At 48.3% G+C, this 136917-nt stretch overlaps 8 protein-coding genes across 11 annotated transcripts; 2 read left to right on the plus strand and 6 right to left on the minus strand.

Annotated features, from left to right (window-relative positions):
• The first annotated feature begins 7129 nt into the window (after positions 1-7129).
• Positions 7130-14120, plus strand: CRYBG2 (crystallin beta-gamma domain containing 2). Its single transcript, XM_072355658.1, has 19 exons — positions 7130-8184; positions 8314-9322; positions 9870-9917; positions 9997-10115; positions 10337-10493; positions 10567-10706; positions 10779-10905; positions 10982-11145; positions 11269-11395; positions 11512-11654; positions 11737-11863; positions 11957-11989; positions 12104-12216; positions 12327-12456; positions 12612-12751; positions 12837-12960; positions 13283-13441; positions 13786-13945; positions 14032-14120. The coding sequence occupies exons 1-19, from the start codon at positions 7130-7132 to the stop codon at positions 14118-14120; spliced, it is 4164 nt and encodes a 1387-aa protein (XP_072211759.1).
• A 4742-nt stretch (positions 14121-18862) lies between these two features.
• Positions 18863-30550, plus strand: UBXN11 (UBX domain protein 11). The gene is made up of 13 exons (XM_072355496.1): positions 18863-18913; positions 19887-20215; positions 20335-20435; positions 21183-21237; positions 22204-22280; positions 22772-22883; positions 24239-24456; positions 24826-24903; positions 26133-26253; positions 27065-27165; positions 27384-27451; positions 28064-28210; positions 28754-30550. The coding sequence occupies exons 3-13, from the start codon at positions 20352-20354 to the stop codon at positions 28917-28919; spliced, it is 1227 nt and encodes a 408-aa protein (XP_072211597.1). The 5' UTR covers positions 18863-18913; positions 19887-20215; positions 20335-20351; the 3' UTR covers positions 28920-30550.
• On the minus strand, positions 30484-32392 carry SH3BGRL3 (SH3 domain binding glutamate rich protein like 3). The gene is made up of 3 exons (XM_072355498.1): positions 32239-32392; positions 31733-31900; positions 30484-31356 (listed from the first exon to the last, which is right to left on the minus strand). The coding sequence occupies exons 1-3, from the start codon at positions 32359-32361 to the stop codon at positions 31291-31293; spliced, it is 357 nt and encodes a 118-aa protein (XP_072211599.1). The 5' UTR covers positions 32362-32392; the 3' UTR covers positions 30484-31290.
• Positions 32393-34464: 2072 nt separating this feature from the next.
• Positions 34465-44868, minus strand: CEP85 (centrosomal protein 85). Of its 2 annotated transcripts, XM_072355494.1 has the most exons (14): positions 44819-44866; positions 44513-44583; positions 44020-44172; positions 40302-41014; positions 39564-39691; positions 38556-38673; positions 38121-38306; positions 37613-37765; positions 37196-37350; positions 36628-36748; positions 36145-36195; positions 35949-36056; positions 35043-35271; positions 34465-34765 (listed from the first exon to the last, which is right to left on the minus strand). In XM_072355494.1, exons 2-14 carry the CDS (start codon positions 44565-44567, stop codon positions 34602-34604), a joined length of 2334 nt encoding a protein of 777 aa, XP_072211595.1. In that variant the 5' UTR covers positions 44568-44583; positions 44819-44866; the 3' UTR covers positions 34465-34601. The 2 variants fall into 2 exon arrangements, with proteins under 2 accessions (XP_072211595.1, XP_072211596.1); XM_072355495.1 differs by lacking the exon at positions 44513-44583 and having other exon boundaries at positions 44819-44868.
• Positions 44869-45495: 627 nt separating this feature from the next.
• On the minus strand, positions 45496-51795 carry CNKSR1 (connector enhancer of kinase suppressor of Ras 1). Its single transcript, XM_072355449.1, has 21 exons — positions 51744-51795; positions 51272-51432; positions 50437-50627; positions 50274-50358; positions 50044-50085; positions 49693-49959; positions 49557-49616; positions 49121-49189; positions 48808-48927; positions 48614-48693; positions 48176-48288; positions 47954-48099; positions 47768-47798; positions 47503-47675; positions 47349-47422; positions 47175-47246; positions 47020-47093; positions 46797-46861; positions 46620-46722; positions 45859-46040; positions 45496-45782 (listed from the first exon to the last, which is right to left on the minus strand). Exons 1-21 carry the CDS (start codon positions 51793-51795, stop codon positions 45582-45584), a joined length of 2361 nt encoding a protein of 786 aa, XP_072211550.1. The 3' UTR covers positions 45496-45581.
• A 2213-nt stretch (positions 51796-54008) lies between these two features.
• Positions 54009-55222, minus strand: ZNF593 (zinc finger protein 593). The gene is made up of 3 exons (XM_072355450.1): positions 54991-55222; positions 54517-54579; positions 54009-54406 (listed from the first exon to the last, which is right to left on the minus strand). The coding sequence occupies exons 1-3, from the start codon at positions 55185-55187 to the stop codon at positions 54265-54267; spliced, it is 402 nt and encodes a 133-aa protein (XP_072211551.1). The 5' UTR covers positions 55188-55222; the 3' UTR covers positions 54009-54264.
• Positions 55223-61143: 5921 nt separating this feature from the next.
• On the minus strand, positions 61144-71456 carry MATN1 (matrilin 1). Its single transcript, XM_072355749.1, has 7 exons — positions 71450-71456; positions 70830-71176; positions 66194-66416; positions 63869-63994; positions 63141-63554; positions 61790-61942; positions 61144-61265 (listed from the first exon to the last, which is right to left on the minus strand). The coding sequence occupies exons 1-7, from the start codon at positions 71454-71456 to the stop codon at positions 61144-61146; spliced, it is 1392 nt and encodes a 463-aa protein (XP_072211850.1).
• Positions 71457-81800: 10344 nt separating this feature from the next.
• Positions 81801-95414, minus strand: LAPTM5 (lysosomal protein transmembrane 5). 3 transcript variants are annotated; one of them, XM_072355500.1, is made up of 8 exons: positions 95076-95414; positions 90226-90319; positions 86686-86762; positions 85941-86069; positions 85342-85467; positions 85170-85265; positions 83175-83267; positions 81801-82586 (listed from the first exon to the last, which is right to left on the minus strand). In XM_072355500.1, exons 1-8 carry the CDS (start codon positions 95154-95156, stop codon positions 82512-82514), a joined length of 771 nt encoding a protein of 256 aa, XP_072211601.1. In that variant the 5' UTR covers positions 95157-95414; the 3' UTR covers positions 81801-82511. The 3 variants fall into 3 exon arrangements, with proteins under 3 accessions (XP_072211601.1, XP_072211602.1, XP_072211603.1); XM_072355501.1 differs by having other exon boundaries at positions 85342-85464; positions 95076-95277; XM_072355502.1 differs by lacking the exon at positions 90226-90319 and having other exon boundaries at positions 95076-95257.
• Between the last annotated feature and the right edge of the window lie 41503 nt (positions 95415-136917).

A 136917-nucleotide genomic window follows, 5' to 3' on the forward strand; every position in this document is an offset into this window, starting at 1 on the left:
AGGGTTTTTTCAAAGGCTCCCAAATTCTCGCAGACAATAGAGGCCCCCGCTGCCCCCCCCCCTCACCCCCAACTCAGGCCGGGACCCACCCGAGGGGCTGGGGGACGCCGGGCCCCGCGCCGCCATCCCGCCCCCACGTGATCCTAATTAACCCCCCCCTCCCACTCCCCCCGGCTAATAGCGACACATTCCGGGAGGGATTTGGGTGGAGGGCGGTGTGACCCCCCCCCCCCCCCACAGAGGGGCGAGGCCACCTGCCAAGGAGAAGACACGAGGAGGAGATGGGACCCCCCCCCATACCCATAACCGGAGCTCGGGGGGGTCCCCACGCCGTTTCGCCACCTGAGAGCCGCCCAGGTCGCTCGTGGGTCCGGTCTTTGCAGGGGCTACTGAGGGAAAGCGAGCGCTTTTGGGGACACCTCGACCTTCCCGCAGCCCCATCCCAACTGCGGCACGCGGGATCCCCCCGACACCCCGACTTCGTCCCTCCCACGCGTGGCTGTGGGGAGAGAGGGCCCAGGGCCGGGCGGGACAAAGGGCCGAGTGACCGCAGCACCATTTCCGGCGGGAGGACACTGCCCGCGGCCTCCCCGCCCCGCGGGGGCACAGCGCCTCCCGCAGCCTCCGCGGCCCCGCGCGGTGCGGGCGGTGCGTGGGCTGTCGGGGCTGTCTTTGGCCGTCCCCTTCCCCCCTCCTCGACGCTTCCACGGGAGGTGGATGTGGCATCGTCCACGCTGAGAGCCGCCTCCCCACGCGGGACCCCATCATGCGTGGCCTTAATGCGCGGGGAAGGGGCAGCGCACGGAGGCTGAGCACACTGAAGGTCGTGGGGGCACCCACGGCGGGGGAAAAGGCTTTGGGGTCCCCCAAGGAGAGTCCCGCATGGGGAATCCCGCGTGGGGGGCGCCGCCTGGCCGAGCGATACGGAGCTGTCCGTGGTGCTGAAGTGCGCACTGTCCAGGGTTCTGCGCGGCGGCGGTTGCCGCCTTCCTCTTTCTTCCTTCTCTTGCCCTTCTCTCGCCCCTCTCATCGCCGGACCCCTCCATTCCCGGGAGTTCTACGTAGCCCCTTCCTTGCTGGGTTTAGGGGATGAAGGAAGAAGCGGAGGAGGACAAAGATGGTTTTCCTCTTTGCAATTGAGGGCAGGAAGGTAGGTGAAATGGACTTGGTGGTTGTGAGGACATGGCCCTAATGCCCACAGCAAGTTGAGTCTCGATGACCGCGTGCAGCGGGGATGGGCAGAACAAGCAGTACTGCTACCAGCACTCTGCAGTGTTAATAATGCAGTGATGCTCATAGGCTGTCCATCATACTTACACGAATGACAACAGGGATAGATGTGGTGGGGGGAATCCACACTAACAAGTCTTTTATCCCAACATCAGTCTTGAGTCAAGTCCTCAGAGCCAACGAGCAATCTACAGTCATAGGAGATAAGAGTCTGGCTGGATGCTCTCCCTCCCACTATGGTGACAAGAGGATAGACGGAGCATCCTTCTATTCATTCCTTCACCACGTGCCATCATAAGTGACCAAACTCCCTGTCCCCAAACCACAATTTGGGGACCTCTTTGTGCCACTTCCAGCCCCCTTCCCACCAACACGCAGCGGTCCGGATATCTGCTATGTTCCCCATTCCCTGACCGTCCAAAGGAGCGACAGCGTTTGGCACCCTCTCCTGGCCAACCTGAGGTAGTTGGCTTTGATTCTCTTTTTCGTTTGCGGAAATATTTGGATAGGAATGTGGAGTGAGAAAGAACAAAAAAAATTGGGATATTCTCTCGTGTCACTCCTTTCCTTTCCTGCTTCCCGGCAGCACCATTTCTTAACAATCCCCAGTTTCTGCTCATCCTCAGTGACTGCCCAATTACACGACCCTCAGCACAACACCTCAGTGTCCCACTGGGATTCGTGCCATCCACCCCCTGGCCTGGAGTCCTCTTTCTGTGTGTGGTGTATTTGTTTTTGGGCCTGTTGAATGGCACATGTGAACGGGAAGGGGACTCCTTCCTGTTCTTTCAGAGCCAGTTGCTGCATGCGGCTCCGCTTCAAGGGAATAGCCAGCAAAGCGTTCGCTTTCACAAATAATGGCTTCATTAGATTGAAAGAAGTGGACAGTGACCTCTCTGAAATGGACTTTCTGACCCCTGCTGACCTTTGGCCCCAGCTCTGACAGACGGTAAATCTTCCCCTGTGCACACGGCCAGGGTGAGGGACAGCAGTGCCCGACCACCACTGTGCCACCCAGCCCACTGGGTCCCAGCCCCACAGGATGAGGCCCAGGGGGCTGTGTGAAACCAGTTGTATGGGGTATAGATGTGGCAAACATGGGACTGGTGTCCTTTCGGTGTTGTGGGTCAGATCGGTGGCTGGCCCCAGTGGCTGTTTTGTGGTGTCACCCCCCAGCATTGGCAGCACCAATGTGTGATGATCAGAAAGGTACAGAGGCGTTATCTGAGCCCACTCTGGGGTGAACCAAGCTGTCCTCCTGCACATATCATTGGGCTTAGACCTCCTGGCTGCATGTACAGAGTCCACACTGCCACCTCTCTCCCTATCAGCACAGCTCCATTTGGGTGCTGATAACCACTGTATGGCCAACTCACCCCAGTTCTTCCTGCTTTCTGTTGGGAACCTGAGGAATATCAGAGATCCCAAAGATGATGCTTGCTACCATGGCATGGTCCCCAGCCATCCTGGTGCCACCCACCTCCCTTCTCCTGGCTTTGTGTACATGCTGCTGACCTTTGACTATGAAGCAATCAATAACAGAGGTTGTGGTGCTGCTCCTCCCCCTTGGCCAGTGCCCCTAATGAGCTCCGCTATGATTGAGGGACTGTCAGGTAAATCCCATTGGTGGTGACAAAGGGATGTATCAACCAGCTTGTCACACAGGTGTGCTCCCATGGATGCCCTACATGGGAATCCCATCACTCCAAAAACGCTCCCTTGGCATCATCATAGTCTGATGGAAGGGTGAGCAGTGCTTGCTCAGGGCGTGCCGTGGTGCCATGCTTCCCTACTTTTGGGTAGGGTGGGAGGGGCACACAGTTATAGAACCAGAGTGAGGGATCCTGCCCAGGTCCATGGGCTCCACTTTGCACCCCAGCTCCCTTTGAAAAAAGCCCCAGGGTAGCTCTGATTGATTGCCTACAGAGCAGGGATTGATCAGGATTTCAGCCCCATACATATTCCTGCTCTCTGATAAAAGGAAATCAATAGTTGAAAGAGATGGTCCTCTGATGCGTCTCCTCCAGAGGCAGCAGCAGCCTCCAGCAGGCCAGAGCGAGCCTTGTCTTTGCCTCCTAAATGGCAAAGGGTGTTCTCCTCCTCCTCCTCCTCCAGCTGCTACCCCACAAGCCCATTCACAGCCCATCACCTCTAAGTTCCATGGCTTCTGCAGGCACTGCCCTATGCTCATCCCCTTCCTTAGCGCTGAGATCTGGAAACTCATTGCAGGTGTGGATGGGCTTTAGGTCAGCCCAGATGGCCGCTCTTTCTTCCCCTTCTTGTATCCCTTCTCCAACTGTGTCTCAGCTTCCTTACCTGTGAAATGTGACTTGTGTCCAGGCTTTTCTCCTGGCTGCTTTCATTTCCCACACCCTGAGCTTGTGCTGTGCCACCACCACAGTGCCATGGGGACGCAGCTCCTCCCATCTCCCCCTGCTGCGGAGCTGGGGAAGGCAGCTGGCATTATTCCTGTAGTTTTATTCACTAACAATTCCTTCCTTTGTAACAGTGCTGCCCCTATCCCGGGGCCCTGTTTGCTCTCCAAATACCGGAGCTGATCTCCTCCAGAAGCTCCAGCGCAGCACCAACCTTTGCTCTCAGAACCTCCTGTGCTGGGGACCCCATCCTGGACCCCACACTGTGGCTTTCCCAGGGGTTTCACAACCCTGCGATGGGGCAGACAGCAGCAGGGCAGAGTCCAGCTCCAACTGACAAAGTGTCAGAGGGTGGAGGACAGTAGAACGGTGAGCTCCTCAGATCCCATCCTGAAACCACTGGCTGAGGTGCGGGAAGTCCCAGCATCCCCATGATGGTGGCCTCATGCACTGAGCCAGCAGCGATTTGTGGGGTGGTTGCCTGGGGCGAGGCTGGGAGCCAAGGGTGGGGTGAGGAGCCAGGGCAGGCACCATTGCCCCGAGCTCTTCTAGGACAGTGCAGCTCACACCCCGGGCCATGTCTTCTGTGCTGGCCCAGGGCCACCGCGATCACCGGGGGGCAGGGACGATGGATGTCCATCGTGATCACCCTGCCCCTTTGCGTGCCAAGTGCTTTGAGTCCTCGCAATGAATTCAGCCGTGACTATAGCTCCGGGACAGCCGGTATCGTCGGGGACGGACCCAGTGGTGGGAGGAGGCAGCAGATGGGGCAAAGGTCTCACCAAGGTGGCCCGGTGGGGCTCTGGGGGCTCCACCAACCCAGACGGGCCGGTCCTCCAACCGGCGCTGCTGAGCCTCAGGAAATGGAGGAGCTGGGTTGCTGGGGAACCAGCCCGACCGGCTCCCCGGCTGTCAGCACCTGAGGAATGCCAAACCTCCGCTCGCCAGGGCTGGGTGCTCACCGAGGACTGGGTGTTCGCCGGGTGACTCTGCCGGTCCGCCCAGCCACGGCGTGCCGGTGCAGGGAGCAGCACCCCGAGCCCTGCACAGTGTCTTCGGTGCGTTCGGTCAGTGCGGTGCCCAGCCGGCGCGGCAGGACCCTCGGGCGGCAGGTATGTGGGGTGTGGGTTGGGACCTGCGGATGCTGTGGGGGCCAGGATCTGTAGGGCACCTGCTGCCACTCAGGGCTGTGCTCAGATCCGTTTGCCAGTGCTGCCGTTTTTTCCCTGGTGAACTGATGTCGGCACTGGTTGGCTTGCAGAGCCCGTTTCTGCCACTCTTGTCTTCAACTCCTTCAGGCTTTTAACCCTATTCCCACCCCAAAGCACATCCTCACTCCCACTGAGGACAAATAAGTGCTGACCCATCCCCAGTGTTTTTGTGGCTAGCAGATAGTGGGGTCCCTGCCCACCCACATCCTTTCCTCTCTGCAGGGCACGTGGCTGCGGGAACACCAGGTAACAAAAGGGGAAATGGAAATAGTCCTGTCCTAATTATTAGTCCTGATCTGTGCAGCAGCCGCCCAAACCGAATTCTTGATTTTCCCAGAGGCAGCAGGTCTGCTCTTACCCACAGACATTGGGAACATCCCAGTGTGTCTGCAGGGCCAGATTTCCCCATGGCCACCAGCTCAAAGCTGGCCACAGGTTGCTGCCACCCAGCCCTTGGTCCCTTCATTACATCTCAGGCATCTTGATCAGGTTCCAGGAGCCCCAGTCAGGCTGCTTAGAGACCCTTATGAATAGCAGGAGCCAACAATTAGCTGAGCGGGTTTGCTTGGGTGGGACAGGTGATTAATTGCTGTACCGGGTGCCCATTGCAACAATACAGCTGGGTTTCATTGCAGCGTGTCCTGGCGTGCTGGGACGGCCACATTCTCACCTGCCTCCATCTGGGGTGCTGGTGCTAGGCAGGGCTGCAGGGCATGGAGGTAGTGTGCACTCCATACCCCCAGCACCCACTGGGCACCAGAGCCAGCTGTGGCCCGATGGATCCAGCTGTGGCCCTGTGGATCCAGATGTAGCTTTGCTGATGCAGGTGCATGGCCCTGCCTGAGCTCTTCCTAGCATCCAGCCCTGCTAGCTAACCCAGACATGGTCTCATTGCCTACTGCAAAATGATACCAACCCTTCCTATATAGACCAGAAAGACCTGCCGGGCTGGGGCATGGGTAGGCAGGACCCAACGTTCTCATGCCATCCCCAAAACATTGTGGTGGATGTGATGGGGTTTGGAGGGATCCAGCCCCAGATGAACCCCACAATGGGGAACACCCAGTGCTGACTCCAGGGACGGGGGGAGGTGACCCCATGAGAGAAATCCATTTCTCATCCACAAGGAATTAGCCCAAGGAGAGACTTCCCCATCCCCAGCCAAGAAAGTGCTAAATGTTACCACTCTTCAGGCCATACCCAAGTCCTGACCCCTCCTGCTGCCCCTGCAGCCCATATGCAGCTGGTGTTCAGGTTGATGACACCAAACAGTCCCTAGTTGGGAGATGCTTCTGGCTCACTCACCCGCAGTTGCTTCGTCAGCTGCTTTCCATATCCCAAACACAGCAATAAAACCTTTCTGGGGCAGTCACGCAGCCCTGCATGGCGTCACTCTGCCAGCCGCAGCCTCGGGGTGCCCATGTCCTTGCTGGCAGCAGGGAAGACAGGCACAGGGTGCTGGGTGACTGCTCTGATCAGGGTGCAAGCAGTGGGTAATTAATGCAGCTCATTTTCTTGTGCCAATGGGGCCTCAGATGTGGATGGAGCAATCCCATCTTTGCTGAGCAATAATTGCTGTGATCAAGGGAAGATGCTGCTGGCCCCAACCTCCTGCAAAACCCCTGGGTGCTGTGGCACAGCCCTGCTGAGGCCCTTTCACCTCATGGAGCTGTTTCCCTGTTGTTTTTTGGGCTCGTTTGTTTGCTGTCTTTGCTGACTCGGTGCAGTCCTGCACCCTCCTGACTCATCCTGCCGCTTGAGGCACATTACAGCACAGCCAGATCCTGCCCAGGTGGTAGAGTGCTGGGAGTGCAGGCATTGCATTGCACTGCATTTTATTGTACTGCATTTTGTTGCATTGCATTTTGTTGCGTTGCATTTTGTTGCACTGCATTTCGTTGCACTGCATTTCATTTCAACGCATTGCATTGCATGTCATTGCATTTCTTACATTTCATGTAGTTGTATTGCATTTCACTGCACTGTGCTTCATGTCATGCCACGCCATTGCATTGCATTTCATACTGTGTTGTTACATTGCATTCAGTTTAGTGGTGTTGAATTTTATTGAATTGCAATGAAGGGATGGCGGTGCCCCGGGTCATGCATGTATGAGCATCCCAATAGGTGCTTTAAGGAGACAGAAAGTTACCATTTGTTTGCTTGAGACCCCCCAAAATGTTCTAAGGGACCATGGAAGGGTGAACCAGATTCCAAAGGGATGGGCTCGAAGTTTGGGGTCTCAGCTCAGCTGGATTCCTGGTGCCTCTCCCTGCAGCTCCACCAGCCCTGCTGTGTGGTGGCGGGGACTGCATGGATCATCCGTTCCAGCACAGTGTGGCGAAGGGCTTCATCTCCAGTGCTGAGCTGAGCATGAAGCAAACGGCAGCATCCAGACCTGAGAGCAGATCCCGCTTCCAGAAAGTCTCGCTGGTGTCACGGCAGCTGGAGCACACGGCAGGAGGGGGGGGGCGGGATGGCAGCCCCTCCCGTGTCTCCCTGCTGCTGCAGGCCTGGGAGAGGGAGATTGTGGAGAAGAAGACATCGGGGTCGAGCACGGTGACGCAGCAGAGATGTTCATCCTCCATCAGCACCATGAAGGACTTTGCAGCGCACGGGCCCGTCTTCTCACAGGTCTTTTCACCACGGCGGCGGGAGGAGAAGCGGGAGGATGACACAGTGCCTGCTCCCCGAGATGTCCCTGTGCACCGCGAGAGCTACATGCATGGTGTGCTGCTCCCCACTGCGCCCCGCTGCCAGCACTCAACACGTGACCCAGAGCCCAGGGCTAGGCACGTCACTGTGCTGCGAGAGGGCAGGGAGGCAGAGGAGGGCAGGAAAACCCAAAATGGTGTGTGCAAAGCCACTACTGTGTCCTCATTGCATCAGAGAGGCTGTAAGCTGGATGGCAGTGGCATCACCAAGATCACAGCACGTGGCAAAAGCTCATTGAGCACCCTAGATACCAGGGAATCCTCCAGGGAGAAGTGTTCAACGCCAGATGAATCCGTGCCCAATGCAACACCAAGAGGCAGAGACAAAGCCCGGGACCTGCGAACCAGTAAAACCAGTGACCAGTGTCCTCTAGCAGATCAGTCTGGAGTGGGAGAAGGAGGTGTAATGAATAGGAATGGCTCTATTTCAGCCACACAGCCCAGGACAGAGAGCTCTGAGGAAGCTGGTGGTACCTCCAAAAACATCTCCATGGAAGCAAACAATGGCCCTGAGCCGTTACCTGGAGCACAAGCATCTCCAAAGGACACAGAAGTTAAGATGCAGGAGGGTGAGATGGTGGAGAATCACCAGGGTGTGGCCCAAGGTACCCAGAGCATCCCTGAGCCTCCCACAGAGAGCACTGCAGAACTCCAGTCTGAGAGCACTGCAAAGATCCCACCTGAGAGCACCCCAAAACCCCAACCTGAGGGTGTCCCAAAACCTCAACCTGAGAGTGTCCCCAGACCCCAATCTGAGACCATCCCTAAACCCCAAACTGAGAGTGCCCCTAAACCCCAACCTGAGAGTGTCCCCAGACCCCAATCTGAGAGCATTCCCAAACCCCAACCTGAGGGTGTCCCTAAACCCCAACCTGAGGGTGTCCCTAAACCCCAACCTGAGAGCACCCCAAAACCTCAACCCGAGAGTGTCTCCAGACCCCAATCTGAGGGTGTCCCCAAACCCCAACCTGAGAGCATCCCCAAACTCCAACATGAGAGTGTCCCTAAACCTGAATCTAAGAGCATCTCAAAGCCCCAAACTGAGAGCATCCCAGAGCCTCCCCATGAGTCCCCAGACCCACCATCAGAAAGTTCCCCAGATGCATCTGAGGAGGATCCTGAGCTGGTGGTGGACATGGAGATCTTTGTGGACACGCTGCGCAATATGGAGCCCTCAGAGATACGAAAGGCACCCAAGGTTCCGCGCCAGCCCTGGCCCTCAGTGCTGGGTCGCTGCGCACCACTGCCACCCATCCATGAGGACCTTGTGGCCCCACGTGCCCACATCTCACTGCCTGTTGCACTGCAGGAGCTGCTGGCATGGGCGGGGAGGGGACAACGAGCTGAGACTCCCCCAAAGGGAACTGAGAGCCACGATGAGGAGGAGATTGAGAACCCCTACCTGAGCCCTGGGGAGAAGGCACTGAGGAGGGCTCAGAATGGCAATGGGGAGCTGGGTTTGCTCCTGGGGGGGTCGATGCAGGGCAGGGCCACGGGTGAGAACAGTATTCTGTTCCGAGGGAATGTCCTCAAAGGCATGGCACTGCTCTCTGACTTCCTGGAGCACCGTGCAGCTGCAGTGGATGAAGCCAAGCCCTACTCACGCCTGGACAACAGCATGCTTTACAGCCGCTTCGTAACCCCTGCCAGCAGCATCCACAATGGGGTCCCCAATGGTACGGGTGCTGGTGACCACCCCAGCACTGAGTTGGAAGCAGTAAGTCCTGACCACATCCCTCCTGTTCCTGAGGAGCCAGAGAGCGCGGGTGCCCCACACCACACCGACATCCTGGTGAGTGCAGCCCTGGAACAGTGCCTGGGGGTGCTGGGGCACACAGGGGGTGTCAGATCCAAACCTCCTGAGCATCTTTCCCTGCTTCCAGCCTACAGATGGTGCGTTGCATTATGCTGTGCTTCATAGCCCCCAGTATGATGGGAAGGTGCTGGGATGGACCATGGGAGGGTACTAGCATAGGCAATGAGAGAGGGTACTGGGATGGGAAGGTGTTGGGCTGGTGATGGGAGGGTTTTGGGATGGGTATTGGGAAGGTACCAGAATGAGCACTATGAAGCTACCAGTGTAGGTAATGAGAGGGTAATGGGATGGGGAGGTGTAGGGCCAGGGATAGGAGGGTGTGGAGATTGGTGACGGAGGGCAGGGGCTGGGCAGAGGCTGTTCCAGGTCGTGCAGGAATGCTCAAGGTGTGGCTGCTCGGGGCGGTGGGAGGGATTTGCTGGCTGCAGACGCAAGGCTTTGGCTGCTGCTCTGTTGGGCTGCAGCAATGGCTGGTGTGGCTGACATCCCTCTGCACTCTTCATGTGTCCTTGGGTGCACACAGCAGGAGGAAAAGGAAGGCTCTGTGAAGATAAACACCAGACCCGGCAAGGTATGGGGCATGGGGCGGGGGCTGGGCAGGGCTGGCCCTGGGCCTGCACTGTTGAGCACTCTGCTTTCACCCCAACCAGATCATCCTCTTCTCCGAGGCTGGCTTCGCGGGGCACAGACGGGAGATTTGGGGTGATGTCCCTGACGCTACATCTTGGGAGCTGTCACACAAAATCTCCATCAGGGTCATCCGTGGCGGGTATGGATCATGCAGGGACAAGGCTGGGGGCAGCTGGTGGGGAGGCTGTGCCACAAACCATGTTATTGCCACGGGCAATGGCTATGACCCTGAGCTAGTACTGTGGTGGTGGGATGTCCCCACCCAACCCATGCTGCTGGAGGCTCCGTATGGCCTTGTGCTGCACCCTGCCATTAGGAAGAACCTGGTAAGCACAGCAATGGGGATTTCCCTGCTGGCAGGTGGGTGATGTATGAGAAACCACGGTTCCATGGGCGCAAGTGTGTGCTGGCAGAGGGGGATGTGGAGATTGACAACCCCTGGATGGTGTATGGGCAGAGTGATGAGCTACGTGGCAGTCGGCCCTTCCGCATCGGCTCCTTCAAGAGGGTGGTGAAGGTGAGCAGCTGGAAAATGGGGTGCTTAGCCCCCCCAGATTCAGCCACCCTTCATTCTGCTCTCCCCACACCAGGATTACCGCACGCCTGAGATCAGCTTGTTTGCTGAGGAGAACGGAGAAGGTGCCAGGCTTCAGTTCAGCGACTCGGCTGAGGACACCCGTGTGCAGGGCCAGTCACTCACTGCTTCCTCCATCATTGTGCACTCGGGACTGTGAGCAGGACAAGGTGTGGGGTGCTGCTGGCACAGGGTGGTCCCAGACACCAATGAGCATTTCCTCCCTAGGTGGCTGGTTTACTCCAAGCCCTTCTTTGATGACGACCCCTACGTCCTGGAGCCAGGCGGATACCCCAACCTGAAGGCCTGGGGAGCAAAGGATCCATCCATCTGCTCCATGCATCCCATCAGGCTGGTGAGCACTGGCTGTTGGAGCACTGGTGCTGTATTCTGTATGAGCACATCATTCTGCCTCTCCTTCCATTTCCCAGGGCTGCCCGGTGGTGGAGCGTCCTGGTGAGCCGCAAGTGCTGATCTACGAGGACACGGGCTTTCAGGGACACAGCTTAATCATCAGCCGGGATGTCTATGACTTGAAGCGCCTGCCCGAACTGCCACTGCCCACCGTGGGCTCAATGCGTGTGCTGGGTGGCTGGTGAGCAGTGAGGTCACCCCCAGAAGCCCTTGGGGGCTGTGGGACAGCAGTGAGGTGGCACATCTCAGAGATGTCCAGCTGTGGGGATCTCAGTGCTTGTCTGATCTCAGTGTCTGCACACAGCTGGGTTGGCTACGAGAAGGAGGGCTTCCGTGGTCACCAGTACCTGTTGGAAGAAGGGGAGTACCACGACTGGCAGCAGTGGGGCGGCTACAGCAAGGAGCTGGTGTCCTTACGGCTCATAAGGACGGTGAGGGCATTGGGTGCCACCACCCCATGTGCCCATAATGTCCTGTGTTATGGAGAGCAGCCATCCTCCAGTCTCTTTGGCACAACAAACTGAGGGCTCGGGGTTTGTCTCTGCAGGATTTCTCTGACCCGGCGCTGGTGCTCTTTGAGGCCGTGGACTTTGAGGAGGGTCCCAGCGTGGAGCTGAGTGAGGCACTGCCTGACACGCAGCTGGCTGGCTATGGCACTGTCACACAGTCCATCCATGTGCTGAGTGGCGTGTGAGTACAGAACATGGGACATGGGGACAGAAGGGACGTAGGGATGGCCAAGCCTGAACCTGAGCTTGCATCCCCCCGGCAGGTGGGTGGCCTATGAGGGCCCCAACTTTTCAGGTGAGCAATACATCCTGGAGAAGGGAGTGTATCGCAACTGTGAGGACTGGGGGGCTACCAACTGCCACATCGCCTCAGCACAGCCCATCCTGCAGGTGGGTGACCATGGCTCCCCAAGAGCACAGATCCCCCCTGCACATCCCATGGGTGGGTGAGCTGGAAGCCAGCTCCACTCTGTTTGCTTGCAGGTTAAGGAGCACAACCTACACTTCGTCTCCAAGGTATAGAGTGGTGTGGGGAGAGGGACACACTGATTTTGGTGTCATCACTTTTTGTGGGATGGTGACGGTGTTACTTTGCCTGTTTCACTGAGCTGCTCCATGCTCCCTCCCCAGATCCTGCTCTTCTCAGAGCCTGACTTCCTGGGGGAACACCTCACCTTTGAGGATGAGCAGAGTGCCCTGCCTGACGGCTTTGTGCCTCTCTCCTGCAGGGTCCATGGTGGCAGGTAGGGCACTGCAGCCTCAGTGGTGGGGGGCAGGACAGAAAGTCCTTGGGGACACTCACCCCCCATGATGGCTGCAATCAGTTCAAGCATGCTTTTCTGCTCCCTGCCAGCTGGATCCTGTTTGACAGCCAGGCCTTCACTGGGGAGCAGCATGTGCTGTCTGAGGGCGAATATCCCACGCTGGGTGCCATGGGCTGCCTCTCCTCCACCACCATTCAGTCCTTGAAGAAGGTCCCAGTGGTGAGTGCCCATCCAACATTGCTGGAGCAGAAGCCCTCAGGAGCCTCCTTGTTCCTGCAACACTTGTTCTCCAGACCCAGAGCCCATCCACACACATGGGCGTTGGCTTCCCCCACCTTTTCCCCTTGCACCTTCATATTTGCCCCCTCCCACAGTTCTTCTCAGAGCCCTCCATCTTCCTGCATGGCCTGGAGTGTTTTGAGGGGAAGGAGATCGAGCTGAACAGTGAAGTGCGGAGTCTCCAGGCAGAGGGCTTCAACAACCATGTGCTGTCAGTGCGTGTCAAAGGCGGCATGTAAGTGAGCCCAGCCCTGCTGTACCAATCCCAGCTGGAGTCTGTCTGTGCACTGAGGCTGACTGCACTCTCCCCGTCTCCTCAGCTGGGTGCTGTGTGAGCATGGTGACTTCCGAGGTCGCCAGTGGCTGCTGGAGTGCACTGAGATCACCAACTGGCTGACCTACAGTGGGCTGCAGCACGTGGGGTCCCTCTACCCCATCCGCCAGGTAAGCACCCAGCGAGCCCCAAAACCAGCCCTGGTGCAATGGGGCTGGGGAAAGCGGCATGATGCTGCCAGTGCTCACCTGTGAAAAGTGCTGCCAACCCACCACTGGCTCCCTGCTCCTCCCTGCAATTTGCCGTGGTGAAATGCTCCCCATGAGCAAGCACCTTGCACAATGTCTTGGCGTCACAGCCTGGCAATCCATGCTGTGCCAGCTGTGAGTTGAGCCAGGGCCACAGCCATCACCCTGGCACTGTGGAGGCATGCACAGTGTGGTTCTTGGGTGCTGCAGAGATCCTGAGCAAAAAGATCTTCTCTCCTTCCAGAGACGCATCTATTTCCGCATCAGGAGCAAGGAGCTGCAGCTCTACCTGTCTGTACCTGATGATGTGGAGGACATGAAAGCGGGACGTGTGGTGGTCTCCAGCCTGAGCGAGCAGAGCAGCTCTGTCTGGTACTACGAGGATGGGCTGCTCAAAAACCAGGTGAAGGCTGCAGCTTGGAGCTGGAGGGGACCTGGGAATGCCCTGAGTGACCTTTTAGGGCTTCCACCAGTTTTTTTCCCAGGATAACCTCAGCCTTGTCACCACAGCCCATTGATTCTCCCTTTTCCTGGTCTCTCCTGGAGACATGAATGCATTTCTGCCACACCCGAGGGTTTTCTCACACCCATCATGCCCACCCCTCATTGTTTTCCTGTCTTCCCCGTGTCCCATCCCAGAACCAGATGCTTTTGACATGGAAGCCTCCGAGCCCAACACCCCTGAGCCTCACCAGGTGAAGGCGATGGAGGGGATGGGGCTGACATGTCCACCACTTCCCACTGCAGGTTGCCCCTGCCATGAGCCTGCAGGTCATTGGGCCAGCCGGAAAGGGAGCAAAGGCCGTGCTGTGGTCTGAAACCCGGATGCCACGTCAGACCTGGAGCATTGATTCTCAGGGACGGATCCACAGCCAGATGTTTGAAGACATGATCCTCGATGTAAAGGGTGAGGCTTTGGTGCCAGCACAGGGGCTGCTGTCCCAGAGACCCAAGGAAATGGGGTGTCAGATGGGGCCGCTCTCCTCTTTGCAGGCGGCCAATCATACGACCGGGACCATGCGATCATTTGGGAGGTGGCTGAGGAACGACCCACACAGCTCTGGGATGTACAGGTGCTATGAGCAGGGAGCGCGTGGCCCTGATGCCAACAAGTGTCACAGGGAAAGACAGGGACACCCTGCAGTGGTGGGAGCTGCCTCCTGCCCCGCTGCCCTGGCAGATGAAGGATGAAGGATGCCACGACGACCTCCATTGCCTACCGCCCTCCTGGAGCATCACAGGCACACGTGCTGCTGACCACTGTGTGACGCTCCGAGAGCAATGAGGCAGAGCCTCTTCCCTACCCCATTCCCCTCTCTGAACTGTATTTATGTATGTGTGTAAGATACGGCCCCACTTGAGGGAGCCAGCCCTGCCTGGGTTTGCTCTCCTTGTCCTCCTCACTGAGCTGCGTCGTGCTCCTCACAGCACAGGGCCCAATCCTGCTCACCCAAGCAGGAGCTTAGTGCCTTCTAGTGTCCGAGCACTGTGAGCATCCAAGCCCTTGCTTCTGAAAAGCAGCAGGCTGCACTCCTGGGATAGCAGTGTGCCTGGCTTTGGATGCTGCTGTAAGGGCAGGGGGCTCCGGGTCCCTCTTTCCTGAGTGCAGCAGGATGAGATGCCCTGGGGAAGCGTCCTGGCACTGCCAGACTGGGCTGGGCTGTACCAAAGGGATGGAGAACAGCACAGCAAATCACTTGGGGCCCTTCAGATGGAGGGTGTTTAACCAGGGAAAGCTCTGTCATGGAGAAACATAAAGGCACGTGGGAATCAGAGAGTGCTACAGGATGTAGTGGTTTCAGTGTGGATAGTGATGGTCCTGGGCTGTCAGCACCCTGCTCTGCTCCAGCTTTGGGATTGCCAAAATCCAACATCACCATCATGAGCCCAGCTGCACATCCCCACCACAGCTCAGCTCCTCCAGCCTCCAGGACAGAGCTGTCCTCCATTCAAGGAGGGCTCAGAGCAGGGCAGGAGCTGCCCAGGAACACAATGCAGAGCCAGAGTAGATGCAGTGTGGGATGGCCTCACACCCAGACACCACGTGCTTCTGTCCTTGCTGCCAGGCAGAGCAGCACTCCTGGTTTGCTCAGCAGGTTGGGCTCAGCTCGGAGGCATCACGTCATGCGGGAAGCAATCGGTTACCAACCCTGCAGCAAAACCGGGCTGTTCTGGCAGCGACAGGCAGCACAACGCCTTCCCTACAGGTCTCTCCTGCAGACAGCACGCTTAAATCCTGACATCAGGCAGCTCCAGCTCACCATTATTGCTCTGCCTGCTGGCAGCTGCCCAAACGTTTGTGGTTGTGAAACACCCCGAGCTGCTGGGAGACTCAGTGGGGCAGCAGGTCACGGAGCCACACGGAGCACAGCGACTGGAGACCAGCAGCTGGGAGCACACACGGCTGCGGCCTGCAGGACAAAGCGCAGCGACACACAACTGCCGACCCACCAGCGGCCTGCACGGCCGGCTGCGGCCTGGAAGCCACAACCTGTCCGAGGGGCCCGGCCGAGGCCTCAGGCTGCCTGGCCGCTGTGCGGTCGCCCCGCAGGGTCCGTGTCTGTGGCAGGGATGCTGCCGGTGCGGCTCAGCTCCCCTCGTACGGGGCAACAGGCCGCCCGCACAGCCACACCGCTACCCTCAACCCGCCGCTATATAAACCCCGCCGGGCCGGGATAGGCCAAGGACCGGCAATTGGCAGCTTCGGATTGGTGCATAGCTGGAAGATTTGAGCTTGTTGATTGGTCTGCTCGGCGAGAACGGTTTGCGATTGGCCAGCGCCGGGTCGAGGGCGGTGCCTCGGGTCCGCCCGTCCTGCTGGGGGCGCTGTGCCCTTGCGCTGCGGTCAGGGCGCGGCTGCGGCCGCCCCGTAGGGCTGGGCGGGTCTCGACCTCCCCTCAGCGAGCCCGGCCCGAAACAGCACGAGAAACGAACGCGTCGGAGCCTCCGAACTTTATTTCTCAGAGCTTCACAGCACGACCGCGGGGCTGTGTTTGGAGCTGCTCTTCCTGGAGGCTGTGGAGACGTGGGGACGAGGAGCTGGCTGGGCCCGGCGGTGGAGCTGGCAGGGGGATGTCGGCCTGCGGGGGGTCTCGGAGCCCAGCTCAGCACAGCCGCAGCAGGAAGGCCGCAGCCAGCCCCAGTACGAGCGGCAGGAGGGCCGGGCTGCCGCAGGGCGGGCTCTGGTCCTGTATCCCGTCTGTCATGGTGCTGTTGTCCTCCGCCCGACCCGAGTGCTGGAAAAGCAAAGAAGACGGTGATGGCTGCAAAGTGAGGCGGAGAGGGGCGGGATCTCCCCATCTTGGAGAGCTGGGCGGTCTCCTCAGGCCCCACACGCAGGCAGAGCTGTGGGCTGCTGGGTTTTCCCACTGCAGGGAAGCACAGCGGGCGCTCCCTCGTGCTGCCACCCTGTTCTGAGGCAAAGGCTTTTAGAATTAGCGTGTGGGAAAGCAGAAGGGAGGGGCTGGCTCTGAGGAAGTGGCTGGGGATGTGGGGCCTGTGAGCCCAGTGCTGGAGGATGTGGGGTGCAGAGACAGAGCTGGGAAGGTCCCTGGTGGAACCAGAGGGGAGGGGAGCAAACACCTTGTTGCAAGGGGTGCTGCAGTCGTTACATGAAGCGGCAATGCAGCTGGGGTGGAAGTTTCAAGGCAGTTTCCTTCCCTCTCTAAGGAGCTCCTTCTGAATTAAGGCATTTGCTCGAGCACCTCCCGCCACAGCTGTGCGGAACCACTTTCTTTGTAGTTCACTGCTCCTCGACCTCACAGCTTCCCTCTGGAGCCGTAGCAATGATTAGGAACTTGGATGGGCCCCGTTTTGCAGGCACTCTTTTTAGCTGTGAAGGTTTGCTGTCAGAGTGCGATGCTGACATGTAAATGCATCCCATAGAACCTGCAACATGTCACAACTGTGTGGCATTTGAGAGCGACACCAGCTCAAGCAGATCTGGCCTCATTACCGACATACAACAGAAGGAAATAAAATCAACCTAAGAGCTGCTATGAGGAACATCACCCTCCCCAGATGTCTTTACCCACTTCCAAGCAGCAGCCCCTACACAAGAGATAGCTGCTATCTGCCCACATGGTGCTGGAACCCTTAAAGGGGCCCCCCAGCAGTAAAAAAGACAACATGAAAGGGGAAAGGGAAGATCAGAACCCCATGGCTGTGCCCAGTGTCCCTACAGCCATACTCAGCAACCCTGAGCCAGGCAGCAGCTGGGCATAGGGAGTGAGCCAGAAAGCAAAGGAGAAGCTGCATGATGTGGGGGAGAGCTGAGAAATGGCAAGGTTATGGATACACGTAATACTCTTAAGCCATAAAAAAAGCCCCTCAAACATTTAAAAATATATATATAATAAAATAAATATATATATAATAGAATAAAAAAAGCAACACAGAGAAGTATTTAAACCTTGCAGCCTGCAGTGCAAAGCTCCTTTTAGGACAAGCAGGGTTAAAGGAAAACAAATTGCTCCAGTTCCCAGCTGAAGGCAGAAACTCTCCCAGCAGTTGGATCCCAGACCCCTAACCACTGTCACACCCCAGGGATGGCTCTGGCTGCTCCCCAGCGTTTGGGGTGCTCAAGCAGTGGGCTTTCTCTTACCAAGCAGAGGGCAAGCAGGAGGAGCAGTTGGGCACACCGGAGGGGCTGCATGGTCTGTGCTCAGTGCGCAGCTTGCTGCAACGCTTCCTCATCTGCTCACGGTGATTGCTATCAGAGCCTTTAAAGTGCAGCCGTGGCCCCATCTCACCAATCACACTTTCCTTCCTTGTGCTGCTGCTGCAGAGCACAGCCCATCACCCAGAAGGGACACAAGAACTGGATCCATGGAAAAGCACCAGGAGGGCACTGCAGGCACTGCTGATGCTGCAAGGTGGGGATGATGCCCTGAACAGGACATCCCAGCCACCGTCTCCAGCAGAGGCAGTGAGCCCCTCGCCCTCCCTTTTCCAACACCATACAGCTCTCCCTACCCTGTGCCCCATGCCTGTGTAGGGCCAGCACCAATCACAGGTTCAACCCCTCCACTTCAGCAGGAGGCCCCGCTAACTCTGCTCCATGTAACAAGCCTCCAGTCCTGCAATGAAGGATGGGAGCCTGGCCCAAACCACAAGTGTGGCTGGGTGGTCTCACCCACACTGCAGATGGCAGCGGTGCTTCCTTCGGCCCTGGCAGTGCTTGCAGCACATTGCTGAGCTGCACCAGCCTCCTGCCAGCAAACAGGAGACAGAACGGGCTATTTTGGGGCAGGTTGAAATGAGCAAAGCTACACCTGCTGTTGTGGCTTTCGTTTCTGTTAGTGCACCGCAGCCAGCCCTGCGTGGGAGCTGGTGGTAGGAGTGCAGCACTGGATGCTCTCAGCATTGCAGTTTGTTTCACCCCCAAACGATCTGCAATGCAGGAAGTCCGGCAGCTCTTCTGCCCGAGTCCATGCCTGGATGCCTGCTGCTTTCTCAACCAGCCCATTCTGCTCTTGCAGCTTTCTGTGGCATCCAGTGAGTGCCCAATAGACAACTTCCATCCTTCCTTCTTGTTTTCCTCACATTTCCTTATGGTACGCAGAGAATAAGCGAATGTTTGCGATGTTTTCACCCTGGGCGCTGCTGTTGTTGTTCGTTAGGGTGGCGCAGCGCCCTGTGGCAGTTTTCTCCTGTCTCTCACCTCGCACTCTGTGGCGCTCATTCCCACCTCATGGCGCCCAACGTCTAACAGGTAAGAAACGATACTCGTACTCTGCCGCGGTGCACGCCGGGACTTGTAGTCATCGCCCGGCCGCCCCGTTCCACGTGACCGCCGCTCAGCCAATCACAGCGTCCAGGCGTCGCCGTGGCAACCTCTGGTAAACAAGATGGCGGTGGGGGCGCTGAGCGCGGGGTGAGTGCCGCGGGAGAGCCGGCCTTCGGGATCCCCCTCGGAGGCAAAGCCGAGAGGCCGGGGTCGGGTCTGGCCTTTATTTCAAGTCCCGTTGTGGTGGGGGCGCTCAGGATGAGCTCACTGACCTTCGGGAGCGTTCGTGGTCAGGTGGATGCGTTGGTCATTTCTTCACCGTGCTGACTGAGGCGTGCCCTGCCCAGAGGCACTCGGTGTAGGCCGCTGAGAAAGAGATGCGGAGTTTGAGCCCTTCTGGAAAGCCTTTGCCTTTATACTTTAGGAAACTTGCTCATCTAGCAGTCCCTCCCTCCCCCCCCCCTTCCTCACTGCCCCAAGCTAACAAACCTATCCTCATTTTTTATATATTCCCTCCTCACCACTTTGCATCAAAAGGGCTGAGCTGAGTTGTTTGTCCCTGCTGGCAAGGTGCTTCTCACCATCCTACATCTCTTGTGGTGAGTGCGGCTCTTCTTCCTACGTGTCTGCAACCAGATCAGTAATGGAGCAGTTTGACGTCCTCAGCAACCCCTAGAGTACATTAGAGCCTCATTTTGTTTTACGGCTCCACTTTAGGCCATAGCTGGCCTGTTAGATTAACAGCACAAAAGCCTCTCAGTGAAGCTTCCTGTTTCTGCTACTCCCAGATGCTGTACTTCTTGTTAAAGCAGCTCAGTGGTACTTTCTGCCTCGCTGTGTGGCACAGGATGTTCTGTACCACCATCACAGGCTCTTTCTGCCAGCCCCGTTTTGTGTTCACCCTTCACAGCTGCTGAGATTTTACTTTTGGTTCTGTGCCATAACAAGTATCTTCACCCACTCATTACTTTGAGTGCTTCTGGGAGTGAATAGCCTGGGGCCACCCTTCTTTCTCCTTCCCTCAGTGTAACACCTATATTTCTTTACCTGTTTTTGGAGAAGTCACATGCAAAATACTGACCTTTGTCAATTCTTTCATATTCTTTGTGCCTCTTCACAGGTGACACAGCCTGTCCCCTACGGCAAGGAACCCAGTGCAAGGCAGTCTTCCCTTGCAGGGACAACACTAAAAAGGAATATATGACATCACAGAATGTCTTAGGTTGGAAGAGACCTTAAAGATCATCTAGTTCACCACTTCACAGTCTCTCAAAGATAAAGGGGTTCTTGACCGTCATACTCTCTCAGTGAGAATCTGGTGGACTCAATACCCCAGGCTAATTTGTGTTGTTTCCTCCTCACATACACAGTACGCTGCCAGCGATCACCTCCCTACCAAGAGCTCTCAAATATAAGAGCTGAGGGATTTCCACCCCACATCCATCAAAGGTATCCTCTTTTTACCTGCTCTGATAGAACCAGAGCTCATGTGTGTGTTCCCTTATGGTGCAGATAAGCCTCAAATATGAATTGCCTTTCTAGAGGTAATGTTGTATTTGTGCTTTCAGGTACAGTTCTCACTGACATGGAGCTCATGTCATCCATGATGCAAAAAATCAGCCTGTTGGAACAAAAAATAGATAAACAAACACAAGAAATCCAACTGAAGGTAAAAGTCCTGGCCCTTACCAGTCCTGTTCTGTGTTCTGCTTTAGCTTTTCAATGATACACCCACTTAGACACAGTCTGGGCTAGAACAAGTTAATCCATAGCCTGTTCTGTTAATTAGACCGGTTATCCTTTGTAAAACAGCAGAGCACTCATAGCTGCCCTTGATATAGAAGACTGAGCTGCCCTTACTGCTCTGATCCTTCTGTGACTTTATGAGGTAGTGACTCTCAGCATCCTTTCACTAATATCTATTTGCCTCCAGACTCCTTTCTTTTGCATTCTGAAAATAAAACAAAGCAACCAGTGGCTTAGATAAGTAATCTTAGAACAGGTGTCTTTGTAATACTGCTGAGAATAAACACTGTTTAGTTTAGAATAAATAGCAGTGGGTTGGGGTTTTTTTGGTGGTTTTTGTCTTGTTTTCTAACAGATGGTGACAGATGCTGGTCTGCTCTTTAGATCAGCCACTAACAGGCCTGAGTATGAGCAGCATTCTCATGCAGATGGAAGGGGGAGATAGGTTAGCAGTGCCCCCGGTCTAATATTGAAGCAGTGTATTACATCGTGCCTCTCTGCTAAGTCATGAATTAAGACATTTGTGAGGCTATTCTAACCCTTATTTTGCCTATTTGAGAGAGAGTATGCACAGCACTGCCTCGCCCAACCAGGATTAATTATGCAGTCTGCATCATGGTCCTGAAAGCAGAGGATCTTAACAAGTTCATTACTCATTCTGATCTTGAAGGACAGGAAGATTGCTGAGCTTGAAGAGAAGATAAAGGCTCTTCAGAAAGGAGAAGGTAAAAATTGTTTGACCCTTGGCACCTTGCTCCTACTCTCCATGGGAGAGTTACAGGTTTCCTGGTACTGCAGCAGAGCAGACTTGGAGACCTTCCCCCTCAGCAGTCCGTGCCTTAAAAGCCTATGAGCCTCTTCTGTGGGTGGTAACAGCTGCACACACAGTGCTGTTTGCCAAGGTAAGTCCTCACTTCATCAGTTGCTCTGCTTTTCTAGTGAAGCATTAGACATCATTTCCTGACCTATTTTCCGTGCCTTAATAAGTTTCCATGAGCACAGAACAACCACAAGCCTGAGGATGGCCAGGAAAAAAAAAAAAGAAAGAAAAAAGGAAAAGAGAAAAAACAAAAGAACAATATACACCATAGAGTTCAAATAGGCTGGAAAAAAACAAAACCAAACCAAACCGAGCAACTCATAGCTAAGCAAAACCAAAAATTGACTTGCAGTCTCAAGCAGCACTTACAGGTCCAGGCTCACTCATCTTGCAAGGCAACCTAACTCTAAAATAAGCTCAGCTTAAGTGAGTCACTGAAGCTCTTCTGCTCCTCAATTCCTTGGAATCCCCTGCTGAACCCAGACACATTTCCTGTCACGGCCGAACTACCTTGTTAGTGTAAAGCTGTGCTGCATCTCTATTTCCTGAGTGGAGAACATGAAGAAGCCTGTCAAACCACAGTTGTGTTTTTTGTACCTCATCGTACATTGTGCCAGCTATGAAGCTTAGTTGTCTGGATCCAGCCTGGGTGGACATCTGCTGATTTTTGAATAGGTCTCTTAGAACCAAGCCAAGCAATGCTCATTGTACAACAGTGAACAGCACCGCTCACATCAGCTTCCTGTAGCATGAAACTTCAGCAGTGCTTTACAGGCTTGAGTTTACTGATGGTGCAGGAAGACTGCTGGGGCATCCATGCTCTGTGACTTTTTTAAGGCTATGCAGAATAAAAGCAGATCTTCCCTCTCAGATGCTCCTCACTCATCCACAGCAGAGGATCTGGAAAGGAGGTGCCTTCAGCTGCAGACTCAGGTCTGGGAGATGGAGGTGAGATGCCTACTTTACTTGCTCCAAGCCATTTGCACCTTCACTTTGGGACTGTTGCAATCCCAGACTGCCTGGTTCTTTTCAAGCTGCCACTGTGATAACTGCAAATCCTCTCTTCACTCCTCTGAAAGGAAAGAACAGGTTGAATGTGAACTACAGGGTAGTATACTATTGTTATTTTATACACAGATATTTAAGCCTGCTGCAAGCCTCATCATTTTGATTTACAGGGTTGTGGAAATAACCTACACAGCTACTAGACTCTTGGGAGACTACTGTATTGCTACAGATAGTTTAATCCTTCCTCCCTTTCACCTGCTTCTAGTAGAGCTGCCACTTCTACTGCTAGTGAGTTGGCAGACTGCCACTGCTGAGACAAACATTGCTCACCTCCACTTCTGCTTCTCTCTATTGTAGCCAAGCACTGTCAGGCCTCTCTGTCTAGTTTCCAGCTCTGGTCTACAACCCTGACTTGTCCTTTCCTCTTACAGCAGTTTCTAAATGACTATGGTCTGATCTGGGTTGGAGACAGACACGAAGAGCTGGAAGACTTAGAGTCACTCAGAGATGATGAACTGCTGGCAAAGAGGATCTGGAAGCCAGGTAAAGCATCAGTGCTCTTTGCTAAAGCAGCCATCCTGGCTCCTGCTGCATGCTTAGGGAAGGTATGATACTTAGAGTAGATAAGCAGGTCATCAGAATCTGTGATCCTGTTCTGAGGTCTTCATGTCAGTCCATCTCGAGGTTAGAGACATGGAACAATTTAACAGGAGCTGGGACAGGCAGAGCACTGGTATTCTGTGTGCACCTATGTTTTATAAACTTCATCCGGGGAAAAAGGAGAGATCCTGGTGGCCGTTTGGAAGAATACCTTCATGGCAGCTGCTTCCTGAAGAATTCACATACCCTGAATGTTTGAAGCTTGATTGTGCTAAAAACACTGACGTAAAATGGGTGGAAAACAGAACCAGATGCTTTGTGTATTTAGTAGCCATAGCAACTTACACATATTGTCTGGCTCCATCAGAGTATTGTTTGCCTTTCCTCCCAGCCACCATGTGAGTGGTTTAACTGGGACCTGATTGTACTGCATGGGGTCCAAGCATTTTTGGCAAAGTGGTAACAGAGGAAAAAAAGAAAAGAACACTACTCGGGCTATATAACTTGCTACTAACAAACAACTGTGCAAATATTAGCTTGTTAATCGAATCCCTTAGGTGAAGGGAGGAAGAAGACATGAAAAGCAGTAGAAATATTTTCATACTTTTCATATTGCTTACCCTTTTTAGGGGAGATTTCCTCCCTCACATTTAAAGCTTTTTTTTTTTTTCCTCCACCTTTATCAAATGTCAGCAAATGGGAACAGAAAAACCAAAGGCCTTACCCTCTGTTTTATTTTCTCATTTCATTCTGCTGTCCCGCTGTAATGCATTCACTGCTTTGCCCTACTACCCTCCTCAAACACCCTCTGAGAGTCCCAGCGAGAGAGAAATAAAACTGCTTTAGTGAGAAATGCAGGTGGCTCAGAGCATGCAGCCACACCGACATTTCTTCAGCAAATCTTCTCCGGTCCATTTAGCCAATTTAGGTTACTCATTCTTCTCTGTGCATTTTGCAGCGCCGCGTTAAGGGACAACACTTAAGAAATTACAACCAACACCAAGTTGCCGAACAGCTGGCTGTACCTTTGCTAGCAGCTGCTATGCGCACTTGTAGGTGAAGGCTGTTTTTCTGTTACCATGCCCTTGCAGTTTTGCACACACCCATGTAGATCTGGCAGCCCTGAACCACGGCAGGATTGTTGCACCACGCTTTGCAAAGGAAAGGTGACACACAAAAGGCAGCGATGACAGCCCCAAAGTGTTGGGATGCAGGAGCTCCTCAGACACATCCACATAGAGGTGAAAACTGCTCAGCTGGCATCTCCTCCCCCCATACCTTTGCTCTTTCTGACACAGGTGAGGCAGTCGTTTCCAAACACCAGGTTGATTTTGATTTAATCTTGAAAAATGTGAAGGGCTTGAACATGCTGGTTGGAGATGGTGTCTCTCACGTTGAGCACACGCCGGGGGGAGCTCGGCTGAAGCAGACAGAGCCCCTCTCTATGACACTGTATCAGAATGGGATCGTCATGTCGGATGGACCCTTTCGCTCCTATGAGGAACTGTCTGCTCAGGTATGGAAAGGTTTGTGCAGGAGTCAGATGTGGAGCCACCCTGCTGTGATTCACTGCCTATCAGCAAAGGGAGCTTAGAAGAACAGGGCCAGTGAGTTCATCTCAGTCCCCAAAATGAGCAGCTGAGACCTCCAGCCTTCACATCCTACTGCCCTGCTGGGGCACACCTTTAAAAATCAACTGAGCAGCAACTTTCTTTTTCTTTTTTTTGTATTATTATTTTTATGAGAGGGGGAGTCTGGGTGCAGACTTTTTTTTTGCACAGCAGAAATAATACAAACAGAAGCAGCCCAGAATGTAAATATTAGTCATCAGATAAGTAGAAATTCAGAGGTATGCCCATGAATGAGCTGTCATTTTTTGTTTCAGCAATGCCTGCAGGATATTATGGATGGCTATTTCCCTTCAGAGTTGCAGACACGCTACCCAGATGGTGTCCCTCTGCAGGTAAGCAGTGCAAAGCTCTGCTCTCATGGGGTTTTTGGAAGAAATGACTCTCTTATTTCCCAATAAAGTTGTTCAGATTTCTTTCACCAAACTGCATAATCCCTTTAGCAATCTCTGGTTGAGCAGCTAAGTGCTGTGTATGTGTGTATGGAAGTGGTGGGGAACACACCTGCCTGAGCCGTTACAGGATGTGAGCGAGCAGTTGTGCATTAGGGCTGAGCAGTTTCTCTGCCTGGTTGAATCTTGACTTGGATCAAGACTCGCGAGAGCACAAATAGGCTTTGCAGAAGATAAGTGGTGTATGCAGCACCTGTGCAACAGCAACATCTTAACTAGTTCTCTTGGAAGAGATTCTAAAAACAGATTGGAGAAGTATACCTCACTTTGCAGAGTTTAATTGGCAGTAATTTAAAGGGGTTTGGCCACTTGCAGTCTTTTTGGGTCCTATTTCTTTCTGATTTTTCAGGAATGGCAAAAAGCCAAAGCCACATTTTCAGACTGAGGGCCTCAGAGGACTCTGATTCAGGTCTTTGAGTGCCTCCGAAACATAAGCAGGCGAAGGCGGAGGGGTGCACCTGCCACCACCAAGAAGAAAGCAGGGCACATCTGTACAAAGTGATCAGAACAGAGTGAGCTGGTAGGGGTGGTAGTTGAAAAAGCAGATGGAAGGGGAGGGACTGTGCAGGGCTCCTGCATATGTGGTTGCCTGTAGCCAGCTTATTGCCAATCACATCTACAGGGCACAGGACAGTACTAAAGCCCAGGAAAAATGACTGACCCTCTTTATATAGTTTTTCCCACTGCTGGGGGCCTCAGTCTGGCACTGTCAGTTTGTTGAAGCCATCCATCAGATCCCACTGCAACTTCTGTAGTGCAGTGTGAGTGACAGTAAATCCCTCTCCCCTCCCAAACAGCTGCTTTCACATCAGAGAGAGCATTTTCAATCATGGAAACAGGCAGAAGAAAGGTCAGGCCTGCACGTGTTTCTTACAACTACTGGAAAGGGTGTCCAGTGTCTGTTTAGACAGTGAACTACAGTGAGGCCTGTATAGTCCAGGATCTAGCAGGATTTGCACTGTTAGAGAGCCTAGAGGAGCTGGAGGTTTGGGTTTGGACAGCTGGAGCAGCTCCCAAGGAAATGCCTCAGTTTCATTTGGGATTTACTGCTCTAGTTTATTATTTTCTGATACAGTGAGCCTTGCTTATAGCAATCAGCCTTAATCCAACAGGTCACTGACAAAAGAGATGTGGTATTTCAGGAGAGAAACCTTCCTGGGAGTTTTCCTGGCCATGGCCAACTTGTTGGCCATTCAAAACTAAGCAAAGTAGAGGAACCCAGCGAGATCCCAGGTAAGTTCCTACGCGTGTCTCAAAAATGCATCACCCAAAGAGAAGAACTGAAATCTCACAGGGGCAGTCTAGCTATCAAGAAGTGAACGTGTGGGGTCTCAAAGAGGAAGGCAACACTTCTGGGTCAAAGTTTCACCTTTCTCAGCATCAGAGTATACCAAGGGAACCGTGTATTCTTTGGATGAGGTCAGGCCGTGTATTTCCTCATTTTGCTTCTGGGTTCTAGCAGCCTGCATAAGCAAAGCTGAGATAACATGACTGGCTGGAGAGCCAAATGTGGTCAGTCAGGTAGGCAGAAAACAGTAGATCTATGCATGCATAACTAAACAACCTGTACACATGCACTGCCCTCAGCATCATCTTCATATTTATATACATCACTTCTCTTGCTTATCTCAGGGACATTTACAAGCAGAGAAATTCCCTTTATCCACGTGGGGGAAAAAAAAATAGCTGCCCAGCAACACTACACCAAAAGGAACCAACACAATTGCAAGATGAGCCCAAGCATGTAAGAACTGCCACAGTATCAGACCTTCCTGTTTGCAGCAGAGATAGCAGGGTTTCTTCCTGTTGCGCATTGCAGGTGTGAGCTGCGCAGTTGCTCACTAGTTACTCTGGCAATCATGACATTAGTGGGCCAGAAAGTGGGACAAGCTGCAGCTGGGGACCAGGAGCCAGCATCCGCATGGCCAGGAAAGGGCATCTCTCTCTGCCAGATGTTCTGCTCCCTATTCACTAAATCAGTTTATTCTGAGGGAGAATTCTGTACATGTACGATCTTTTTGACATATTCCCTCTTCTCTGGCAGGTCCCAAATCCTTTCTGGAGCAGTTTTGGAACAAAGATCCTAAGTCATCAACGCACAGTGAAGTGATGGCCACCCGAGACACAGTTGGAGCAATGCGGCAGGTATGGGTGTGCCCAAACAACACCCCAAGGAGCAGGCTGTTGTGATTCCTCAGGCTCAGTGCTCTGCATACAACCACACCTCCTCCTTGCAACCTCTTCTTCCCCAAATGCTCCATCAGAGCATCCATGCAGCATTTTGGCACCTGCTCCTGGTCTGCTCTAGCTCTGGTTTGTCTCTGTGTAAAACAGGTGCTGATACTCACCTGGTTTGGTTGCAGGGCTCTGATGGGGCGCAGAGCAGCAAAGAGATCGTGGTGGGGACACCCAGGCTGCCTGCCCTGCAGAGGTATGGGTACACACATCCCTGCCCATCAGCTCTCCTATTTCAGGTTGTTTTTTTCCAGGGGGTTCTGCCCATTGATCCTAAACCTTGGCAATAACCAGGAAAAAAAAAAAGCTAATTTTTTGGGGAAAACCTGCCACCCTTTCCATCTCCAACAAAGTTTCCATCATTCAGTGTAGCTTATGGCAGTGAAATACATTTCCTGACAGCAAGGCAGGGCCTAAGAATTTAAAGCCACTTAAAGCTGTTTGCTAAATGGAAGAATCCCTCCAGGAAACTGATGCGCAAGTGAGAGGTGACATAACCAGCGCATTTTCACTCAGTCTTCTGGACAATATAAGACCCAAATAGCTAATGAAAAAATCCCAAGCAGATTATTTTTAATCAAAAAAGTAGGGCACAGATCTTACCAGTCAACCCTGATCTAAAATAATAAAGCAAAAAAAGATCAGCAATCCTCTTCTCAAAGCAGTTTTAAGCAGTGAAAGCAAAGTGGCAGCTGGCTCTGTGGGCCAGGCTAAGCCTTGCTCATCTCAAGCACATTCCCAGATGTTTAGATGACCCCAGCGCATTAGAGCCCTCACTCCTTCGCTGAGACGACTTTCTGACCTCCAGGTTAGAGACAGCTGAAGGAGCTGAAGGTTCTGCTCCTGATGTCTGCACTCTCCGCATCAAATCTGAAAGTGGGGAGCAGATGTATGTCATAAAGATGCTGTTCTCAGAGACAATAGGGGACCTGCGCCAACACCTTGCCCATGCCAGGTAGGACTCCTGCCCTCCTTGCTCCCCACCTTGTTCTATCCAGCTCCAGGGGAGGTTTTGCTGCTGGCCCTGGAGCCATGCTTGGAGCAGAGCAACCCGCACTGAGCAGGGCTGGGCCCTGGCCACTCTCTGCTTCTTTGGCTCCTCTTGACACCAGAGCTGCACCTACTATACATCTTTGACAAAAAGCTCACACATTACAAGAGATGCCTTTTGTCCTCTTAAAACTAACAGTTCCAGATGGCTGGGGGGATCTTCTTGGTATTCACCCATAATAGGCCGTAGCCCTTGCCTCTATCCAAGCCCATGCTGAGCTCACTTCTGCTGGACTCACTTCTCCTTCCCACTGCAGCTGTGAAGCCTGAGATGGCTGCTCCGTGCCTGGCTTCGTGCAGTTTGGGCAGGAAGCCTTTTTTTCTGCTTGGCCTGCGCTTGCCTCTCCAGAGTCTGCTCTGAAGTAACTGCAATTGGATGAGCCGCAGCATTTCTGCAAAATCCTGGGGGATGCTGTGCATAAGAAAAGATTGTGCTGTTCTTTCCTAGGGGTGGAGATTCCGACTCATACGAGATCATCAGTACCTTTCCCCAGAGGGTGTATGCGGACAACTCCAGGAGCCTGCAGGAATGTGGGCTGATCCCCAATGCCTCCTTGCTGCTGCGGAGAAGAGACCCCTTCCCACCAGAGGGGACGGGGCTGCAAACAGCCTAACAGCAGCTCTGCAGGAGGAAGGAGCTGCCTTGCACTGCTGGCTGAGTTACAACATCCCCCCGGCTGGGAAGAGAGCAGAGTTGTCTTTCCAGATCTAGTTTCATTGCGCCGTTACCTGGCATGGAGTGCAAGGTTCCTTCTTCGGTCTCTCCCTTCAGCTGAGTGCCACGTGCCAGCCCCAGTGTTCTGCTGTCTCCTGGGTGGATGGGGCTGCTATCACAGGGGTTTCTGTTAGCTCAAAGCAGTGGCCTGGTTTCTCACCTCTGCTGGAGGTTATATCGGCTGATCTCTGCTCAGGAAGGGCTGCCAGCTTTGCATTGGTACCAGGGCAGTTGCTTAGCTGGACTCAGGGATTCTCTACAGCAGCAGATATCTGGGCAGGACAAACAGCAAGGGTCAGCCTATTTTCCACGGAGCTGCTGCCCAGAGATTTCAACTGCATCTATAGCAGAAGAAAAACAGGCTCAGTTATATGGTCTTGAGCAATGGCCTTGGGCCATGTCAATACTGGGACTGAGCCAGCCTCCTTCCAGCCAGGAGATCCTGCTGCTGGGTTTCCTGGACGTGAGCAACTCCTTTCCTTGGACAGCCCCCATCTGCAGAGGGGCTGAGACTCACAGCACACGGAGCCAAACCTGCTGTGGCTTCAAAGCTGCTGCCTTCCTCCCTCCCAGCCCACTGCTCTGCTGCAACAGGACACCGTGTCATTAGAGAAGAGCATAATCCCTTTGCTTCTTCTCTGCTGAACCCTGAGAGTAAAGCATCTTCCTCTCCTGTAGGCTGGTGCCACGCTCTGCAGGCCCCATTCTGCACATCCTTCCCGTTTCAGCTCTGACAAATTCCCACTTCACTCCCAGCTGAGAACACTCCCACGTGTGCAAGGCAGCGCCTTCTGGCAGCTTCCCTTTTAGCAGAAGCCCAACACGTGCTGTCCCCCAGCCCTCAGTAAAGGCTCCCGATAAAAACATTTCTTTAGTTGCAGTTTTCACTTTCATGAAGTTTCAAAGGAGCAGCCAGATACAGAAACGGGGCAGGAAGGTCTGAGCGCTTCCTGGTGCGGATCTGCTTTCCTCAGCCCCCTCTGAGCAGAGCTGAACCACACACAGCTCATACAGGAAGCACCAAACACCGGGCAGCTGCTTCCACAGCCTCCTGCAGTCGGTGACTCAATGCCTGCAGTTGCCCGCTGCTTTCCTCCTTTTTCCACATGCCCTCCTGTATTTGCTGTAACAGACCCCTCCTACGGGGCGCTGCCCTTTTGCAGAGGGCTGGTCTATAACCAGGTAATTCTAGTTCTGTTTTTTGCTGTCCCTCCCTCGGGCTGTTTTACTACGGAAGGCTGCTTAAGAGAGGAACCCGCAGCTGCTGCTCAGCCGGATACTGAGACGAGTCCCAGGAGCCCTTCATTAGCGGCAGCGGTCTGAGGCGTTCAGATCTTCGTGTCGGTCTGCAGCAGCACAATCAGCTCAGCTCCTCCAAGCTGGAACCGACTTAGAATCTGTCGGCTATTTGACCTGTAGTCAAAATAAAAGCAATTGCAAAGGAACCCACGAGTACCAGCACAAAAGGTACAGTAACATTTAATAGCATCTCGGAAGACAACACTGGTAATAAACTCGCTTTTTGGCAGGAAAACAAAATGCACTTGGTCCAGGTTGCAAAAAGCCAACAGAAAATAGGAAAGATAAGACAGCTGGAGCATCAGCTGTTGTGAAGCAGCCCTGAGCCATCAGCGCTCAGCAGGGAGCCCTCAGGCCCACCCGCTCCCAGCCTGCCAAGGGACACCTGAGCCCCATCCTGCTCCCTGCCGGGTGCTCAAACCCAGCCTTGTGCAGCATTTCTGCATTAAATCATCAGAACCCAAAACAAACAACTTTGTTGCCACGATTTGTGCAGCTGAGATGAAAGTTTGTTTGTTTTTTTAAAACAAAAGAGGAAGTGCAGCAGGATTTACAATTTTAACAGCAACTGGGAGGAGTGGGAAGTTACATGCAGCCCGGAGCCCTCCCCTCCTAAAGCAGAAGCTCTCCCTGTAGAGAAGAGGGCTGACAGACAGCTGCACTTCGCGCAGCTCGAGAGGCTTTGCTGTTTACAGAGGCACTGGAAGCTGCGGTGTGAGCCAGGCCCAGCTCTGTTCTAAGGCCATGAGCAGCGAGCGTCGGGCTTTCTTTGCATCCCTCTGAGATGATACTGGAGTTAGGCAGGAAGGAATCGTAGGCAGCTGCAATGAGTCGTTTTGGTCACGGATTTCTGGTGCTGGACTACAAGTCGCGGTGTCAGGATAGCGCTGACAACCTGGAAGTGAAGATGGTCGGAGATGAGGGTGCTCAGGAACGCAGGTAGAGTCCAGGACGGATGGAGAGCCCGCAGGTCAGGCCAGCTTCAGGAACTCCTGCAGGGTGTTTTGTTCCACCGCTTCCACAAAGAGCTCGTAATCCTGCAGGAAGAAACCAGCCGGTTGCTCTCACGCGGGAAGCACGCAGCCCCAATGCTCCTGTGCTGCACACGCAGTGCGGCCCTCCCGGCACTCAACACAACCGTGCACAGCACTGCTGCATGGAGGGCATGGAAAGATGACGGGGCAAAGCCACAGCAGCCCACACAGCACAGCCCCGCTGCCTGCAGGTACACACAGCCACCCCAGCACTGCACTGTGCTCCAAGTACAGATTAATACTGACCGCCTTTTGTCCACACACTTCAGGGGAAACACCTTTTGGAAAGCATCCCAATGGCATTTGTAGCAAAACCAATGGGATGACGTTATTCCCCACCATCCAGCTCTCACAGTACTGACCCCCAGCGCAGTCTTACCCCGCAGTAGTGGTCTCCATTGACAATCTGGGGCGGGATGGCTTTGGGGTTGCCTGCCTTTGCCCTCATCTCCTCCCGGAGCGCATTGTCCTGGGAGATATCCACCAGCTCGTACTTGATGTTCTTCCCATCGAGGATTCTGGTCACTTCGCTCTGTTGGGATTTGATCTGGAAGCCGGGCGGCAAAGGCAACGTTATCGGGATGTGGGGAGGAGCTCCGAAGGGCGAACGCACACTCAGCGCATCAGCCCACACCCGGCCAGGGGGGCCCTGCGGGGAACGGCACGCAGCACCGAGCAGAGCAGCTGGGGACGGGACTGGACAGGATGGGACGGGACGGGGCACAGCGGGAAACACGGCGGGAGAGCGGAGAGAGAACGGCAGGATGGGGCGGGGTTGGGAGGGTCGCGTCTCAGTCGGAACGGACGCCCGCCCGGAAGGGCTCCCCGCGGCGCCCATCCCCACCCCACCCCACCCCGTCCCATCCGCGGCCGTTCGGCGCTCACCTCCCGGGATCCGGTGACGGACGTGCTGTACACCTTCAGCGAGCTCATGCTGCGGCCGCTCCCTGCGCACAGCCCGGGCGGGGGAGACGCGGAGGGCGGGAGCGCGCCGGCACCGCCCCGCATGTGACTGCGGCGGCCAATGGGGCCGGCGGGCGCGGGCATGCGGGGCCAACACCAGCACAGGCCCGGCCCGCGGCTGCCGTCACTCCGAAGGACCGAGCGGAGCCGGAGTGCCGCGAAGCGCCCCGAGCTCGTAACGCCGCCACACGGGACCGCTTGGCACGAGTGGAGCAGAGCAGCTTTATTTTATATTCAAAGTATTCGGTACAAACAAGCGGGTAAGACAAACTCATATAAACACACCCCGTGCTCGACTCGAGGAAGGAAAACACAACACGAGGCTGGACGCCCATCGCCTGAATACAGCTGCACAAAAGCCAAGAGGTGAGGCCGGTGGTCCCGCACTGCGCTCAAAGGAAGGGCCGGCATTCCCCGCTCGTTGAGCCCAGAGCTCGTTTCACAGGACGAAACCGCAGGGCTGTTTCCCTGCAGGGCAGCACACAAAGCAGCGACACAAAGAGAGCGCAGGGCTGGGGCGGCCAACCCGGCCGTAGGGCTGCAGTGTTCTGCCCTGATCCATCTATGCAGTCGGGTTTGAAGGGCAGGAGGCAGCGAGTCCCTGCAGCTCAGTGTCACATCTCCCCCTGCGCCCTCAGAATGTGGCTGGTGCTGAACAGCACATCCCAACCGGCACGAGAGCGGCTGTGCGGCTCCAGGACCTCAATAAGCACAGTGAGCTCAGGACGTGGCACCAGCAATAAGGGGACAGCCAGCCAGAAACAACGCAGCAGATGCTGGAAGCTCTGCACACTGTGCCGGGCTGGCTGTCATGGCACACTAACCATACACCAACCACACACTGACCAACTTGCTGCCACCAGCTCCAGTGGTGGCCAAACTCCAAACGAAACAGATTTGGTCTTAAATCTTAACATGGAAAAGTAACAACAACGTTTCTCTCAAAATTAGGGCTCACGGCCCCAGTGTGAACCAAGAGCAATTGAAGGGGCAGAAGTTTCAGCAGTACGTTCCCTGTTTTACCACCGACTTCATAGTTTGTGAGTCAAGAGATGGCAACCAGCACAGGTTTCACCCTTGGCACCACAGCACCGTCTTGAGCCGACACTCAGGACTGTAAAGTTGCCACTAAGATTAAGGAAGTTGAGACCAAACAAACCATATCCCAACCCGAGATCCCAATTATTTGGCACAGGAGTGGGGAACAACCAGAGAATCAGAGGCAGGATTAGAACAAAACCTGAGTGGCCGCAGCCTTGCTGGCATCAAGAAGAGCTCTCAGACCCAGCTGTACAATCCTGCTGCCACTTTAGGACCAGAACGGCTTTCTCCTCAACAAGCAGAGTCACACAGGAGTCTCCTAACGGGCCTGCAGCACAGCCCCCCCCACGCAGAGGGTCGCTGCAGTGCAGGCAAAGGTTATGTACATTCAGAGCTCTGCAGGACTGTTTGCAATGGCTTGACAGGCTGCTACAATAAATACTAATTCCTCACCCTGCCGGCAGCTGCAGGCACACAGCAGTGTGTGGACAGGAAGCTTCTGTAGCACATTAAGGCACTTCAGCATCAATCCGTTTCCTCCATGTGCTCAGTGTTCAGGGGGATAAAGGTTTAAGGCTTCTAAGATAACAGGAGCCAGGGACAGTGTTTGAGTTTTCTGTTAGTGTTGCTTTATCCTCCAGCTCCTGTTTGCTACCAAAATTCTCTGGTTGCATTCACCTGAGCAAAGCAGGTCCTGGTGCATGAATGGCTACACAAGCATCCAAGCCAGAACTGCACACACAGCATCTGATAAGCCTGTAGCACCATGATGTAATTAGTGGTAGCATCATCGCCTGCTTGCCTACAAAATCCAGATATTCCCTGAACGCTCTGGTAGGAGCTCCATTCTTATAAGCTGCACAGAATCTGCGCAGAGAATTTATCAGAAAGCCCAGGACGTATCTTTGCTTTTAGTGTTGGTTCCAATTTGCACGTTCAGTGTCTGACATGCCTGGGAGGCCATTCAGAATTCACCTCCCAGCCACAGCAAAGACAACAAAAAACACATTCTGTAAGATCAAAGCTACTGCAAAGCCCAACACCGAAGCCCTGAATGATTCCAGTTAGCCAGTCAGCAGATAAACACTTCTGGCAACAACCCCCAATTTCTCCTGCATAAACCACACATTTGTACCCAAGCATTGGGATGGTAAAGTGCTGAACAAGTTTTTGGTTGTAGGAGTTCTAGTCTCCTGAGAGTTTCAAGTCTTCATTCACTGTCTTACTTTGGGGGAGAGCTCTCCTCACTGAGTGATGCAGTTGTCTCCCATATCCTGGGCGTATCTGTCAGATATTGCTGTCCTTAAGTCCTCCACCTCTTTGTGAAGCTGTTTTACCTCCACCAGCTTTTTTGCAAGCACATCAGGGCTCAGCAAGTCATCCTTCTCCTTAGCTGAGTACTGCACAGCTGTGGAATGAGAAAAAGGATTGAGCTCAGGTATCTACTTCCGACCAACAGCCCCATGCATTTGCAAGTGAGACAGAAAAAAAAAAAAAAAAAATCAATGCATATTTACAATAGACATTACTAACATGCAGCTGTTATTGCATGCACTCTTAAAGCTTGCTAACTGCAGTAAGAAAGTACAGGAAGGTAAGAATCTTCTGAACTACACATGAGGTATTTAATTCTACTGCAGCACATGAAACAAAGGGTTTGCTATGCCATCACTCTGCATACTTACAGCGAATACCCAGAAGCAGGGAGAGATTAGGATCCTTGCCCTGAGCCCTCTGAGTGACAATGCTGTAGACAGACTGCAAGTCCTGCAGGCAGCTGGCCAGCTCACTGTGCAACTCCTGGGCAAGGCAGGCAGTCTCAGCAGGCAGGGGCTGAGCTGTCAGCTCTGCCTGTCGGAGCCGTTCCTGAAGGGTCAGGTTCTTCTCAATGAGATCTTGGTTCTGCACTGAAAGCTGAACAAGTGGCAGCAGATGAGTGGTCACTTGGTACAGAACAAGAACACTTCAAAGCGACTTAACACAACTATTCAGTGATGATGGGAGCACCAACAAAGAGAAGCAGGTCTGTATATAAAGCCCTCCAGACTCTCTCCAGATGAGAAAGCGAGCAAGTGTCAGCCCTGCAGGGTACGAGCAGTTTGCTTTCCTGGCTGCCAGGAAGCACTCTGTGATGCTGCGCCATCCCTGACAAGGTGTGACAAAACAGAAAAGTTCTCAGGCAATGTACACCAGCCTCTCGTCCCCATGCTGGCCATCTCTTCCCTCAAGGGCTACCACTGTGCTTAGGTTCCTTAGGCTTGAGACTGAGGCTCAGTCCTGCCCTTCAGCCAGGACTGCAGCTGAGTTTGGACTCATGTTCCCTGCCTTGCTGCCCCCAACTGGCCAGCCTGGTGTTCTCCAACACAATCCACAACCTCATTTGAAGTTCCCGAAGCAGAAACTGCCTCTCTCCTCCTGTTTTTGAACAAAGAGCTCATTTCAGAGCACTGCCAGGGCAAGTGACTGGTAGCAAGCAGGACCGATTGTGCTGCTGACAAATTAGCAAATTAGGCAATTTAGAAGCCCTGCTAAAAACCACAACCCACTGCTCGTTTAACTGTTATTGCTCAGGTACTCTACATTGCTCTGACCTCTTTCACTGCAGTCCGGAGTTGCTGCAGCGCATTTTCCCTTCTCATTGCCTCCTCTTTCAGAGCTTGGCTTGTTCCTTCTTCCTGGGCCACCTGTTCTTCCAGGTTCTAGAAAAGACCATGGGAAAATTGCAAGTCCAGCTTGCCTTATTAAAAAAAATGGAATTTCTAGGTACCTCCACAGCCACCTCCTCACCTTCACTTGCAAAGACAACTGCTCCATCTTCTTCTGCTGTTTTTCCACAATCTGGAATCAGAAGCACAGGTGTAACTGGGCCACAGAGAATCCCAGCAATACCACCAGAACTCCTCCTTCACACAATCCCTCTTCCTTGTTCCTGTCCACTTATTACTTTAATTACTGCCTACATTAGTAGGAGATTAAGATTCCCTGATAAGGCACATTAGAAATATCAGCTACAACAGACCAGCAAAATTATATTCTTGTGGTTTTCTTCTCTACTTTCTGCAGCTTTTCTCCAGTATTACTCCAGGAGTGCACGGTTATCACACCAAGAGCAGTTCTTAGAACCTTTTGGTTTAGAATTCCAGGAACTGCTGTTTCTGTGCAGCTGTAACTACCTATAAAATGCAAAAGCCCTTGATTTCATTTTTGTGCCCAATGTGATTCAGAGAAAAGCAAAAAAAAGTATGGTTCCCAGTTGGGAGAGCCCGTTACCTTCCTGAGGCAGTCACATTCTTTTTCCAGAGAGTCATTTTCTGTTTTCTGTTTCTCCCCATCCTGTACAGGAGCCCCTCTCTCTGCATTCTTTACATACTGCTGCACCTTGTCCTGCAAGCTGAAAATAGGAGAAACGCCATGAGAAAACCAGGTTTATTTGGGACTCTTTTCTCACTAGACAATGTAAGGAGGCAAATTATTTTCATAGCAGATGCCAGTGCTCCCAGTTTGCATCCCAGCTTGCAAACTCCAAGGGCTGTGAAAGAAGGAATCCCATTCTCTGGACACAGCCCTGAGCGTGATATTGGTGGTGACTCAGACACCGCAGGCCACAAAGATGTATTTTGCAAGGAATTAAGGTTAAAGCCAATAATCAGAAGAAAGAAAAAGCTCAGGAGGACAAGAAAGGCCATTTTTCTTCCTGCTGATTTGATATTTTTCTACTCTCTACTCTTGGCGCTCAGTTCTGAGGTGGGACAGCAGATGTGCTAAATCATCACTGTTCTCATGCAGTTATTACTTCAGTCCTAAGGTGAAGATTAGATCTAATCCTCTATGTTTTTACCTGTGCACAGTAGAAAGAAGTTCCTGTTCTTTATGTTTTTGGGTTTCTAGCTGCACTTCTTGCTCTCTGAACGCAGCCCGCACATCTCCAAGCTCTGTTTCCAGTGCCAGCACTGTTTCTTGCAGAGCATTACTCTTCAGTTCAGATTCCTTTAACTGTAACAAAGACAACCGCAGCACTAGAGATCTCCCAAGAATTTCAATCACACACACAACATGTTCCAACTAACTACCCTTGCAGTGTGGATTTCTATTACTTATGTGTCCCCTTTCAGCTATAGTTCAGAACATCCCTTCCCAAAGAAGGGAGGGATGTAACTTTACTTGGGCAGCTACACAAGGGTTTATTTTCAGCTGAAGAAAAGCCACCTGAGTAACTATTTGAAGAGCTATTATTGTTACCCAGAAGAAGTTTTACCTTCTGAGTCTGCTTCTGGTGGTCCTCAAGAGTTGGAAGATCAGCCAGGTATCGTTCCAGGGTCTCAATTCTCTGCTGTTTCTCTTTGTTCTGTTCAGATTCCTTCTGGCATTTCTTCTTAAGATTATTAATGTGCTTGTCTCTTCCCTTTACCTGCAGGGATGGTTATATACAAGACTAGTTTATACTATTTCTTGTCCATTCTTCAGTCATCTGTATATCCACTCATTAATCTGTTTGTTCAGCACTCAAAACAAAAATGCAAGACCACCTTAGCTCAGCAGTATTTCTGCTCATTTAGCTAAAGACAGGCTTCTTCCCTGCTTAAAAGTACTGGAATGCTTGTACCTGCAGGAGGAAGGACTTTTCATTATAAAGCCAAAGTACTCTTTAAGGAGATCAGAATAAAATTACAACGCGCAGCTGTGAAAAGCTTTCATTCACCTCTCTACACTGACTTTTGACTTTTCAAAGATGAGACATAATTTCTAGAGCAATGGAATCATACCCTTTCTTCCTGCTTCTTTAAATCCTCTGCATATTTCTGCATATTTTCCTTCAGTGTCTCCTGGATAAGCTTTGCATCCACCTCTGCAGCAGCCAGTTTTCTTTCCAGTTCAACCTTCTCCTTACTGAGAGATTCGGTCTTCTCTGTGAATTGTGCTCGGAGAAACGTGTTCTCTCGTTGCAGCTCCTACAAAAACAGACAGCCTGTGAGATCTGCCCACCAGAGCTAACAGTTACTAACTGGCAGTAAGCAGATGAGTTCTAAGCAAGCCTGGCACTTCAGGGCTGGAGATCTCAGGAGTCAGAAACTGACATAATAAGGACCACATGCATGGGAAATTTCACTCTGCACAGCCCTCCTCCTTGGGAAACAACTAATGAGGAGTGGTAGGGCCAGGAATTTCAATACATATTTCCCACCGACATCCTTCAGCACCTGCATTCTCAGCATGTAGACATCTCCACAGGGTGCTGGACAGCCAAGCAGGGCATTGTGAACCTGCAGTTCACTTTCCCGGACCTTCTGCTCTAACTGGGATATGTGTTGCCTTTGCCTGTAAGCAAACAAAAACAAAACCAGGAACAGATAAAGCACTGTTCTTAAATACATCCCTTTTTTTAAATGGCAGCGCATTGCAATAACACAAACAGTGTCACAGCAGCTCTAACTAACGCTTGACATAGCAACAAGCACAGTGGAAAGACAAATCTACAACTCAGAACTGGCCTGCACAGAAGTAATGTGAAAGGTGCTCATTCTGACCTTTCCAGAATTTGCATAAACTTTTCTTCTCTCTCCACCCCTCAAAAATTCCCTGTCCCACCCCCACAGCAGTGGTTATACATAAAACACACAGGCCTTGTGTGTTCTGGAGGATCCAGCTCAACTGCAGAGTTTATGAGCAAAACAGACATCAAAGGACTCAAGATGAGCAAGCAGAAAGGATATTTACAGTTCAAATGCTGAAGGCAGCTTTCTTTAGAACTTTAAGAAGCTTGCAGTCCACTAGCATCATCTATTAGAAATGTTCTTTGTTAGACTAAACCCACAGAAACAACCAGCAAATTTAAGAGGAAGATCCCCAAGAGCTTCCAGAAAGTCCTCAATCACAGAGTTGGGAATTTTGACATCTCAGATAACTGTGATATAAACAAAAATATTCATCCATTACAAAACACAGAAATCTGTAATTGAAATTGGTTTATTGGAACTCTTTAGGATCACCGTTTCATTTTCAAGATGAAGGGGAGGAGAACATGTTGGAAAAAGCCAATAAAACAAAACATCTGTTTTCAAAGGTCAGTATGTTCTTCCTTGCAGGAAAACAAAGGAAGTCCATTCAGGTAAAACAGACACAGAGCTCTCCTTTCTGTTTTCAAAACTGTCCCTTCCCAAAAGGAAATACGCTGGAACCCTTCAGCCCAGCGTCAGCATGAAGCTCACCTGTCAATGAGGAGCTCTTTCTCCTTGAGCTGGTTTTCATGGGAGTTCAGGATACTGATCCACTGTGCTGGATCGGGTAGTGAAGGAGAATACATGGAGGGATGATGGCAGGCACCTCCATTTTGTAACTGAAAGAGGAGACAAAATAAGGAGGGAGAGGTTTACACGCCATGGAGGTAATTGCAACATTGCTAGAGCTATTTTGCACACAGTGTGCTCATCTGCATGCCAGGACACAGCTATTTCCGTCTCTGTTGATGTCCAAGAACAAGCAACTTCACCCAAGAGCAACTGGAGATTAACAAATAATTTTAGATCACTGTGCTTGCTCACTGGAAACAATCTGTCAGCATAGACAGAGGGCAATAAGCAGTTCCCCTCCTACAAATGAACTGCAGTTTAACACATCTTCTGAGAAGATCTAACAGATACAGAATAGAATTGCTCTATACACTGCTAAGAACTTTTGAAAACTGACATGTTCTGGTTGATGGGATATTTCACCTCTGCATCTGAACAGAACTGCTGAGCAGTGTTTTAACACAATGCAGTGCTGCTCAGTGTAAGCAGCAAATGATACCTGTGACACCACGTGTTGTAAAAACAGGTCATTAAGAAAATTAAGATAGGGAAAAGCAGAAGACATTTCTTCCCCCTCACTTTGCAGGTCCGAAACAATCATTTATGAGTAAAAAGAAAGGATGGGTTTTAAACTCACACACATAATGTGCTCCCTACCTGCATTTGCTCTATTTGCAATCGCACATTATCCAGCTGTTGTTTCCAAGCACTCAGCTCACAGACCCTCTCATGAGGGTGCAGCGCGCAGGTCTCTTGCATCCATGCTCGAGATGAAGGTGTTATAGGTTTTGGAAAGAAACTGTTGGTCTGGAGTCCTGCTGGCATCAGCCTGCTGCCACTTGGCCACATTCCATCCTGGGATTCACAGGCTCCATTAGCCCCTGCAGCTTGCTTGATCTCCGGCAGCACCTTATAACGGTCTCCTCCTGCCTCAGCTGCCCCAGAGTTCAGACTGAATTTCTGGAACCTTTGGAGGGGGTCAGCACACAAACTATCCAGAAACAGAGACTGGTTAAGGGTGCATTCAATGGCAGGGGTGTCAAACTTCCAAGTATCTTCTATTCTCACGTGATCAAAAACAGGACGCCAGGATTGCTCAAATCCATTTTCCCCTGAGGTCCCATAGAGACGCAAGAGATCCCTGCGTGGCAGCTGACATGACTTCCCAGCATTAAAGTCTCCATTTCTCATGAGTCCCGTGTGTTCTGGAGCAGATCCTGGCACAGCAGTTTTGGAAGAGCTCTGCTCTCCTGCTGAGCACAGCTTGGAGGGTGAGGCACCCAATGTGGATGGCATAACATGGGCTGTTGGGATGGTCACTTGGGTTTTAATAGGCTGGAATGAGGAACCGTTACTGGAACTGCAGAAGTCTGGGGAAAAGATAAGCCACACTTTAATTAGTCCTGCAAATATTCTGCCATTCCTCTGCTGAACAATTTTCCTTAAGAATCTAAAAAAGCAATTCCTTGCCCCCACCCCAAACAGCAGCATGACGCAGGCATGCCTGTGCTCCCTCTCACTACAAGCCGCAAGAGCCGGCTGACAGCTTCCTACCACAGTAAACTACAGGGAGAAGTTTAGTTCAGCACACATTTTTAACTGATTCCAGCAAGCTAGTATACTAGCTATTCCTGTATAAGCTTAAATAAGCAATAAATAGAACAAATTATCTTCCAATAATTTTAGAAATCAAACCCTTTAAATTGAACAAAAAGGCTGAAACTTACTCAGCTGAACACTGAGACCTTGATCCTGCTCTGCCCATCCCACAGCTCAGTGACTCTGAACCATACACCGAACCCAACTGGAACCTTTGCTAAGTCCATCATGAGCTTCACACGCAGCAGAGCACTACATCACCAAGCAGTGGACCTTCAGACTCCTCCAGGACACAGCAGCAAAGGAGCTTTTTCCAGAGGCTACAGTAATGGCTGTTGCTTTATTGCTACAGGAAATGATACAGCACAAGCACCCCTATGTGAGCCCGTCCTGTCAGATGGGCACCAAACCTGGCTACATGGAAATACAGGGTTATTCTTAGCAGCTCTCAAATTTCAATGCAGCAACAGCATGAGCTGAGAAAGGCAAACACCAAAATGCCTGTTCCCTCTCCTCCTCCCAGCACATCGCATATCAAGTTAATGCCGTGTTTCTTACTGATACACAAGCCTGTTTTCTCGTTTCTTAGCCAAACTGGTTCAGCTAAAGGCCAACCTCCAGAGGATGTTTCCTTAATCCAAGGTCAGAACTGCAAGGTCACCTTCCCACCTCTTTGTAACCTCAAAGCATTGCTACGAGCAGCAATAACAGTAACACTTTGAGTATGACTGAAACCAGGTTCTGAAAAGACCATCATAAAAACACTGGAAAACTGTCACAATGAAGGACAAGACCCTTCCTCCAAAATGAGCAGGAAAGGCGTTTGGGGGAAGAAATCTCTCCAGACATTACTTGGCTGTATCCAGGAACCCCGGAGAACACTGTGCTACCGAGCAGCCACAAGAACACCCACTTCGGCAAACATAGAAGAGACAGTACAATTTCCTTTTACAGCCTCTGAGTTTATATCCCAGCATCACTGTCAGGAAACTGAGCCCTCTGACCAGCATGGCACGCATGGACGCTGTAATCAGTTCCTTGAACGCACTGAGGATCATCACAACAACATTCCCACGTAACTCATGAGCTGATTTGATAGCGTGGCTCAGCCAGTTGTCAGTGCTGCAATTCAGCCGTAGCTCTTGGAACGACTGCGGCAACACAAACATTCAGAAGGGCAATTTCCTAAAGAAACATGGTTATCTCCCCTGCCCTCAGCAGGATGTTTTATTATCCTGAGAGAGGCTAGATGAGACACTTAGACATGCATTCTAGTAATATCTTCAGCAATCATAGAATCACACAGGTTGGAAAAGACCTCCAAGATCATCCAGTCCAATCGTCTACCCACCCCCAGTATTTCCCCACTAAGTCATGTCCCTTAGTACCACATCTAAACATTTCTAGAACACCTCCAGGGATGGTGACTCCACCACCTCCCTGGGCAGCCCTTTCCAGTGTCTGACCACTGTCATGACACAGAAAAATGTTTCCTAATGTGCAACCTGAATCTCCTCAGCACAACTTGAGGCCGTTCCCTCTAGTCCTATTGCCAGTTATGCAGGAGAAGGGGTCAACTCCCATCTCACCACATTCTCCCTTCAGGCAGCTGGAAAGCAATGAGGTCTCTGCCAAGTCTCAGTGTCTTTCCTGTAGTGATGGGCCCAACACTGCACACTGTACTTGAGGTGCAGCCTTACCAGAGCCGAGTACAGAGGGATGATCACTTCACTGCTCCTGCTTGCAGTGCTCTTTGTGATACAAGCCAAGATGCCATTGGCTTTCCTGGTCACCTGGGCACACTGCTGGCTCACGTTCAGCTGAGCACTGACAAAGGCCACTGGGGTCCATTTCCTCCACAAAGTCTTCCAGCTACTCTGCCTGAAGTTATTGTGGCTGAAGTGCAGGATCACACTGTTGAAATTCATCCCATCAGCCTCAGCCCATTGATCAGCTTGTCCAGACCCCTCTGTAGAGCCTTCCTACCCTCAAGCAGATCGACGCTTCCTGCCAACTTGGTGCCACCTCAAATATTTCTACAACCACTTAAAAAAAGCCTTATTTTCAATTCACGCATTAAGCTCTATAGCTCGCTCAAAAGGTACAGACATAAACAGCTTGTGAGAGGTACAAATGCATGAAGTACACTGTTTTAAAGAACAACACATTACGTCTCCGCTGGAACATGCATCAGTGAATCATTTTTGTTTTATGTCACTTTCATGAACGAAAACACAAGTTGAAAAGATCAATGGGCCAAGAAATTGCACCTTCAGAGCTGTTGTTGTCCAGTGAGAAGCACGCAGCTCTCACACTGGTGAGACACACAAAGGTACACTGATTTTAAATCTCTAGAACCATAGAATGGCCTGGGTTGAGAAGGACCACAATGTTCATCTTGGATGCCTGCAGGGATGGAGCATCCACAACCTCCTCGGGCAACAAAGCACACAAGAGACTTGCTGGTAGATCACTTGTATGTATAGCTATCAAACATCAAATCATCAAGATGGCTCTTTCAATCTGTTAAAATGCTTATTAGTCAAAAGTCAACAATTTCTAAGAGAAACAGCAATTTCCTTAATTACTAGTTTGTTTTAGGCAGCATAACTGTATAGTGAGGCACTGGCTTTGAGACTGTTACTAGTTTTCATTATAGATTCTGCTCCCTCCAACTTGCACCTTCTAGGGCTCAGTCACATCAGGCTGTTTAATGCTTGTGGGTCTTTTAAGAACACCTCAGACAGTTATTGTGCGATCCCACGCTGACAGTTACCTTCTGTGCTGTCGGAGCAGGAGGTCCCTATGCCCACATCACCGCTGTCGGCCATGCTGGAGCAGCGACTGCTGTGCCTCTGGAACTTCACAGACAGCACCGGCGTTTTCCAGTCAGTCTCTGAGAAATGACTCTTCTGAGCAGCACTGGGATCTAGAAAGAGAAAGTTAGTGATGTCTGCGTTTAGCCAACAGACTGAACAGCCTCTCAATATATGTATCTTATTGAGCCATGCCTACTCGTCCTTTGTAGCAGGAAATATAAATTGATGTTCGCTCAGCTTCCCACATTGATGCTAAAGCAATCACTTTTGTAACTAAAAGGAGCTGAAATACATTTATGGGCCCGCTATCAAACGACGGCTGAGCCACGCATCGGCTTCACAGGAAGCAGACGTCGCCTTTTAACAGTTATCGGTCAGTAACTCCGCTCAGGGTCGCACATCCCCCACAGAACTGAAACGGGACCCCACAGCAGGGAAGGCAGCCCTTACCCGGCGGATCGCCGTGCTGCAGCCTCACGTCCCGGTGCTTCTCCAGAGCAGCCATCTTACCCGCTGCACCACTGCAGGCCCACAAGGAAAGACGGCGCCTTAAATCGGTGCAAACCAAACCCCGCTCCCACTGACCGGGCCGTGCGGGGAGACGGATGGGGGCAGCAACCGCCCAGGATGGGGGAAGAGAAGGTGGAGGGGAACCGTAAAGAGGGAAGCAGTAAGGGAGGACGCCGAGTGCACCGCACGGGGCCGCACCGCACCATGAGGGACACCCGCACCGTGAGGTGCGCCTGCCCCGCTCACCTGCCCGCCTCGCGCTGCCCGCGCGCCCCGACCGTTACGGCCCCGGGCGGGGGGCGGAGCCAGCAGGACGCCCCGCCCCACCGCTCTCCCGCAGCCTATCGGAAGAAGCGGCTCCACCCCCGGCTCGCGCCGATTGGCTGGACGGAAAGCCGGCTGCCCGTGGAGTTGAGTGTCGGCAGCCGCCACCGCGGGGTGGAGCTGTTGTTTTCTTGCGCGTGCGCAGTGCCGGCGGCGCGCTCAGGTGTCCCGGGGTGGTGTGGGGGTCTCGTAGGGTCTTATGGGCAGAGAGCAGAGCTCCTCGCTGCCCCTGTGGGAGCTGCAGGCCACCACGAGACCTCCCTTCTGCCCACTCCGCTCCGGGTCTGGCAGCCTTGGTTGGGCTCCTACCATGCTGGGTGCTTAGCGGTGCTGGAGGACTCTGTCAGCTCCTCCGTTCCCCAGCTGGCACATGGCGTGGGGGGCTGGATGTCACAGCGGGGACGCTGCACGTGGCACAGCTGTCAGCGATTTATTTGCAGCAGAATTGCCCCTGGCTGCAGGCGGCGCTGGGGACACCATCCTCCAGGAGAAAGCCCCGTCCTCAACGTAAAGCATCCTCAGATTAAAGGAGGGCTGTCCCTGCGGTGTCCCACCTCTGTGGGCGATTCAGCAGAAGCTGCTGTGTGGGCTGAGCCTTTTGCAGTGTCACCAAACCCCCCCCACACACCGATCCAGGACAGGCGGAGCGCCCACTCAATGACTCCTGGGGAGGCTCAGGGGGGTGTCAGGGTTCAGCAGCTTCTGCTGAGGATCTCTGCTCAGCCTCATGTCCCCCACTGCTGTCCTGGCCCTGCTGCTGTGCCCACCACTCCTGCAGCTCCTGGTACAGGTCCTGGTGCTCTTCTTTCCAGCGCTGGAATTTCTCGGAGGTCAACGCGGCATCATCCAGCAGTTGCTCGATGGCCTGCAGCTCCGCCAGCTTGGCCTGCAGAGAGGAAGGACTCGTTATGGGGGTGTTTGGGGGCAGGAGGAAGGGTTGGGAAAGGGCTGTGGGATCCCACCTTGAGCGTGCTCTGCAGGGCCCGCACCGTGTGCACCTTCTCGTTGATGCGGGGGTTCTTGTTGCGCCGGATGAAGGACTTACGGCACTGCTCCTGCGTCAGGAAGCGCTGCCGTCCGATGAGGGACACCCCCCCCTGCCTCAGGCACCACATCAGGCTCTCAAGGTCCTCCTCGCAGGGCTCTGAGCATGGAGATGGATGCCATGCCATAAGGCAACCCTGAAACCCCACTGGGACACCCCCACCTACAACCCACATACAAAGGGGTGTTTGGGCCAGAGATCAACACTAAAACGCAGCCCCTTAGTGCTGCAAAGACAAAGATTAGCCTCTGCACTTCAAAACAGGGCAGCTGTGAATTTGGTTAAAGGATGCACCCAGGATGAGAGGCGACGTGCTCCTCTTATCATGGAATCATAGAATCATAGAATCATAGAATCACCAAGGTTGGGAAAGACCTAAAAGATCATCCAGTCCAACCGTTCACCTATTAGCAATAGCTCCCACTAAACCACGTCCCTCAACACAACATCCAGTCTTTCCTTGAACACCCTCAGGGTCAGTGACTCCACCACCTCCCTGGGCAGTGCATTCCAGTGCCTGGCCACCCTTTCTGAGAAGTAATACTTCCTAATGTCCAGCCTGAATCTCCCCTGCCGCAGCTTGAAACCATTCCCTCTATTCCTATCAATAACAACACGAGAGAAGAGGACGACCTCTTAGCACAGGACACAGAGTCCCTCGTGCCTACCAGCACCTACCTACAGGTGAATGGGGCTGAGGGCTGCTCTGTGGACTGCTGGATTCACCACCGGTCTGGAAGAGCTGGCCTTTCTCTGGAGCATTCTGCAGCCTTTTATTTGGCTGGATGAGAGATGGGATGGAGATGAGATAAGGAACTGCCTTCCCACCCTGGGATGTCCCTTAGGGCCACTCACCGAGTCACAGCCGTGTCGGGGAGATTCGTCATCAGGGTCCTCAGCTTCTGTCTCGCTGTAGCAATCTGGAGGCCATGGGGGAGGATGGAAGCAGAGATCCTGTGTTAGTCCCAGCAGCAGCACCCCATGCACCTCCTGGCCATTTCTCACACTTTCTTTCCCCAAATCATCGGCAAAATTCCCAACTCTCCCAACCGCTCCCCATCTCCTTCCTCCACGTTACCTTCCTCCCTGTGCGGGACAGGCTGGTGGGCCAGTGCATGCTTCGTCTTAGCTGTAATCAGGTGGCTGACCCACCTAGGGATAAAAGGCCAGGCAGACAGAGGGTCACAGGCAGCCCACTGCAGCAGGACCACTACAAGCTGCTGCATCACTCACATGCTCAAATCTGCCAGCGTCTCTGCAGCAAAGACAAAGGGCTTGTACTTATCATGGGAGAGCTGGAAGACGCTGCAAGGAACACAAACTGTCCTGAGCCCATGTCCTGCCTCCCCCATGTCACAGCACCCGCTGCTCTGCAGGGTCCCTGCCAGCACCGCAGTGCCCACTCACTATTTCTTCTTCTGCTCCCTTGTGCTCTCCAGGTTGTAAGTGGCCACATTGATGAGACCTGCAGCCTTGTCATCCTGTGGGGGACACACAGCGGCGTTCACTGCCCACCTTGGAGCAGAGCCCGGTGTCAGGGTGTGAGGGCATCTTCACTTACATTGGGGTGGTTGTACCAGTAGAGCGTGTGGCCCTTCAACACAAACCAGCAGCGCTTCCACTTCTGGGCCATGAAGCCCACGTGGTCCTTCTTCTTCAGGAGCCAGCCATCGCAATCCACCCGGCCCAGGTCCCGGCATGAGACCCGCCGGCGGCTCAGCCTGGTCGCCACTCCTGCAGCATTTTGGGGTGCTTCAGGAGCAGGGCAGGGGGACGAGCCCCCAGCCCACCTCACCCCAGCCTGGTGACAATGCTGTCCCACTCACCTTTGGGTCTGCGTCCCGTCTCAGGGCTGCCCTGAATGGGGACAGATGAATGGTGAAGCAATGCAGCACCCACAGCCCCGTGGGGCCCCCACCTCACCCACCCTTCAGCAGCAAGCTGCCCCCGAACACGATCCTCATGTCCCCCATGGATACCCCGCAAAGCTCCGTGCTCCCACCAGCTCTCACCTCCCTGGGGGTCTGGCTGGGCTCTGCACTTTGTGCCCTGGGGGCTGCTGTGGGGCTGCACTCTGCAGTGCAGGGTTGGAAGGCACACAGTGAGCTTGGGGAGCCTGCTGGGGTGCCGGCCTCCCACTCTGCGTCCTCCCCAGCACCTGTAAACAGTGAGCGAGGTTGCAGCCTCCTGTCCCCGGGGGAGAGATGAATCCTTCCCCTTGGCCTACTCCATACCGAGGCTGAGTGCTGCCGGCTGGAGCTCACCCAAATCCTCCCTGTGCTGGCTTGTGCTGTGCTTGTCCTTGTTTGCGGTGGGGTCTGGCCCTGAGTCCTGGTCGGCAGTGGTGCTGGGGGAGAAGTGTCCTCTGAGCCACACAGTGCCTCCTGCCCGGCTGTGGGGCTCCCAGTACTGCTCCCACCCGGAAAAGCTCCCAGCGGCAGTGAGCTCAGCCCGTGGAGCCAACGGCTGGACGTGCTTCTTTCTATTCCGGGAGAGGAGAAGGGTCATTTCTAAATATAGTTTCCTCCCCATTAAAATGTTACCAAGTGAATTAATTACAAACAGAGGCACTTCTCTTTGTTTATGTTGTTGCTTAAGACTCCTGGCAGCTGCCTGGGCTGCTCGCACGAAGGCTCTGCACTGTGGCGAAGGGACGCGAGGTCGGGGCTCACCTGGATGCAGGGGACGAGGGGCTGCTGGGGCACTTGCTGCTTTTGGGGAGATCCACACCATCCAGATGGGCACCTGGCACCTGTGAATGGAGCCTCAGGGCTTCACCTTGCATTGCTGCATTTTGGGATGACCTCCCATAGGGCTGTCTCCCAGCACAGCCCAGTCCGGCACTGGGATCACTGGGAATGCTCACCTGCAGCCTGGCGGGCAGGGGGCAGCCAGGTAGGCTGAGGGGCACCTTCTTCAGCACAAGTGACACTCCACTCGCCTTCTCCAGCAGCTTTTTCACCAGGTTGATGCGTGTCCAACCCACCTGCCAAGGGCACCAGGTGAGTAGGGTCACAGCTTGGCCCCACGTGTCCTCCTGGTCCCCAAATCCTCTCTGTTCCACGTTCCTGCCTTCACAAAATCCTTCCCAGCCAGAGGCAAGCAACCCACAGCTCCAGCTGTACCGGGATTCCTCCCAGGCAAACCAACATCCCCATGTGCCCCTGTCCCCAACTCACCACCACTTGCTCATTGACCTGCACGATCTCGTCCCCGGGCAGGATGCGACCCCCGTGCACAGCCAGGACCTGAGGCAGATACAGGCAGCAGGGAGCTTTATGGAGCTTTCCCGGCTGGGAAGACTTGAGGGTAGAGTGACTCGGAGAGAGTGGGGTTAACCATTAACCCAGGGACTGACCCTGGTGCCAGGCAGCCCCAAGGGTCCAGGGGTGGGGGATGGTGGAATAAGCTGCAGCCACTCATGGCATGAGTTGCCCAGACTCAGCCACACGCAGCCATCCAGCAGTCTGGCGACAGGACGGTGGTGCAAGGCCTAAGAAGCTCCCAGGACCCAGCCCGACAGGCTGCAGTGTTCCAAACAGCCAAGAGTAAAAGGGGGGACAAGGTGGTATCAGGGGACAGTAACAGACAAGAAGGGAACAGGCCCCAGCTTACCTCTGAGTTGGTCATGGACACGAAGTGCATGCAGGAGCTGGTGGAGGTGATCTCCAGGCCCTGCAGGGCAGTGGGGAAGTTGTGAGTGAGGAGGTGTGCGGGAGGGTGAGGGGTACTGGGGCAGTGGGTATCTCACCAGTGGATTGAAGGGTAGCATCGGGGTGCTGGGGGATGCTGGAGGGCTCCCTGGTGGCTCAGGAGGCAGCACTGGGGTGCTGGGGGATGGTGGGGGGCTGCCCCACAGTTCAGGGGGCAGCGTGGGGGTGCTGGGGGAATCTGGAGGACTATCACGTGGTGTGAGGGGCAGTGCCAGCTCCACATGCTGCAGCATGGCCCTGCGGTCCAGCAGTGCTGGGGGACTGCAGCCCACGATGCTCTCGCAGATGCCCATGATGTGCTGGCACTGTGGGTAAAAATGTAGAGGTGGGGTGGGTCCAGGACTGCTGGGACCCCCATGCCCACAGCCCCTTCCTTGTCCAGCACTCACTATATACAGAATCTGACTGTTCCTCTCTGCAGTAGAGCAGTCCTGGGAGGAAAAAGAGCAGGGATGAGTGAAACAGATCATTTTTCTTCCAGCCCTCCCCAACACCTCCTCCCTCACCCCATCTCTCCCCCTTCTCCAGCACAGAAGGGGTTTAGGTGATGGGAGATTGCCTAGCTGCCTTCTCTGTGCTGTGCCCATCACCATGGCCATGTGGCTGTGCGGCCACCCACCGTCTGCAGCACCTCCACCAGGCGGGCGCAGAGCAGAACGATGTCCCGAGTGGATGAAAAGTCATTCAGGGTGGAGAAGAGGTACCTGGAGGGGAGGTTTGAGAGCTCAGCACCAGGGCAATGTGCTCACAGCACCCATAGTTGACCCTTGCCTGCCCCAGACCTGTTGAGCCAGGAGAAGAGCCTCTTGGCAGCTCCAATCAGATCGACAACGCAGGCCAGCAGGGTGATGGGGGGTGGCTGTAGGGCGGCCTCTCCAGGTGACCCCTCCAGTACCACGGTCTCAGTGCGCTGTGCCAGCTCCCATAGCCTCTCTGTTAGTGTCCTCAGGCTGGTGCTCCCCAGCTCTGTGTCCTGCAGTGAGGACGTGGCCAGGACAGTGGCCAGGGGTGGCCAGGATTCCCCCCCAGCCTTTCCCACTGCCACAGCTCAGGGCAATCTCAATGTCCCCCCCTCCATCTAGCCCAGAGTGTCCCCTTGTTCCTTACTCCATCCAGCCCTAGGAAACTACTCAAGTCCTATCTAGTCCAAGTATCCCTGTATCCCTCCTCCATCCAGCCCATTGTGTCCTCACATCACCTTCCTCAACACCCATGCAGTGCAGGGTGTCCCAATATCCCCATCTTCATGCAACCAGGGTACCCCAATATCCTATTCCATCCAGCCCATGCTATCTCCATGTCTCCCTTCAACTTCTGTTGAAGTGTCCCCATCTCCCAACCCTACTGAGACTCATGCATCCCCTTTTGTCCTCCTCAACCTCCAAACCAGCCCAGGGTATCCCCATGTCCCCCTGCTCTATCCAGCTCTGGGTAACCCTCCATGTCCCACCCAGCCCAGCTGTCTCCACATCCCCCTTCAATCCGTCAACCCCAGAGTGTCCCCATGTTCCTTTTCCCTGCAGCCCACAGTATCCTGATGTTCTCCTTCCATCCAGTTGTCTCTGTGTCCCCACTCCATCCATCCCAGACCCCACCATCCATTGAACCATTGCTCACCAGAGCTCGGAGCTGCTCCACGGCCTCCAGCAGCAGCTCCTGGTGTCCCACACGCCACACTCCCAGTGCCTCCAGAGCTCCTTCTGATAGCCTCAGTAGCTCAGTGCCTTCCAGACCCCACTCCTCAAAGAGATACCCCTGCACGGCTGTGTCCAGCCCTGCTGAGAGCCAGGCACTTGGTGAGGGGGAGGCCCTGACACCCATCCACTGTACCCTGGCTTGAGTGACCCGATGGTGGAGGGTGACACCTGGTTCCATTCATGCAACAAGCACACCAGGCGTCAGCCAGCACTGTGCTCACAGCCCCCGCCTCTTTCCCTTTGAAATCCCTCAGGATTTTGGTGAAGAGTGAAGGTTGGGGAATGGGCTCCCAACGTCACCACAGCATTGTCCCCAGAGCAGGGACGCAACCCTCCCACCTGAGGGCTGGGGTCCTCCCCCAGGGGAGGATCTTGGGGCAGGGGGCTCTCACCTCGCAGCCAGGCCGCAGTCTGCGCAGGGCCCCAAGCGCCCACGGGCTCCATGGCGGCAGGGCTGGAACCGCCCTCGTCGCCGCTCACCTGCGCCAGGTGAGGGCAGCCCCATTGGCGGACCTGAGTGCTGCTCACCACGGCTTCCTGCCTCCTCTCCTCCCTCCCTCCCAGTACAGCTCGGTGGGGCGAGGCACTGCGACGCACCCAAGTGACTCATGCTGCAGACAGGGGCGTGCAGCCATCAAAAGCCCTCGTAGGGACGGCATGCACTGCAGGGAGCCCCATCCTGCACTCCCACCTCCTGAGCTGTGACTCCCTCTGCACCACAGCTGAGGCCTGGCACAACTCCCAGCACCGACACAGCCACACTGATGCAGGATTTCGGAGTCCCCCCTGAACATAATTCCTTCGCAATAGGGAAGTTGAGGCGAGGCGCTGCCTCCCTTCCAACCATGTCATTTCTAAGCCACAAACCCGCCCTGGATCCCCCCTGAAACGCCTCCATGCCCCCCCGCCGCACCGTGTGCGCTTGGGGGAGCAGCGGGCGCTGATCGCTGCTGACAGCCGTGCCGCACCAGCTGCGTGTGGAGGGGCCGTGGGTCCGACCTGCCTCCCTCTGCACCATGATCATCCGCCCCCGCCGCCTGACCCCGGGCTATTTCCGCCTGCTCCAGGTAAGGTGCCCATGGGGCTGGGAGGGGGTTCAGGGGAACCCCGAGATCTTGCTCACGCGGCCTGAAGGCCACAGAGCTGTGCTCGGCCCTATCCTGGCTCACGGGGAGCACAGTGCCCTGCCTGAGAGACCTGCAGGCTGCGGAGCTCGGTGGGACCTCGCAATCCTGTCCATGTAGCCAGCAGGCCTTGGGGCTGCACTCGGCCCTATCCTGGCCCCAAGCAGGCTGTGAGGGTGCTGGGGTCACCCCGATAGCACATCAGGCATCAGCTGGGTGCAGTGGGGGTGCTCAGGCCATGTAACGCCCCTGTTGGGGTTCTGAGGCTGGGGTCTGCCATTGCCGTCTTCTTTATCTCCTCCAGATGCAGCTGGCAGCAGGACGGGGGGTTGAGCCCAGGGAGCGGGTGCTGCCCTCCATGGCTTTGCTGCTGGCAGCTGCTGGGCTCTGCCTCTCCCTCTACAGTACCCGGAGGATGGCTGGACCCCCCAAGGCCCCCCCACAGCCCTGATGGGCCGTGGGGAAGGTCTCCTGGTCCCCATCTAGGCCTTGGGATGGTGGCTCTCCCCAGCCAACCTACACCACTGCCCCATCCTGCCCATCCATGCCTTGGAGCTGGGGAACATACACCTGTCCCTGTCTTGGGAGCTGGGATGCCACAAGGATGGGACACAAAGTTGACTCAAGCCCCCAGCAACGTGAAAGAATGCAGCAAGCAGTGACCAGGGCCACCAGCACAGCCCCACGCCCCAGCAAAGTCCCAGGACTGGGCACAAGACCAGAAGATGGAAGAGCTGAGTGCCACATCCACCCCCCCTCATTAGAGGCAGAAAGGAGGTCAGCTCTGTGCAGCATTAGGTAACAGCACTGAGATCAGGAACAGCCTCTGAAATGTGTGGACATGAGGCTGCCTCCTGCCCAAGGGTAAAGTGTGCAGTCGGTGCTTCTCCCAGTGCAACCACAGCCTTCCCCTTTCCCACACTCATTGACCCTGAGCAGAGTGTGGGGCTGCTCCCGTCGGCAGAGAACTGGATGCTGACAGCTGGACTTGGTTGCTTTGATTTCTGAAGGCAGGGGGGAATAAATCCAGGCAGTGTGCATGGAAATAAATCCTTTCCTTCTGAACAAAGCTGTGTTGTCAAGCTGCTAAGCAGCAGGGCAGAAAAACCCCTGATGTGTGGCTCAGTGCAGGAATACAGCAGTACTAGTATTGCCACCAGCAGAAGCACAGGTACACAACACCATGTGATCAGTAGGAGCAGGTGGGGGGATTCAACGAGGAGGGCCACATCACACTTGCATTCACAGCCCCAGTCCCTCACTTGCAGAGCTCTACCAGACCTAAACTCAATGGCATTGATTTTCTACAAGCCTAGAAGTGTACATGCTGGGGGAGAACACTAGGATGTCCTCTTCAAGGCCCAAAAGAGCAGGGCCAGTCCCACTGTGACCTGCTTACAGTAAACCCAAGTACTTGATGAAGACTTCATTCAATAGCATAACCCCAAGCAGGTGTTATGGGGGCTATGATTCCTCCCCATTATGAGGGAAGAACAATGGGACTTTGCCATTCTGCCCCAGAGAGCTCAAACACCGGTGTTTTCGTTGATATATTTTAATGACAATGCAACCTCTAACTCCAGCAGAGGCACCTAATACCTCTCTGAATGCAAAGAGGCGAGCACAACACTGCACAGCATGGAGCTACCCATTCTTGCCCCCAGGAATGGGGTTGCAGACAGGGCACCCAGGAGCACGCTGGCTGCTTCTTCTCATTAGCGCCTGGCAATGAGCTGAACAAAGAGTCCTTTCAGCAGCACAGTGACAAAGGGAGCCTGTGCAGGGACGCTCAGCTGGATGCCTCCATCTCAACGACTTCATCCAGGGGCTGGGTCTGCACATGGACCTTCTTTGGGGGGATGTAGGAGCCCATCCCAGCAGCACGCTCGGCCTCCTCCTGTGTATAGGGCTGCTCGCTCAGCTGCTTCAGCCTGTTGGGGCAGAGATGGGTGGGAAGCACATGGACGAGTTCGGCACCACCACTGCCCTTCTTATACTGGGAAAGGGGCTGGGCACAGCTTTGCTTAGCACCCCCCATTACCTCTTCTTGTGCACCTTGGATCTGAAGTGCTCCTTCATGCTTGTCAGGTCCACAAAATAGCGTCTGGGGGGAGAGAAGAGCAAAAGGCCACAGTCAGGTGAAGTACAGAGAGCCAGCACGGATCTGGGAATCCCTCACCTCCAGAACAAGCACCCCACTGGAGCCCGGGATCAGTGCCCAGAAGGCAGGGCTACCCCAGATCCAGATCCCTCTCCAGCCAGAACTCCACACCAGGAACCTCTCCTCCCTCCCCCACCAGGTCTCCCCCTAACCCAGTACCCACCAAGACCCCTTTCCCCGCAGTCCAGGCCCCTCCCCTGAATAACTCCATCCCAGGACTCCCAGCCTCCCCATTGGGACCCCCGCACTTACCCTCGAGGGATCCCATCCTCCTCATGACCCCCCACTGACCACCACTCTGTCCCCTCTAAGCCCCCAAAGACCCCCCTCATTCAGGACCCCCCTCCCACGCACGCGCAGTGCAGGCAGTAGAACTGGGCACATCCCGGCAGGTCAGGGTCGGGCTCCTGGCGCAGCAGCCGTGCGGCCCGTTCAGGCTGCAGATCCACGTGGATCTCATCCAGGTCCCGACGTCTCCGCTTTGTTTTCGCCTGCCGGGCCAACGAGTGCGCCCGGTGCGCGCCTGTGCGGCGGCTGCTGCGGGGCGACATGGCAGCCGAGGAAAAGGAGCGTTGCGCAGGCGCGGGCGGAAAGTGCTCCGCCCCCCTCTTCTGGGCCACGCCTCCCGTGGCCGCTTTTGCACCTGATTGGTGTGGAGACGAAGCAGATTTGCATGTCCCCGCCCCATCGCCGCACCCTCTCTTCCTGTTCTCGCGGGAGTCGCCCTGCTCGTTCCAGACTCTATGGTTAGAGGTCCTCCGAGCCGTACTACGCATGCGCAGAGGCAAGCGGAAGTAGGAGTGTGGTGGAAGCTGCAGTAGCGCGCTGTGCTCAGCGAGGTGGCGCAGCGCAGCGCCCTGAGAGCTCCGCGCTGTGCTGGACGCTTCTCAATGTGCCTTCTCGGAATGTAAGAACCACCCTTTGTACCTTAGGGGGCACCCTGTAGTGCTCACACAGCTCCTCATCGTGCTCCAGCGCAACCTGGAAGCTTCACAATGGGCCCTAGTGGACTCCCAAGGCCCACAGTGTGCTCTAGGCCACACTGGAGATCCTCAGTTCTACTCATGGTCATCTAGGGGGCTTCAGTGTCCTCTCAGTACACCCTTGGGGCTTCCAAGTGCCATCCAGTGTGTTCTGGGGGCATCCAGGAATCTCCCTAGAGCTGCTTAGTTGGATGTCTGAGAGGCTTCGCAGTCTATCAGCAGATTCCCCAGACCCCCAGTGTGCTGTAAAGAGCCCTGGTGTATCCCCGGAGCTCCTCAGACTGCTCTGCAGTGCCCTAGAGGCTGCTCAGTGACTCCTAGAAGGCTCCCAGGACTCTCCACTTTAACTTAGAGCACCCCAGTGTGCTCCCAGAGCTCCTCAGTGTACACCAGGGTCCATTCTGCAAATAATTTATGTTGCACTCCTACTTTGTGTTCCTTGAGGTGGGCTTTACTGTGTGAGATGGGTCTGCTGTCACCAAAAGGTCAGCTTGGATCGAGTTTTGCCACGAATGAGAACCACTGGAGAAGGAATTATGAAGACTACTTGTTTGGTTGTCTGCTTGAAGGCAGGGATGGACAGTGAAACTTCGTATGTAATGATACACTGTTCACAGTACTGAAAGCAAGAGCTGCCATGCCTGCATGTAAGGGCGGTTCTTTGCAACACCCAGGACTGCTGCTCTGAAACAAGGAACTTGGTGACTTTGGATGACACTGCGTCTCTCAGGGCCTTCCACAGTGTGGCTTGCATGGGCTGGAAGGAGCCCATGGTACCTTGGTACCTTTGTCCTTCATGTCCCACTCTGAGATGGTGGTTCCTGAGCACGGTCCTGCCTGGAAAGGACTTTGGGTTCAGTCTCCAAAGATTTGTGCAATACTGATTTTTATGGTGCAGGTTGTTGGGTTAAAATGGCAATGAGAAATGTAGGCTGAATGGATGTGGTTTCTGTAAAGATCCATCCTTCACTTTACATGCTTTTATTACATTACCAACTCAGCCAAATTGGTTAAACTGCAGAATGACAGCAATAGTACATTTGTTTGTTTGTTTGTTTGTTTGTTTTCCCACATAGACATTTGTGTGGGTGCCAAGACAGGGACTGAAATAAAATCTTTTAGTACCTGGTTTACCCACCTCTCATTCCTGGACATGCAGTGCTGGGATTTTTGAGCTCAGGCAGTTTCTCACTGAAGCCAGTAGAGGTCATGGTAAGAACTGTTAAATCTTTTCCTTATTTTCTGGTCTATAACCGACCCCTATTTTCAAACAAAAGAGAAAGCAGAGGAGTTGCTGGAGGTAATTCTGGGATTGAGGCTATACAAGATTGGACTGGGACTGCCAGGTTTTGCTGTCAAATCCTAACTGTAGTCCTTGGTTTAATGCTTGGAAACGTGTGCACTTTATTTCTCCAGGTTGTTCAAGAAGATTTTTGTTTAGAGAGAAAGGTCTCAGTATTTCTATGGGCCTGTTTCTTCTCCAGCGTTGAAGTGTGATTTGAAATGGAGCCTTTCCTATCTGCTGCCAAGATTATGGAGAGGTGTTGGTGTCAGGAATGAAATCAAAGCTTACGTAAAATGAATACATTTAAAATCATTTTAAAAGTTTTTAGCAAACTTTTAATATTTACCCAGAAAACATCTGCAATGGCATCATTTCTGAACAGGCCGGGTCATCCTGAAAAGCTTTTCACATCTCACGTCTCAAGTATAAATATTTTGATTAAAAAAGAAAAGAAAACAAAAAAAGACCAAACAAACAAATACCAACCCCCCCAAAAACACAAAACCAAAAAAAACCAACCCAACCCAAAAATGCAAACAAACCCCCTCCAAACTCAACTCCTCGTGCTCACATACAGCGGCGCAGCATTGTGTCATGTAATCATGGCCTCCTCACTCTGCTCCCAGCCACACTACAGCTCTACCAGACAGGCAGCGGGATGCTTCTGGCCCACACTGTGCTTTAATCTTTATTTTTTCTTTCTTGCCAGCACTGGGACTCCAAGAAAGGATGTCTGACAGGTGTTGAGATGGGCTGACCGGCTGTCAAGGTGCTCAGAGGTGGGCTGAGGAAGGAGCTGGTGGTCACTGCAGTGATGAAGGCACCTCTTCCATCGGTAGCAACTTCAGCAGCAGGTCCCTGGGTTCTCTGTAGTTGTGGTGTGGAGGGCACAGATCTGTGGAGCACATCTGGGCTGGTGCTAACAGTACTGCCTTGTGCTGCAGAGCCACAACTGCAGGCTGATTGTACATCATCTCAGAACATCACCAGAATGGGTCTAGCTCAGACAGGAGCAACTTCAAACATCATGAGAACAGCTGCTAGCTAGGAAGGCTGAGTTATTTTGTCTTTCTGTATTTTACAGTAGCTATGGATAAACCCAATGAGCAGCAGCATCCTAACCTACCTTATCTGCGATGCAGGTCATTACTATATTTCACCTACTAACTGACAAATGGTTCGTGTTTACAATAATAAGCCCATCAGCTGCTCCAGTTGACTTTTTACACAGCATCTGAATTGATTTTAAGTCACTTTGACTTTTAAATTAAATTACCTCATGCGTACAAACAAAAGATGCAGAAGAACTCAGCAAGGATTCACAGTAATCAAGTACTTTTTAACACACACATATATATTAAGCTTTAAATCAAAAACAAATCTTCCCCTTTTTTTTCTTATATATGCACTCTATAGGATGCAGTGAACATTAGCATGGTCTAGCTCTCAGCCACGCGGTGCTCTGCCTGTTATACAATGTCTGCTCTACTGCTCTACTTTTTCCCTTTTAAACAAATGCAGGTAGACTAGACTCTTTAAAAGAAATACAAGCTGGCCATAGTGCTGTGGCTGAGCTGCCCTCCCTACAAAGGAAGGAGTTCTAGTTTTGTTACATTAGGAAAGACGGAAATAGTACAGTTCTGGTGTCCTAGATGATCTTATTCTCCAAGGCTTCAATCCTTTTTGCCACAGCTTCCAGTGAGCGAGAGTTAAGGGGAAAAATGACAGTGCATATCAGTGATTCATTGCTCAGATCTCCCCTGCACAGACAGCAAATGGAACTGCCTTGCTGGGAGCAGGTAGCAGGGGAGTGCTGCATTCATCTACAGCATTTCCAAAGCTGTTCAGATTGATGAACTTTTACTGAAGGTAGAAAATGTTACGCATGCACACACACTCATGTGCACCTATACATTTACTTCAAATATAAGAATGGTTGGTGTGTGTTTTGACCAGTTGAGAGAATTCCTGACCTTCAGCAGTATGGGTTGCAGGAAGAGCAGAGCACATTGCTTTTCTTAGAGTTACATTGTCTTGCAATTTTCTGCTCTTTTCACTAATTGCTTTTCATGATGTGCCTGTGAGCGGCAACCCACTGGGTGAGAACTACTGATTTACTCTGACCTTTTGCTTAATGTAAGTCATGGATTTCACTCAACTTGATTTAAAGAGGAGAAAACATACTGTGTGACTGAAAGAGAAAGCCACAGAAATGCGTGTATAAATTAAAACATTGTTTCTAAAATGATATTCTCTCCTAATTTTCAGTAATGAAGTCTCTCCCTAACCATTCTGTGAGCTGCTCCAATGTTTCACTAATTCCTCTCTGCAGGAGACATTTGAATCTTATTCACATTTCTTTTTCTTATTTCTCTTCCAAGAATTCCCAGTCTTCGTGCAATATCACACAATCATTAAGGTTAGAAAAAACCTCTAAGATCATCTACTCCAACTGTTGACCTACCACCAATACTGCCTGCTAAACCACATCCCTAAATACTTCTCTGGACACACTCCAGGGCCTCAGTGTAGTGAGGGGCCCAGCACTGAGCACAGCACTGAGGTACAGAGGGATGGGCACCTCCTGCTCCTGCTGGCTGCATTGCTGCTGACAACCAGGATGCCGTTGAGCTCCTCAGCCCCCTGGACATCCTGCTGGCTGGTGTTCAGCGGTGTTAACAGCACCCCCAGGTCCTGCTCCTCCACACAGCTCTTGGCGCTGTGCCCCATCCCTGCAGTGCTGAGTGGGGCTGTTGTGGCCAAAGTGCAGGACCAACACTTGGTCTTGCTGAACCTCATCCCACTGGCCTCAGCCTAGCAACTGGCCTGTCCGGGTCCCTCTGTCAGGCAGATCAACACTTCTCCCCAGGCTGGTGTCATCTGCAAAATGACTGAGAGTGCACTCAATTGACTCATCAATAAGGATATCAAACAGGGCCAGCCCCAGTACAGACCCGTGTGAAACACCACCTGTGACCAGCTGCCAGTTGGATGTAACTCCATTCATCACCGCTCTCCAGGCATGGAACCCAGCAAAGAATGTACCTGTTCAAGCCAAGGGCTGCCAGCTTCTCCAGCTTCTGTCTGGACCTGATCCCTTGGTTGTCCCTCACATGTCCTGTGATCACACTCAAGGTGATCTGCTCCATAACCTTCCCTGGCACTGAGGTCAGGCGGACAGGCCTGTAGTTCCCCAGAATCCCCTTATGACCCTTCTTACAGATTGGTGTCACACTGGCAAGTCTCCAGTCATCTGAGACTTCTCCAGTTGACCAGGAAAGCTGATAGGTGGTGGAAAGTGGATTAGCAATCAGTTCTGCCTTCCCTCACACCTCAGGTGGATGAAACAGAATATGACAGAATCCAGAAGGAATCCAGAAATTGGTCCTAGCCCAGTGAATTCCCTATAGACACATCCTTTATGGTTTAGTGAGCAATGATTGGACTTGATCATCGTAGAGGTCTTTTCCAACCTTATTGATTCTATGATTCTGCGACAGAAAACAGTCCCACAGACACACGGGATCAAACTCACCTCACTGGAGATATCTGCAGTGAGCAGTTATGTGAGACAGCGAGCAGATTCTCAGCACTGGAATTTGACCAATGGAGAAAAACTGGACCTAAGCAGTGCAATTCCCCTGACTTTACCAAGACCACAAGCTATATGGCCAGAAGTGTTGTGCTGTAAAAGACCTTATTTTTCAGTAGTTCTGTGGGGAGTTTAGGCAGTCAAATCAGGTATTTGCATTGTAGATATTTACCGTTGTATAAAAGTATTGCATCTACAGAGCTTTAATGACTTATCAGTTGCATGCAGGCACCAGTGTTTTTGGTTTTTTTTCTGCTCACAGGTCAGTGATAACCACTGCTGCTCTCAGCCCTCACATTCTGGCTGCATCACAGAATGTGCAGCATGCAGAGGTGGCAGCAATATCAGATACAGGGACCTTGCTTCCACACTTCTGGCACTGGCATCATTTAAGTATCTGCCAAAAAACTGACCTAGGACCTGATATCTGCATCTCACTACTGCCTCCGATGCTTTAGCATATTCTACTTTGGCTCTCTTGCTTTCAGTTTATTTCTTGTTTTGTGTCAGGCCAGTATCTTGAGCTCTAGTGCATGAATTCTTCACATTCAGAACCCAACTGTCTAGTTTCCCAACTTCCCGACCATTATCTAACCCGTTTTCCCCATGGATAGACTTTCTCAGGTGCTCCCTCCAGAAAGCCCAACTCAGCCCACTGACTGCTGAACAAAAAGCTTCCAAAGGATATATTTCCGTTGCAATGTATTGATGAGCTCTTCTACTTTAGTCTGGAACTTCACAATAGATTTACATTCACATGGATCTTCCTCTGTGGACCAGAGCATCAAGAAGATGTGTTAAGTGAATTAAAATCATTGAGATGTGGAATAAATCAAGTCATATTCTTTGTCATAAACGTGAAGGAAATAAAAATACCATTCTTCCTAATTACTGACTGATCACTTCTGCCTTTAACCTCAAATGATTAGAGACTCTTACACCTCACTGCATCCAGGACAGGCTCAAGTCTTTCCTGGGCTTCCAGTTCCCACTGAGATCTATTACTAATGCTTAAAGCATGCCCTAAAAATTTGAATCTGATCAAACGCAGTGCTCAGAACAATCTTTGTTTGTCAGTTCATCTCCCGATAACATCACCATGGTGGGTCATACTCTGCTGCTCATAAACTTATGCAAAATCAAAATTTGGAGGCACTGTTTGCAATCTGAGAGTCAAGAATTGTTTGAGCTTTGCTTCAGGGCTCTGTTTCTTGAACAGACAAAGCAATGTGCATTCATCACTCCTGTAAATTCTGTGAGTAAACCTCCCCCTCTCCCCAGTCCCCCACTCACCAACGCAGATTTTCATTTGCAGCTTCTTCCCAATGTTGCTGATGGTTCTGAAGTCAGCTGTGTAGAAGTAGTGCTCAGCTACTGGTTCAGAAGCAATTTCCCTCAGCTCATCCTCCACTGCATTACCAACTCCCACAGCAAACATCCTAAAGCCTGTAAGCAATAAGAACCTGTCAGCTGGCACCAATCCCCCATCAACTTCGACATCCCTGTCTGCCTTCTGCACCTCCATGCAACACTATAGTTGTTAAGTTGAAAACTCCCTTACTCTCTACTATTGTTGACTTATTTCAGGTCATAAGGGGTTCCATAATATTTTGCAGGCAAAGTTTTACTAGGCTTATCAAGGTAATGACCACTGTCACCACAAGAACAATGATTTGGAGATACAAGAAACAACATTACAAACAAACATTACAACACCTTGACAGGATAATGCATCCAACTAATAGGAAAGCAGTGATACAGCATAAAGGAAACAGTGGAATTTTTCAAAACAGCCTGCAGCCCCCATTCATCATCCTCTGTCGTAGCAAAGTTCCCTCTGCAACGGAGACCTGTATGTGCAGTAAAACTACTTGGGTTGCTTTCCAATGTTGCAACTCATATTGTCTATCAAGACTAATCCATTCCATGAGTTAAGAACACAGGCCCAGTTACTATGCCCAGTTACTACCAGATGTTGACTGCTACTTTTGTCTTAAACCCTGTTTCTCTTGAACCCAACTGCAGTTTGCCTCTTGACTTGAATGACAGTACTAGTCAAGACTTCAGTAATGCTTTTCCTCCCTCCCCTTTCTGTCTTGTCTTTCTTCCTCTGGATCTTTTCAGCTTTTTTTTTCCTCAGCTTTCAGCTCAAGGAACATGTTTGGAATCTAGTTATAAGTACTTTGTTATTTATCTCTGTGAAATCACTTACCAACTGATGTTGGGGATATCTGTGTAGGGAGAAGAGAGGAGGAGAAAATAAGGCCCGAAGTCTTGTTTTTATGCGTACAGTTTGAAAGGACCTTTTGTCTTCTAAGGGCTGAACATTCACACAACCTGTCAACCTGTTTAGTAAGCATCAGCATTTCATGACCTTGTACTTGACCTGCTATTATGTACCAGCCCTTAGTCCCATCTAGTTGTTGAAACCGAATCTAAAAGGAATCAAAGGATTTAGCAATTCATGAACTTATTCGCATGGGGTGCATCCGTTTCACACAGTGATGGCAGAAGTCTGGGAACTTGTTCAGCAGGAGGTCAGCAAAGGGGCAGATCTCAATATATTTACACTTTGTACAGCTGATAGCAGATGCAATGCCTGGTCCAAGGGAGAAATGAGCCACCGAAAAGTCAGTAGACCTACCTAAATCTTTGGCTTTCTTAGCAGCATCGGTGATGTAATCTTGTGACCGTCCATCTGTGAAGACTATGCCCACCTTGGGAACCCCAGGCCTAGCTCCATTAGCAATGGAAAAGGAACTGTCCACAAGATACTTCAGAGCCTGGCCTGTCATGGTGCCTTTCTCCATGTAGGCCATTCTCTTGACTGCTGCTTTGATGTCCTTCTTGTTCTTGAACTGTCCCAGAGGAAACTCCTGTCTGACAGAGCTGGAGTATTGAACCAGGCCAACCTGGGCCTGCTTCTCTGACACCTCCAGGGATTCCACAATCTGGTTGATGAATTTCTTCACCAGCTCGAAGTTCTCAGGCCGAACGCTCTTGGAGCCATCGATCAGGAAAACGAGGTCCAGGGCAGATCCTGACCCACCACTGCAAGCTGAAGTAAAATAAGATAAGGGAAAGATGGTAACTGAGCAAAATAAGAGAAGGGGAAGATGGTAACTAGGATTCTGCTTAATTATATAGGGAAATGTAATTCTAATACCATCTAATTGCTAATGAAATATGCGAAATCAATCAAAGATCAAGAACAGTCCACACTCATGATTTCAAAATAATCTTCGGTTATACGTTCATGGTTTCTTTTTCTTCCTTTTCCGAACAGAACATGCCTGCCTCATCTCAGCCTTACCCCTGTCCTACCATGGCAGATCACAGCTCAGCTCAGTGCAAATGGAAATCGTTACGTACCACTGCAGGTCTTCCCATCGTTGTTCAACGTGAAGCCCTCTTTACAAGCACACTTGTACGATCCCGGGGTGCTGATACAGATCTGCTCACAGTCGTGGTCTCCAGTGGCACACAGGTCTGACACCACTGCAAGAAAAAGTGCAGACTGAAACCAAAGACCATGCCAGGGCTTCTCAACCAGATGATACACCGCACATGAAGAAAGCATCATATTTGTTCTATACACTTAGTGATAACTAAACCTACCCTGCAGCAATACGAAGCAGCAGGAAGTCATTACTCTTAGATAGTAATTGAGGTAGAAAAAGCAAAGAGAAGTAGTGGCAAGTCTCTGGACTGCAAGGCACAGCTAGGGCTAAATGTAGTCTCCGCACTGGGGGCAAAAGCCGTCTCTCTATCAAGCATATCACAATGTTCATCCCTCTCCAAATATATGGGACGAGATTTGGTTTCCAAACTACCATCTGGTCTGGCCAATACCCATTTTTTTTTTCCAGCTATATGGTGCAATTATGATTCCTGAGTGCCATGTACAGCTGCTGTTCCTGGGTGAGATTCATGCCCAAACTCACTTGGGCTTCACTTCAGAGCTATCCTTGCACGTGCAACTCTCAGAATCATTCTCTACAAATATTTCTGCAACCATGAAGCTGGTTCTAACACTGGGCTCTCAGGCTGAGTTCTTTGAAGGCTGCAGAGATTCGATGAATGTAACTAGTAGCTGGATCAATAAGCGTCTCCCTTTTTCTCTGCCCATTGAGCACTATGGGAAGCAGCTGGACAGTGCTGCACAGTTCTTCCTGCTGTTGGTGGCCACAGACTGCTTTGCAATAGCAGGTGTGTGTTTGGGTACATCTCCAAGGACAGCTCTGTGCAGCTGCTTGCATAGCACGATAACAACCCACTTGGCAGTTAATGCAGTGCTTTTCTCCATTATCTGTAATAATCTCGAGCACAGTGCTTCTCTCAGATGCATCTCTGAGGATTTTTACCATGGGGAGAGCTTTGTCATCTGCATGTTACACATCTAAAAAGTGAGGCACAGAAAGGACTCTTTTTTCCCCTCTGTCTTTTTGAATGACACCAATGCCAGAGCTTAAAAACACCCTGTCAGGCCTCTCTGTCCCTGGCTGACTCCTGGCTCCAGGGCAGCCAACACAAACTCCCACGAATATTCATGCCCTGCCTTCTACCTTCTTGAATTTTGTCTCTGCTCCTCTTAGTATGTAGTGTTTGTTCCTTTCTTTCATGAGCTTTTCCTGCAGTGACACCTGATTATAATATATGACTCACTTTGTATTCAAATCTTTCCTCCTTCCTACAGGAGGATGAAGTTTTCCTTGACGGAAAGCCGCTCCCCCCATTATTTTCAAGCTGAAAGTTGATCATGAAACCTTACACCTCTTGAAGAAATGGGTCTCAGAGAGTTTTGCACGTCCATCTGCATGCATTGGTTTGCAGTGCCTTGCTGCAGGCACTGTGGTGCATCACACCTTTAAGAAGTGTTGCCACACTGTGCTGTGGCAGGATGGGTGTGAGAAGCCCCCAGGCCCCTTCCCAACACACGGTGGTTATTTATAGACCACTTCCTACACATTTGAAAGCAATAAAGCTTTCTCATTGCATTCAATGGTTCGTGTAGGAGTGTGTTCAAGAAACTTGTAGATCTGGTACTTAGGAATGTGGTTTAGTGAGCAATATTGGTGGTGGGTGGACAGTTGCACTAGATGATCTTAGAGGCCTTTTCCAACCTTAATGATTCTATAAGTGACTGCAGAATAGTCAGGCTCTTTCTACACATTATGCAGAAATTATCACATACTGCACCAACCAGGAGAGTTTCTCACCCCACAGGGCTTCCAAAAATAAAGACACAGCCATGGGGAGGTGGCAGGGTAGTGAAACCAGCCCTTGTTTAAATAGGAACTCAGAAGATGATACCGGCAGGGGAAACTGCAAGCCAGATCGTCAGTACTGCCCTGCTACGTTAAACACAAGGGCAATGATTTCAGCTACGTAAAGATCATGTTTTCAAGGTTCTTTAGAAGTACTCGGATCATGTTTACAAACTCTTCGTACAAACAAAGCCTTCTTTAAAGAAACTTCTTTAACCAAAAATCCCCTAAACAAAACCTCAAATTCCTGGAAGATGACTTTGAAGAGCATCCATCTTCCACGTTTTGTTCTTTGGTACACGCTGATCCTTGGCAGAAAGAAGCAGATGGATGAAGGAGGATCATGTGTGAAAATTCCACGTGAAAAGCCTGCTTGTGGCTACCTGTACTTCTTGGCTAGGAACCCAAGGGGCGCGTGACAAGGACTTACCACAGAATGCCTCTTGAAACTTGTGGGTCAGCTTCTCTATGACACTGTAGCTCTCCACGTAGTCTACGTGGTCGTCCAGCGGCTCACTTGCGATTTGCCGCAGCGTGTGCATGTCCACCCGGCCAACCCCAATTGCAAAGATCTCAATGCCAGCCTGCCTGGCCCTCGCTGACACATCCTGCACTCCATCCTGGGGACGTCCATCCGTCACAACAATAGCCACCTGCACAAGACCAGGAGCATACGTGGATGAGCACCTGCACTGCTATCACTTGTGGGTTACTTCTTTACTAAAGGAGGTTTCACATTGTTAAAGTTAAAGAAGAAAGGAAATGCCACCTCCTCCCCCTCTTCCTGTTCTTCCTGAGATCACAGAAGCTGTTCTCTCAGTGTGTGGCATGTGTCTATCTGAGCTGCAAAGGTTAAATTGCCATGTTTTAATTATGGGACATCTGGTGCATTTCAGCCCTAAGGAGAAGGTTACATTCTCTGTAAGCAAACTAACACCCAACCCAAACTTCAGCTCTCTTAGTGAAACCTTGGACAACACTAAGGACAACTCTGGGACTTCTATAGCACCTTTGTCCATCTAAAAATCTCAAGAGATGTAATGGAAACATTAGGAGATTAAGGTTGTCCAGAGAGGTGGTGATGCCCATCCCTGCAGACACCCAAGGTCAGGTTGGAGGGGCTCTGAGCACTGATGAAGTTGTGGGTGTCCCTGCTCATTGCTGGGAGTTGGACCTTCCAACTCAAATATTCCAATGACTGAGTCTAAGGCTTTCCCCCTTTTTCAAGATGGAGAAACTGAAGCACAGAGAGGTGATGTATTCTGCCCGAGGTCATGACTTGTCAGTGCTAGCCGTGATCTCTGATTCCACATTCCACAGCAAGTATCAGTGTGAGATCCTGCACCGACTGACATCACTGTTAAAATACCAGTGGGTACAGGTGGGAAGTGGATTCTGCCCTGGGTGGTGGAACCCTAACCTGCTGGAAAGCCTCCAGGAGCCCTGCTGCTGCTGCTAGGCTTTCTGTTTTCCTCTTTATTCTTTTGCTAAGTGACAATGTCACAAAATCTACATGCTTTTCCTTTAGCAATCAGCTGCTCCTGCCACTTTTCCTTGCAGTCATTTCGTTGTGACACCACTGTCAATACAATCAGCGGGAGCAGCTAGCTGCAAGCAGAGAACAAAAATCCACATTGCAAGCAAATAGCAGGATGTAGAAAATATCTGCAGATGCAACTGGGGAGACCAACCAGCTGCTTGGTTAGGGCAGTTAGACAGCGGTTTTGCACCCTCAGCAGGGAGAAAAGTCATCTTGTAAGGTCAGAAGTGGGGTTCTGCCTCATGTCTCCAAGGGTCCCAGTTGGACTAGATGATCTTAGTGATCTTTTCCAAACCTTATTGATCCTGTGATTCTGTGAAGCATCTCCTTCCCCCTCTGCCCACCCTTCTGCAGTGGGGGGGTTGAATGCTGCACCCCAAGCATTTCCAGTACTCAAGTAACCTGCTGCCCCATTCAGAGCTTTGCTTCTGTATGAGAGATGGGTGAAACTGGAAAAATGTAGAGCTTTCAGTCAGGTGAAGCAGCAGCCAGTCATGCAACCATGCCTTCTGCCAGGAGGGAGAGCCCTCGACTCAGCAGCAACACGGGGATGCGCTGCCAATTAGAGCTTATCAGGAGCCAGAAGCCTGTCAGGAAACAAGATGTTCTATCAAGTGGCTTCTGCGAGGAGCACTACCCATGAGCAGGTTTCTGCCAGTACTGCGTTTCTTTGTTGCAGCATTTGTCATAGGACAGAGACGTTCTGTGTCCTCCTGGTATTTCTCTGTCTAAAGAAAGTGATTCTCCTAGTTTGATCAGTTTCCTAGGTTCTTCATATCGGAGTGGCTGAGCCCCAGGTATAGCCCAGGAGACATTTGGCAACAGCATCCACATCTGGATCTGATCAGAAAGGTTTGCATGATAAAATGCAGCGTGCTCAGGAGTTGCGGTGCTTTCTGAGCCGTTGTCAGAACTGGGAGAGAACAACATTTGGAGACACAAAGAATCTGGATCAAGCTCTGGAAATCTATCAGTGAGCCCATGGCTAAACTGGACGTAACGGCCTTGTTTGCTAAGGCACATGAGTATTCATGGGCATCCCTGGGAGGTCATAATTCATGGTGCCATGCGCAGGCAATCCAGCAGCTAATGAGGCAGCAGCATCTCCTGATGCAGTGTATTACATGAATGTTGTAACAGCGCTGACAGGGGACTGGGAAGAAAGCTGAATAGCCTCCGATTTGCTCAGCAATTTGACAATCTATTTGTTGTTCTTCCTGAAGAAAGATAAAAGTAATTGGGCACCCCTGTAGTTTTGATAGAGGTATAAAGAGATGTTATTTGGAGCTCCTGCAGAAACAAATAGTTTTTTTCCCCTGTCCTGTGGTGACATTTGCTGCGTAGATCACAGCAAGAGTGAGTGAATGATCTGGTCATGTTTTGACCAGTCCCATATGGTTGGAAATCCTAGCGCTGATTTCCATGAGGTCATGCTGGATTTCTGCTGTGTAAAGGAGCAAGAGATGTATACAGTTGAAATTACTGTGGCCTATTCATCATCCAAGGCAAATGAGGGGCTCATCCTGAATGAATGAAGGTCTGAGGACAGAGAGTGTACTGGGCTTACTTTGTGTTATACTGGGATACCTTGGACTGGAGGTACTGACCAAGAATTAGTGCAGTGAGAAGGGAAATGAGCTTTTTTGCAAGGGTGTACTGGAAGAATAGAGGAGTAAATTGCCTTTTTGCCTCTCGGTATTCAACAACAGTGGTCTGGCATTCAAACTGTTGGGATTATTTTGTGTGGAAGGCAAAACGTCTATTTTGTTCATGTATATATATTTCATTTCAAGCACGGTAAGAATTTCTGAGGAGTAGAAACTGATAATATCATTCAGATACTTCTTGTTTCAATTAGGTTGCCTATTCATGGGCTAAGCAGTACCCAACAAGACAAACGTTTCCAATAACTTTTTTCTTCTGGATGGAAAGTCACTGAGTATGGCCACGGATGATCCTTCTTGGGGTCACCTGCAGCTCCTGTTCTGCCCATGCATTCCCAGCACTGGGTGCTCTGGCCAAGCCTTCCCTCTGGCTGCCTGGAATGGTTTCACTGGTAGAAATGTCTCTTGCTGTTGTATTTTCAGCTGGTGTCTCCTATGCTTGGGGAATGATGTGATGGTGAAGGCTGATCAGAGGACTTTCTCTGGAGGAGATTCCTAACAGAACTTCATGAAAGTTTCTTGGAGCATGATTTTCTTGACTTTTGGCTTTCTTCCTATTGTGTCAACCCTTACTTAGGTTAACATATAGACAATTGGGTTAAAATAAGGAGAATCCCATCATAAATGACAATATGAGGTTGGATTCCTTCACATTTGTATGTTCCTTGTAGATCAACAGGGTTGAGAAGCACAAAAGACAATCAACTGGATCATCTTTTTAGGAGATGGACTCATTTTTCAATGGTTTCTTGTGAATTCCAGTCCAGTCCAGCCTTCAGGTTACTGATTTTTGGAATTGGAGGATTTTTAGCAGTTTTTTTGTTTGTTTTTTGTTGCAATATTTTTGACTTGCCATCCCCAAGCATCTTTTCCGTGCACTGCTTTGCCTTCATTAGAGCTTTACTGTCAGTGAGGAAAACTGAAAGTGTCTGATGTTCCAAAAAATGTTTGTAGTCAGGAGAAAAATCCCAGGCTTTCTCACTCCATCAGCTGGGCTCTTGTCCAGCTGCTGGAAAGCCCTCATTGCTTGCTAAAGCCTTTGCTTATTTTTCTGGTCTGGTCTCATAGCAGACAGCCAGTGGAGCTGGCACGGGACAAGAAGGCCTGAGAAGCTCAGGATGTTTAGCTAAAAATCATATTGCCAATAATAAACATTTTCCACATGCTCAGATTAGAGTTTTCCTGATGACCGTCACTGGGCTGAGGTCTGGTTGCCTTTAGGGCCAAATCCAGAGGGACAGATGAGGTATCTGGGGAATACTTCTTAAAAGGCTGAGTTTCCTGGATGGGGAATCTGGGTCAGGAGTGGTGATGCCTGTTGCAGCCAAGTGTGGAATTAATCTGATTTTATACCACAGTCTTAAATGTTAAATAGTCATTAAGGTATGTGTATGTGAAGAAAATACCCAGAATGGAAGACACAGGTGTTAGTCAGCCTATGAAAACTAGTAGAGCACTGAAAGACACAGAAACAGCACTTTGCTTTGTACATAGAACTGAAAGGGCCCGTTTCAAAGGAAACTTTCAGAAGATCGTCTCACATTTTACTACGGCGGATTTGGAAGCATTTTTGTTACCATTTGTTGGGTAAGATTGCTGTAAGTATGCTCATGCCTAGCAAACCTGGCTCAATGAATGTCTCAATGAGCATGAGCCACTATTGTCCTACACAAAGAGAATCACTTCTCCTTTTCTGTTTTTCCTAATCATTACACAGTGTGTCACATGAAATAGGGCTTCCAAGAAAGGGATAACATGCTTGATGTAGCGATAGGAAACCCTGCCCACAGCAGGGGGTTGGAACTAGATGATCTCTGAGGTCCCATCCAACCCAAGCCATTCCACGATTCTATGATTCTTACCTTATTAATATTGGGAGATCTCAGCCTGGCCCCCTCTGTGTCACTGAAGGCCCGGCTGATGGCAAACTGGATGGCCAAACCAGTCATGGTCCCCGTGGAGAGTGGCTCTATCCTCCGGACTGCCTGCAGGAGCCCGGCCTTGGTTTGGTGAGTCTTGAGAGAGAACTCATTCTTGACTGCACTGGCGTAATTGATGACCCCGACCCGTGTGGAGTTGGGGCCCACGTCCAGACCCTCAATCACCCGTGACAGGAAGACTTTGACCTTCTCAAACTCTTGCGGGCGCACACTCCGAGAGCTGTCAATGATGAACACCAGGTCGGTGGGTTTGGTTCTGCACAGGGTGCCTGGGAAGGATTAGGAGGGAGAAGAAAAAGAAGAGAAAAATATGCAAGGAGGGACAAAATCATTCCTCTTACAGCCGGCAGCTGAGGCTAGATGACCCGCGAGCTGCAGTCCTTTCTCTCCCTGTCTCAGAGTGGCCCAGGGAGACCAGCTTAACCTAATACTTCCAAATGTTCTTTTTCCTTTCATATAAATTTCTGTATGAAAAACACATTTAGCCGTTGACAATATGTACTCCTACAGCAGCTCTGCACTTGTGGGAGCAGGTCACCCACTTGTCATGCTGGGCTATTGCTAATGGCTATAGGAAACGTAATGGAAGGAGGAATTAAGCTGAAATAAAGCTTGTTATATACAGTCCCATATCAAAGAAGGTCCCAAAAGAGCTCACTGTGGTGTATAAGCAAGCTACATGGGTATTAATTAATGAGCTTGTGTCTTCGTCATGCATGACCAGAAGCAGGAATGAAACTCAGCAGTTCAGATTCAGTCACGAATCATGACTCCCAGACTAACTAACCAACATAACACAATCCAGTCTTCTGTTTTTCAGCTAGTGGCACTAATAATGAAATAGAGCAAAGACCAGCACAGCTTTATGTCTGTGAGCTGGTGAGGGAGAACACAATAGAGAGATGTAGAACCACGCAATTGATAGTTAATCTCTACAAGCCAAATGCAAGGCATGAATATCCACTCTAAAAGATAAATGGCATAAATAGGAAACATTAGCAATGCAAACAGCTGACTAATATTTTTCTTTCCAATTTCTCATTTTCATGCTGTTTTCCATCCTAATGTTCAGCTGTAACAAAACATAAAAAGGACTGACATTTTTTATGAATTTCAGAATGAATTGACCCATTTTCCCTACTAGATCTATAGCATTCTGGTCTTTATTTTTTTCTATCATTTAACCTGCCTCTGTAGGGTCATCAAGTGCTCTGTTAAGATCTGATTTCCGCAGAGAGGGATGATATAGGTTATATCATAAAAGAGATTTCTGTGGACAGATTTTTAAATGTGAGCTTTTGGGCCAACAAATCTGCTCTAAATTATGACATAAGTATTACAGCCAGTCCTCAGTGTGAAATCTAATGCGGCTCTCAGTCTTTCAGACACATGAAAATAAACACCCTGTGATATATCCATAAAGAATATAATCAGGTTAGTTTCCTGGGAGACATGAATGCTGAATCTGCTTCTGGCTCCCAGAAATGGCTGAACGATGTGGCATGCAGAAGAGAAGAGGGCAGCGGTTACTCCATCAAGTGCCCTAGTTTCCACTAAAACACAATATTACCTTTTCCCATAGGGGTGGCTTTCACTTTGTCACTGTAATTCACTGAAGAGGAAGGAAAAACTCACTTGGCAGCCCACACTGCAAAACCCTCCAGCAGGGGTTGGTTGTGCCCGTTTTACAGGAGTTGCAAAGAAAAATGCAAGGTCTTGCAATCAACCCTTCTACAAATAAAGCACAGATTTCCCTTTGCCACTGTGGCTAATGCATCATATCTGCTTTGAGTGAAAAAAAGCTTATTTTTTCTTTTTTTCCCTTAGAAACAGTCAGATCAGATAGGAATTTTGCAGCATCTTTTCTTTTAGTGTAGAAGCTCTGTGATAACATTTTATATCTCTCTTTCTTATGTATTTTTCTAAGAAAGTGAAGCATACTTAAGGGAAATAGAACATATTAGATGGAAGTGCTGGGATTTAGCACGCATCGGGCTCTGCAGGACGGATGGATTCCCAGGAGCTGACAGCTCTGGGTGACATCCTGACTCAGCATCGTTCATTTCAAAGTGGAATGAAACCTGAACCGAAATCCTCTGGTTTTAAAAACATCCACACCTGAAGCTGTTCAGGAGCAGCTGAACTTCATGCATCAATTTAGCAGAAAATCTCTCTCAGGGCATCCTTGCCGCATTAATTAAAAGAACAGGAAGCCTACCTAGTAATTCAGAATGAAACGCTGTTTATTTTAGAAATGGTGATTGCTCACAGTAGGGCTGGGTTGAATGAGTGCTCTGTTCGGTCTCCTGGCTTCACAGAATCATCGAATCATTTAGGTTGAAAAGATCACTAAGATCATCAAGTCCAACCATCAATCCATGCCAACTGCAGCAGTGCTTAGTGGCTCTGCATGAATATAACTCCCTCTTTGTTCGTCAGAAGAGATGGTCAGTGCATCAGGGAAGTGCCCTTCATACACAGCAGCTAATGCCACAGTCACTGGCACATCTATTTTACTTACTGTGGGCCCGGAGCTGCTGCTGTGGGGCTGAGGCCCAACCTGGTGCTGCCTTTGCTCTGCTCTGCTCAACCTCCCACCTTCGCTTCAAAACAGTGAGACAGGCAGCAGGAGTCCATCTCTATGTCTTTCTGCCTGGTGGAAAATAGTGGAGGAAGCTCTCTGCTTTTTGGTCAGAAGTTGAGTGTTGCTTCCTCCTTCAGCGCCCTGCAGTCGCCAACAGGTTGGTGACCAGAATATGGGGACAGAACCCACAGCATTCAACTCCCACTTACCTCTGGGTTGAGGAGGTGCCCCCCAGACTCCACAGCTCTGGAGGAGAAGCAGCAAAGAGAGTGACAAGGTGGAGAAAATCCCGTCCATGGCTGCTGAGGAGCCGCCGGAGGTTGGATGCAGAATGGCACACGGGAGCCTTGGCCCTGAGGTATTAACCTGCCCTTCCACGGGGAGGCATGGGGCCAGCCCCCAACACGTGTGAGGGGCTGGGGGGGGCACCGAGGGGTGAGTGAGAAGGGCTGGGAGAAAATATTGCACGAAGGTGGGGAGGAGGTGGATGTCCAGCCCTGCCAGCCCCTCCACAATGGCTCCATTGCTCCGAGAAGGGGATGGGAAGCTATAAAGGGACCCGCAGCCACGCGGTATGTAGAGAATCTGGGATGGGAACAGTGGGAGCAGTGAGGGCAGCCCTGGGGAGCTGGGGTTAGCCTGTCGACCTCCAGCTCCCATCTGCATATCTTTGCTTCCTTTGCTTAATTTGTGGGCTGGAGCTCTGTCACAGGAGGAAGGGAGAGGAAGAGGAGAGCAGGCGCAGGGGCAGTGCGTGGGATACAGAGCCAATTCCTTCCTGTGGGAAACAGTCACTGCTCTATGAAGCTGTGAGCAGAGACAGAGAGAGAAAGAACGCAACAGTCTGAGTTAGATAAATAGACAAGCAGTGTGGGATAGATGGGCAGATTATAAGTTTGATTTATTTTTAACAGAGGAGCGATCAGGTCCGTACAGTTCCAGCCACAAGAAGCCAATAATCTGAATCCACAAATAAGAGCAATGATGCTGCAAGAGAGCAGAAATCCAGTGTCTCGTTTCTGGAAGAACAGCAGAGAGATTTTCTACTAGAGTAAGACGAATTTAATGATGGGTCCACCGCAAAGCAGTGCATCTATTTTCTTTTTGTTAACTGCTGTATTACACTGACTAAAGCCCTGGATGTTGATGGATTGGTTTTTGCCCACCTTTCAGCTGCACGCTTGGAGCACTCATGCATTGCATTTGCATTGTGTTGGTGCAGCGCTGTGGCAAACCACCTGCGATCCAAAGGGCTGTTCTTCCCTCATTCAAATCCGTATTACTCCAGAAGTGCTTTGACAGACTGAGGGCTCCCAGAGAGAAGGGCTATTTGATTATGCAGAAGGGGACCTGCCCTTAGTGGTGCTGCCAGACTGTTCTTTGCTCATTCAACATTCAAACATTGATTAAAATATGTAAGGATGTAGAATGTGAGCAGGGATTAGTATAGAGAATACAAGCAGATCTTTGTGTGGACGTGTGCACGCACAAAGACACTTATATAAAGACTTTATAAAAGCTGAAGGCTGTGAGTAGATGTATGAATATGTATGTGCAAATGAAAATGCATGCTTGAAAATATGGTTGCATGTATGTGCTTACAAATCCATTTGTATATGTGCACATATATGCAGACCTAAACCTCCTCCTTGTATGATGTGTTCATAGATGCATGGATTTCTGTGAGTTCAAACGTATAAATCCAGAGTGTGCTTATAGGATATCATTTGCCCAAAGATACGTAGAACAGCTACAGACACTGACAATTAGTGGGGAATGAAGTGAAATGCAAGTGTAAAATCCCGCAGATTTAGCCTCCAGCCCTGTCTGTGATGGGGTTTCTCCTGTTGCTTTGCCATGAATACAAGGACCCATTGGTGCAAACAGTGCTTGCCATGAATAGGATCATTCAGAGCCCTCTGTAAATGAAGTCTCTATGGCTGTTCTTGCTGAAGAAAATATAAAGTTTCTCTGTGTCATTTTGCTGCTAATTAGTAAAGAAGGATAAATACATTTCAGGTGAATATTTTCACTAGCAGAGGTTGGGGCACACAGGCAGCATTAAAGCTTTGAAAATAAGGCGAGAGGCGAAGGTGTGCTGGATACTGTAGGTCTGCATTTATACCTCTGTAAGAGCAGTGTTTATTTTTAAAATATGAAACATAATTTTTCCCCAGGCCTCCAAAAACGAAAACACTGAGCTCAATATTTCAAGAGGAAAATATGCATTTAAAGCTCTTCCCGAGACCACTTGAAACGTAAACAGACAAGCCATTGATGGGCTCTTGTGCTCTCTGTTGCCCATCGTCAGATGGTTTGGATGCAGTGAGCCTGGCTGCAGTGCATGGATGTCAGAACATGGAGGGGACAATCACTGAATACACCACTGCCTTTGTTCTTTGGGTCGCCACATCTGCTGGAGCTGATGATGGGGCTGGAAAGTGCATGGCCCAGTTTAAGAATAAGAAATATGTGAAGCAAACAAACACACGGGATGTGGTCATCTGGGAAAATTGCTGGCTTCTTATTTGCCATTTAACAAGCATGTCTGTTAGAATGGGCTGTGTAAATGCTGATTCTTTCTCTAACATTATATACATAATATTTCACAGGAGAGTAGATTGCATGGAAAAAGACATGAAAAATGACATTTTAGTTCTGATAATGTAGAAATGCCTTGATTTGATGTGGCATTTGACTTTTCCAATTTCTTTTGCTCACGTATTCTCTTTAAAAAAGCTTTTTAGTTTTATATCAATTTTTCCAATAAGCACTTTTATTATGTTAGTATAAATGTCACTCTGCAATGAGCTGAAATGACCAAATCAAAATGAATCAGTCCCTGAGTCATATCCATGTCAGTGACCCAGAAGAAGGCGATGGATTCCTGTGCAAAAAAGGAAATCAGACCATGATTTCCTTCCAAATTTCTTCTAGAGCTCAGTCAGATGGCATTTAAAATATTGGATTTTCCATAGAAAGAAAGCACAGTGTTTGTGGCCCTGGACCATAAATAGTTCCTAGAGAGAGTCTGGCGATGCAGTTGAGTTGCGCCATGGAGGCACCGAGCAAGGAGAGGGCTTGGGGAGGGACGAGCAGCCAAATCCTGAGTAGTTTACTGCTGAGTTGTATTTCATTCTAAACAAACCTGGTAGCTGTAGTAAACACAGCCTTCTTGCCCTCGAGCAACCAGGAAACTCCTATGAAATACTCAGTTTTGTCTTATATTTATTTATTTATTTTCTCTTTTTCAGGCTTCCTTTGATGTTCCCATGTGTTTCCAGGCCTTCACTTTTCAAATATTCAGAGAAATAGTGACCAAAGCTGCCATTTAGTCAAAGCTCCAATTCTCATGTTTCATTCCCATGATGTTTCTTTATCAGTTACAGGGAGTGGAGGAGCTCTTCCTGGCCGGCTTCATTGTCACAAAGGATATTTACTGCAGCACTATTGTACTGCAGAAGTGATATTTGCAGTGAAGGAATTGGTGCAAAGTACAAAACAGATTATGGAAATGGTGAAAGACTGCAGAGAGACGAATGGCTTTAAATACAACCCTTTTGACAACTCGAGATCAAAAGAAGTACTGTTTATCCTTTGAGCTGCAAATGGCTGGCAAATATCCTTTTGCTCTGATGCCGTAAATAGTAAATGCTGTTTATGACTAGTCAATGTTTATGTATTTTATGGGTCACATTTATTTCAGAGGGATCATTTTTTATTTGCTGTGTTAACCTTGCCCACATTCCCCTGGGGCCAAGTTGCCTCCTGGGCGCTATTCCTGGCTCTGATGTTGGCCACCTGGAAGGGTTGGGCAGCTCGTGCCCTGCCTCCATGTCTTGAACTCTGCACCAGTGGTGCTGACCTGTCCCAGGGGCTTATAGCTGCTCTGCTAAATTGCTTGGATGAAGCAGCAATGTAAGACTTGTAAAAGTTGAAGGTCACTGTGGATGCAGCTCTTTTTCTTCGACAAATGAGTTAACATACCAACTGGACCAAGGAAAACCTTACCAAAGGACCGCGGCACAAAGGCACAGTGGTAAAGACTGTGGTATGGTCTAAGAAGAGCTATGTAACATCATTCTCAATAGCAGCGATGTTACAGAACACTGGCAGACAGAGGGATGAGGGAGATCCTTGGCTGCAGTCCATGAGGTGTCTGGCCTGATGGATGGGCACCTAGATAGGAAGCCAAAGGCAATGAAAATCTTTGGACTGATGCATGACCACACTTGTCATCTTCCGTCACTCTGGGCCAACCACTGGGAACAGCAGTTGCAGTGACTTCGTTCAACTGATGTGAGTAATTACTTTAATGAACTGTCTACAGGAAAGCTAAAGAAAAACACGTCTCGTAATGATGTTTGATTAATGCAATTATCATGGCAGCTATCCCAGGCTCTAAGTCTGATCCTGAATGGTTTGTAGGTGCCACTCAAAGCAGCAGGAATGAAGGCAGCAGGACAACCAGGCAGGGCAGTGCGGTCCCTGTGTTGTGCAGGGCGGTCTGCGGTGACAGAGTCCTGGAGAGCTGCCACATGTCCATCACCCTGGGTTCCCTCGGCTGCTCCAGAGTCGCTCAGCACAAGGGCTTGAATCAGCTTGAGGATGTGCCAGGAAATTCTGCCAAGCTGCTGTCTTTGCCCTCTTCAAGTTCTATTTATGCTCTCTTATGGACATCAGAAGACCCTTGGGATAGAGACCTTTCCATCATGGTGGATGTTACAACTAGATCTGCCTGATTTTGAGTGCTGTCGCTCCTGTTACATTATGCATGGCTTTTGCCAAGTCGCTACAAGTTGCATCATGTTTCCAGATGCTATTTCAAAGTCTGATAGAATCCAGCGCCAGAAAAATGCTTCTGATCCTCCCCAGGTTCTGCATCCACCGTATTTTCTGCTGACTTTGGTGCAGTTTACCCTCAAAGACTATTTGCAGAATCAGAGTTTCTTAGTCTAAATCTCTGACAATATATTGTGGCCTGGATTTCTGGGGCAGCCCTTACTGGTTTCCTTCACTATAAAACATTGTTGAATGTTTTGAATCGCCATCCCTGGATGTGTTTAAGAGCCGTTTGGATGTGGTACTCAGGGATATGATTTAGCAGAGGTTTATTGTTGTGGTATTGTTTTGTGGTTGTTTTTTAAGAGATAGGCTACTGGTTAGGCTGCGGTTGGACTTGATGATCTTCAAGGTCTTTTCCAACCTGAGTAATTCTATGATTCTATGATTCCTGACTGGACAGGATTGTCACACACGTGTCTACAAGGCTGTAAGTGGTGCATGGAGGGCTTCCAGCATCTCTCTTGGGTATGCAGCACTGATTCAGTGAGGTGAGCTCAAGGCTGAGGGAAAGAGCCTCAAGAAAAAACCATCAACAAAGCAAATACTTCCACAATGAAAGAGACTCAAAAATAACTACATTTAATCAGTAAAACAGATACTTCTGCTGTGACAGTGAGCACAACCTTGTCTCTTCCAGCCATGAAGTCTACCTGCAGGCAGTCTTCATAGACATAGGCATGGGCTGCTGTTTGGACTAGATGATCCTAGTGATCTTTCCAACCTTAATGATTCTGTGACTTGCTTGGACCTCTAGAGGCAGACTGAAGCAAATAACCAACTGAAGGCAATGGAATGAGGATGCCACTCTTGGCTCTCAGTCGAGTTAGAGAGTTCTCTTAGTTTCTTGTAGCATCAGAGTAGTTCTCTCTACTGTGTTCAAAATACGTCTTATATACCGTTTATTTACAAGCAAGATGTTCCTGTTCCTCTAACAGTTCCTCTAATCAGTTAATTGGTCCCAGCTTCTCCCAAACAACAGTGATAAAGGATGAAAGGTTTTTTAAAGTAACAGGATTAACAATGCATATCAAAAGAACCTCCTGTCTACCCTTGGACGCAAACAGACACTGCTTGCTCTTGTCTCACCTTTGTGATAAGGTCTATCAAAGAGTCTGATAAGCTCTTTGGTGACTTGCTCACAGTTACATCTTCCCCCACAGATGCCTAGAGAAGAACAATAAATTGAACCCAAGGGAAGTGTTCAAAGCAATGTGAAAGACAATACAGACCTATTTCTACTCATGTGAATCACTTCTCTCCAGCCAAGTTTCTTAATTTCCTCTCTGCAAAAGGGGAAGTGGGAGTGACATAAATAAAACCAAAACAAAAGAAGTCCTGTTTCAGGTCAGATGAAGGAAATCAAAGTCAGATGGGGAATCTGATGGACATCTTGACTCCTAGAGCACACCTGCCTCCATGAGATGCTGCTTATGGAGGAGGTCCTGTCCCTCTCACACCTAACCTGTCAGTGCTGACATCATCTGCTCAATCTTCTGTCTGTATCAAAGAATTGCTGCTCATTTTTCCACTGCACTGAAAAAAAGAAAAGAAAAAAAAGGAAGTGTGGAGCAGCATCAAGCATACGAGTGTGAATTGGTTCTAAACCTATTTTGGAGACTCACATCAGTAAATCAATTTAAAGGAAAGAAACCTGTGTAAGAGTAACATATTAAAAAGAGCCTTTTATCAGACTCAAAACCAGCATTGATAGTGCCATCGTCTGACTTCTTAGAAATCTTGTGACAGCTTGTGTTTTGTTTGTGTTGGCCAAATCTTCTAACATTGCAGAAAACCCAAACGATTTCCCGTCTAGAACTCAGACCCCAACCTGGCTGGAAACTCACAATAAATCTATACATTTTATCAGATTTCATGGTTTTCTGAGTCAGGCTTTCACAGGGAACTATTCTGAGCCCCATAGAGGAAATACTGAATGAAGCAGAGAGATAATTTAGGTTGCTAAGAACCAAGAAACATCAGGTTCATTTCATAGATCAGGTGATTTCATAGAACACCTGAAGGCTCAACTCCTCCACATTCACTTTGTAACCAACCCCATCCCTTCTGGCAGTGCATTGAGCCTATTTTGGTTGGACTTGATGATTTTGTTTTCTAACCTTAATGATTCTATTATTTTCTATTTTAGCTACTTTGGTTAAAATGCAGATCAGACTTTGAACCAATTAAAGAGATTTAAAAAAGGATCTTTAACACCATTCAGTTAGATAAGAAGGATGGAATGCCCCCACTGTGACCTAGACTGACTTGAGCAGTGGGCCCAGGTGAACCTCATGAGGTTCAACAAATCCAAGTGCAATGTCTGCACCTGGGTTGAGGCAACCCCCACTACAGATACAAGCTGGGAGATGAAAGGATTGAGTGCAGCCCTGCTGGAGAAGACCTGGGAGTACTGGTGGATGGGAAGCTGGATGTGAACCAGCAGTGTGCTCTCACAGACCAGAAAGCCAACCATATCTTGGGCTGCATCCAAAGCAGCATGGCCAGCAGGTCAGGGAGGTGCTCCTGCCCTTCTGCTCTGTGCTGTGAGACCTCACCTGGAATATTGCTCCCAAATGTGGAGTCCTCAGTACAGGAGAGACATGGAGCTGTTGGAGTGTGACCAGAGGAGGGCCACAGAAAGGATTCAAGGGATGGAACACCTCTCCTATGAGGACAGATTGAGAGCTGGGGCTGTGCAGATGGAAAAGAGAAGGCTGTGAGGTGACCTGAGAGTGGCCTTCAGTATCTAAAGCAGAGTGACAGGAAAGAAGGCAACGACTGCTTTAGCAGAGCAGAAGAAAGAGAAATGGTTTCAAGCCTCAAGAGGTTAGATTTAGGTTGGATGTAAGGAAAAAACCTCTTACAGTGAGGGTGGTGAGGCAGTGGCACAGGTTGCCCAGAAATGTGGTGGATGCCCCTTCCCTGGAGACTTTCAAGGTGAGGCTGGATTGGGCCCAGGGCAACCTGATGGAGCTGTGCATGTCTCTGCTCATTGTGGGGCAGCTGGACTAGATGGGCTGTAAAGGTCCCTTCCAACTCTAAGGATTCTATGATTCTTTGATCACACTGATCACATCGGTGTTCAGCCTGGTTTTCAGGAGTATAACAAGGAAATCACTGCTTTTCAACGATGAAAAGCAGCTCAGGTATATGGTCAATATCATTATCATCACCATCTCTTTTAGTCATCAAATGAACAGTGGCAAATCATTCACTGAAGTTTCAGAGCAGAACAAGAATCTTAGGCTTTGTCTTACAATGTAGATGATGTTGGAATAGTTGTTACTGAGCAGATTACACTTTTGAAAAGGCAGGGAGCCATCCAAAAAAGTAATTTAGCAGATACTAAATTCCAGCTACCAACTGTCAGCGACATCATTCACCAGCATTTACACAGACTGACCTGTGCAGTCAGCATGGGTCATGAATGCGCCAACCCTTCAGAAATCAGACAGTAAAAGATTGAAGCTGTTAACAGGGTTTTTATTATTGAAACTCATCTTTCAAAGTCACAGTGAAAGCAAAAAAGTAGAAAATAATAAAAAAAAGCAAACTCTTGGGTATAAAATGGCAGAGCGACACCGTCACAACTCCAGCATGTTTGATATGCTGGAATACAAACTCAATCATGGTAATAAGCAGATAGAATGAGAGTGTGTTGTTGAGAACTTCATTCTTTTGCTAACTCCTTTCCCTTAGGTCCTCATTAAAAGATGCTAGTAAGCATAGTATACACCAGATTTGGGCTACCTCAGAAAGCAGAAAAAAAGGTTATTGCCTGTTTTTCCCCTCATTCTACTTCTTAAATGCCTCAGCTGCTGGGTTAGAGATGTAGGACAGATAAGAGACAGCGTCCTGCTGGGGTAAATAAGCCTACCAAGGGATCCAGGCCAAATACCTGGCAGATGTCAGAGCCCAGTGATGGGAACCTGTAAGATGCCTGGTGCCAAGTTTATTAAAATCAGCACTGCAACTCAGTATTACCAGCTCAAAACTGTCAATGAGGCACCAGCTCCAGTGTTTCATCACTGCTCTTCATGGGCTCATAAAGCGAGCTAGAGTGCAACAAGCTTGATGCTGCTGCAAAGTGAGGGCTTCTCAGTGAGGCTGAGTATCTGACAGAAGGGACAGGAGGCACCAACAGCAGAACTCTGTCTTCCCTCCATGAACAGAGCTTAGACTGCTACATAGGGTGGTGGGCACTCCTTAGAAGGCAACTCCAAGGCTTCTTCATAAGATGGCAGCACGGCCTGAAAGAGAAGACCATCAGTCATACTTTGGATGCACGAAGGGTTCCAAATGGCCTTGATCTTGGATATGTTTCTCTTCCTCAAGTATCTTTCATTTTTTGAAGGCCTTAAATTTCCCTTCTTTGTGTCAGAGCAGTTGGATGCTGCTATTGGAGATCACCAATAATTTACATAAGGACATTCATTTAAACAAAGGGTGATACACCAAATCTCTCAGATACTGATCCAGCAAAAGGTGGAGGCAAACTTAATTTGAAACATGAATGACACTATCAGGCACAGAAACAAAAGTTGATCTGAAATTAAAAACACACCTTCAAGTCAGAGATTGAGTGATATGTTCCCATTTATTTACTTTGCCCAAAGTCTGATTATCAGCTTCCTTTGCAAACACAATTACCTCTGGAAGGTTTTACAAAGGAGTAAATTTAAAGGAATTTTACATAATTAGGAATTGATTTTTAATACCTGTTAATGCACATTTGAAGTGCTGGCCTGTCTCTCATACCACCAAAGGAGCAAACATAAGGATCATGAAGCATCACGCTATCTAAACCATGACTTTTCATGACATAAACCTTTACTCACCTTCTCAGCTGCCTGTGAGTCAACCTTCACCTCCTCTCTCTTACTGGCTTTAATGTACCTAAAGCAGTTCAGGACACATTTGAACATATAGGCCTGAAAAGGAAAGAGAAAGGGAAGTCTGCCTTGGCACCGCAGGTCAACAAGAGCATTTCTATGTTTGCCATCATCCTACCACTATCTTTCTCTTAGCTGAAAGCCTTGAGAGAAGCCTGACACTACATATCCCAAGCCTTTAAATTGGTCTGTCCTGATCCCTCGTTGGAAGTGTGGCAACTCCATCTGCTCAGAGCAGCACACTGGTGTGAATTCAATAGGACTATAGCACATTTAAGGCTGCTGTGTGCCCAATGTCATCATGCAGGAAAGGAAAACACGCCAATTTTCATCTTATTTTTCTGAGCAAGCTACGAAGTCTGGGTGTCTCAGAAACACATGGATGGGTACAACATTCACCTCCCAGAGATCCAAGGCCCCCTTGTCAACTAGGACTGACCTCAAAGGACGTCTTATTCAAGAAAACTTTGTGTTTCCATTAGTGTCAGTTTTCTGACAGGCCTGCCTTGCACCTTGTGGTGTTACACAATGCGGTAAATGGAGAGATTTTCTGAGAAAAATGGATCGATTGACAGATTGTGGCACCAGAAAATAAGCAAGGCCTGTGAAACATACCATGTGAAATAAATATTTTCCCTGCGCTGTGCAGTGAGGCGAAGTCATGTGTCTCTTGTTTTCATTGGCATAAGGCTGTACTTTAAAAACAGCTGGCATTTGCTAAGGAACACAGGGAGTTGTATGTCCCAGGAACAGGCCCTGTAGCTTAGGATTTCCCATAACAATGAGGACTGTTTGCCTTGTCAAAAAGCCAAGACAAAGAATGAGAACAAAGAATGGAGTATCTGAGTTGAGGGAATCTGTCTCTCAAATTGACTTATGGAGATGAGAAGGTAAAACCTTCTTTGACCACCTCCAGGGAACACTGCAAAAACCTTCCCATACCATAAGCTTCTTCATATAGAAGAGCAAAACATGCAATACCCTGAAGCTATCATGATTTGCTGTACCAAAAAAACCCACTCAACTCCCAAGTAATCCCCAAATAAATTTTATAAAATTACGATAATTAAAGAAATATATATTTATGCTTATTTTCTTTGATTTTGCAATAGCTAGCCCTGTAGGAAATTCAAACCAACTGATCTGCCAGGCCACACGGCCAGCTGGGTTGCAGAGTTACCTCCACTATTACTGATCAGCTTATGCAAACATTAAGATATGCTGAAGTCACATTTGCAGAGCATTGCACAGGAATCTCCATTCCACGCTGTTTGTTCAGGCCACCTGGGAAGAGTCTAGATAAAAAGAGAATTGCTTTCCAGCTAACAAGTAGCAATTGTCACTGTGCAGAATCTGCTCTCTACCTGGAGAGATGCAGTTTTCTTTTCGAAACCTCTCAGTGAAAAATCTGTTCTCTGATCCACTGAAGCAAGAAGAAGAGAAACCCTCTCACTGTGCAGCAAGTCTCACATGATGCAGTTCTCTAAGGTGTAAGCAGAACCCAGCAGCTCATTGCTTTTAATTAAGTTTCAGGACATCTGACTGCATAACTCTGTTTGCATCAGCACAGACACAGCAACTTACCCAAGTGGAAGATCCAACCTGCTGCTTAACGACCTCACTGATTTTGTCGTACAATAGCAGAAGAGTTTCCTACAATTCATTTTCAAACATCTTATCCTTATAGAGATGAATGGCCAGTCATAGTTCTCGAATGCAGGGGGAGCTTCCTTTATAACTCACACCCTCAGAATCATAAGAGAGATCTGATTATCAGACCCTCACTGAGGCATAGCTCCTATTGCTCCCAAGGGGAGACCCCAGCAGCTTTCTATGGCTCTGGCAGATTTGAGAGAGAAGTAAAAGCCACTTCCTACTATCCCTCGGGCAGCAAAGCTTCCTTTCTGCCCTCACTGCTCACCACACTCTGCAGCCATTTACCTTTACGAAGAGGACAGCAATGAACGCAACAGTGAAGGTGACCATCACTTTGGCATATTCCTGTGTTGGTAACTTCTCCAGGGCTGGCAGAAAGCCCTGTGAAAAGAGGGAGAGGGTCTCAGTCAAACACTTGTCCCCTCTGCCAGGGTCACACAAGGTGCTCACCACCTACTCTGTTGTCTGCAGACTTGAGGCTGAGGTAGGTGGGAACCTCCATGTAGGAGCTGCAGAGGGTCAGGATGCTCAGGCAGAAGTCCAGCAGCTGCAGAGCCAGGAAAGGGGTCTTCAGGTGTTCCTGCTGTGCAGACAAAGGGCAGGGGACAGGATTATATCTACAGGACCTTTATAGATTTTCCTATTTACATGGGCTTGTGCTCCATCATCATTTACAGCCTAAGTTATTTGGGATTTGGGGCTCGATGTTATTTAAGGTTCTTTCGAACCTCAGCCATTCTATTAGTTAATTCATTTATATAAACCATAATACTGGGCAAACTGGGTTGGTTTCTACCAGCTCTTCGGAAGAAGTCTCTAGATGCTGCAGTGATATTCCTGACTTACCTCACAAATATCACCCCAGATCCCCGAGGCAGAAAGGAAAACCAACAGCAAGTGTCTCTGAAGTGGGAAACCCAATTTTGTCCCTGCTATCACCAGTTGCCCTTGTGGACCTTCTAACTCCCAGAGATTGCAGCCACCGTAGGAACAGCTTCATCATGAAAATCCATCCCATAAAGAGCAAAGAGCATCCTGACATGACCTGTTACCTACCGTGTGTCTGAGGGATGACACTGAAACCATGGCTGGGACTTGGATGTAGGAACTGAACATTGTTAGGAGGCTGAGGAGAAAGTCCATGACTTGTAGAGCAAGGAACGGGATCAGGAGGCGTTCCCTCTTCTGTGAGAAAAATCAATGTGAGTTATTTCTGTTCTGAACGGGAGAATGAGCCCAGCCATCAATACCTAAAACAACTCATGTTAAAGTACTTCACGAACAAAACCTCTCCTGGAATTTCTGCATCTAATTCTAGAGATTGGGATGACCATGGCAGCTTCAGTAACAGTGAAGGGCATCAACATTAATTCTTTTTCCTACTCTGCACTGAAAGTTTCTGTGAACTTTCACTACGTGACCTTTATGTTTGATCCCATCAAATCAGTTTCCATTAGTTGTTCAGCTGCCCCAAGCTTTCTGCTGCAAAGAAAGTTGGGTTCTCAGATCAGCACATGGTCATTTCTCCTCTAAATAGGAAGGGAATCCTCCTGTAAAAGGGGACTTATGGTTCCCCTCCAAGATCTGACCTGTACAAGAGTATGGAAATGAGGCAATAGAGCAACATTTCCAAATAAGAGTATTTCTACCCCACAACACAACAAATAAACCTTATTTAAATGTCAGTCTAAGCAAGCCTGGCAACATTATGGTCATACCTCAACACTCAGTGAGCAATCTCCAGTCCCCAGTAGCAGAGAGACCCCAGCAAGCAGCTAAATGATATTTGTGGAGAACGTACCTTCAACACCCCGAAGAGGAGGTTGAAACTGATGACAAACAGCATGATGATCAACAGGAAACTGGTGGTGACATCAGCTAAAAGCGACAACATTAATTTCATGTTACTATAAGCTGGAGCCTAATGTCCACCTCCCACATTCCCCCATATTAAAGTAAAACAAAATGAAAACTGGAATGAGGTTTTAAGCAATGTCCAAAAACTCTGGTCAGGAAATTATTTTGAGACTTAGATAAACTAATAAACAGCAAAAGCTGTGGAGAGATCTAGGAGATACTCAAGAAAGGAAGAAGATTCAACCACCCAACAGTAGCATGGACCATAGAGCTGCATGGTGAAATACTTCACCTCCGTCCACTCTCTGCAGTTGCAGAATGCAACAAGCTCCTTAGAAATATAGATGAATGAGGAGAAACAAGGGAATTTTGCTTTTACTTACATCTTGTTAAATAAATACTGAATTTATTTCTTTTTTTAGCCACAACATAGTGAGAACTGAAACATGGTAGAAGGCTTAGGAAACAGCAAAGGAAACCCCAATCCAAAAAGAGAACAGAGGAGAATGGATAGAAGGAGTTTGTAGGAGTTGCTGCTGGCACGGCATATGGCAGAGCCTCTGCAGAGCTGTGCTGGACATCTGCACTGCCAGCAAGAAATGCCAGATAGTTAATGCCAACCAAATAAGCCCTCCCAACAAGCAGAAAAGCAGAGAATTTATTTACTAAATGTCTATATTTGATTGACTTCATATCAGGATTTATGTCCTGTAATGTGGCCAGGAGAGGCTTTGAGTGACTCGTAATATTTTTGATGAATGCCAAGAAACTCCTTTCTGTTCTATGGCCCAATAAATGGGTTTGGGAAGTGCAAGCAGGACTTGTAATGCTGTGGTTTAACAGAGCATTGAAATGTGAACCTGGCTCTTCCAAATTGCAACTGAATGTTCCAAAATGCCACACGACCATTTGTCTCCTGTTCCTTCTGCCTGGCCAGATTAATCTTGTTTTACTTCTTAAACACCAGGTGTTAAAGTTAGACCTGCTTTAGACCAGTTAACATCCTGACGTTGATCCCACTAAGCTTCAGAATGAATAGATGAATAGAATATTGGATATTCTTCCTGTTTTAGTGTTGTATTTTTAGTAGATCTACGAATCTCTTGATCAGCTTCTACTGAAAAGCAGCTTTCAGAGGAGTGCTCTTGGTGCTGCCCTGCTTGCAGCATCCTGTAAACCAAGGCAGCAAGGAGAGGCTGCTAGGAACAGAGCATTTCTCCTAAAGACAGCTGATCTTGTCATCCTCCACACTGTCCCAGCAATGGCAAAATCAATCCTAGTTCTCCTTCCTGGGTAACTACTAGTCAGTGAGCCTCAACTCTGAGTCTGGGAAGATCATGGAGCAGATCCTCCCAGAAGACATGTTAAGGCACATGAAGGATCAGCAGGTGATCTGAGACAGCCAGCATGGCTTCAGCAAGGAAAGGTTGTGTCTGACCAATCTGGTGGTCTTCTATGGTGAAGTGATGGCACTGGTGGACAAAAGAAGGGCAAGTGATGCCATCTACCTACACTTCTGCAAGGTCTTCGACAAGGTCCCCCAGCACATCTTTATTTCCAAATTGGAGAGTTATGGATTTGAAGGGTGGACTATTTGGTGGATAAGGAATTGGTTGAATGGTCCCAGTCAGATGACAGTGGTCAATGACTGTATGTCCAGTTGGAGGTGGTGACCAGTGGTATCCCTCAGGGGTCTGTCTTGGGGCTGATGCTCTTTAACATCGCTACCAGTGACACAGATGATGGGATCAAGGGTATCCTCAGCTGATTGCTGATGACAGCAAGATGAGTTGATACAGCAGAAGGAAGATATGTCATCCAGAGGCACCTTGACAAACTCAAAAGATAGGCCCACGTGAAGCTAATGAGGTCCAACAAAGAAAAGAGCAAGGTATTGCACTTGTGTTGGGGTAAACCCAAGTATGTACACAGACTGGGAGAACTCCCTGACAGCATCCCTGCTTTGGTTTCCTGGTAGATGAAAAACTTAATGAGCCAGCAGTGTGCACTTGAAGCCCAGAAGGCCTATGGTACCCTGGGCTGCATGAGAAGAGGGGTCACAGCAGGGCAGGGAGAGGATTGTTCCCCCTTACTCTGCCCTTGTGAGGCTCCATCTGGAGTACTGCAACCAAGTCTGGGGACTCCAGCACAGGAGGAAGTGAAGCTTTGGCAGAAGGTTTAGAGAAAGGCCACAGATATGGTCAGAGGTCTGGAGCATCTCTCTATGAAGACAGACTGAGGGAGGTGGGTTTATTCAGCTTGGAGAAGGGAAGGCTGCTGGGAAACTTCATTATGGCCTTCCAGTATTTAAAGGGAGGTTATAAACAGGAGGGAAATCAACCTTTTACAAGGACAGACAGTGATAGGACAAGGGGGAATGGTTTTAAACTTGACACCCCTTCCAACCCAAGCTATTCTATGATTGTTATCTACAAATAGAACAGCCTATACTGAGGACATCCACAGAACCTCTCCCCACACTGTTCTCCAGCTCTTCCATCCAGGTTCTGAAGTCAAATTGAACTTCTTATACTGCTTGGCTGCCTTGTTTCCCTGCTTGTTTTTGGGAATAGAAGAGTTGCACTGTCTTTATTCCAACTGTAATTAGAAAGTGCTCTCCACCTCTCAGTCAGAGCCCTTTGAAACACTTGGGAGGAGAAGCCAAGTGGAAGGGGGAAGCTCTGCAGAAAGCAATCATGCAAGTTGGGTATTGAGTTCCCTCCAATGCACCCTGATTTCTCCTCCACTTTCTGTGCATTTCTGCAGCTCGGGGGAAGGAAACACTGGAAAAGCAGGGGATGGGCAAATCCTTCCTGCTGTGGGCTTTTTTTCCTATGTGGTTCCTTATGGCTTTGTATGGTGAGGCACTGCAGGGCAGAGGACTCTGATTTCCGCCATCCTGAGCACAGTGCAGAAGGGGAATCTCAACCTGTGGTTTTACAGCAGAAAGTGACTAAGAAAAGGAAAAAGCACCCTGCATCTGTTCTCCCCAACTGCTTCATGCAAATTTTTATTATTATTATTATTATTATTATTATTTATGGCTAAGTAATATTTGTGGTTGGGGGAGCTGTTTTCTTTTAAATTTTGAGCTTTAAGATTTTCTTTTTCTCACCCCACACGAAATGTGTAGGAATTCAGTCATTTGTGACAAATGTGATGTTGGGACTGTATGTGAGATATGGAACAGCACGGCTGCTTCTTGCAGGCAACTCATGGCATGCCCAAACCACCAGGGATGTGGGACAAAGCAGCTGGAGTTGGAAGGGTGATGGTACAGCTGCCAAGAGAAATGGTGGAGTCACCGTCCCTGGAGGCGCTCAAGAAATGTGGAGATGTGGCACTGAGAGATGTGGGGATGGGTTGGGGCTGGACGTGGTGATCTTGGTGGTCTTCACAAACCTTAATAAAAGAAAAACCTAAAAGAAAGGTCAATGTAGGACCCCATTGTTCCCTGCTCCCTTCCAGCATCCTGACCACCTACCAATTTTGTAGTAATCCTTGCCCAGGTCTTTGCAGTAGCCCTTCCTACTCGCCACCTCCAGGGAATACTCGATCAGCAGCAAAACGCTCATCACCTAGGAGAACAAAGGCAAAAGGCACAATGCAGCCCACTGCAGACCAACTTGCTTTTGACAAATCTGTTTCCAAGGAGCATGCAGTGGCTGCAGCCCTAAGTACAGGGTGGCTCTCCAATGGCATTTTGAAGTGATACCACACTGAACCTAACTGGATGGATTTTCTCTCATTTCTCCCCAAAGAAAATAAAAAATGGTGCAAACATGTTTCCATCACCCCACCCAGTCCAGCACTGGGAGCACACGTTCATCATGCTTGAGGCACTGAAAAAAAGACAATCAGTGAAGAAGAGGTCATTGGGAAGAGGTGAGTGAGGGAAGGTATTTGTCTGCTCTGCACTGGAGTTGTCCTGTGATGATGCAGAAAGGAAGTCTGTATCTGACACCACAATCAGCACAAGCATCGTACTGTGTAGCTGAAACAAGTTGTCCACAATAGCTGCCACAGCCTTCTGTGTTAACACTCACTTAAAGAAGTGACGCAGGCAAAGAGGAAACTGAACTGTTGTGGTTGTGCTCCTGCTTGCAAACTTTGTGTGTGGGCAACAGTGCAAAACAAGCAACTGCAGGAGAAGAGAAAAAGCTAAACGGTTAAGCAACCAGAAGAGATGATTTGTTCTTTTTGGGAGCTCAGGCTGCAGTAATGCACGGTCATAAACCTCCTGCTCTACAGGAGGTATTGCAGGCAAAAGAAAGAGGCATGGAGGGACAGACTTTGCAATGGGCCAGAAATGAGGAAGCAAAGCTATGAGGGCACAGCTGTGTGGCAAAGACAGGAAACAAATGTAGCCTCTTCCACTGTCTGGAGACCAGAAAGTATCCCCAAACCAAACCAATCAACCTTCTTTGCAAAACAACAAATGCTGTTTCCAGAAGAGAGCTCATTGGAATCCTTTATTTCTGATGAGTAAATGTTCCAGAAGAGATTTCACTTTCCCTGTTGCTGCTACTGGTCAAACTCCTCAAATGACAGCATGGGAAACCAGGGGAGAAATTGCTTTTTCAGGTTTCTGTTAAGTGGAGGAAAGCAGAAGACTTGAACCCAAAGCAGCCACATGTTTCCTGAAAGACAGGAGATGTGGGAGATGGAATCCCAGATGAATTCACATCCAGAGCCAAAGCTTCAGCACAGAGGACCGTCCCCAGTGCCTGTCAGGAGGACAATAAAAAAAGGACAACCCGAGATCCTTGCAAGTGTTGTAAAAACAACCAAATGAATGACAGTCCCATATCAGATAGCCAAACCAAACGTAAGCAGAAGGTTAGTGAGTAGACATTTTAAGTGAAACTTGGCTTTAAGTTAATTTTGCATAGAAACAATGAGCCACTGAACTGCAATGAGGTAAGAGACAAAGCTCTGGTGGTCATTTCTGAGCTCTCCATCCTATGAGTAAATCATGAACAGGAGATCCCTCCATCACCCACCTCTGCATTTGGCACCCCACTGCCTGGCCCATGACAACCCCATTTATTCCTGGAAACAATAGAAGGTAACTGAAGCCCCACAGTGATGCTAAGAAGTTGGAGGAAGGTTGGTGACATCACCAAACAGCGCAGGACAGAGGCACAGTGAGCCGTTAACCCAAAGCAGATAACCTGAGCAAGCAAAAGGGCATCTTGTAAGGCAGAAACTTAACAGCACGTTGCACGCAGCCCCCATTCCCTGGGGGATATTTGCTACAGCTATGGTAGGGTTAAGCTGCTGTAAGAGGCTGCTTTGGGTACTTTTTATTTGCTGAAACCCGTGCAGCTTGACTAATCTCCCAATTATTTATATGTGTGCACATGGCCTTGGTGTGACACGTGCTCCTTTTCATCAGGCAAAGAGCCTGATGCTGCAATGAGCAGGGGTCAGCGGGGGCATGAATGTGCTCTGAGGGTTCCTGACTTCTGTGCATGCAGGGTGATGACACCTGGCGCTGTGATGTCAAATGCTGCCTCATATAAGTGCTTTACTTTCAGTGCTTCACTTCTTCTTACTTTAATTTGAAAGTGGTTGCTGTGGTTCAGAGCATTTAATCTTTTCCTTCCCGCTGCTTCTTTTTCCCTCCCTGTTCATGTGATAGAGATGCTCTGGGAGTATGAGGGAACATCCCAGGGCAGCCACAGCCTGCTGACAACACAGCTTCATGCCAACATGAACCATGGCCACAGTGAGGGCTGGACCTGGGGAAGATCTCAGAGATGGAGCTCTGCTCATGAAGCACCAAAGCTCAGCTATGACAGGTCAACGCAACGAGATGCCACTTTCCAAGACCTTTGTCTGTAGTTAAGAATGAGTAGCAAAAGAACTGTCACTTTTCTGTTTATGCACAGAAGCAACAGCCAGGCTTTGCTCCTGAAGCACCAAATAACTTGGGAGTCTCTTCTTGTCAATGAGCAGGAGGACAAATTCCTCCATGCTTCCTTTTGAAGTCACTACCCGACACCTCCTGAAGCTTTGCTAATCACACAACTGTCCCCTCCTCATCCCCCTCCTTCTCCTTCCCCATTTGTTTGAGAACATCCACATTTATTTCAGCTGTCCACGGAGAGATCAGTAGTAAGATAGATCTAATTTATAGGAGTACAAGATATCACTAGGAAGCCTGAGAGCTTGTGTTTGATGGCATTGCTATCACCCAGCATCACTATGATTCATCACTGGGACCCACAGCAATAATTTATATTGATACAAACGAACAGTATTGATGTGGCAAATCATCCGTGTCACCGAGTTATAAATTCCCTTTACCCTTTCCCTCCCTCTGCCAAGCTGCAACAACGTAAAATCATAAAAGGCAGAGAAAGGGTAGGAAATATGAAAGGATGCTGCTATTCTTCTGTGTTATCTCTTAAAGTAGTATGCTAAGACCATCTACTGCAAAATACAGTGGCAGTCTCCTTCCTGAGAACACTGTGAAGCCTCTCCCCAAGGCTCTGCCTTTTGCTGTTCAAAGCTCAACTGGAAGTCTTCGACATGATTTTTGCAACAAGAAATCTTCCACATTATGTCATTGGAAATGAAGGTTTCCCCGTTGGCCAACAGCACCATGAGCTGACCTCATTCTCTTCCAGTAAATGCTGGTGCAAACTGGGAATATCTACTGGCACCACAGTTAAACAATTGTTAGAAAAATGTGTTTTGTTTCGAAGCATTTGGAGGAGCACAGAGCAGGGTTTGTGATTCACCCTCCAGCTAGGAAAGATTACTTCCCTTTCTCTCTGTGCATCTGATTCTCCACTGGCACCAGGCAGCTTGCACCACGTGCCATGCCTGTAGCTCCTTGTCATGCGTTTCCTCCCTTTAATTTAGCCACTTCCTCTTCAAACCTTGGGAGTGCTTCCTATGAGGGTCCCATTTCCAAGTAGGCCATGACCATCCCTCCGCGATGGCTCTTTGTTTAATTGGTCATCAGAAATTGCTTCTGCTCTGCTGCAAACTCTCCGCTTTCATATGGTTCAGTTTTTGTCATTTGGGGTCAGAAGTCTGCACAAGAGATGCAGCAATTCCTGTTTCTTTAAAACAGTGAGATGATGAGCTTTGAGTCTGTGGTGAAAGAAGAGAAGCCTGCCTGGGCTGTAATCTAGATGCTCAAAAAGCAGAAGGCAAAGGAGGATATAAAATTGCAATCTCATCACATTTCAAGGACCCCAAATGATTAAAAATTGGCATTGGAAATGCCATTGCAGCACCTGGATTCCACATAGTGCCAGGGGGAAGCTCTGCTGTTCTCAGCTGGTGTGGGACTATTTTCTGTGACCATTAATGGCACAGCTACACAGGGAGTGGTGGAGCCAATGTCCCTGGGGGTGTTCCAGAGCCATGGGGATGTGGCACTGAGGGACGTGGTCGGTGGGTGTGGTGGGGATGGGTTGAAGTTGGACTTGATCTATAATCACCCTTTGCTGAATGCTGTCACTTTATCCCACTGTCCAAATCAGCAACTAAACCCGTCTCCAGTTTCTGTTGCCTTTCATTGCATGAGTTCAGTGCTCCACCAATGGACACAGGGATGGCATTATGGGAGTCAAAGCTGCTACATCACCTCATGCTGGACCCCAGTCTCAGCTTTGTGTGAGCAAGAAGAAGGCTGTGGTATGGTGAGGGCATATCTGGCCTGCTCCAGCTGCAAGAGGAGTGCTGTAGGGACCATGACACGTCCATGCCAAGCACATCCTTGTGGGTGACAGTTCCCCTCACTGCACTTCTTTGCATGGAGAAAGGTCGGGTCCCCATTAGATGTTATCACACCGCATGCTCCTAATGTGTGACTGTGCACACCCAGTGCAGCAGAAGAGATTATTTTAAGTGTGCGTTCTCCATGCAAGAAGCCACATCCTCAGTATGACGTGAGGCCACCTGAAAGCACATCTCTGCAGCCTAAATGGGGGGTGAAATGTCTCCGAATGGGGGAAGAAACGTCCCCGAATGTTCCCTGTGCTGCCTGTCTGCAGCCAGCAACTCCAGGCAGCTGCACCAGATGTCTCCCTGCATGAGCAAGAGCTCCTGAATTGGTTTCCATGAGCTCCAAAGGGTAGAGCTGGGGATAACAGTTTTAGAAGATACAACTGTAATAAACTTCTTCCTGCTCGCCCCTCCCCTCCCGCCTGACCTCCCTCTTTGTACATTCCCCTTGAATCATCTGTCTTTTGGTTTTGGCAAAACATGAAAGTCAATAGTCAGGGAACTCCACGGCCTGCAGTGCTCGTACCTTCTGCAGGCATTGCTCCCATGCTTCTTTTGTTTCCCTCCATCCCCCATTCTGTCACTTACCATGTGGAAGATCCCGAGAGCAAGAGTTGCTGTCTTGATGTTGAAGAAGCAGCATTTTGGGGGCTTGTTTTGGGCAGTCATGTTGGGATCCCTCTGCTCTGCTGGGAGTTGCAGCAGTTCAGTCTGCAGCAGCCACCTCTCTGGAGAGCAGAGCGAGCAGCGCAGTTCAACTTCCTTCCTGGTCTATAAATGTGTTAAGTCATCCACATGGTCACATGAGGTCTTTGATTTCTCAATAAGAAAGCAAAAAATGACGATGCTTTTCTAACAAATCTTTAACTGCTTGCGCATCCCTGATGGCAAATGTGAGCTCAAAGCTGCTTCGGGCAGGTAGTGAGCAGGGTGTAGGGGGGCAGTGGGCTTTCTCCTAGAAAAACCACTGGAAATAAAGCAGGGGGCCAAGAATGTCACCTTACACTTGACCCACTGTTTTTGCAGTGAGACATCCAAATTCCTGCACTTGAAGCAGCTGGTTCCTTGCCAGCAAAGACACCACTCCCTGCAACTGCTGATCCTGAGCAGCGCTGTTCCTGGGGCTGCAGCAGTGGGGCCACCAGAGATGGGGTCTTTGGCCACTAGACTGATAGATCTGCTTCTGGGTTGGGTAAGGAACATGAAGCAGCAATGAGACCTGAGCCCATGTGGCAGCCATTGTGCAGTTTGTCCAGCGGAGGTGGAATCGTATCTTTGTATAATAAGAATCATTTGCATTGGAAGGAACTTTTGAAGGCCATCTAGTCCAGCCCCCCTGCAATGAACAGAGACATCAAGGTGCTCAGAGCCTGGTCCAGCCTGACCTTGAGTGTCTCCAGGAATGAAGTTTTGGCAGTATCAGAGGTCTAATTTAAAGCTGGCAATGTAAAAATCTGCAAAGGCTTTTAAAGAACCTCTTCTGCCTGGAAGAGATGGACTGGAAGACTTCAGTGTGGTTGAGTGGATGCTCATGGAGGTTCTACAGAGATGAGCTTATAGCCATAGCTTTGTGCTGCAATGGACCATAGAACCTCAGAATGGTTTGGGTTGGAAAAGACCTTAAAGATCATTGAGTTCCAGCTCCCTGCTGACTGCCACCACTCCAGTACAAATCATTTTACTTTTCCGATGGCATGACATGGCACAGTATGTCTGGATAGCAACAAGAGATCATAGAATCATAGATTTGTAGAATATCCCAAATTAGAAGAGACCCAGGAAGGATCACTGAGTCCAACTGCTGGCTCTACACAAGAATTTAAGGCACTAAGAAAACAGACACTATCTATATCTACATAGGAATAAGGAGAATACCATTGATTGGAGGTTGTGTCCAGACATTGTTCAGTCCCTGTAATTTTCAATGCCAGTATTCAGGCCAACATTATTATTATTATTATTATTTTTTTCTGACTAAACTATTCCAATCACTTCTATTCTGTTTTTCTGACCACAAACAGCACACATTCATTGTAGTATTTCATCACGGAGAGTACATTCACAGTGTAAATTGACAGCACAGATTCTTTCTCCACTTCTGTATGGAATCCTTGCTGCAGTGTAACATTTTTTTCTATCCTCATAGCCTAATTCTATAGAAAGTTCTTCACCATCCCATCCCTCTGACAGAAGAGCTCAGAGCCCCCAAGCCTCCCCAGTGTTTGCTCACTAGCCGGATGGGATGTTGCTGGGTCAGGGCCCCAGGAGGGCTGCAGAAAGCCCTGGAAACAAAGGCAGGATGGAGTCTACTGCAATTACACTCCCATATTTGCTGCTTTTCTGGCTCCCAGCTGGCAGGTGGGAAGGTGAGTGAATGCAGAAATACTTTGTGGCTGCACCACTGGACAGAAGGGAGCCAGCAGGTAACTGGTGCCTATGGATTCCCAGGCTGCTCAGTTTTCATTGCAAGGAAAACATGAAATTTATAGACTCTGAAATTACAGGGTTAGCAAAAGATGCCATCGCTGTAAGCTATATTTCTGCAACCCACTCCAAACCTGCCTAGCTCTGGATTTCAAGGATATATTTTTTTTTATACAGAGTAAACCTGAAATATGTTTGGTCTCCTTCCTGGAATGTGCTTTTACAGATTCTGCCTTTTTCTTTCAGGATGGGAAATAAAGTGTCTTCTACAGAGAATGGCTATGGGTATCCTGCTACAAGAGACCTCTTGCATCTTCCTGCCTTTATATGCAAAGGCAAAGTCAGGATAGCAGCAGCTGGGAAATATGTCTACCAGGTCCCCAGGCCTAAAACTTGTCCTCTGCCTCTGACACTGCTCTGTACTTTGTGTCTACACAGGGAGAACTTGCACTGAGCCCAACACCCTTCTTCCAAGGCTCCATGAACAGGCAGCAGGCACCTACAACAGCACTCACTTCAATCATGAAATCATAAAGGCTGGAATAGGTCTCCAAGGTCATTTAGTCCAACTGTCAGCCCATTCCCACCATGCCCACTGACCATGCCCCTCAGTGCCACATCTCCATGGTCCCGGAACATCTCCACCTACCCCTGAGCAGCCTGTTCCAATGCCTCATCACTCTTTAGGAGAAGAAATTCTTTCTACTTTCCAACCTAATCCTCCCCTGGTTCAACCTGAGGCCATCACATCACTACCTTTCTCTGGACATGTTCCACATCTCAATGTCTTTCTTGTAGTGAGGGGCCCAAAACTGAACTCAGCACTTGAGGTGCAGGCTCACCAACGGTGAACACAGAGGGGCAATCGCTTTCCTGATATAACAAATGTAGATTTCACTCCATGGTTTTGGTGCTGTTTTGGAGCCCCTAACCCCCAAAAAACCATCAGGTGGAGAGAGGAAGCAATGGGAGATGGTTGCTGTGTGTTTTAATGGACCCCAGAGTAGGTTTTGGTTAAATCCTACTACCTTGATGTCTCTCGTGACAAATATCTTGTCTATCCTGACACCATTTTTGGTTGTCTCCATTTGGTGGGTGATCTTTGGACAAAAAATGTGATTGATTTAAGTGCATTTCAGAACAGCCTCTGACAAAAGTAAAGTTCATCTGCCAACATTTACTGGTAGGCCCAACGTAGAGAATGGAAATGAAATACTTTCAGACTACTCAGGGAAAGCACCAAGCTGCAGATGGGGACCAAAGGAACCACGAGCCTTGAGCCCTGCATCTGTCAGCAGCCCTTGGGAACAGAACTCTGCATCAAACCGCAGTGATGTCTGGAGTATCCCTGGAGGAATATGGTTAAAGTGTGTTTTATAAACAGGCCTGCTTAAACATCTTTCATTTACACATCTGTTGCAAAAACAGGCTTTGCTTTACCTTCTCCACATGAAAAGTATTTTCTTTGGGGGTTGCCCTCCCCAAACCAGTTTGTGGGCGCAGCCGAAGGAAGATGCAGGAGGATCAAGTATTTCCTGCTAATATGAAAAGCTGGTTCATAATCTGAACATGACTTTCCTTGAAAAGAGTACTTTCCTTTTGCAGTCCCCCATCCTTTTAGAGGCAGACAGAGGCCTGCTTGTGCCTTTGAGCATACCATACCCAAACTTAGCTCGCGATGTGTAAAAACAAATAGAAAGTGTGGCCCAGGCTGGGCCATTGGCTTCAAATAGCCCTGCACTGCCTGAATGCCAATGCATTATGCTGAGTGGCCTCTTTCAGCGATCTGCATACTGGGTCCTTCAGACACCAAACATCGCTGAAAGATTGACGTTGTAGGAAATCAGTTGAGTAAGGAACACAGCCCTACTTCTTCCATGTTGCTATGGGCCTACATATGATGTGTTCCTTGAGCCCTGCCCCAGCTCCTTCCTGGAAGCTCTCATTTGAGGGGTCCCTACAACACCTGGATAACAGCTCCTTTCTCACAAACACCCATCAGCCTCCTGTAACCATTTCTCAGTTTCCACGCAGCCCTGATCCTGGCCCCAGCCAGTGGGAAATGTTCTCTCCTTCCTAATTGGCTTGCTTGAAAGCATGGCTTAACGTATTTGCACTATATAAGAAGCCAAACAACAATGTGAGAGCCTTAATGAGCGAGGTGCTGAATTGCCAGCAGAGCAATAAATCTCGGGCAGAAGCTGGCATGGGGTCTGCTACCACAAATTCCCATTGCAAACCAGTTGGGTTCAGGCATCTGTTGCTGCTGCCAGGAAAAAATGGAGTGTTCAGTTAACCCTTGTGACTTCCATCCATCAGTTCATTATGCTTTATGCCTATGCTGATGCGTGTTTTGCCATTTGCTGCTTTTTATCGACATTATGTGCCACGCTGTATTCATTGCACCAGGATTTATATCTGCCCTGTTACCTGCTTTATTCTTTCATTATATTTTATATCAGTTTTGCTATGCTTGGTGACTGCATAGCCTCCCTCTAGATGCACCTTACCATATTTTACACATTACTTTACATGTCTTCTGCTTTATTCTGACATAAAAAATAATAATCTTGGAGTATATTTAAGTGCTTACAGAGGTAAGAGGCCATTGTTTTGGTTCAGCTGGATGCAGGAAGGGGCTGTGTAGGCTCTTACAAACCTACACAAGAAAACTGCCATTTTTTGGGTTTAAATAAGGCAGCAATTCCATCTAAATCATGGGTTAAAAAGGATAAATGAAGGAGCCAACATTTCTGTTTGTTATTTGTATGTTTGATAATGGAGATAGCTCCCCTACCTTGAGCTACAATGTGTGCCAGTGTCTAATTTCCCAACGCATCTGGTGAAGATAATGTGAGCTATTCAGGTCCCTCACCCAGCATACAGAGGTATCCCCAAAGTGCTGCTCCTTCCCCTGGACCTCAGTCCCACCTCAGCTGTCCCACAGAAGGTCTGTGGGATGATTCCCTCTCCTAAACATAGGAACCTGGGTAGGAATGTAGCAGTGGTGCTGAGGGTCGTGGTCAGTGGGCATGGTGGGGATGGGTTGGTGGTTGGACTTGGGGATCTTAGTGGTCTATTTCAACCTTAATGATTCTATGATTCTGTGAACCTGGATGAGCAATTAGCACTGTTAAACAGCTCATTAGGAGAGAGAACTCCTGCAATGGCAGCTGAACTAGTTTCCAGATAATGGAGGAAAGCATAAGGTAGGAAAACTCCAAAATGGACATGGCAGTGTGGGTACAGAAGGACCTGAAAATGCATCTGTATGACACACAGACAAATCTATACTTGAGAGATGGCAGGGCCATGGGGGATGTACTTGCATGTTGGCACAGCCTCAGGAACACAGTGTCCCCAGGACTCTGCAGCATCAGCACATGGACTCTGAGGGCTGTGGGTGCTGTCCTCTTCCAGCAGGATCAGGTCAGGCCACGAGCGAGGCACGCTCCACAACAGCAGTTCACATCCAGAGCCAAGCTCACCTTATTCGAGGGCAAAGGAGAGCCCTGTTCCACCATTCCTGGAGCCTGCCCATTGCAAATGATGGGAGGTGTGCCTGCTCAGTGGCTTGCTGCTTGCCACAACATGAAAACAACATATTTCTAGAACATACTCACCATGTACAAACTTTACCTCTTTTGCATTTTCCATCCCCAGGTTTGTTCAGAACCTGCCCTTATTGCTCACTGTGAGCATCTGCAGCCACCTCCTATTAATGATATTTTTGTCCCTGTGCCCTGATTTGCTCAGGAAACAAACAAACAAGCAAACAATGGATTATTTAGCTGCAAAAGGGAACAACACGTCTGACTGCTGCTACATTTGCAAACCCCCAAAGATTTATTAGGAGACACCAGAAAAAGGTGTTTTCAGCACAAAGCTGGCAGAACACACTGTATGAATAACTGTGCGACCTTTCCAATATTTGCATGTACATAAGAGCCTGTGTGGAGGCTGCTCCTGCTCCTGCACCCACTCTCAAGCATTCCACCCAATCTCAAATGGAGATGTACTGAATAGGTGCTTTTTAGAAAGCCAAGAACAATAGCTGAACAACGCAGACAATTTGCACTGCAGAGTTGAGCCTCTTCAGAGCTGTGAATGGCAGCTGCTGAGCCCACAGAGCATTTAGGAGATGGTCATATTGATCAAGGAATGGTAGGGAAGAAGGGAAATGTGGGCCATGAGGCTCCTGCTGGCCTGGTTAGAAAGAAATCCTTGCTGTGTTCATGATGAGCATCCTATTAAATTGACCTGGTTGCAACTCAAGTGTGAAAAACGTTGCGTTCAGTGGACTGTGTGCCATTGGAAGTCAGCAGGAATGGAACTTGCTCAGCCCTGCACACCTCAAACACATGGACACAAAGGGAGCATCCTCCCTGGGAGCTGAACTTCAGTGCCGGTTCAGGAGAGCTATAGAGAAGAGCAGGTCTCATTCCACTTCAGCTCCTCATTAATTTCTAAGCACTTTAGACTGCTGCATATGGGAAGTAATTGTTGTGATTATAATACTAAATATACTGTTCCAGTTTTGCTGGAGAGTTGAGAGGTTTAGCAGCTCTACAACTAAAAATGATGTCTGCAGAGTGCAGGTAGAACTGCGGGAGACAGTGGGCAGGAAACAAGCACCACCCTCAGCTCCCAGTAAACAGGAAGAACAATTCAGTGCAATTCCCCAGAGCAACACCTTCCTGTTTCTCTTGGAAAACCCAAATGAGAGCATCGCTGTGCTTCACCTGGATGCTCCATGTTCCTGCTCAGCACAAGGCACAGTGAGGACTTCAGGTTTCTTCTGCTCCCTGATGCATCTCCAGCTTCAGGACAGGAGCTTCTATCTGCAGTACCCAGAAAAAAGAAGCTTCTGGGTGATTCATTCTATTTTTTTTTTCCCTGGAAATAGAACTTCAGGTTCTTTTTTATCCTTGAAAGCCTCAGATGCAGCATACGCTGGGCATCTGGGTGCTAGGATGGATCCATGCAGCTGCACCTCGATCTCTAGCAGCTCCTGCTCCCCTCCGGCTCCATGCTCCACGCAGCAGCTGTGTCCCCAACAGTGGCCTCTTGATGTCACTGTGGTAACACCGATGGGTTCGGTGGCTTTGGATTGGGCCAGGAGCATTTTGAAGGCTGCAGAGAGGGATCGTCCACTCGTCCATGTTTTTCACCCATTCCTGGAAGGAAGCATCAATCTTATGGGGCTGTGAAATGGTATTTTCTTGTGACTGTCCTCAGTACCGTTGATCTTAAAATATTGCTGCCGTTTGTGTGTATAGATTTCAAAACATTCATCTTTTCTGCCAAAATGAGAACAATCCATTTCCCCATACACAGCCCCCATATCTGCCTGCATCCTGACAGTCCTTCCCCTGCTCACCACCAGCAGTGGCATAGCAAAAGGTCTACAAGAGGGTCTGAACCGAACTTTTCCAGCCCAGAACTCAGATGAGGATCAGCCCACAACCTACACAAATGTATTCCAGAGTTGTGGAGCTTTAAAAAACAAAAGAAACCCCAAATTGTAACATGGACCCCCAGATCATAGCATGGAAATGGGAACATTCTATTTTGCCATTTTCAATAATCAAAACGCTTAACTTTTCCAGATTGATAAAACACTTGACCTCAAAACATGCTTCAGTGTTATATATGGAAAAAAAAAAAAAAAAAGTGTTGCAATAAAAACAAAGCATTTCACTTGGTCAGATTTTGGCAGTCTCATTTTGTAACACCACATTCTTGGGGTTGCTTTTAGGCTGATTTTTCTTTCCCTTTTCTTCCAAATTTCAGAACTGCCTAAGGACCATAACTGCAGTTATTCACAGATGCACTGTAATTAGCTCGAGCTCCTCTGTATCTCTGAAGAATCCAATCAATGATTACTCAAGTGAACTACAGAGGCCACGCAGGAATTAAAGTAGGGTAGAGTCCTTAAGCTGATTTTCTGCATAGAGATTAATTTCATCCTGGTTCGAAACAAATGGAATACATCCTGCTGTCCCCTTGTGACTGTCCTTATTAAGGGTCTGAGCTTAAAACTCTGGATCAGAGAAGGATCCCACTGAGCTAATGAGGTCTTTGAATGGGATTTTGGGTTGGACCACAGCTCTCCTTTGTTCTCCTTGCTACAAGGCCTGCACCACCCATCTGTTGTTCGGCTGCTCCACCATCAAAGTCCATCAATGTGGTGGTGATCTGTGGGACAGATCAGCAATTCCCAAGCTATACTTCTCAAGCATCACAGACCAAGAACAGAATGAAACACAATGACCATATCCTCTCCATTCCACACTCCAAGAAAAATGCTCTATGCAGAGAGCAGAGATTTCATTCAGCTCACTGACAGCTTCATCTCATCTGTATGGATGCCATTCGGAGGGCTGAGCGATAGCTCTCAGTGAGAAACATACACTGAAACCAAAATATGCCATTTTTACATATTAATTTCCTGTTCTCATGGGTTTTAAGTGTACTACACGGGTAGTAGCTGCATGTCTGATAGTAGCTATGGAGGAACCTCAGCAGCTGGGATGTTCTTTTGATCCTGGTAATAACCTAAACTTTCTCCTTTATGCCTTTGAAATCCAGGCCAGGAATCCCTGAAGAGCAGTGGTATGGCAGAGCATCCTCTTCAGAGTCCCCTTTGGAGTGGAGGAGGGGCATAGGATTATCAACACTTGGCATCATCACCCAACCTTCACACCTGCTGTTACATGGTATGAAAAGTTTGGAAAACTTCTTTAACTATTTAATAAGAAAATTACTCTGCAAGAAAAGCTTTTTTCCTCTGTGCCATGTCTAGATGGGATATTCCCTTTCCTCCCTTCCATGACATCTACATGAGAGTTTTTTCTCTTCCATGATGTCTAGATGGGATCTTTTTGGGTTCCCTGTAATCCTTTGGACTATTCGACTTCAGAACAGAGAGAACTCCTTGAAATAAGTTTTCCATTGCTACATATGTGTCTACACTGGGTTTGGGGAGAGTTCTCAGGCTTGATGGATGGGGGATTTGCTTGCCTATGGGGGTCAACCCTCCAAGATCCAAGCCTAGCAGACATCCGTCTGGCAGCACCATGGTCTGGATGCTCACTCATCCTACCAACACAGGGAACATCTGCTACAAACATGTCCCATCCTTACAAGTGCTTTACTGTGTGCGAATTGTGGAGAGAAGGGCATGGCCTGTGTGGGTAGTGGTTGGGTTGTGGAGCCAAATTTTCCCAGCATGAATCAGCAATCCAGCAGGGCAGAGGGGTGTACAGACAGCTTTCCTTGGAGGAAATTCTTGTTGAAGGAAATCCTTATTTACACCTGTGTGAGGAGCATCTGCTCTGCGAGCTGCTTCTTTGCCAAGCCTGAAGTCATTGGGTGAGCATGGGAAGCCTCAGACTTACCACCACCCATCCCAGAGCCATGCTCCAAAACCCCATAAGAGGACACTCCTGGGTCTCCCCACAGACACCTCAGGGCTGGAAACCACATCACAGCTCTTGGAGAGGAGCTCTGGGCAAAGTGGTTTCCCACTGGGGCATACCCCCAAGCTCCCAGCCAGGAGGACACTGCTGCCTTTGCTCCCTGCACACTGGGCTGCAACCCATCAAAAGGGTACGTCTAAAGGGCCAAATCCTGCTTTTTATTTATTTTTTTATTGATGCCGTTGTAGTGCTTTAGTGGAGATATTCCATCTCCATTGAATTCAGTATCGTGAACGCAAAGAAACCCTACTTGATTTGATGGGGAAAATCCTTTGATAAAGATGGTTTTGCTTCAGTTTTATGGCAGAATAACTGCAAACTCAATATGAATGAAAGGAAAAGTAATTTATATTCCTGGCCAGCTTTTTTCCCCCAGCTCCTGTCCAGTACAATTTCATATCTACAATGCTCTTCTGCAGCTGTGGGAAATAACAGAGAAGCCTACTCCAAGGTAACAATGATATTGGCTGCACAGAGCTAGATTTTAAAATGAAGAAATTAGACTGGCACTCTTTTGTAGAGCAATATAAAGAAACAGCCTGAACTTTCTCACAAAATAAATTAGCCTGTTAAGGTGTTGAGAAATAAACATAACTCATTTGGCCATGGAAAGAATAACGAAACAGGGTTTGTTCCCAGTCAGACTTCCTGACTGCAGGTTGCATTCCAAAAAGAAAACCCAAAATAAAGCAACAAAGAATAACATTGCTATGCCAAGCTCTTCATGTTTTACAGAGCGTTATCTTCCTTTCTTGAAGGGTGCATTGGGAAAAAGGTGCACTTAAGACAGACTGTTTTGGAGAGAATGTGTGATGCTCTAGAAGACCAAGGAGATCTTCATTAGAGGAGATCTTAATTATACCTGCAGAGGACAGGATTCACCTGTCCCAACTAGCTACTAAAGGCATCCTGCATTTAATTAATCCTAATAGTACCTAAGATCTGGAAAAGGCATAGAAGAGACAAATGCTGCCAGGGGTTGATCACACCAGGGATGAGGTGACCCCCAGACTGGACCTCCTATTGGATGAAAAGAGTCCATTTCATCAAAGGAAAACTCTCCTCAGCTTCTTTGCTCTTTTGTTTTCATCCTTAATTTTCCTTTTTGTTGCTAAGTTCTAACCACTGTTAGCAACAGGAACAAAGGTATCATGAAATTATTGAGGAAGAGGTGCTGCATAGGTTCCCTGCCATGAGAGCGGTGCCTTAAGTCACTCTATGTAGAATGATAGATTCATAGAATGGCTTAGATTGTAACAGACTTCAAAGATCATCTAGGAATGCAGACAGGTATCTGGGATTTGTTTTCCACCAGGCAATGCTGCCTCTCCTCCTTTTGCCCTCTCTTTTTGGTTGCACAAATCTGGAAATCTCATCACTGTGTTTGGACAATGTATTGTAGGGGGCCGAAGGACGCAACGAACCAGGTGCACAAAGAGAGGTCAGGTTGTAACTGTTACCCTTACTGCAAGAAACAGGACTGTGTGAAAATCCCTACCTGGTTCAACTTGCCCAGTCCATAGTTGGCTGGTAGAAAACACAGACCAGTAACATACTCATTTATCTCCACAGTCATGTGAAGATTATTAAGCCTGTTGAAATCAAAGCAATAAAGAAGGAGGAGGCAGGACCTGGGCTTAGCAGCTTTGCACTCTGAAGCAACAAATTAATTCCAAAAGAGCAAAACGTCTGCTGATTCCTGTTGCAGGCTGATTTGAGTGGAAGAGGACCATGATGGCAGTCAGCGACCTTATCTCGGGAGAGCAGCTCTCAGATCACACCCCTCCAATATTCCCTTTTATCTCCTGGAACTGCCCCAATTTACATATTAATTTACTACCTATGCAACATCCCATTCCATAAGATGCACTGAGCGAGACCTCATCTGACTGGTTAGATTACATCTGTATCGCTTTCACCTTGGCAGTGGCATTAAGACCATCTAATGCATCATCTGCAGAATTGGCAGACATATTAGGAATGCTCATTTCATCACAGCCTCGCTTTGCTGATGGCTCTTAAGGACACTCGAAGCTACAATCACATATTATCTCCTCTGTGCACACTCTAGATTTACTAGCTAGTAGAATGCAAGATTAATTGCTTTCATTACTGCACTGTATTCATTTTATTGTGTTACACTAAACATTATTACACATTTCTATCATATGTATGTTAGTACCTTTGCTAAAAAATTTAGTAAATTCAGTGAGCACACAGTGAGAAACTGTCATTTCCATGTGCCAGTGCCAGTGCTCAGCTCACAAAGGCCGTGGTCCACCTAGCATTGCGAGCCAAAGCAAACCTCCCACCAATCCATGCAGGTGAAGCAGTCCATAATTGTCCCATTCCATAAGTGTTTCCTAGACTGAATGTGTCCAGGAATTGGACTCGGTGATCCTTATGAGTCCCTTCCAGCTTGGGCTGTTCTGTGCTTGACTGTAAGATAGCTCTGTTCTGAAGTCGAATAGTCCAAAGGATTATGGGGAACCCAAAAGGATCCCATCTAGAGGTCATGGAAGAGAAAAAAATCTCATATAGATGTCATGCGGGGAGGAGGGGGAATATCCCATCTAGACATGGCACAGAGGAAAAAAGCTTTTCTTGCAGAGTAATTTTGTTATTAATTATTTAAAGAAGTTTTCCAAGCTTTGCTAGCCTACTGCATACCTCACACTTTCATTCTCTTTGTTGGGCTGAGTCTCCCATTCCCAGATCTCAGGATTTGCACGTGGAAGGTATCCAGCTGGAGAATCCAGTTTGAATGGAAAAAAACAACCTCAAAGCTTTGTCAAGACAGTTGAGGATGTCTAGAAAAGCATACGTATTTCATTGAAAAAAGACTCTCCTTTGAAAAGGCAATGATGGATCATTTGCAACAAGCTGTAGCCAAGAGCCGGGGTAATGCAAAGGGTAATGTTTCTTTAATTGTTATTGACTTTTTATATCCTTTTCTCCCAAGTACTCCTCCTCCTCCTCCTACTCTTCAATAGACCAATTCCCACTGTTACTTTTAATCCTATTAAATGTGCATGTGCTTTGTGGCATCACTGCATTTCAAATGCTGTTGTAGCACCTGAGCACAGAACCAGAGGGCTGGAACAAGGACCTGGGGAATGCTGTGTGCATTGCACACTCCTGTAACACATAATGGCTTTTAGTACTCCATCGTTAAATACAACGACTGTATTTCTTTTTTTCCACAAATGAAATCTGCAGCAATCTCCATGAAGGCAGAGTCTGTCGCTCTCAGCCTACAGCCCTCCTCTGTGCCTGCAGCTGTAGAAAAACAAGATCTGTTTCATAGCAGACGAAATGCTGAAGGTCGTAAATCCCATCACAACTTTTTAACACTGGTGCTGTTTTCTGGGCTGGGTAACACAGACCCTGGCGTTGTGCTGGGGACCATTGTGAGATCCACAGCAGACTCCCCAGTGAATTCTTCTTCCTAAAAGTGATTCTAGCTCCCTTAGCCAGTCTGCTTGTACAAAGACACTTTTACAAGGTGTGTTTGTGTGCTGGCTTCAAGGCTTTTCATTCATTTTTTTCCCCCTTTGCCTCTATGACTGGATATTTTTTCTCCAGCAGGGGAATGGAGAGAAATGTTTTGAGGATGGGTGTGATTCAGAAAATCCTACTGACCTGAGGATGTGATTTATTCCAATCCTCTTATAGCAGAGATCACCTTTATCCAGAATCATAGAAACATTAAGTTTGGAAAGATGAATAAGACTGGCTAGTCCAACCATCAGGCCATGCCATTGATCACTCTGAACACTCAGTGTCACATATCCATGCTTCTTGAACACCTCCAGGGATGATGACTCCACCACCTCCCTGGGCAGCCTGTTACAACACATTGGCACTCTTTTGGAGAAGAAATTTTCCCCAATATCCAATCTGAATCTCCCCTGCCATAACTTAAGGCCACTGCCTCTTGTCCTGTTGAATAATGTTTTTGCCCTGGACCACATCCTGATGATGTTTCTCAAACACTGCTTGATGTTTCATCTCTGGGTGAGGAGTGTTGGGTTCCCTCTCCAACCCAGTTTCCCAGTTTCCAGCCTTTTTGCAGAAGTCTTTGCCAGACATGACACTTCCATGAGGTGATGAAATGATCTGAACAGTGGAAGTCAAGAAGATTGTTTTATCTTTGGACTTTGCCTAAACCCTTGAATTCCTTAAATTCCCAAAGAAGTCATCCCTAGAAAACTCCTGTTCCACTTTTCTCCCATCCTCATTTCCCCACTGAGAACAGATTTTCTCTGCATGTTTGCACCAAACATCCATATCCTTGGCTGTATGTCCACAGACAAGTCAATTCTAACTGTGGATGTCCCTGTTCATTACAGGGGAGTTGGACTAGACAACCTTCAAAGGTCCCTTCCAACTCAAATAATTCTGTGATCCTATGATTTTAATTTATGTGTTTCTTCCCTTGGCTGTTTCCCCTTAATAAACCCCCTATTTTACTCCTATTCAAGATGTTCTTTGAAGATGTTGTCTTAAAGATGCATAAATATATATATATATTTGTGTGTATGTGCATACGTCCCCACCACAACCAACTGCAACCACGGCAATTTGGATGTAGGAAAAAGTAAGACCCATTAAACATTTTCCAAATAACTGTGGTAAGAAGGTGGGTTGGCCCATGCTCCTTTTTCTCCCCACAGGGACTGGATGCTGGAAAATGCATTTGGTGGTTTGGGCAAGATCCCAGGCAGCTGTTTGTGCATCCTATACCACCACCACCACAGAGAGTCATCTGTGTGCAGGGTGACAGCAGGTCAGATGCTTGCCACCAGGTTCCATGTCACACCTCCCCTGTCCCTGCCTCTGAATGTCCCCTGGCAAGACGAGGCACCTTTGGTGCTATTCTCAACCACAGAATGGAACAGAACAGGGCTCTTCAGGAAGAGGTCATCACTTGTACCATCAGAGCCAACAAACTCCCAAAGGAGGCCAGGTCACGGGCTTTGATTTACTACAAAAACAAAGACATCATTTTTTCCCCCCAAGATTCCCTATATATTTTTTTTTAAACTAGTTAATTGAAAGGAGAAAACCTGTCAGGTATTTTAGATCATTACCCCATCCCAAATCACTCATCTCAGATTTTTATTTTTGGAATGAAGCATCCTATTCATCTTGAAACAAACGACTTGACATCTGTTTCCAGCTATCTCATGTTTTTGCTTTCTTGGAAATTGGTACAAAACTTAAGAGACAAAAGCAAGTTTTACTTTGAAAATGTTGCCCAGCTTCTAGAAGCAGATTTTAGCTCAGATTGTTCTTGTTGAGACCAGTGTGGAGCAATTTTAAAAATCCAGTTCTGAAATTCAGAGGTCCTGACTCTTTTTTTTCAATTAAAAAACAGAAGAAGAGAAAAATAAAAAGAAGACAAAACACAACCTTATGTTCTCGTGTGTCCTTTCACTCTTTGCAGCAGAATCCAGGTAAGTCACAACCCCAGGTTCTGACTTTGTCTTTTTTTTGTTTTAATTAACTGTCTCGATTTATGGCAGCCTAGAAGAATAGATTTTCACCTTAAAACTCTTCTCTTTGTGCGAAGTGAGCTGAAAGAAGTGCCATTAAAGGCCAGTGCTTTTAAATAAATCACTTCATATATATTCATGCAATTTGCACTCTGAGAAGCTGCTTGCACTCTGGATATAGCTTTCATGACTATTCAGTAGATTCTAATCGCTCACACATTCACATCCCTCCATGTGGATGTGTGTTTCTTTAAAATCAAATGAAGCAAAATTAAAAATATCCAAGGAAGCTCTCGCTCTTTAGATTAGGGACTTTGAGCCACAAACAGGGACAGTGCACAGCACAGAAGGGCTTTTGTCTGCTCAGAAACCCAGACCGCAACAACTCTTTAAATAGTGACTCAGTAATGCTGTCTGTGTCCAGGTCTTCGTGCTGTGTTTATTGCACTGAAAAACAAAAACAAAAACAAAACAAAAACATTCTTGAACAAAGGCTTTGTGGGTTGGATGCAAAAATATCCCCACCCGCAAATCCTGTACTCCTAAATCTGTCCACTGCTAGAATGAAAACAAGGCTAAACATCTCTATAAACTCTGAAATGGACCTTGAAGAGCTGGAACAGAATGGAATGGAATCAGCAATAGAATCAGGTCCTGGATTTTTACCAACTATGAAAAGGCTTTAGATTCCTAGATTGCGCATTGATACCCGTTTTCAAGTGTCTTAACCCAGAGCTGAATCCTGAGGTGTCTTTATCAGATGTAAAAGTCTGAGCTATGTTGTCACTCTTAGTCACCACTGGAGAGGAATGGATACCTCCTGGCAACCAGCCCCATCTATCCCAGTGTCTGATTTAGGAAGAGATGAGTCAGGTTTCAAATGCTGTCTGTCTGCTTCTCAGGAACCAGAGGATGGATTCTCACCCAGTTTCCTTTGGTGATGACTAATCATTCAATAGTTCTGAATCTGGCATGCACAGAGATGATAACCATCCCTCATTCTACATCTGCAAAACACTACGTCCTCCCCTTGAACACCAAACCACAAGAAACAAAACTTTCTTCCAGAGAAATGCCTTTTAATCATACATGCCTTCTAGGGTAGAGATTATGAATGAAGTAGGAAGCAGTAAAATAAGAAACGGGTGGATACTCTGACAGTGATGGCCAACAGCCTCATGTGGAGGTTTACTGTGCTGTGGTTGTACCTCCAAAGATCCATTGTCAGCAGCTAGAAGGAAAAAGTAGGATTCAGGTCTGTACCTCAGTCACTGAACTTGTGACCCAGCAAGGAGGCTTTGGAAAGACATAAGAGAATTTCTTTCTTATCTTATGTCAGTCCCAGTGAGCAATCTCAGTGCCCTCCAACGCTGTTCAGGGGTAGTTAAAAGGCCCCGAAAGCCCCCCAGTGCTTTCTATAGACATTGAAAAGACCCTCAGCGCCCTCTAGTGCTACCCATAACCATAGCAAAGGTTCCCAGTGCCCTCCACTGCCGGTCCAGAGCCATTTAAGACAAACCCGATGCTCCATCAGCGCTCCAGTGCATCCCAGAGCTCCCCAAGTACAGCCTAGAGCTCCATGTCCACGTTGATCAAAATGAAGCCCTCAAAATGGGGGACTTGGTCTGAAAAAGGAGGTTTGGCATCCTGATTTTTGCCTTTGGACCCTCAAAATCAGGCTTTGAGCCCTCAGAATGGGGTTTTGATTGAAAATGAGGCTTTGGGTAGTAAAAATGAGGTTTTGGATTGAAAAAGTCTCTAGCTCTGTAATGAGACTGTACACCTATAAAAAAGCCTGAACTGTTGGGATTTACAACAAAAAATGAGGCTCTGGACCCGCAAATGATGTTTGGGGCCCTAAAAAAAGGGGGACTGGCTCCTAGAAGTAAATTTTGGATCTGCAAAAAGGGAAATCTGGACCCTGAAAAGTGAGTGTGTGTCCTAAAAATGGTCATTTGGACCTTAAAAACTTGGGCCCTCAGAAAGGATGTTTGAACTCTCTTAAGAGCCTTTAGACCATAAAAAGGGTTTAGGCCCTCAAATCAAGCTTTCAACACTAAAAAGGAACTGCTGGTCATCAATAAGTATGTTCTTGTAACTCTCAAATTAGGTTCTGGATCTTAAATTATGCTATGGGATGCAAGGATTAAGATTTGGGCCCTGGAACTGAAAATGTGGTCTTGAGAATGAAGCTTTGTGCTCTGAAGACAAGGCCTGGACCCCCCAAAAGGAGATGTTGGGCCCTAAAAAGAGGCTTTGCCAAGAGATGACACACAACAAAGATAACCTGACACTATTTTTTACTTCACAGAAGCACATTTCCCCTTCCCCTGGCTGGGTATGTGCAGTCAGTGCTGGGAAATGTAGTCCACAAGAGATACAAGGAAGTAGTCGCTGCTTAATAATAGTGGACCCTTAAAATAGGGGTTTTGTTTCTTCATTGAACCCTAGAAGTGAGAGTCTGGAGCCAAAAATGGCACATGTGGACCCTAAAATGAACCCTTTGTCACATAAAATGAAAATTTGCTGTCTTTCAAACAAGTCTTTGAGCCCCTCACATGAGGCTTTGGATCATGCAGTGAGGCACTGAGCCTTATAAAGAGGGTTTCGAGCCCGCTAAACAGGGGCTTGGACTAACAAGGAGGGGTTGGAGCCATAAGTGACGTTTTGGCCCCACTAAATGGGGAGTCTGAGCACTCAACATGGTGGTTTGAGCACTCAGAGCAGGAGTCTGAGCACTCAACATGAGAGTTTGCATGGGAATAGGAGTCACTGGGCCATGGAATGAAGCTTTCAACCCTGAAATCGAGCTGGTCAAGACACAAGTGTTCAGAATGTAGGATTAAAAACTGGCAGATGGTCAAATCTCCTGGCTCCAAACAAAGTGTTAAAGGTGCTAGGGGAGTGGCTAATACTAGCAAGACAAGGTAACAGAAAATTCCTTGGATAATGGAAAATGAACAGTGGATAGAAGTGATGTGTACAGATTGCCTGCCAAAGGAAAATGCTATAGGGAACAGCAAAGCAAGACTGCAGGCCTGTAAAGCTTGACATTGCCAAAGGGGAAGGTCCTAGGGAACATAAATGAGGGACAGATGAGGAAAAAAAAAAAGTATATTAAAAAAAAGGTTTTGATTTAATTAAAGAGAACAGGCCTAGATTCACAAATGAGAGATCACTGATAGCAATCCAGGTGAAGCATTTTTGGCAGGGAGAACCATGAAGATAGCGTAATTAAATTTTAATAGTGCATTGCATTGGAAGCAAACTTTCAAGGTCACTTCAACATTGGAGCAATGAGAAGCATGACTGGTAAGCATTGGCCTGGCACAACAGCTTAAGATGCTGGACCTTTCTCTAAGCATGAAATATGCCATATCTTGATGTAAAATCCTACCGGATCAGGATGATGATGTGAAAGGAATAACGTACCCACTTCATCATGGTCTAGATTTTGTTGCCTAGACTTTCTGAGTTTTGGAAATAGGACAGGAAAGGTGGATGTTTGTAGTGTTGCTCTGCCTGTGGACACAAGCCAAGATGCCATGGTGGAAGTTTTGGTGAGATCTTTGCCTCTCCAATTTTCCTGTCACCCTGGCTATCAAACAACAGCTCCAACAACTGTGCTGTCTCCATCCCTCTCCACAGCATCTTTGATACTTTTGTCAATAACAATGGACACTTTTTCTCCTCCTCTATCCCCCCCACCCCCCCCCTTTTTTTTTTTTTTTTAAGCTGGCTATTACCTTCCCCCATTCACTCAAGCAGAGATTTAAGATCTCACAGAATCACAGAATCATAGGGGTTGGAAGGGACCTCCAGAGATCATCAAGTCCAACCCCCCAGCCAAAGCAGGTTCCCTACACCACGTCGCACAGCTTGGCGTCCAGGTGGGTCTTGAATATGTCCATTGAAGGAGACTCCACAACCCCTTGGGCAGCCTGTTCCAGCGCTCCGTCACCCTCACTGTGAAGAAGTCCTTGCACACATTCATGCAGAACTTCCTATGCTCCAGTTTCTGGCCGTTTCCCCTTGTCCTGTCTCCAGGTCTCTCTGAATGGCAGCACAGCCTTCAGGCATGTCAGCCAGTCCTCCTAACTTTGTATCATCAGCAAACTTGCTGAGGGTGGTCACTGTCCCCTCATCGAGGTCATTGATGAAGATGTTGAACAAGACCGGATCCAGCACTGACCCCTGGGGAACACCGCTACTTACAGGTCTCCAAACGGACTCTGCACCAACAACAACGATCCTCTGCACTCTGCCAGTCAGCCAGTTCCCAGTCCACCTCACTGTCTATTAATTTATCCCACACTTCCTCAGCTTTGTTATAAGGATGTTGTGGGAGACAGTATCAAATGCTGTGCTGTGCTGAAATCAAGGTAGACTACATCCACCACCTTCCCCTTATTCACCCAGCCAGTGACAACATCATAGAAGGCTACCAGGTTAGTTGAGCATGACCTCCCCTTGGTGAACCCATGCTGAATATTCCTGTTATGATCTACTGAAATTGTTCCCAAGGACTCTTTCCTCCCATTTGTAGAAATCTTAAATTTAGATACTGTCTTTGAGAAACCTGCTAAGTTTATTCTCCTCCTTGTTCTTCTAAATGATTTTTTTCATCTGTGTTGCTTGAGCCTTTAATCACTCTCTTTGCTTGTATGACTTGGCATCCCATGGACATGCAACACTCCCATGCTGGGAAAAATATATGAAAAATATACCAGAGAGCAGCAAACCACTTCATCTGTGGCACAGTGTGCAGGTTTATAGGCACACTTAGACATTTCACCAAAAACCCTGAATCTGAACACTTAAGTAATGTTTTGCAAGTCTTTGAGGTGAGAGACTTGGCTGCAGACTCTCCTGATGTGCTCTGAACAACTGACAAGAGCTCAAGTAATGAGGCTTAGAAATCAGCTCTTGGCTTTGCTGTGAATTCTCACAGCTTTTATTACTTCTGCACCTCCAGCTGAAAATTCATCTTGCATTCCCAGCACACAACAAAGGTATGAAAACATGAGAGTTACCTCTGCATGCATAGACGTATCACGGACTGAACAACGATTATTCTCCAAGAGTCTGTCTGTGGGCAGAACATGGTCAGAAACGAGGCAGTTTGTCCTGAACTGACTCAGGTGTGTGTATTTACTTTGCTCTTTACTTCCGATCTCACTCACTCTGGCTTATATCACAATTCCTTCTATTGACATCAACACTACTCAGAACAAGACGCTGTGCAACCAAAATTTAGGCTCACACAGCAGTATTCAGGTTTTATTTGTACTGGAGTCATCCCACTGATTTAACTGCCAGATTCAAGGCAGTCCTTACAGCAGGTTCAAGTACAAGAAATGCTCTATTATTACTAGGCAATCCATGGGCTCCTGTGATGCAATACAGAGAGTTTCTGATTCAGTAATTCATGCACAAGGGACTCGCATGTTTTCAATGTGATGTATTAAAGATGAGTCGTCTCTTCTGTGCTTTTCATGAGCCCGCTGTGGCCATGAAGAGATAGCTCTCTAACTTCAGAAAGGCTTTGGGTTTTTTCTTTTGATTCTTTGAAATAAACTGTGTGACACTTCATAACTTTGTTTAAAAAACCTCTGGGGTTAAAAAGCAATCTCTTGTGAATTGTGTTTTCTTACAGGATATAGACTTACTTACCATAATAGGGATGGAGAGAGTGTTAAAAAATAATCTGTCCACTTCAAATTATGTTCTATTATTTCTTACCTCATGAAAATTATACATTGAAAAGTACAATTCAGAAATAGTGGAGAGAGCTGGATAGTGATGTAAACAAGAAGAATAAATAGACAGACAGACCGAAAAAGTATAAAGCTGTCAGAGAAAAGCTTTAGTATCAGGCAGGGACTCATCTTTGAATGAAAGACTTGGTCAAGGTGTAAATTAGGTATAGTTTTAAACTATCAGCATCTTGATGAGGTGGGCCAGATTGACTGATTTTGGTGCCAGACAGAATGACATGCTGTTACTGGAGTGAAGGCTGGCAGATATTATAATTATACAGAAAAAGCAATTAGAATCATAGAATCACAGAATCACCAAGGTTGGAAAACACCTTCAAGGTCATGCAGTTCAACTGTCTACCTACCACCAGTATTTCCACACTAAACCATGCTTCTTAGCACCACATCTAAACATTTCTTGAACACCTCCAGGGTCAGTGATGCCAGCATGTCCCTTTGCAGCCCATTGCATTGCCTGACCACTCTTTTGGAGAATGAATTTATCCTAACATCCTATCTGAATCTCCCCTGCAAATTAAGGCCATTTCCTCTAATTCTATCCCTTGTTAGGTGGGAAAAGAGGAAGATCCTCCTCACTACAAACTCCTTTACGGGAATTGTAGAGGGTAATGAGATCCCCCAAGAGCCTCCTCTTTTCCACACTGAACAAACACAGCTGCCACAAAGTCTTCCAGCCACTCTGCCCCAATCCTGTAGTGTTGCCTGGGGTTGTTGTGGACAAAGAGCAGGACCTGGCACTTGCTCTTGATGAACTTCATTCCATCGGCCTCAGCATGGCAATCAGCCTGGCCAGATCCCTCTGTAAGGCCTTCATACCCTTAGGCAAATTGACACTTCCCCTCAGCTTGGTGTCATCTGCAAACTTACTGAGGGTGCACTCAATCCCCTCATGATTAGACCTGTGCTGGATAGTGTGTGGCTTGATTGGAAAGTCCACGTTCCAGCACCTGGTGTTGGTCTCCAGGCTATCATTCCCCACACCCAATGCTTTTATCCTCCACTTTCAGAGGAGGAATGCAGAACAGAGCTGGCTCTCATATGAACAGTGAATTCTGAAAGAGGCCAAAGGCTTGGACTGGGATGCTCCTGGCAATGCTTGGTCTGCTAGGTCTGCAGACAGCACATGTCTGAAGATTATTCAATTCCTGCCTGAGATATCAGCTATGAGGCACATTCTGAGAGGTGCTACTTGACTTGCAGAGAGAAAAGTTTGCTGGATTACACATTTGACCTGGCAAAACTACAAAGATATGTTCTCAGTGGAAGACAGTAGACAGATTTGCAAGTGATGGACAGCTTTGCAAGTGCAGTTTAACCTGATGTGCAGCCAGATATGCCTTAGAGACTTCCTCTTCCTGTCGGTGCTCAGTTGAGTTAGAGAGCTCTCAGTTTCTTGTGGCATCAGAATAGATGTACTTTATTGTGCTCAACATACATCTTATATGCTATCCACTTGCAAACAAGAAGTTCCTGTTCCTCTAAAAGTTCTTCTAATCAGTTAATTGGGCCTAACTTCTCCCGAACAACAGTGATTAAAGGATGAAGGTTTCTCAATCGTGACAAGATCAACAGCGCATACAAAAGAACCTCCTGTTTATCCTCAGACTCTGTTTGCTCTTTATCTTACATTCCAGTCTCCCAAGGCTTCACAGAGATAGGGTCTATCAAGGAGTCTGTTAAGCACTTTGATAACTCCTTCAGTTACATCTTCCCCTACACTTCCCTTTTCTATGTCACGGCCCTTTAAGCTGAAGCGTGGCTCGTCAGTCATTTTACATATCCTGGATATTGCTAGTAAAGACTTTTGCCAGAGTGATAAATAATCTTGCTCCAATATTTTTCAGAAGAGGTTTTTAGGTTCAAAATCATTGATTCTGAAAGGTTTAAAACCTCAGTTTTTAGATTTAGAGTTTTTCTTCCTGGCTATCTACATTTCAGTGAACAAACAAATCATGCCTTCCCACCTCACACTGTATCTTGAGACTTTGTTATAAAGCACTGCCTGCTGCATTTTTCTTTTCCTTTCAGTATGATGAAGCAAAAAATCAAAGATAGCAATCAAAAATAAAAATAATCTATCCAAAAATAAATCTATTGCTATTGCGATTACGGGATACTTCTCCTAAAAGCAATATATAAATCAATGCTATAATGAATACATTTGCTCTGCTATGTCTTTTTGCATTAGTGTTTATGGCTTAGAAATGCCTATGTTTTAACACACAGTAGACATGAATTGATGCTAAGTCTGACATCTAGACTCCTTTCATCAGGGAGAATACTGCATAAAAGCAAATGTATGGAAGTGGCAGCAGCACATCACCTACAGTCAGGAAAATGTCATCAGTGAGAGAGATGTGAGACAAAGTTCCCAGTATCATTCATTCATCAAGGGCTTTCTGGGTTACGCAGTAAAAGTGATTCAAATTGGGTGTACTGAACACAGGTTTTGATAGATTTAAATAAATATGAAGATAAATCTCCTTCCAGAGGCACCTTCATTGACAATGAGGATCTGGCTTTGATAAGGAGCTTAATGTCAAAAATATAACAAAGGAAAATCATTTCCTACTCAGGATATCCACATCAGAGGAGAAGGGTTCTATTCCTTTGCTCTGCGGCATGCTTCCCTTGTCTTGCACAGCTTCTGTGGTGCTGACACTGAACTGACTTGACCAAGCAAAGGGCTTGTATGACTTTGCAATTAAATGAGAAGCAATGGCACAGCCACCTCCATCAGTTCAGAGATGACTTCCAGAAAAGCTGGCACCAATACCTGTCAGGGTGACAGCTTCTTAAACTGCCCCATCCACCCTTATAGACTGTGTCTTCTGGAGTTAACTCACACTGTGCTCATATGAGGTCATTAAGCATGTCGTGTTTGTTCCTGTCTACTCCTTGCATTAAAAAAGTACATTATGTGATTCAAACCCAAAGCAACAAGAAACAGAACCCTGAGACCTCCCAGACAAACACTGCAATGTCCTGGGATTCCTGCCCTCATTCACCAGAGTGAACGTGGTTTGGAAGTCAGCACCTGAGGAAGGGTGCTGTGCTTTCCTATAAGCCTTTGCCTTCCAGTCCCAAAGATTTGATGCATCATGACCATAGGTACAGACTGTTTGCTGGCTCTGACCTGAGGAGGAGCTGCCAGTGTTTATCAGCAGCCTCTCTGGGGGCACTCAACGGAACACAACAGCCCTGCCCTCAAAGCTGCTTGCACATTCACAGGCATTTGGAGAAGGATGAATGAAATCTCAGAGAGGGGCTGTTTATATTTTCCTATACGGGACTGGTGTCTCTAGTGCTTGAGGCTGTAGGGATCCCAACAGATAACATCTGCATTCTCTGAGGGATTTGTGGGAAGAGAAAAATGTCCTACAAATGCAAACTCTGGTCCAAGAACACCCATCTCCTGGGGATATAGTCTCCTTGTGTGTATGAGGAAGATGTTTTTGAAAACCAGCTCACACTTACACAAAGGAGAATCTGTATCAGTCGCTGTGTTTGCTTGAAAGAAGCTCTGGATACCTTATTAGCATACTAAATATGCTTACAGAAAGAATTAGCACCTTCTCACACCTGCCTGTGCATGAGAGGAACACATTCCTGCTGGTCTGTCCTCAGCTCCATGTGTTATATAACATCTCATGGACTCTGTGATGAAATCCCCAAACCCTCACAGAACTGCCTGGCATTGCCCACAGGCAGACCATGCTCACATTGCTGGGACAGGTCAGAACCCCTTTACTTCAAGGTTGGCATAGATCTGTCTGTCTGTCTGTCTGCTCAGTCATGAGACATCATGCAAGTGATGGGCTGGGGTTGCACAAAGAGCTGGAGGGGACACAGCCAACACAGCTGGTGCAGGCTGACCAGAGGGACATCCCCTATCATGTGGCATCATGCTCATTAGTATAAGCTGGGAGGAGAGGAGAAAGGGGACACATTCAGAGTGGCTGAATATTGGAAAACGCCATGTTATTCTGTCCTTGTGTTCTTTCCTAGGGAGATTGTTTTGGCTACTTTTTTGGCTACTGAGACACAGCTGAATAGACAAACTTGTTCTTATACTCCAGTGGGCTGTAGCATGGGACAAAACTTCTTAGGAGCCCAAGAGCACATGCAGTGTATCAGCCTAAACACGGCAGCTTTGTGCATCCTCATCTGCTCACATGCACGTGAGCACAGATCCTTTTACTCCCAAGAGACCACAGCATAACACCTTTATCACGGCTTTCCCATAGCACCTTGCCATTTCCCCTTTCTCAGCCACATGAAGTGCTCCCTTAGTTAAAATGTCCTTGCAGACTTCATGAATTGGAAGTATGAACACCTGTAAAGCAAAGACAGGCTCCAAGTACTGGCTTGAAGTTCACACGATGAAATTTTAACTAGGCAGAAGACCTTCAATCCATGTGAAATCTGACATCATTACTGTGGAAGAGACAATTTCAACACCCAAGTAAAACTCTTTCCTTGAGCTACCCTTGGAAGAGCTTTCATTTATTTATTTTTCTGTGCCACGTTTCTCTACAATAAACATGGGTGGAAAGAAGAACACAACAAAGAGCAGGCAAGGTATTTTAAGCACTCTGCTGCGTTTTAATTCTGTCCTCAGATGAAGTTGTAATCAAGAACATAAGTAACTTGACGGCTTCTTATCCCAAGAGCTTACATTAATATTTTTGTACCAGTTTTTACCTCAGCTCTGTCTCTTCTTCTCACAACAGCCTCAACATGACTGCTGAGGAATCCAAGCAACTGCCTACCAGGGCTAAGCCATGAAATCCAAATCTAGATCAAGATTTCCTCCACATTCAGAACTGCAGAAGTTCAGGCAGCCACCCTGTTGGAAGAACAAGTTTGGAGGTCAAACTCACACCCCAGTGTAGGAAGGCAGAGGGCTGCTGAAGATCCATTGCCAAGATGCCAGGCAGCATATGAAGATGCATGTGTAATTTAATTCTCATTTTTCCCCCCAAAACTTACATCAGCACCGTATCAGATTCACTTGAAATTCCTGTATTTTAGCATTTTCATGTTTCAGGTCGTTTCTTCTGCCCATACAACAGTTCTGGCAGTGGTTAAATTTAGATGATTACATTGAATATTGCAATACAGCTCAGGTTTGGAAACCTCAGGCTTTTCAGTGAAGTTACAGACCTGACACAGTCCAGTCCCTCCCTAATTAGCCCTGACAGTGGAAAGGGCCCTACAGCATCCACCTATCTCTGAGTCATTATGAAATTAGCAGGGTGCCTGATTTTGCTTTGAAGTCAGTGAAGTGTATCTGATGTAAAGGTTAAGACATGGTGCAAGGCCACAGACTTTTAATATCTGTAAAATGATCCAATAATGAATTATTTTTTATTTTCTTTCTTAATAAGTGCAAAATACTGGCAGAAGTCAAAGATACCAAAATAATACTGGAAAGGAAGCAGAAGTCCTAATGAAATCATAACAAACTCATTAGGACTCGACTCCCAAACCTATAAAGTTCTATTAAGAAATATCTTTTCATAGCATCCTTATCATCCTATTTAACCTGTCTTGCTTGTGTTAGGGCAGGTATCTCATCCTGGGCATGCATAACATAAATGGATAAAAGACTTTGGTCTGTTCCCATTAACATCCCTATAGACCCACTGTTAATGCGCAGATTTCAGGTTTCTACAGTGACAGCACCAAGGAAAAGGAATCCCATGAATTCTACAAACTACTTAGTATCCAAGGCCTGGAAGAGGAATGGCACTGCCTGTCCTCCTTCCAGCAGGAAAAATACTATCATTAGACATTCTGGGTTTCAGGTTCCAAGGGCAGGCGTTGCACACAGCTGCTCAAGAAGAAAACCTGTTTTCAGCAAAGCCTCTATGGTAAGTCTGTTGCAGAGCTCCTGGCTCCTCTCCCAGACTTTTTCTTCCCACCACTGGACTGAGTACTATTTCTTTGGGTAGGCCAAAGCACTCACACCAGGGTCAGCTTGGATCAGGCGTTCTTCACCTCAGCTCACCCTGTGTTTGGCAGCCAGTGTCCTTAGAGCAGAGTGAGAGCCTCTACTGGGACACAAAGGATTCTGAAGGAGTTGCTCAGCAAAGTTGCCCATATATATATGTGTGTAACGTCCATTTGCCAGATTTCTAAGGGATTTAATCCTCAGGGATTAATACCTACAGAAGGGGTTGGTGAAATAATTTGACAGTCTGGGCAAGGTTGTAGAATCTGCTGGGCCTGGTCTGAGGTTAACTGAAAGGCACGGTGTAATGCTTTCATATCCTGATGGTAAAAAGCATGAGATAAGCATGCTTGAGCAAACTGATCAGGGACAACAACTGCTCCTGCCAGTTTGTCTGCCTGCACATTACCCTCAGGAACAGGGCCTGGCAGAGAGGAATGAGAGCGTATATGCTGAATAAAATAAGGTGCTGAGCAACGGTCCAACAACCACCTTAAACGTACAAGGAGTGCAAACAATTGTGCATTAGTTGTCTCTCTTAGATAAGAACGTTCGAGTCACATCATGATGCCTGCAACATAAGCAGAGTCTGTTATTATGTTGATGGGTTCAGACCATCGTTTGAACACACAAACCACTGCTCTTAGTTCAACAACTTGCGGAGGGTGATATGTGGTGATATGGACATCACTATCCCATGTTCCAGCAATATTCCTCCATATAATAATGGCATGGCCAGTCCTGCCAAATCCATCTGTAAAAACAGTAGGAGCACCTGCAAGAGGGGTTAATGGTAACTAGTTTAGAAACTGGCAACTAATAGTGGGAGTTAAGGGACTGAAGGAGCTGATGGGTGGGCAGGTAAATACTGTTTTGTCCTATGAAGTCAGCAAGGGCACCCTGTAACGGCAGCGATTGTTGGAGTAGGAAATCCAACTGCTTGAGACCTGTAGGCAAGTAGATGGTATCAGGCTTGCTGCCGTCTAAGGCCATCAACCATTCCCATCCTTGGCCATCATATCTATTCCCACCACTGCCATCATATCTATTGCTGTGGTTACTGTTGTTGAAAACTTATGGGGCAGAAATATCCATTCCACTATGATTAGGGTGTTGGGGTCCTCTGCAACCCACTGTGCCAGCAACCCATATTGGCTGGAAAGGAAAACTAGTAACAAAGAGGTTAATAGGCTGAATTAGCCTTCTGCGATGTGCTGCTTGTTGAGTCATCTTTGTAACAGCTGTATTCCGAGCTATTTTAGCTTCAGCAGTCAAATGCCATGGTGATAACAACTCTGGGTCCCCTTCCAATAATTTAAAGAGGGGATGGAGGTCCTCTGCAGAGACTCCTGTTGATGGCCTTACCCACTTTATGGTGCCTAACAGTTTCTGTAAATCATTCAAAGTATTAATCTTTGTTCCTATTGTTAGGGCCTGTGAACAGACATTCTGTTGTAAAGTCTTCTAGCCTAAGTATAATCAGGGGGGTGTCTTTTGAATTTTATCCTCAGCAATTTTTAGTCCATCTGTGGCTGCTGCCTGTATAATGCAAGATGCTATCAAATTCACCTCTGGCTCAGTTGGTGCTGCTACCAAAATATCACCCATATAATAATATATACATAAGCATTGTTATTCTCTTGGTGGACTGGCAATAGGATATTGGCAATAAACTGCTGACATATCATAGGACTTTTTCACATCCCTTGTGGTAAATCAGTCCAATGATAATGACAATGTGGTTTGGCGGCATAAATGGAAGGGACAGAAAAGACAAAGCAAGGAGCATCCTGAGGGTGCAGTGGGGTATTAAAGAAATTAAAGAAACTTTTAGATCTATCACTATTATATGCCCGTGACTGAGGGAGCATGGGTGGGGATGGTAACCCTGGCTGAAGAGCTCCCATGTCTTCCATAACTTCATTGATCTTTCTCAAATCATGCATCAATCTCCACTTTCTGCTTCTTTTCTTAATTACAAACACAGGTGAATTCCAGGGGCTGGTTGTGGGAACGTTGTGTCCTGCTTTAAGTTGCTCACTGACCAATTCATGTAAATGCGGCAGCTTTTCATGAGAAAGGGGCCAATGGTCAACCCACACAGTCTTCCAGGTTAAAGGTGGAGTCTGCTGCTGCTGAACAGTGGCCCTTAATTAAAATCCATACTATGGTAAGCCCCCATTTTCCCATACAGTCCCTTTCCCATAATGTCTCAGGGCTGTGTAAAACAAAAGGTGTCTAAATCAGTTACAACAGTAACATCTGCTCTGCTGATCAAGGGATACAACAGCAAATCCCTGAGCTGCTAGCCTAACTTGGTGCTGATGCGTGCCAACATTCATACATGCATTAATCATCTATCTCCTCAGTAGTGGGATTCTTTAGAACATCTTCTAGCAATCAGCATTTGCATTCTCAATTGCTAACTACTGAAATATGAGAGCCCTTGCCTGTTCACTGTCCACTTGCTTTTCCAAAGATTCCTTGAGCCTATCCAGCAATGTCATATACGGCCTGATTAGAAGCCAGAGGCTCCTTCATCCTCACATGAATCAGAGGAAGTCAATGATGAGGACCTTTTTTGGTTCAGAAGTAATTTTGTTCCCCATAATATGCAATCTCTTGCCTTCATCCAGCGAAAGGCAATCAAAGCAGTTGGGGACGATGAATCCTCAGTCTGCAGCATTTATCTCAATGCACTCTTATACAGATTGCTGCACATTTGTCTCAGTGTGCTCCTGTATGAGTTGCTCTGCGTTTCTCTCAACACACCCATGTTTCTCTCAACCTGCTCCAGACCGGTCAGTCTTCAGTCCAGGTTAAGTTTCAGGACCCTGTTTCTTCTTGCCTCCTTCTCATTCATGTCCCCGTTCGCTCTCCTCTTTCTCCTGTCCCTGTTTGTTCTATTTCTTGTGTCCCTGTTCGAGGGCTAATTGTTGCAAGAGGGCATCAATCTCCCTTGCAGGTGTGGTGAAGAGGTGCGGACTCCTTTGCAGATGCAGAACAAAAGACCTTCATTGTAGGTGCTCAGAGCCTTTTATACCCACACCATGCAACAGTTGTCCTGTGCAACCAAGGCTGGTTCCACGGGCCTTGTGGGTGTTTGTGTCTGGTTCAAGTTATTGTTGAGCTTTACCACTTGTTATGAAGACAAAGACCTTCTTTATCCCACACCTATGTGCCCTGTTCATCTATCTACAGAGAAGATCCTGATAGAGATATATCAATAAATCTCATTTTTGCTTCTCACAGTTTTTCAGAGGTGTCTTAAACAGCCTGTGATCTGGTCCACCATTGAGCTGAGCATGCATGCAATTTAGGCATAAATAAGGGATGTGATGAAGAAAAAGAGCAAGACACAAACCCCACTCGCTAGAAAGGACTGAAATCAGAACAGAGGTGACTACTCGGGGTGTGAGTGCCTGACAACATGGCTCAGCCTAGGATGATGGAGAGTGAGATCCTGGAAAGTCAAATCTTGAAATGAAAATCCTGGATCTCATGGTATCCTTTTGCACACTTTCAAGTGGGGTAATTTTAATTAAATTCTTCTCAAAAGGATCATAAAAATACATATCCACACATCAGTGTTTGAGTTCCCAATGGAGTCAATAGAGATTGACAGCTCTGCCTAACCAGAGTTGCCTGGGGCCATTGCCTATGCCCAGATGTCAAACACGGCACAGATGGCCCTAAGCTATCCCTAATTGCACTTGACAGAACCTGGCCCTTCCATCCACAACCTCTTGACAAGAGCCAGGATCTCCTCCTTTCCATGGATGGGATTGCTGCCATCATTAGGATCAGCACTGGGCTTCATGGGCATTCTTCATGGTCTTAGAAATGATCAAAATTCCACTGTGTGACACAAGGCCAGTATTTGTAACATTTCTCCCACCATCTCTGAAAAGGAAATAGCTTTGGGATCACTCCTTCTCTCTGCTGTTCCAGAGAAATTTACTTACACTGCAGAATCATGGAGTAATTGAGGATGGAAAAAAACAAAGTTCACCACGTCCAACCATCAACCCATTCCTTCATGCCCACTAAACCACATCTTTCAGTGCCGTATCTCTGTATTTCTTGGACACCTCCAAGGATGGCAACTCCATGAGGGATTCCTGGGTGAGAGGGGGAAAGCTTTTCCCTGGATAGAATCATAGAACCACTCAGGTTGGGAAAGATCTTAAGATCATTGAGTCCAACCATGACCTAACCACACTACCCTAACTAACAACCTTCTGCTAAATCATGCCCCTGAGCACCACATCCAAACCATTTTTAAACACATCAATGGGTGGTGACTTAACCACCTCCCTGGGCAGCCCATTCCAATGCTTCACAACCCTTTCTGTAAAGAAGTTTTTCCTGATATCCAGCCTAAACTTACCCAGGCACAACTTGAGGCAGTTTCCCTTCATCATGTCACCTGTCACCAGTGAGAAGAGACCAATCCTGCTCTCTCTGTAAACACCTTTCAGGTATTGGAGGAGAGCAGTAAGGTCTTCTCTCATACTCCTTTCCTCCAGACTAAACAGCCCCATTTCTCTCAGCCTCTCATAGGGCATGTTCTCCAAACTCTTTACAAGCCTTGTTGCCCTTCTTTGGACCTTCATGTCCTGTCTGTTCTGAGGTGCCCAAAACTGAACACAATACTCAAGGTGAGGCCTCACCAGTGCTGAGTACAGGGGCAGGATGACTTCCCTAGTCCTGCTCACCACACCATTCCTGATACAAGCCAGGATGCCATTGGCCTTCTTGGCCACCTGGGAACACTGTTGGCCAACTGTCCATCAGCACACCAAGGTCCCTTTCCATCAGGCAGCTTTCCAGCCACACCTCCCTAAGCCTGTAAGGTTGCCTGGGATTTCTGTGACCAAAATGCAGGACCCAACACTTGGGCCTATTGAAACTCATACAGTTTGCCTCGGCCCATCAATCCAGTCTAACCAGGTCCCTCTGTAGTGCCCTTCTCACCTCAGGCAGATCAGCACTCCCTCACAACTGTCACATGCTGAGGAATTCTGGTCCTCAGTGTCACAGAGTGAAGTCATGATGTTCCTGGCAGGATCCAGATTTTCCTTTTCCTTTCCAGCCCTGTGCCAAGAAAAATGAAATGCACTGATTTCACCACAAGCTGTAGTTATATTTAAAACCTGATATCTTCTCACTGAAAGTCAGGGCCCATCCACATGGCTGCTGTGAACCAAGAGGGCAGAAACAAGATAGAACATATCTGTTTCTCTGCCAAACGCACCAGGTATTCCCAGCTACAAGGAACTTCATGTGCCCTGAGCTGTCCCTGGAGCAGCCAGGTACAAGGCACCTCTTCCCCCTCACGATCCCATTACACTGAGGAACGTGAGGCTTGTTTGGTTGCCAGCAATTACAGGTGTGTTGGGCTAAAAGGCATCTGCTTAGCAAAGCACATCTAGGCAGGAACAACCTGCTGTGCTTCTCAACATTTTTGATGAATGAAGATAGATAAATAGTCTTTATAAAGGCAGGGGAGTCACTGGCAGTGATTATTCCTAATAGGATGTTTGGGAGTGTGTTGATTCCCCTTCCTTTGCCTCACTTTCTGTGTGTGGAAAATGGCTGATGATTTGCCTTTCCTACACCTTTCCAAAGCATTCAGAGCTGCTGCTGAGTGTGTATGTGACTGATGGGAGGTCACATCCAGCTGAGCAGCAACGCCTACACTGCTGAGCACTGAGTGTCCTAGGTGAGCCAAGTGCATGTAACTGATGAGCTCTGTTGCAGGGTTTAGTATAGAGAGCTAATAAAGAGATCTTGCCCTTATTCTGGGCATGTTTTGCAAACACACTGCTGATATTTGATTAATTCTGTTCCAGGCATATTATTTTATGAGCAGCTAACCAGGAAAAATAGGAATGTGAGTAAGCACCTGCCTTTAAGAGAAGCTTTGGCCAATGTCAGTTTTCAGTATTTATTAAAGATTAAAGGGAGGAAAGAACATTTCTACCTCTTGATACCCTGGCATTTTAATGCTTTTGATTGTTTACAAACAGCTGCTCTCTGACAGAAGCAATTACCTGCAATATATCATTAAGGCAAGTATATATATATATATATATATATATATATATAGTTATATATATATATATATATATATATATATATATATATATATATATATATATATATATATATATATATATAGTTTCCCCCATAATCTGGGGCTATTTCTTTCCCGTCTATTTGCATTTGAAAGATCTGACTGAATTAATTTCAGACAAAATGTAAATACGGCACCTGGATTCTGATCAGGAGAACAAACTGTCTCTGGGTGTTTTTTTTTTCATGACTGAAGTAAAATCTTCAGTAGGAGGAGGAGGACTGGCTGGGCCCCACCTCTTTCCCCAAACGTGTGCTTTCATAATGTCCCTTCATTAATGTTCCTCTTCGTTTCCCCATGGAGGACATTTAGGATCCTACACAGAGAACTTCAGATGAGGAAGAAGTGTTAAAAAGCCTCCCCACTGCAAACTGGAGCTGTAGATGCTCCGAAGACTTTCTGGATACATGAGAAGCATGGCTGCTGTGCTGCTTAAAATCAGAAAGAGTCTTAAAAAGAAAGCACTGATTTAAGACAGCTGCCTCCCCTACAAAGACACAGGCAGTTTGTTTTTCGCAGCCTTTGAGGTCCGGTTTTGCTCAGCTTATAGACCAGGAGCTGGGCTGGAGCAAGCCAAAACCCACAGCAACATCTGCAGGCAGAGCAGCATCTGCAGGCAGAGCAGCATGCTGCAGGCTGCCGGTTGGCTTTACTGCATAAAACAGCATTAAAAAGGCACAGATGCCCATGTTCCAAGTGTCCCAAACCCACATTCAAGTGGCTAAGCCCATGTCCAACCCCATGCACACTCCCATCCCTACCTTCACATTGTTGTCTGGACAATGTGCTCCTTGTAAGGATGTGCTCAGGACACAAGCAAAGCAGAAGTGATCAAATCCCAGGCCTGCTTTGGTGAGCAGAAAGTTCTCCAGGTCTCCACTGGTTACTGATGAGGAGCTCAGTGTGCTACACGGTTACAATAGTAATTGCCCTAAGGTATCTCTCCTGGCCTCTTAATGTCCCTGCAGAAGGCTACTGGTTCCCTGAGGTCCTGTGTCACATTTTCCAGGCCACTGAACATCTTTTGTGCCCCCAGGGTGTGCCAAATGAAACAAATGCTTATGCTTAAGTAATTCAATTGCTCCCAAGACCTCGATTGGCTCTGATGGGATGATAGCAGCTCAGCACACACAGAGACATATATATCAAAGTACCTTACTGTGGAGATAATTATTATCCAAGCAAGTGAGTCCCATGTGCTTCAACTGTCTCCCTTCATCTTTCTGTAGATGGACATTTTCTGTCCCCTTCAGATCTCAGCACCTCTACTAACCGCTTCCTAGCTGAGGAGATGCTTTCCAGCTTCCCCCTTCCTAAATCCTTTGGGAAGGGAACGCCTCCAGGCATCACCCTGCAATCAATTCTCCACACCTGCAGCTTTTCTGCAAGCTTTGCTCAAACTGAGGGCCACGATGGCTCTGTGCATTTCCAGTGATAAATTCTGCAGCATCTGCTCTCATGAGTATTCACTTCTGTGAGCATCGCTCTGAAATCTCAGAGCTGGAGGTACAGAAACTTGGAATATGTTTCTCGAGGTGTCATTTGCACAGTGGGAAGAGCACAGAGCTGCATCTGTTGAGTCAGATCAAGGCTCAACTGCTCGTGGTTGCACATGTATCCTAGGAGAAGGACTGCATATGTTTCCCTAAACTGCTGTGGCAAAAATGATTAATGAGTCAGCGTGTTAACTGAGCGGAGAGGGACTGTCTTTTCTCCTTGTGTTGCATAACCTCTGCTGGACTCCAAATAAAGCCACCCAAAGTTTTATGCCAAAGAAACATCCATGGTTTTGGTTTCAGGTTTCTGTTGTGAATCCAGCCCCTGCCCCATTGCACCAGGCTGTTCTGCACTCCCACAGACTCTGCTGCTGTCTGGGCAATGGTCAACACCTTCCAATCAATGCAGAAAGCCCAGAGCTTGCAATTTCCCACGTCAATCAATTCCTTTTCCCTTCTCTCGCCTTTGAAGCTGGATCTTGCAAAACCTGTGTTCATTAAATGGGTCTGACTGGAAAAAAACTAAAGAAATAGAAAAAAAATATATATCAATAAAATCCTCCCAATCTTTGAATCTACTTCCCTAGTTCCCAACTCAGCCAGGCAGCATGGGCTTAGTCATAGGGAAGAGCATCACTTGCATTGCATTGGAAGGCACAGCTCTGAGGGTAATCTCTAAGCCCATTTTGTGTGCAGGGTATGTATTAAATTACAGCACAGGGGGCACCAGGGAAGCGAAGGGGGAAGCTCAAGAGCTCTGCTTCCCTTCCCAGAGCCATTGCCCTGCTCCTCTTGGCCTCACTGCCTTATTATTGCTGAGTAAAGTAGTCCCTCTGCTGACCATATCAAGTAACTCTTTATTGGTGCATAAGAGAACAATCTTTTTCAGTGTGATTAAGCATTGTTTGCTATGTCTGCATTAAAATCACTGAAGCCAATACATCCAGGGATGAATGAGCTACATAAAGTTTGGAGTGAGATTTTCTTTTCTTTTCTTTTCTTTTCTTTTCTTTTCTTTTCTTTTCTTTTCTTTTCTTTTCTTTTCTTTTCTTCTTTCCTTTTCTTTTCTTTTCACTGAAAGGTCCTATGGGTTTGCACCTACCTATCAGCTGAGCTATGAATGGAAAGCTGAAGAGTTTGATCTTCCTCTGGGCTATGTTTGATGAGTGCAGGAAGCCTAGATATTCATTTTTAAGCTAATAAAGCAGCACACGTGGTCTACCTCCTCTGTCTGTGTAGCACTGTTGGCATTTAGAAGTGTTCCAGCTAAGCAGTAAATTTTACTCATAACTTGTGTTTGTCTCTAGAAGACCCAATTGTTCATTCCCAGGTTCTTACCTTCATACATTTATCTCAATCACATTTCAAAAAGGTGATGGCATTGTTATAAACCAACCGAATCCTGGCAGAAGGCACCACCTGAAAACTGCTCTGGCTTTTGAAGGAGGATGGTATTCCTTTTTTGTGAGATTTGCAGTATTCATTTCTCCATCACCCAAAAGATAAGCAGACAAACAGGATGTGTGTAGGTTGGTGATGAAGGCTGATGAAGTCTGATGGAGGCTGAACTCACAGCACAGGGATGGGACTGAATAGAGCTGAAGCAAGCACAAAACAATTTGGCCTAAAAAGCAACACCTGGTTCCCAGCCCTGAAAACAATGAGTTTTAAAAGCAGTTTTCCTGCAGCTGAGGGAATGAGATGATTTAATAGCAGAGCTTTGTGATGTGGGTCTTCCCATCATGTGCAAGTCATGGGATGAGGCACATGTGCATTTCTCTGCTGTTCCTCTGGGACTGCGCACGAGTCCTGCAGTATGAGCTTGTGGTCTCATGTGATGGGCAGACAAGAAGCAGGAGAGCAATGCTGAGGCTGGATTGCATTATTCAGCTCAGTGGGAGAAGCAGCTTTGCCTATTTAAGATTAATCTGAGCTCAAATTAAATTATTTGATCTATAAAATTGAGTTGATAATGTCATGGTTTGTTCCCTCTGTGGAAGCAACCAACCACTCTTATAGGAGCAGCTCTATTCTTGTCTCCACCAAGAACAAAACAATGTCATTTTATGCAGCAGTTACACTTCCTGATGACTCACATTGAGAGGAAAAGTTGGGATATATCTTTGGAGCACTGTGTGCAGCCTCCTTTGTACCGGGGGGTCTGAAACAGGAGTTCAGGCAGAGTCATTACACAGGGCCAGCTCCCAAATTCAAATTCAGATGACAGTATCATGGAATCATTAAGGTTGGAAAAGACCACTGAGATCACCAAGTCCAACCCCAACGCATCCCCACCGTGCCCACCAATCCATGTTTCCCAGTACCACATCTAGTCTTGAAAATCTTTCAGGGTCCTTGAGGTCTGCAGTCAAGAGCACCTCAACTCTGTGGGATTAAACTCCAGAGCTGAATTAGTAATTAGTAATCAGTGCCAGGGCATGCTGAATATGCCCATCTCTCTCAGTTTCATTTTAAATTAGTCACAATCACATTTTTTCCTTCCCACTCCCAGGACCATCAATGCTTGGTATATTCTGCACTACTCCCCACCCCCTCAAACAATTATAAATGTGATTTCTGTATGCAAATCACAGCACAGTTGCATGCATCAGTGGGAACATAACCTTAACCAACTGTCCTCCAAACAGCACCTGGGGATGAATTATGCGTAATTCTGAGTTAACCTTAAACCTCCAGGCCTCACTCAGTCAGACGTTACAAAGGGCAATTCCTAATTAGGATATTTTTTAAACCATCTGACATTAATTGCTGTAGAATCTGCTTTCAAAGGCTAAAAGGTCTCCTTTCCTAGTAGTAACTCCGAAGGTAAACATTTTCAGCATCGACCAGGGGGTGGCACAGCCTCGTGTCCCCTGCCCATGGTTGAGTGTGAATCTATCACAGTCCCAAATCTGCCATTTTCTTGAGCAGAGACAACATGGACACGTCTTAAAGCTTTCCCAGGAGGGAAATGCCCCTGTGAAGGTGGCTTTCTGAACGCTAAGGAGTTTGCTGTACTCATAAAGACAAAACGAAAGTCATTACACAATGAAGTTACCACCCCCAGTGCTGCGGTGCCATCAAGCTCCAGCATGGCTGGTATTCAATTAAAACATAATTGTATCAAAGGCATTTTGGAGTTGTATGACAATGACTGTACGCAGCACTAATACTGTAATGACACAGTAATCAAGTCTCAGTTGCATCCTATTCAAGTCCCAGCTGTTCTGAGTGAGGTATGACTTTCATCAGAGCTAATTATTTCGTATTAATCTAAATACTTTAGCCCATACAGCTTTATAATACACAGCTAATGAGGGTTCTCTTGTTGATGCCACAAACAAATGAGACGAACCTCCTCTGCTGCAGGGCCATTGCAGAGAGACAGAGTGACTGATTGAGACAGGATTCCCGCGGAGGGTTATGAATGATTTAATTGTGATTGGGTTTCATAATTGGATTTCATTTTAATGGTTCATGCTGCTCCCAAAAGGCTATTGGAGCGGGAAGTGCTTTATAAATAACATTTATTAATTGTTGTAACCCCTTTTTCTTTTGTGGTGGGAGATCTTTCCAAAAGCAGCTCTCCATCCCTGTGCATGCTATCCAGAAGGAATATAGCACGGACACAGCTTAAAATCATGATCAGCATCTTCCATAGTGCTGCCCACCCCACAGCCAGGGATGGGCACTGCTGCTGCACCTGGATTTCCAGTAGGGATTGGATATCAGACCTTTCCCATTCAAGCTTCCCATTTCTGCCACCTGAGCTGAGGAATTAATCCAAAGAGTTTCCAGCAGCAGCTCCTTCTGAACACACGCAGCCACTTGAAGGATCCTGTGATGCTGTGGGTTACTCACATGGATGATTAGTCATGAGGCTTTCCGCTTAAAGCTTTAATCCATTTTCCTTTAAAGTCGGTGGAAGCTTTGGCCCTATATGTGCTAGGGTATATATCGCTTATGGCAACTATAGTATAGGTTGCAAACCCTTATAAATCCTCTCTTGCCATGAACTCCTAACATTTTCCGAACCTTTCATCTTTTGGACTGAATTTTTCATGCTTGGTCTCTGCAAGGAGATTGTTTTTAATGGATAATTTGAACACAATCCCTCTGGCCATTTGAGTTCAGGGGCAGTTAGGCACACAAAGGCTTGTATACATTTAAAAGAGAAAAGTATTGTGATAGAAGTGAATTGATTTAAACTCAATCTTTTACAGATGTCAACTGGCTTATTTCAGCATAGCTTGTGGAGCATGGACAAATTCACATGCCCCAGTTCCAACATGTGTGTGCCATCCTTTATGCTGTAAAGAGATCACAGTGACTGTACTGAGTACAACAGATCTCATCCAGCTGCATTTCAGACCCGCTTCCCTCACTGGTGCTGACTCAGATCCATGCAGAGCAAGAAAGGAGCCACAGTGTCACTTGTTGAAACCTAAAATACACTGGGTGTCCTTGAGAAACGCAGTGATAAGGATGGAATGTAATTTAATAGCACAAGGTCCGTGCATCTGAGAGGCTGAGAACTGGAATTCTTGCCCTAAATGGTTGCTGAGCAAGGAGGAAAATCCTGGAGAGCTGCTGACAAGAGCTCACCTGCAAAATAGTGCATGTATTTCAGGGGGGTGTTGCCTAGGTTCAAGAATGATGAGGATTACTACTCTACACACAGCAAAGCAAGAGCAGGATTGGGAGAAGAAGTCCTGACCTCTAATCTGGGCACTGATTGGAGACACCATAAAAAAAGAGGAGAAATTGTTCCAGAAAATCCCAACACGTCAAAACTTGTGATTGCAGAAGTGCAGTCAAGAGCCCGAGGGTCAGAATTTCCAAGGAAATTGCAGTTCCTGAGCATTTCAGCTCAGAACTGTCAGCTTATTGCAGGCAGCTGGTAACTGAACAGCTTCCCATCGCGATGCCCAAGTGATGCATTTTGGTGCACCATATAAGTAGCCATCAGCATTAGAGTGTAGCGGGCGGGGTGAAATTGAATGAGGTGATCGTGTTGCAGTCATGAATTAGGCACAAGTGGAAAGAAGGAACTCATGCCATTTACCATCCCTTCACATGTTTCACCAGAATTTTATGTTCCTGCAAAACAACCTGAGACAAGACCGCATTTTGATGTCTGAAGGCTGCATCATCTTCCAGCTCTTGGGAATATTGCACCAATTACCACTTCTGTCTGCTAATGCAAGAGAAGAAATGTCTTTAAATGCAGAGTAATTGCTCTGACTTATTTCTCAGAATACCCATAAAAACCAACAACCCTCTCAATGCCAAACCAGATTTCAGATTATGTTGCACAGATAAATGGAAAACCAAGGCATCTCTTGTCTATGTGTGACCAAGAGGAAGCCCTGGGTCACTGGGGCCAAATCATCCCCATTGGCGGAGGCAATGAGCAGCACAGTGCTGTGTTTGTAGCAGTTTTTCCTAAGGAAAAGCCTTCAGCACAGTTTAATGGCAGCAGCTTGCAGTGTGGATCACACACATTCTATTCATGGCCAGAATCCCTATCACTCTATTAGTGTCACAAGCTATTAAAAGGACGTTTCAGAAATAGACCCCTCCAAGTGGAACCAGGAAGAAGTAACCATGGCTATTTGATATAGTCATAGCAACACGGGAGCATCACCTTGGCAACACACCAGCTTTATTTACTGAGGTGTGTGTCAAAGCATATTAAAGTCATTTATATCTCAATGAGTTCTGATGCCATCTTCTAATCCTCTGAGCTTCCAAACAGCTCTGCAACAGCGATGGAAAAGTAATCAAAGGCAGAGTTTTTGTCACACAGTCTGCATCACGCACACAAATAAAGGTATTTTCATTTATGTCAGCTTTCCAACCCATTCAAAACTAATAACTTGCACATGGCTGCAATAATAAAAGCATCGGCTGGAAGCAACACTGATGGAAAGCCTCAAGGGGCAAAGGAAATGTACCAAGGATCATGGCATGAAAAGTACTAATTCTGAAAGAGAAGAGGCAGAGTCACTCCAGCACAGGACATGAAGCAATGAAACTCACCTTAGCACGAGCATGGGGGTCTGCAGGGAGCAAGAGTAAAGCCTGGCAGCACCAAAATGATGAGTGGGAGTACCAGAAGCACTTGTAGTGCTGGAATGTCAAGTGGGCTTTTTTTCCAGTGCCCGGACTGGAGCTGGACATGGGCGCATTTGTTCCCCCATGATGCACCGCCATTCATGTGACTCTACAGCATATTGGGGAGCAGAGCAAAAGGCATCTTAATAGCATCTTGTGTGGCAAAAATGCTTCAGCAGTTTAATACAATTCCTTTACAAGCATGAGGAGCAACAGAAGCTTCTTAAACAGTCACTCAATTAGCTTTGTCCCACTTCGCCAGCAGAGGTTTCCTTGTGGGCACTCATCTTGGTGAATTTGTCTTTTTCTGACTGTCTCATCATGGGGATTCAAGGAAAAAGGAAGATGAAGTGTCTTTATTTGTGTGAATACCACACGCCCCACTGGTGTGGAGCCATGGGAGCCAGGCACAACCCCAAGCAGGGGTCTTTTTCAAACTGAAATTGAGAAAGAAGCCATGAAACACTGGTCTCATGCTCCCATACGCCTCCTATGCAATAGGATTCACGTGACCCAACTCCGCATCTCCCTTAGAGGAGAAGATTTGCCCTCAGAGGAGCCCATTCCATCTACCTGGAAGGAGGGTTATGGTGGCAGAGCAGCTCCACACTGTGCCCTCCTGGTGCAGCAATGCCCCCTTCCAGCTCCTGTTTCCTCCCCTGATCTCTGTTTTGTTCAGCCTGGTGCTCAGGGAGAGGTGTGACTCATAATAATGAATTCACTCCAGAAGCACGGTGAGATCTTTTGACTGCTCTATCTCCATTATAACCTTTTAAAGGTTTTGTAATGGATTGGATCATTTCAGGTACACACAGCACAGCTCGCCAGCAGAACTCAGCAAGAGCTTATGAACATGTGCGAGGGATGTCACATTTCCAGCTCAGATACACTCTGTGGAAATATCACCAGGCAGAAATGAAGCAGCACTAGACCTGTTCAAGGCTGTTACTGAGGAATGACAGCATCGTGTTCATAGCTGTGTCCCACACAATGCAATCCTAGAGAGAGGGGTCACCGAGGTAATGAAAGCAGTGAGAGGCTCAGCTGCTAGGGGAAATTCAGCTCTTGTAGGGGCAGGCACAGCTCCCTGGGGTCCTTCACTTCCCAGGATCTGTTCTTGTTGTGAATGAGCCAAGTAGCTCATCCAGAAAGGGCTGCAGCAGGATGCTGGGACTCCCCTGGGCTTTGGATGTGTTCCCAAGCCAGCTGTACCTGATTGCAGCAAGACTTGTCTCACCTGCATCTTGCATATCGTGCACTGAGTTGTATAGACCAGCACTTGGTTACTCTCCTGTTTTGGAGCTGTGAAGTTTGCTCTGCATTGGGAGTGAATTTTAAGAGCCCAAACCTACTTGAATAGCTGCAGCCAGTAAGGCTGCAATAGCTCTGTGCTGTTGGGTGGGGACAGCTTTTGTTATGGGAGAAGAAATATTTTGTTATTAGGAGGGAACACCATTTGTTATTTGGTAAAGCAGTATTGGTAAAGCGCAGAGAGAGCCTTTGGAGCTGCACAGGCGGTGTGATCTGAGCTCAGAGCTG

The sequence above is a fragment of the Excalfactoria chinensis genome, chromosome 22 (genome assembly GCF_039878825.1).
Source record: "Excalfactoria chinensis isolate bCotChi1 chromosome 22, bCotChi1.hap2, whole genome shotgun sequence".
Classification (NCBI taxonomy): Eukaryota; Metazoa; Chordata; class Aves; order Galliformes; family Phasianidae; genus Excalfactoria; species Excalfactoria chinensis.

Excerpts from the sequence above, each read along its gene's own strand:
- CRYBG2 (XM_072355658.1), top strand. The coding sequence starts at position 7,130 with ATGGATCATCCGTTCCAGCACAGTGTGGCGAAGGGCTTCATCTCCAGT. Across the intron at positions 11,396-11,511 it reads CCTTACGGCTCATAAGGACG|GATTTCTCTGACCCGGCGCT; the intron begins GTGAGGGCATTG and ends TTGTCTCTGCAG. Across the intron at positions 11,990-12,103 it reads ACCTACACTTCGTCTCCAAG|ATCCTGCTCTTCTCAGAGCC; the intron begins GTATAGAGTGGT and ends CTCCCTCCCCAG.
- UBXN11 (XM_072355496.1), top strand. The coding sequence starts at position 20,352 with ATGGAGCTCATGTCATCCATGATGCAAAAAATCAGCCTGTTGGAACAA. Across the intron at positions 26,254-27,064 it reads GGAACCCAGCGAGATCCCAG|GTCCCAAATCCTTTCTGGAG; the intron begins GTAAGTTCCTAC and ends CTTCTCTGGCAG. Across the intron at positions 27,166-27,383 it reads CAGTTGGAGCAATGCGGCAG|GGCTCTGATGGGGCGCAGAG; the intron begins GTATGGGTGTGC and ends GTTTGGTTGCAG.
- SH3BGRL3 (XM_072355498.1), bottom strand. The coding sequence starts at position 32,361 with ATGCGGGGCGGTGCCGGCGCGCTCCCGCCCTCCGCGTCTCCCCCGCCC. Across the intron at positions 31,901-32,238 it reads CCGTCACCGGATCCCGGGAG|ATCAAATCCCAACAGAGCGA; the intron begins GTGAGCGCCGAA and ends CCCGGCTTCCAG. Across the intron at positions 31,357-31,732 it reads ATGGAGACCACTACTGCGGG|GATTACGAGCTCTTTGTGGA; the intron begins GTAAGACTGCGC and ends TTCTTCCTGCAG.
- CEP85 (XM_072355494.1), bottom strand. The coding sequence starts at position 44,567 with ATGGCTGCTCTGGAGAAGCACCGGGACGTGAGGCTGCAGCACGGCGAT. Across the intron at positions 38,674-39,563 it reads AAAGAGCTCCTCATTGACAG|GCAAAGGCAACACATATCCC; the intron begins GTGAGCTTCATG and ends GTTTGCTTACAG. Across the intron at positions 36,196-36,627 it reads AATGTGACTGCCTCAGGAAG|ATTGTGGAAAAACAGCAGAA; the intron begins GTAACGGGCTCT and ends TTCTGATTCCAG.
- CNKSR1 (XM_072355449.1), bottom strand. The coding sequence starts at position 51,795 with ATGGAGCCCGTGGGCGCTTGGGGCCCTGCGCAGACTGCGGCCTGGCTG. Across the intron at positions 51,433-51,743 it reads GACTGCGGCCTGGCTGCGAG|CAGGGCTGGACACAGCCGTG; the intron begins GTGAGAGCCCCC and ends CCTGGCTCTCAG. Across the intron at positions 47,423-47,502 it reads ACTGGTACAACCACCCCAAT|GATGACAAGGCTGCAGGTCT; the intron begins GTAAGTGAAGAT and ends TGTCCCCCACAG.
- ZNF593 (XM_072355450.1), bottom strand. The coding sequence starts at position 55,187 with ATGTCGCCCCGCAGCAGCCGCCGCACAGGCGCGCACCGGGCGCACTCG. Across the intron at positions 54,580-54,990 it reads TTCTACTGCCTGCACTGCGC|ACGCTATTTTGTGGACCTGA; the intron begins GTGCGTGGGAGG and ends CTCTCCCCCCAG. Across the intron at positions 54,407-54,516 it reads TCCAAGGTGCACAAGAAGAG|GCTGAAGCAGCTGAGCGAGC; the intron begins GTAATGGGGGGT and ends CTGCCCCAACAG.
- MATN1 (XM_072355749.1), bottom strand. Across the intron at positions 66,417-70,829 it reads GATCTCCCAATATTAATAAG|GTGGCTATTGTTGTGACGGA; the intron begins GTAAGAATCATA and ends GGTCTTGTGCAG. Across the intron at positions 63,995-66,193 it reads GTTTCAAGAGGCATTCTGTG|TGGTGTCAGACCTGTGTGCC; the intron begins GTAAGTCCTTGT and ends TTTTTCTTGCAG.
- LAPTM5 (XM_072355500.1), bottom strand. The coding sequence starts at position 95,156 with ATGACTGCCCAAAACAAGCCCCCAAAATGCTGCTTCTTCAACATCAAG. Across the intron at positions 83,268-85,169 it reads TTGCTGTCCTCTTCGTAAAG|GCCTATATGTTCAAATGTGT; the intron begins GTAAATGGCTGC and ends TTTCCTTTTCAG. Across the intron at positions 82,587-83,174 it reads ACTCACAGGCAGCTGAGAAG|GCCGTGCTGCCATCTTATGA; the intron begins GTGAGTAAAGGT and ends CTTCTCTTTCAG.